General features: G+C 39.0%; 2 protein-coding genes and 1 pseudogene across 3 annotated transcripts; 2 read left to right on the forward strand and 1 right to left on the reverse strand.

The window, feature by feature from the left end:
- Positions 1-8,434: 8,434 nt before the first annotated feature.
- VPS50 (VPS50 subunit of EARP/GARPII complex) lies at positions 8,435-98,638 on the reverse strand. 2 transcript variants are annotated; one of them, XM_068404644.1, is made up of 28 exons: positions 98,494-98,638; positions 96,108-96,176; positions 85,161-85,283; positions 84,487-84,558; positions 82,651-82,704; positions 79,180-79,250; positions 78,633-78,750; positions 78,511-78,546; positions 74,467-74,549; positions 69,414-69,456; positions 66,269-66,367; positions 63,584-63,724; positions 59,378-59,513; positions 52,591-52,688; positions 51,729-51,823; positions 50,951-51,049; positions 47,467-47,557; positions 45,306-45,482; positions 37,537-37,655; positions 35,928-36,034; positions 28,053-28,174; positions 23,520-23,600; positions 19,753-19,901; positions 17,474-17,570; positions 17,183-17,341; positions 14,651-14,772; positions 11,501-11,690; positions 8,435-10,056 (listed from the first exon to the last, which is right to left on the reverse strand). In XM_068404644.1, the coding sequence occupies exons 1-28, from the start codon at positions 98,524-98,526 to the stop codon at positions 9,937-9,939; spliced, it is 2,904 nt and encodes a 967-aa protein (XP_068260745.1). In that variant the 5' UTR covers positions 98,527-98,638; the 3' UTR covers positions 8,435-9,936. The 2 variants fall into 2 exon arrangements, with proteins under 2 accessions (XP_068260745.1, XP_068260746.1); XM_068404645.1 differs by lacking the exons at positions 8,435-10,056; positions 11,501-11,690; positions 14,651-14,772; ... (2 more) ...; positions 19,753-19,901; positions 28,053-28,174 and having other exon boundaries at positions 23,525-23,600.
- A 3,046-nt stretch (positions 98,639-101,684) lies between these two features.
- HEPACAM2 (HEPACAM family member 2) lies at positions 101,685-120,796 on the forward strand. The gene is made up of 9 exons (XM_068405391.1): positions 101,685-101,754; positions 105,329-105,679; positions 107,072-107,356; positions 113,435-113,731; positions 116,988-117,113; positions 117,200-117,224; positions 117,348-117,385; positions 118,699-118,772; positions 120,680-120,796. The coding sequence occupies exons 1-9, from the start codon at positions 101,685-101,687 to the stop codon at positions 120,794-120,796; spliced, it is 1,383 nt and encodes a 460-aa protein (XP_068261492.1).
- Positions 120,797-133,909: 13,113 nt separating this feature from the next.
- Positions 133,910-144,179, forward strand: part of LOC137665970 (sterile alpha motif domain-containing protein 9-like) — a 10,753-nt pseudogene continuing 483 nt past the window's right edge.

A 144,179-nucleotide genomic window follows, 5' to 3' on the forward strand; every position in this document is an offset into this window, starting at 1 on the left:
CAGTGAAGAATGACTGCTTATATAAACACAATGTTTTCTGTACCTTCCAGAAGAAACTGTTCAATGTATTCTTCATTTCCATTTATATAAGTCTGAATAAGAAGTAATGATTTGAGATGGATACCGAAAACTAGGTATTAGGCTGATTTAACGAGTGGAGGAGAGGAACCAAAAGGGTTATTGTTCCCTCTCCGTGGCAGGTGAGAGAGAGGCCACTTTGCTCAGTTGGCCACCTCCTCTCCATACATTGGGGTAGATCATGGGAGGCCCTATCAAAGATGCAAACCATTTTCCCTTTCTCTGGTCCCTCACTGCACTAGTCCTGAGCCCCATCACCACAAAACCACTAAGTCAATATAAAAAGTTTTCCATTTTCTAATGGGATTTTTAGCACATGTTCCCCAATCCTTTGCGCCTCTCCAGCCCAGGAACATATTGAAAATACTGTCACTGCAAGATGGTGACCCTGTTTGGCCCATGTCCCAGCTACTCTGCCAGTCTGCATTAGAGACCCTGCTGATACCCTTGGTTGGCCTTGCTCCAAGGCTGGCATGGAAACGCTTCTGGAGCCAGAGCCCAAGTTCCAGCACATGCTGAAGAGCAAGTCCCCATTGCCTCCTTGGAGTATTTCATTTGGACCAAGAGTAGATGAATCAGATTGGATTAATTTGCTCCTTTGATTATACTGGCATCTCCTAATCTGTCACTAGAAAAGAGGCTGGCGCTTCAGAGTGATGGCTTAATTTAAACTCTGCTAATACAAAAGCCAGGCAGCAGGCAGCCAGGCATCGTTAGGAGGGATGTCCCCCCAGGACACTGTGGCAGAGAGCTTGTGACTCCATGAGAGAGCAGCAGCCCTCTGTGAGGTCCCTCAGGCTGCTTCCCTGCTTCAGCAGCGTGGGAAAGGAAGTAAAACAAACCAGAAGATGCCCTTCTCTTGGTATCCTGGTCTCCTCCAGTCACCAGCACCTAGGTCCTTGTCACTCAACCTACTTTTTTGCCCAGTGCCCTGCAATTTCCCCTTGGCCAGCCAGCCCCGCTACTTCCAGGCCTCTCCTTGGAAGCCCACCACAGCCACAATGGGTGGCACAATGCAGAAGGTCAAAAGGGTGCCACAGAGGCACAGCTCTTCACCTCGGCAGTCATGGGGCCGGATTATGCTTTCCGCTCCGGGGTTGTCTCCACCCTCACTGACGCTGGTGCTAAATCTGATTGTCTCAGCAGAAGGTGCTCACAGCAGGCAGCACAGGCTTGGAGGTGGCGCAGTACATGGGGAAAGAGGCTGCTCCACCGGGCGACTCGGCGCACCTACGTCAGGCTCCTGAGCTGCCCTGGAAAGGGCAGCAGTAGGCAGGCATGAGGCCTTGCTCTTTCCATGCTGTGATTATGTACAAGCCAACGGAGACTAGCCAAACGCGGCCCTCCACCTGTGTTATTCTTAGATTTAGGCCCTGTTGAGGCAACATAAACCATTTATTCTGTCTTTTTTACTGAAAGCCCAGCAGGGTGATGATGTGGCCCATGACTGGAGCACCCAAGTGCTGTTGCAATACTCATGTATGTTGGAAGTAACGCCAATGAAGAGGGGTCCGCCCACAAGCTGCCACTGACCATTAATATGGTCTTTTTGTTTATGCAGTGCGCTGTAGAATACAAAAGAAAATGCCAAAAATCAACTTGTCAGCTTTACACAAAAGCAGCTAATGCTTTAATCTCTATTCTACTCCATAATGCAAAAGTAAAGCAAGGTGAACATATTAATAAAATATTTAAAGAAACGCAGACTTCTGCATTTATTTTTAATTTACCTTTCCTAAAAAAAATCATGTTTGTAAACAGAGCAAGTATGAACACTAGCCCATTTTCAGGAAAGCATGTGAGGGTACAGCATACAAGAGTTCAGACAGAAAATCCTTCACTGACCTCATGAAATAGTGAGAACAGAAAGATTCATCATGAAGTACCAGATGAATTGTACTTGTATTTTTTCAGGTTGTGATCCAGGCACATACTGACCTCCAGAAAATTTTACTTAAATCAACTTCAAGATTTTTTTTCTCATTCCTAAAAGAGTAGGCTTCAAAACTTCCTGCACGCATGTCACTCAGTCCAATTCCCAGCCTTACTGACCATTCATTAGAGGTTAATAAATGTGTTTTAATTATTCAGACAATTCACTCCTTTCGAACGCAGAAAACTGACATTTAATACAGAAATGAGTCTCAACCTGAAGACATAAGATAAGAGCACGAAGTTCATGGGAATTAATCACCCAGAATCTTAAACAGAGCCTACTAGCTTGGAGTCTGAACACTCACCCAGGCAACTGAAGCTAATCAAACACTGCAAAAAAGAATAAAAATCTCGAGATATTCTCCCATCATTTCCCATTATTGAATAGACAGATTTTAAAAAGTGTGGGTAGGCATTGGACAGAATTATTCCCTGATCTCTTTACCTGAATGCTTTATTTGGAACAGTCTCAGTTTTGGGCTTTACAAAAAAGTTATTTGTAAAGAAAACAAATGCTCAAGAGGGGTTTTCTTCTAGGTTCTGTGAGCAAACAAGATCTTAAGTCTTGCCTATACTGTTCTTGTCCCTCCTGATCTATCTCCTTTGTGTATTGATTCTGGCACTTAGATCATAACTCAGCGCCTTAAGAAAAATAACAGCCTTCAATGAAAATAAAATCAAGGTGGTCCCTGGAGTTTCCTGTGCTTTCTTCCAAGAAGTAAGAGGTTCTGCTGGCAGAAGAGCAAATGTTTGGTTCATAAAGCCAGCAGATACCTACGACTGGCCTGAGATGTCCCACGTGGAGCCTGGTGCCTTGTGGTGTCCTTGGCCCCTCTACCAAGAACAGTTTTGCCAGCAGCACTGCCATGGACACCTCTGGATAGACTTTCCCCAAGTCAGCCTCCTCTGGAAAGGGTCCCTGTGTGAATCCATGTGTCTGGATGTGTAGAGAGAAAAATATGGGCTACAGGTACACCAGAATGGGAAAGGAGAACAAATGATGCGATGAAGCCCTCTTATGTAGAAGAGGAGGATAAAGGCTTGAACTCCAAATGAAAAATGCCTTTATTAGCTCCCCAAAATACATTTTCCTTTACCTAAAAATCACATCGAACATCACAATAAAGATGAGAACTTGTTTGCAAGTGTCTTGCTTCCTTACAGCTTGTGTCTCTGGAAGTCTATCTCTCCCAGTAAACCACCTCTTAGTCTGCATCTATATGGTATCTCCAGGGTACTTATCTTCTTAGTATCTAACTATTCCCATGATTCACACAGAGGGCATGAGCTTTTATGGACAGTGTGTAGCCATCAGGACGCATGTGTGCATGTATTTTTAATATCCTTTCATTTAAAAAAAAGATGTCACACTTTAATTTTGTCCACAGTCTTGCCTATCTAATCTGGTTATTATTTCTGGCAGTAGCAGATTATTGTAATGCATAGGTACATCTTAGAAGAGTCTGTTCATAGCTCAGTCCATATTTTCTGGTCCATAGAACGGTCCCCTGCTACGCAGGCAACAGCACTGCCCGGTGCAGTTTGAAGCACAGAGTCAGAAGAAATAACATGCATGAAATTACTGGCTTCTGTCCCAATGCAAAGGAAACAGCACCTAAAATGTCTAAGACACAGAGAAGGCAGTTTCCTTACGTGTTTTCTTCTCCATGAAGATTTAGTGTTTCAGCTTCCCTGGGGTTAAGTCACTGATTCCCACCAGAAAGTACAGCTCATGCCTACACAACCACGGCCTGATAGCACTTTATAAAACAAGGTAGGTAACATCATTCCTTTTATAGCCAGGGGAGTAAAGTACAGGAAAATAAAACAAACTTCCCTACACTAGGCACTAAGACAGAGCAGAACCTCAGTCAGAGCTTGGGATGGGTCCGTGACCTGGCCCTTGCGGTGTGCAGCATCTTTGAAGTGGTACCGAACGTGCCACCCTCAGGGAGCTCCTTCTCCCTGGGCCAGGGCAGCCACAAACTCTGTTAGTGCATACAGGCAAAACCACATGCGCATCACACAGAGCCCTGCGCCTTACTGCAGAGATTTTGAGCAACAGAGAGCAGCAATAAATATCTAAATATCTAAAAAAAAGAGAGACCTCTCCTTCCCAGCATAAAGGCTCTGTAAACCCTGAGGAGCAAGCGTCCTGTCGAACAGCAGAGACACCAGCACGACGCTGGGCTGTGTGCAAGGGGGGAAGGAAGGGGTAACAGCATTACAGCTATGAGGCATTACTATTCATGGCAACAATTTTATCTAGTTGAAATGTAGCACATTATAAACCGCCCACGAATGCTCAGCTGGTTGAAGCATTTGGCTGCTTAAATATTCCAAGTGCTCTGGAGGAGACAGATGTTGGCAGCTCAGGGCCAGGAAGCAGCCCCTGGTCAAACTCATTTACATCGATGACATTTTCCTACACTTCAAGAAATAAATGGTCCTGAAAACTCACAGGTGCTTAGTACTGTGCTAATAACTGCATCAGGCAATGACAATTCCCGCATTTATGGAGGTTTCAGGTTTAAAGAGAACAGCAAGCTGTCCTGGAGCGAGCTGTGTGTTCACCACGCTGACACACCACAGCCTTTCAGCCCGATTCTGCCCGTCCTCCCACCCACAAGTTTCATGCATTTGGAGCAGGTATCCCCCCCAAGCAGCCAGGACAGCAAGCATGGCTATCCACGATCTCTGCTTAAGGGCAGGAGCATCACGCTCCACCAAGAGCGTCCAACCTGATGCTTCCAGTGTTTTGGGCTGGGTTGGAGCTCCTCTTCACCAGGCTCCCGCACGGTCCTCCCTACATAGCACACGTCAGTGGCAGACAAAGTCAGCAGCAGTGCCAGCAGCGTGGTAACTCAGATGTACTCAAAGCTCTGAGTTCAGACCTGGATTACGACCCTGTCCTCAATGGACATCAGTTACTCACAGAAGAAAACATCTCTGCACTACCGACCCAGGCTTCAGGGTCAGCTATTAATGTAAGTGATGGCAGAGACACCAATACTGTGTTGCTCGTTGTTGAATTTTGCCATTCTTTTTCGTGGTCCCCAGTATTGAATTACATTGTACACAAAGCTCTGTGTGCATGTATATGTTTACACTATAATATATGGATGAATTTCAAAAGGAACAGTTTTATGGTGCATATTCTACATGACATCCCTGCAGCTCTCAGACAGCAACCACAGGATAATTTCTCTGCTGTACAAGGATCCTTTTTATTTTATGGTTGAGGTGACATTTCTATTTTATTCTTTACTGAAATACAATGAATGGGTTGACTTTTTATTTATGAATAGTTGTACTTATGAATAAAATTACTAAAGATATAGGGCAGGAAATACATACAAGTATGAACCTTGGATTTACTTGTAAAAAAGATCTTCAGAAATACTTGCAGTCATTTTGCACGTCTGATCATCCATTAATTTTGTGCTTAGTGAAGACACACTTTGCTGCATCTCTTCTCCGAGATCTTCAGCTTGCTCGTACATTTTTTCAAAGATCAACACACGTTTTGACAGTTGTTTGCCAGTATTAAAACTGACAATATTGAAATCTGTGCAAGACAATCTACAAATGTAACACACAGACCTATACATCTCTGCTCTGAAAGTTGTTTTTCATGTATGCATCCAGATCAAGAGTTCCAGATAGATCCAGCAGAGCTGAGGGGTACTGGGGGAACTTTCTTTAACAGGACAGCCAAGTAGATTTGAGTTTAGTTCACATCCAATTATTTTTAGTTTAGCTTATACATGTAAACTCTCTGGGACTGGACAGAATACTCCATCGAATTAAAATTGAGCCATGGATCCACCACACAAAACAACAGGTTACTAAAGTCATTAGTTTCTCAAGCATGTACTTTATTATACGGTATGTTACTGATTTAATACCTATTTAAAAAAAAAAAAACAAAACACAGATATGTGAAGTCTTTAGTACACTTTAAAGATGCTGCTCCACATCACACTTTGGAATGTCATGGAAGAGCAGGAGATCCTTAAAAACCAAGTTCCCACTGTGATGAAAAACAGCTCTGGCACTGCAAAAACAACACACTCACAAATATCCTTAAACAGGCAGCAAGCACAGAAACTTTGCTGTTTGCAAATCGCGTTATTTCCGTACTTGCAGCATAATCCTAGTGTCTGGTGCAATGCTTAGTCTTTAGGCTCTGCTGTTTCAAGCAGTGGTTATAAATAAAATAGATAACATCACCCACACACAATAAATCTGCATTTTTTTCACTATCTCTGTTTGCATCATTTGTAATATAGCAGGTGTCTGCTGACATTTGGCCTTTTGAGGACTTTAGTAAGAGACAGCACTATTTATCAAGCTAATCAGAGCGGAGGGTTTTATTGTGTGTGTGTTTTTGAGGGTTTTTTGGTTTGTTTTTTTTTAAAACGTGGGCTTTATGCAAAGTTTGAGTTACCAAAGTACAGCTTGCAATACAGAAATTTCATAAACATTAACCATGAGCAAGGTCTTAAAGGGGAAAGACCCCCAATATATCACTTTCATAGTAAGAGGAGGGGATCTTCATAATTTTGTGTGTTCTGTGGCATGAGGGCAAGTCAAGAGCACAACTCATATCCACAGCTTTGCTTTTGGTATCATGAGACATGCCTTCATCATTCACATCTGTGAAAATTAAAAGGCGATAAAAACTTCACAGACAGCTTTGAGAGAGCCCTTGATCACTCGTCCCTTTTTCTCCCCTAAGGGGGCAGGGACAAAAGAAGGAAGGCTGTTCTTTCAGCGGTGTTCACAAGCTATAATCTACACCCCCCATCCAGGGTTTGCTAAGCAGATCTGGCCAGGGGCTGGTATTTCCCATTGCAGATAGGAAGCAAGCAAGCCAATATTTTACACGTAGAAAGACTCTCTCCCATGCAGGAACAACGGAATCTGGAACAGTCAGTTACCTGGAGATCTAGCTACTCATCTGAAATCATGAAGCATTCAAGTCCCTACCCAGATGAGGCACTTGAGTTTACACCTCCAGGGGCTGCTCTGTGTACTGTCCCATCAGCTAAAGCACTGCTGATCCAAGATGGTCTTTCCCATCAATACCATTCTGCTTTGAATAATTAAACCTACACCAAAGCAAGGACTTGAATCTTATATCAGGGTCACAGCAATAGATCAGTTGGCTTCGCCCTATTTTTGTCCCAGTAGCTGCTGCTTTGGAGAAGAGCAGCACCATTAGATGCAACCGAGAGAAAATGATTGTAGAAAAGCCAGTTGTATGTTGATCAGGGCATGGGTAGGCTTTGCCTAACCAGAGACTCAAAAATCGTTCATTTGTGCTCCAGCTGAGTTTGGCAAATATCAGAGCACTCATCGTCTGGGCAACAGGATTTAAATTCTTCATTAGGCTAAAGAAGGACTGACAGATGCATTGCCCACCTCTGCAGTGCTGGTCATTCTCCTTGGAGACTGAAGGAAATCATCTTCTATTATTAGAGTACTACAAAACACCAAAATATCCTCTAAAACATAAAGGATATTTAAGCCATATTCTCTATCACAGAAAAAGCAGTATAAAAGGCTTCTTTTTCCATAGGAGAATGAAGATGTACAGAGATGCTCAAAAGAATCAATGGCTTTTAAAGAATTCTCATACCAGAGGATGGAAACTACCAAAGAGACCCTTAGTAAGTTAATAATTCAACATTCAGCCAAAATTTGGCTTCATTAGTCACTCAGGGCCAAGTAATACAGAATATCCTGAGTTGGAAGGGACCCACAAGGATCATAGAGTCTAACTCCTGACTCCACACAGGGCAACCTGAAAGTCAAATCATGTATCTAAGAGCCTACGTAGGCCATTAAGCTATATAGCTTCTCCCTTAGCATCAATCCTGGGCAGCGAGGGGAGGTTCCTCTGGAAAATATTATCATTTCTGAGGCATATATGAATGAAGATCAAACAGTTGTTGCACAGGTTTAACACTGCATCTTACACTGCATGTTTCATTTGGGGGCTTACTTAAAAAAAACAAGTCACACTACAGATACACTACCAAAAATGACTCCTGACTGTGATTCATGCAATTGCTCACCTCCTTCCTTGACCCTACATTCCAACCACTGCTTATACTCCTGTCTTTTGGTAAGCAATCAAATTACAGCAACCCAAATAGTTCCGGAGAAATTAACCATGTGTTCAGCTCACCAAAGCTCTGGTAAAGGTATTTAAATTTGTTATTTCAACCATGAGAAGAAAATTGAAACAGATTTTACGCTGATCATCTCCAACATGTTTCTATTTCTTCCAAGAGCTCTTGTTTAGGATCTGACTTCAGGGCAGATACACTCACACAGAAGTCCACACTTTCAAAAGGAACTACACTCTTCTTTTTTGGAACCACCTTTTTAATGAGGGTAAAAGTGATTCAGCTTCAATATACACATTGACACGCCGCTAAACAAGTTTTAAACGGAATTCAGAATGACAGCATGGTCAATAAAGAATGGAGTTAAATTTTGTTTTAAATCTTATTTCCTTTAAAATACAGATGAATAAGGGAGCTGAATACTACACAGTCAATATTTAAAATGTAAATTCTATCGTTCTTCTAAAATTGTATACAGGCTTTCACTGAACTCACACAATGATGCTCCATCCACTTCTGAAGAGGAAATTAAGCTACAAAAAAGAGCAAATATAATGATTCCATGGGGCAATTTTCTTCCTGTCATTCAGTAAGTCTTGATTCTCCCATGTTTGAATTAGAAGTACAATGGCAAGTATGAACTTGAAACTGAGAATTTACCGTGTTGTATATATTAGTGGATTGTAGCTTATGTAAATTATTTTACCTATTAGCTCAATGCTAGCATGTTTCCTTTTAAAAGGTCTGAAAGCACTGCAAAAAGTTCATTATGTAATTAAAAAGAAAAAAATCTAAAACTTTACATACTGAAAACCAAAGGCAAACCTGAAAACTTCAGTGGAGTCAGTGATGCTTTGACAAATCAATTTCTAGGACAAATATGCAGCCAAGCAATTTTGCTTTGCTCAGGATCACTTGGGATGTCTACAGCAGAGCAGGAAATAGTAAGATTATGTTAGTATCCATCCAAAACTTCAGCCAAAAAAACATTATTCCTATTCCCTGGCATTATTGCTTTGGAACAGGGAAGACTGGCAGAGGGACAAAAGGGAAGTGATATGAAAGGAACAGTTCTAATTTCTATTGTAAGAGACATTTTGCATTGTTGAATTAGGAAAATAAAGTCTCACATAGAAAGCATATTAGTGTACAGTATTTATTACCTTCTATTAATCTGAAGTCAATCATTTTGATATGACTAAATTAATTCTGAAATAAACAGACATTTTAAAATATATATGAATGAGAGGCTTTAACATGAGAGTATTTAGTTGATCTGCACCCTTAATCCATATGCAAGATACACTGATCACATACTGTACATTTCCTTTCATTTTACACTGGTCCATAATAAAGTACAGTTTCTGAGGGTGAAAGCAGGGAGGAAAGATCATATTTTCAGGTAGCTCTTTTGTTAAAAAAGAGCATTAACTATATATTAAGCCAATGTTTCTCTCTGATTTTGATTTTACTTACAGTATACAGTTTTGCAAAATATACAGCTCACCAATGATACACAAAGTGGCCCTTTACTAAGGGCAAGTAACAAAAAAAAAAAAAAGAACAAAAAAAAAAAAAAGAAGAAATGCAACAGAAAAGAATTCCACAGATTAGAAAAGTCATATTTTAGAACATTATGCCACTTCAGAGTGTCTGCAATGCTGGTAAGAAAGGTCATGCACAATGTTTTTTAAGAGAATGTTGTCCATAGTCCATGAGAGATTTGTCTGCATGCTTCACATGAACAGAAAAAGGTATAAATCACAAGGAAAGTAGCTTTCTCCAGTTATCTTTTAGGCCTGTCTATGTCGTCAATAGCAGCTAGCAGCTTCTGCCTTGCCTTTTTGTTGATGTGGGAGCCCAGACAAACATTCACCAGATTGGTCAACTGCTTAGTGGAATATTCCTGGCAAATAAGAGCAGATCACGTTATGGCAGAATAAAACACCGGACAAAGATAGAAAACTAGAAAACACAGACATACACACTGTGGACTTCTCAACTGATAGAAGCAGTCAGTACACAAGGGAGATTTAAAGTGGTAGTTAAGTCAGATCTGGATAGTTTTCATAGTTGAGGCAGAGGACAGAACTGTATTTTGCAACATGGCAGGTTATAATGGAAAATGATTACAACTTTAGTAGTGTTGGACTGAGTTCACAGAAAGTAATTCTGTGAATATGTATGTATATAAATCAATTTTTAATGTATTTTCCATTCTTTGGAAGGTGTGGTGGGAAATATATATGCAAATGGGATAAGCTTTTAACACAAAAACATTTTTCTAAACAAACTGTGACAAAAGTTTATGATCTTTATTTTGACTTCTCATTTCCAATAAGCTTCTAAACACTTTTGTCTACAGGGTCTCCAAACCGTGTTAATTTCAGTACATGATAAAGGAGGAAAAAATGGCAAAAATGTTAAGACAAGAATTCTCAACACTTGTCAAAACACCACATTTGCCAGTACTACCTTTATACCTAACACTATCCAAAATATCGCTTCCACCAGTAGGTTTAAACAAGAGTTTTTCCATATAGGTCACCAAACAACAGCTCACAATCTCTCTTGTGGCTCCAGGTAAAACAAGGAAAACAATATTAAAGATGTATTTCTTTCATCCATTTCTAATGGGATTTAAAAGTAATCCCAAAATACAGATTTCAAAGTGCTCCATTTTAAAAGACTTTTCACTTCAGCAATGGGCAGCTCCAATAGCATGTGACTATCACTTACGCAGTCCTGTTATAATTGTTAGGTTATGCTATCATGAAAGCATGCTAACTGCTTTCAAAACACAAATGAAGACTTATCTCGAAGGGCAATGCTGATCCTGATTCAGTATTATTAAATGAAGAAAGAAAAAGCAATGACTCTCATCCATTGTGCCTTACAACATAGTTTAAGCAATCTATTCCTAAAGGCAAAGTAAAACTTGATGGTGTGATTTCAAATTGTACTCCTTGATGATCGAGTTGTGCACTTTGGTATATTCTGAACAGCACACAAATGTTTTCAACTTCACTTTCCTCTAGTTCTCTACATTTTTTGACACAGCAGGTAGATGTGACTAGCTTATTCATCCTTCCCAGTCATCAGATTTTGAAACAGCACAAACACATACTAACTTCATATGATAATAAATATAATGAACATATACATGCACACACACATTTATATTTGTACTGCATCCCATTCAGATTTTATTATAATAAAGGAATATATACATACATACATATTCATTTTTAACACATAGCAGCCATGATCATTCATAGTTGTTAGCATGATTCTGTCATCATGGTGAATTTTTCCAATAGACAGTAAAAGAATGCAAATTCAATTCTTACCCTATGTTCTTTTATCCAGCGTTCCATGTCATTTTCTGTTAGGTAGTATGCTTTAATGTAGGTCTCCACAAATTCTTTATCTGGAATAGGCCTAATGTCTGTTAACTTTTCTAGTTTCATTAAGAATTGTTGAAAGTCCAGTTGCATCAAGGCACGTCCTTCATTACTGCACTTCTTTACATTGGCATAACTGAAAAGAGAAACACAGTGGAAAGTAAAGCTTAGAAGGAAATAAAAATTAATCTTACTTCTCAAAGTTGTTTAACTTACTGCTTCAAACCTTGAGAAGGAACATAATTATGGTTTTAAGTTAAAAGCAGACAAGAACTCCTCTTAGGATGTCTGATGCAGTTTTATTTGCGTAAGTATAATATGTTTTAGAGCCACTGATAGAACAGAACCCCACTGTACCCAGTGATACTTAAAAAAAACCCACCGCCACCTCCGCCCCGGCCAAAAGCCGCTAAAAATCCTACATTGAACAACTTACTAGAAGTGGGTTAAAGGAAACGAAATCAATGCTGATCAGCACACAAGACAGTGGCTTTAGTCAAGTGATCACGACTACTGAAGTCTGAAAGGTAACGCGGCAGCTTCAGGAATGGTCACCAGGAACTTGCTGAACCAATAGTGACAGCATCAGAGAAAGGCACAAAGCTGTTTGTTCAAAAACACCCACAACAACCAGAGGATAAAGGGTGGCAGCACTAGCCAATCTCTGTGAGAGGCTGACGTTTTAATCAATCAGAGTAGATTGACAGAAAACTGGTGACAGGTTTGAGTTCAAAGAAGAGGAGACAGTAGATGAGCTTAGGGCAGGGTAATAGCAGGAAGGATTACAGTGGGGTGACAGGCAACAAATGAGGAAAACGATCTTTGCAGATTTTCAATTGGATAAAAAATTGCATTTGTCAAGATCAAAGGAAACGACACTGCAATGCCCTTAACAGTGCCAACTGCAGCTGTGTACAGGGAATAAAAAAGCTTTGGTCTGGGGCACAGTATCTTGATAGACTTAATCCAGCCCACCCACAGGCTGCTGCCACAAGCAACAATCCTGTCCCACTGTTTCTGCTCTTCCCTTGTACCAAATTTAAAGCAAGGTCAGTTTTCCACTGGTTCATGAAGTTGATCCTAATTATTATACGGTCCCTAGATTATTAGGTCTGATGCAAAGGAGGCAGCAAAAACATGCAGCCAGAAACTGGATACACAGCAAGACCAGTTTAAGAATAAGAAGAAATTGCACCCTTACAGTTAGCATGCAGAAAGAATGTGCAGAATGCAGAAATAACAGAGGCAAAAAGAGAAGGGGACCAAGGCACAAGCCAGACAGGAAACAGGAGAGAACATACCACTAGGAGACAGGGCAGGGGAAAATTTAAAGAAGGATATGGCTGACTGTACTGGAGATGATTCTTCACTCAGAAAAGAGCTTGATGAGAGTGATTTCAGTTGACTGGCTGGCTGGAGAAGAAAAACCTCCTTCACAGTTTTTAATCCCATACCTTCACAGAATTCAGAGATGAAAGAAGTTAGGAAGGTATTCAGAGAGTCAGCTGTTCAGAATACCTTCCTTCCTTTTTCCCAATGGCAAAAGAAACTACAAGATATGTGAGGAAAAAAAAGAACTGGGCAAGAATGAGAAATTACAGGCAGACACTTGGGAGGGGATGATAACTCTTTACACTCTAAGAAAGTGCACAGGACAAATCATATCAGCAAAGTATTCCCAGTCCACTCTGACCAGTCAGTGAAATGCTTAGGTGAAAGTAAAGGTGAAAGCTTCATGGTCACAAGTGTGAACCAAAGCTGCAGCATGGAGCAAGACATTTGAGGGATGATCTTCAGAGCTAAGTGGTTCGTGAACACTTAAGTCACAAAAGATGAGTAAAATTGTGAAGTCCCTTCCAACCTAAACTACTCTATGATTCTAAGTAAGAAAAAGAAACAAGCCCAAAACAGGCACAAGGGCTGAGGCAGAGGAGGTTGATAGTGACTGACAGTGTTATCCACTTGAAAGGAAAGGGGGACAGGGAGAGGAGAAGAAAGATGCTTTTGTTCTATTTCTTTTGATTTGAGGCATGATAAGTGGAAAATCAAATTTCAAAAAGAAAAGAGAATTGTATGGGTCATATGAAGGAATTGAGAAGCCAGAGGGAGGTCATGGCTGGATTTAGTCTCCCTGAGATGAAATTGATCTCTCAAGAGACTGCAGAAGTATGATGGCATGAAAAGAAACAGGCATGAGTTTAAAAATGATGGCTTGATGGAAGCAGTCAAAGCTGGTAATCCTCAATAGACAGCTAACGCTTAGAGAAGAAGGATGTTGTTGAGGTTCTAAATTAGAGTAGACAGCAGGAGAGTGAGATGGAAAGAAGTAAAATAGGTAGTAGTGAGTGCATAGGGTAAAGATAACCAGGAAAGAATATGGAAATGTACATAGAAGGAGTGAAAGACAGCAGATATTCTATGATACCGAAGAAGTTGTGATGAGAGCCCAGACATATCTAGCAAGGGGACAAGAACACAAAAATAAATGCAGTGGATGAAAAGACTACAATACTCAGGCTACAATACTGACTCTGAAAAGAATGGGACACTGATTAAGAAGGAAGGATGAGCAAGGTGCAGCAGATCCTGACTAAGGTGCTTGAGCCTCTATTGACAAAGCCAACTAAGACACCTCTCTGTTGCTGATGAATTGGGAAAAATCCTGCTCCATGGCTACTCTAAAACAACTGCTAGGGTTGACAGCTCCATTGTTCTTCCTGGTGAAGACAAATGACATCACCATAGAGATGCCACCAATTACAGTTTAACTTTCTTCTTTGCTCTGTCGGGAAATGATAACTTTCAGATAGAAGTTTCTTTGAAAGAGAACTATGTTCTTTCGAATGCTTCAATAAAACACTTAATGTCATTCTTCAGCAGTATCTAGGTACAAGACCATCCCCTTTAGGCTTAATGCTGTACCAGACTCCATGAAACAACTGCTAAGGACTATGTTAAGCCTTGATATTTTTTAGGCTCCTCAAAAGCACAAAAGCATACCAGTGCACTACAAAATAAGAACTTTTAATTCCATAAAATAGACATTATCATTATAGACATATTTACCCAAAAGCAAGACTTCCATGAACTACGTACCCTTCCACAAGAGTTCTATTGGCCAAGCGTATGCAGTGCTCCCAAAGGATGTTGGAGACTGGCAGTGGAATACGGACCCTCTTAGACACCTCGTTCAACCTTCTGTTAAATTCTTCAAATTCCTGATGAAACACGAAAGACCATTATTCCTTTAGCATAAAAGGGATCATACTCTATACATCCCTAGCAACAACAGCAACAAAGAATTAGAAATGCACATGAAAGAGAATACTGAAAAATAAGAGCAAAGCAGGGAAGTTTAATAGGTACAGACTGCAGAGACAAGCTAAATGTGTAAAGTAGAAAGTATACCACTTTCTAGTATATCATTCACAACATGACCTCAGTAATTTTTTTAAAAAAAGGAAATACTGCTCTGCTTCCCAGAGGTGTAGTGCTCAGTGAAACTGACACCTCTGAAAATTAACCAAGTAGCTAATCCTTCAAATGCTGTTTTCATTGCCTCACTCCCTAAACTCATGTTTAACTTTTTGAAAGCGACTGAAGAAAATCCAGTGATGAACTCTTTATCCCTCTAAATACCCACCCCATCAGCTTTCAAAGAGCAACTCAGAAATATTATAATCGCTTTTCATTCTTCAACTTTTCCCATGAGTTCCTCGGCGCTCTAAAATGAGGTGAAAGCACCCACAGAAAAGAATCCAAATGCAGTGCCCATACTGTAGCACTACATAACAATTTAGGTTGAGCGAAGGCACCTGTTTCAACCTGAAACGTCAAAGGCCTGGATGGATTTGAGCTGTTACTATGAGTGACAAACTAGTCATAACTGAACATAATTACTGCTACAATGATTTTGTGACTTACACAAAGTGAAATAGAAGTCTGCTGCCAGTGACTAATGCCTCTATCATTTAAAAAAATGTATCAAATAACTTAAATATAAAGCAGACCTTCATAATGAACTGCTCTGTGTAACCAGCAAAAGCAGTTTGTACTTCAGACTATTAAGACCAGGCTTGTCCAACAATGGCTTTCATTCCAAGGCTGTTAATCTAGTTGGGTTTTTTTTCCTCCTTTTTTTTTTTTTTCTTTTTTTTCCTCCATCAAAAAATCAGTAAGTGAAGAAAATAATCACTCAGAAGGCAACCTCAGTAGCCAATTTAACCTAGTATCTGACCAAATAATTGGTGCTTAACACAAATTTTCTGAAAGAGGAATTTGGCAAGAGGAAGCAGGGTACCACAACACCATGCTTTAATTAGCATACAACTCGCTCTTTTGAAGATGAAGATGCCTATCAGTCCATATTAATGAAATTCTTGAACAATCCTCTTTCCTCAATTTACCTGCTTCCATACATACTACGACTGAGTATAGAATTTTGAGTGCGTGTGCACATGGCTAAAAGTAGTTGATTATTATATTAAACGTTTTGCTTACATCTGACACTCCTGGAGTGCCAGGGCACACGGGAAATCACTAATTGCTTATTAGCAATCTAAAAGCTTCTGTAGCAACTATTATTATCTACGTCATGTAGAGGCCAGAAATGGTTTTAAATGGTATTAGCCCTGATTGTCCTGAAGCAAATTCATCAGAAGTTGCACACTCACAAAAGGAAAAAGTTCTACTCTAGAGACCAGATGTTCTAAGTACAAAATAATTTCAAAAAGCCATGGCAGCATAGAGAAGGGTAATCACAAAGATTCAGTCACATTCAGTGCAATGATACATCCTTTATCAGATTCTCCCTTCTTTGCACTGATTTATTTTTTTTATTAGAGAACAGCTACGAAGTACAAAGGTGTAATCAAAACTGTTATTCAACACAGATACATAACTTTTTCTGTGACACATACTTCACATATGTTTAAAATAAAATTTTCATTTTCTCTGTAAGAATTAGTATAATTCTACCACTGCGAGAATGCCCTTCTATAGACCTTTAGAAACATCATTTAGGCATATAGAAAAGTATGAGAGAGGGATTCTCCCAAGAACCGGTTATGTATGCCATAAGACACGGTAATGGTATAACCACCTCTACTGAATGCAATTGAGAAGTGGGGTGAATAACTTCCCTTTTACTTTCTTTTTCAAATGCTAACTTCTAAATACAGCAACTTCAATTAGATAGTGCACGATCATTATCAGTGCTGGTTTGACCTACAGCCCCTATGATACATCTCAAAGACAACAGATAAAATTACACAGAACAGCAAATAGCGTTTGTTAAAAAGCCACTACCTCAGGCCACTGGATTTTCCTCAACGTTACTCTGTTTACTACACATTACACATTACACTACTACCATTAAAGATTTAGACATGAAATTCATTAAACTTTTGGGGTCACTTTCACCTACCATGTAGTCAAAAGATCAGCACTGAAAACAATCTGCTAGCAGCAAGAATAATGAAAATTCTGAACAGATCTCCTTATAATAACTTACAATTTGTCAGGATGCTGTATAGCTCTAACCATGATACTTTAACTGTTTTAGTGAAGTATTACAGTAATTTAATGTTTATATAAAGTCTGGCACACCGTTTCCCAGGAAGTATTCACCTTTAAAAGAGCATCTACATATATATTGTGTTGTGACATGATTTCTTTCACATCCCATTTCACGTTAGCCATGAGAAGCAGCATTTGCTCATAATCAATGGCTTTAGCAGCAACAATCCAATAAACGGGTTTACGTAGTTCACTGGCAGTTGACACTGTCTGAAACAGAATATAAATAAAATTCAGTTCAGTAAATGTCTGGCTAATAAGAGCAATATATAACTCTGATGTACAAGTATTTGCACCATATTGTGCAAGTTTCAAATCAGCTGTGAATTACACAATTCTGACCTGAGAATAGAACTGCTGAAGAAAAGGCTTCTTGGCAGCTGGCATCACTGCATCAAGATGAGGCTGAAGAAACTCGAACTGCTCAGCCAGAAATACCCTTTGAAAGCAAAGAAAATTCCCTGTGAACTAAACGCAACATTTGGCGTCTCTGTACAACTTTTACTCTACAGTTGACATATTTGGCAATAATGGTACGTAACCTTGGAAAATTTAATACTGAGAAGAACTGTACCAGTTTAATGCCAGTATATCAACAAGTATTCTCAATTCGGACAATTTTAAAATGTGATTGCAAACAAGAAAATGCGTGAATAAAGAGACTAAGGCTTAAATATCAAGAATTCACATTTCTATACTACTCAGGATATACTGCAAAAGTCAGATCCAAAGTCTAGTGAACTCAGTGGACAAGCGTCCCGTAATTTCCATACTGCAGGGCAGTCAACATTAATATTAATAAATGCATGTCAGAACTCCAAAATAACATTCCTAAATACTTATTTACTAGTGAATCTTTAAAAGATAGAATATGAGATCAAATTCTCTCTCACGGGCAGGGTTTGTTAACAACAACGTAAGAAAATGTTGTGGACTCTTCGATGGGTTAAAAACTGGCTGGATGGCTGAGCCCAGAGAGTGGTGGTGAATGGGGCAAAGTCCAACTGGCGGCCGGTCACTAGCGGTGTTCCCCAGGGCTCAGTTCTGGGACTGGTGCTGTTCAATATCTTTATAGATGATCTAGACGTAAGGATTGAATGCACCCTCAGCAGATTTGCAGATGACACCAAGGTGGGTGGGAGTGTCGATCTGCTGGAGGGTAGGAAGGCCCTACAGAGGGATCTGGACAGGTTAGATAGATGGGCTGAGACCAACGGCATGAGGTTCAACAAGAACAAGTGCCGGGTCTTACACTTCGGCCACAACAACCCCATGCAGTGCTACAGGCTGGGGGAAGAGTGGTTAGAAAGCGGCGCGGCGGAAAGAGACCTGGGGGTGCTGATCGACAGCCGGCTAAACATGAGCCAGCAGTGTGCCCAGGTGGCCAAGAAGGCCAATGGCATCCTGGCCTCTATTAGGAATAGTGTAGCCAGCCGGTCTAGGGAAGTGATCGTCCCTCTGTACTCGGCACTGGTGAGGCCGCACCTTGAATACTGTGTCCAGTTCTGGGCCCCGCACTTCAAGAAAGATGTTGAGGTGTTGGAGCGAGTCCAGAGGAGGGTGACCAAGCTGGTGAAGGGTCTGGAGGGTCTGACCTACGAGGAACGGCTGAGGGAGCTGGGGTTGTTTAGCCTGGAGAAGAGGAGGCTCAGAGGTGACCTTATTGCAGTCTGCAACTACCTGAAGGGAGGTTGTAGTGAAGTGGGAGTTGGCCTCTTCTCCCGGACAACTAGCGAGAGGACAAGAGGACACAGCCTCAAGCTTCGCCAGGGGAGGTTCAGGTTGGACATTAGGAAGAATTTATTTTCAGAAAGGGTTATTAGACATTGGAATGGGCTGCCCAGGGAGGTGGTGGAGTCACCATCTCTGGATGTGTTTAAGAAAAGACTGGACATGGCACTTAGTGCCATGGTCTAGTTGACATGGTGGTGTCAGGGCAATGGTTGGACTCGATGATCCCTGAGGTCTCTTCCAACCTGGTTGATTCTGTGATTCTGTGAAATACCTTTCTAATTAAGCATAAATGAATCAAAATAAAATAAGCTCCCCTGAAAATACATTTTTAAAATTAACTTCTAATCTTTAAGCGTCATCTTGTGCGTGGAAAAAAAAATTCCCATCAGATTCTTACTATTATTCTGACCACTTCATAGGAGTTTTGTGTTTCTTGCTCTTTATAATCTCTTCTTCACAGGTAAACTTCCACCCGTTGCAAAGAACATTGCAATGCAAGCCAAACCACTACGAACTAAGCAGTTTTGAGTCTCAGCCATCAGCATTTGAGTACTTAATATAAGGTTTAGATGAACCATACAGAGGAAATACTCCAATTAGCCTCTTTAAAAGTAAAGATTTTTCCTGTTAGATTTGGCCTTGTACTGTCACAAATTACTGGATCAGCTGCAGTAAAATTTCATTGCATGTGCTCACAGGTGGTTAGACCAGATGATTAGGTCCCACTACCTTTAATTAAGAAATTACCTCTATCACTCATATTTAAAATCACATTGAGAAGTAGGAATTTTTGACCTCCTAAGAAGGTTTTGGCTTGTAATCATAATCTCTTAAACAATCCATAGCTTGCAGTACCCACAAAACACAGTGTACAGTAAATAACCTACAAGGATTCCGTGGCCACCACTCTCTCTGCCAAACCATACAGGGAACTGCCAGATGTCAAAACTACGAGATGACTGAGATGTGGGCTTGGCACCTTCTCCTTTCTCTCCTCAGCAGCTGTGAGAGTTCCCGTGGGATCAGCAGAGACGTCCTAAAACAAAGAATTAAACAACTGAAAAAACATGAAAACAGCAAGAATGGCTCCAGCTGAACAGTTTCAGATGACAGATAAGATGAAGGAATGTTTCTGATTCTAAGGTGTAATTTAATTCAAGCCTGAATCAAAAAATGACGATAGAGTTTTCTATTTGAACAGCGTGGTGTTCAAACATGCAAAGTAAAACACATAATGTAGATCAATGTCTATCTCAGGGGAAAAAAAATGACAAACTTCTTACTACCCCTTAACGCCCATACAGGCTTTAGCCCAACAGCCTACTAGGAGACTGACTTCTCACTCCTGGAGATAGTCTCTTCAATCTGACAGCAACCAAATAAGGAGACAAATCAAATAATATTACTTATGCACAGGCTTTATTGCCTATGTGAGTTGTGAATAACTCAGGTAAAATACAAATGATGTTTTCAAACAAGTTATCATTCCATGAAAACTTCTATCCTGCAGATATCTCGACTGTAGAAAGCAAGGAAATATTCACAGCACAGGAAAAGGATCTGTAATAAGAAACAGGTTACACCGGTTCCCTGCTGCAAATTTTTTTTTTAAAAAAAAAAGAAGGGGTGGGAAAAAAAGGGGGAAGGGAAAAAGGGGGAGGGAAGGGAAAACCCCTACCTCTACATTTGAGGAATGTAAGTACAAGTTACAGCTAGAAGTGGAATCACAGAAGGCAGATATTCCCAGAGCTATCATATTGGTCTAGGTAGGTATATAAACGGACACCCTTTGAAGCTTACCTAGTTGCCAAAACTATATGAGGACATGCATGAAAACTTAAACCTAGTTCTGGCTTTAGATTACTCATACTATGCTTACTGCTTACACACAGGCTATAAAAATATGAGAAATGCTACAAAGCAAAGGTGATATAGAACCCAAAACAGGTAAAGAAGGTAGGCATGATATGGCACTGATTTCTTAAGGAAGAGCCTTCCATGATCCTGGGATAGAAACCCTGTGGCCAGACAGGTGTTACAGCAAATCAGCCTGTTTGTATGGAATGAAAACAAATTACTGCTGTAAGGCACAGTAACTCTAACAAACTTCATTCTAAATCTCAGTTTTACTTGAGCAAGCCAGTTTGTGATGAAATATTTATGAGTATTTCATGGTTATTTACACCCAAATCTCACTTTTGGAAGCAGCAATATCACTCAAGGCAGCTATTTGCATACACAGGATATTCACAAACAACATCTAGGTAATGGCAGTACCATGAGTAAGTTACATTTTGTGAAGATAAGGAAGCTGCTTAGAGACAGATAAAGCAAGGAATCAGAAGTAGAAATTTCCCTTCCAAATCACCAGTTATCACAGATCTCATTAATCTGATTGATGCCTTGTACCTTCTAGGGGCTTACTAGTCTCAGTGGACTAATATGAACACCATTACTGTTGCAAGAACACATTCCTGTTAGAAATGAGAAACACAAGGACCAAATATGTGTAGGTATCTGTGCATAACCCACTCAGGGGAAACTGTCAGTGAGGAGGCACAAGCAGCTCAGAAACAGGCACCTGTTTTGATGTGTTTGGCCTAATCAAAACCGCACCTTAGCATTACAAGTGAGGCTGAGTCCAAGAGGAAAGCTAGGAATGATCCACTCTAAATTACTGGAGAGTCTTGGCACAGATCATCAAGCTCAACCTTCCCAGGCACTGACAGATTAGAGAAACTATTCTGATCTATATGCAATTCTGGCAGAGTCTTAGTCACAGATTCAGAACTATCAGATTCAGACTATCTTTATGAAAATAAAATATTGAAAGATGTTGCCATCAGGAACTGAAGTGCGACAGAAATGATAGTCCTTAATAAAGTTACCATGAACAGAAGACAATGCAAAAAACCCGAATTCCCAACAGGCCATGAGACTGAACCCCACAACACAAACATGAGTATTTTCAGAAAGCAATTTACACCAATCTAAGATAGGAGAGGAGAATTTTGAGAGCAGTCCAGAACAGTCCATACGATCATGAGAAACACCCATTTTATGACACAGTAAAGATTAATCTTGACTTTCATAAACTCTTAAGAATAAGCAAACAGTAAAAATGACCAGAAGACTTTTTCTTCCTCATGAATCAAAAAGTGAAAAATTTCCATTTATAGCATAAGACCAGCATAAGTTCATAAGATATTAATAAACCCCATGGAATGCCTTTAAGTTAACAGTAGTTAGCTAAGATTTCTTCCTCCTTTCAAATCTTACCTGGAACACAGCTATTAATTTCAATTGACACTAACGTTATCTGTAACAGCATTGTTAAATGACTAAGGGAGAAAAAGAAGTCCTGTTATTTTTCCAATTTACTCCTAGAAATGATTTTTTAAAAATTCTTTTCACTGATAAAAAAAATACAAGACTGTAAAAAACTGTCAGGAACTGTGACTACAGAGTAAGTTTAAAAAATTAATTCCATACCTTGACATTTTTCCCTAATCTTTAACTGATTCATTTGCAAGATCTTCCTAGAATTAATTTTTCTTTCTGAATACACTGCCTTTGAGATGAATATCAATATGACTAGTCCTTTTCTGTTTTATAGAGGCCTGGGGTTATTAGTTATCTTATGCTCCGTCTACTGACTCTGTAAGAAATGGCCCCGAAATGCTTTAAGAAGCTTCTCTGAAAGAACCGTTTAGGATTCAATATAATACTTCAAGGAATTAAAAAGGCATAAAGTACAATTCTGTAGAGCGCCAAGTCCTTGTGAAAGTCAGAATAGAGCATCTGTCTTCTACTTCTTTCTAAGGCAGAAGCCTTGGAAAAGAAATCCTTCCTGCAGCATCCATGGTATTAATCTATACAAGCCATTTATGATACTTTCAGGAAATTTCATAATGTTTAAAGGGGTTTATATTTAGGTGGAAAAAAAGAACTATAAATTTATATTTTTGCACAGTTTTTAGTAATATTTCTTTATAAACTCCGCTGCTCAGTTGAAACCACAAAATCTACCTCAAGTCTCCTGTTTACCCTTTGTAACGTGATGTGAAAGACAGTAATATACTACCAGTGTGACGCAAGCACCATATTTACTTTTCACACTTTGAAAATAACTAATGAAGTAGCCAATGAGATATAATCTATAAAATACGTCAGGGAAAGTTCCCCACAATTCAGAAATGACTTAGCGAAGGACTTAAAGGACTTAATATACTACTTCTATTATCTTGTAAGGTGAATGATCTTCAGGATAGCTTACTGTTTTGCTATCCTTTTACTGAAGAAAAATGAGTCATCTATTGTGTTGTTTTGTTTTTTTTCATAAAACATCACATTTAATAAGGGTAATACTGGAATGTCTATTACATGAGCTGTAATACATTATAAGATTTAAATACATAATTTTGTTGTTACATCTAGCAAAAGCTATTAAACTAGTTTTGTTGTATATTAGAAACAAGTGATTTCACACAATAATGATATCTACATCATGATATGCTATGAAACTAAGCCGTTGTCATTACAGTCACTAAATACAAAGAGAGGTAAAAGACAGAAAGCCATGACGAAATACAGCTCCTAAATTCCCTACACAGATCTCTATTCCACTGAATATTAACAAAATCCAGGTACTTACCAGATCAATCAGACTCTCCTGTATTCTGTTCAGTGTGGTGCGTAATCTGCTGCTGCTGAGGCCCAGTCCTGTTGATTCAAACTGGAAGAAACACATTCTATTTAACTTGGGAAAGCAAAACCCATTGGTTTACGCTTTACAGTGATACAGCAAAACTTGAGTTTGTAAACACTAGCTACAATTTACTTACATTAAAGTTTTAGCACATAATCACCGCCATACAAAATGAAAAGAAAATCAACAGAGGTCACAGCACTCAACACTGCACTGGTGTGAAGAATGACCCAAGTACCTTTCATGAAGATGACATTCATACCAATAGACAACCAGTATCCTTTACTGTTATAATACTGTATTTGGGTGCAGGACTCTAGATTTTCTCATTTGGGCGATGAGCCCAGAACGGTGCACCACGATGCCCCTGCTGAGACTTGCATGCACACCACACCCAAGCCAAATAGTCTTGACTTCTCTCTCAAGCTATAAAATTTCCTGTAATTCCTTATTAAATATCTAACTTGCATATGTAAAATTATATCTATTGATCTTTATAAAACAGTCATTATTAATTAATGCTTATAAAGATCTACCTGAGAAATGTGCCATCTTCATGTTCATGGCTCAGAAGTATTATGGGGCAGACGTTCAGCTGGAATAAATCAATATAGCTACACTGATTTCCTGGTAAATGCAATGAATTATACCAGCTGAGGGTCTGATTCTACATGCGTAATTAATGTAGCTACTTATCTTCTACTTCCAATTAGAAAAACCAAAGAACAAACTAACACAACAAAGGAAGTAGAAATGCGACAGCTAAGAAACACACATTTAGGTCAAGAAACTGGAAGTATTTGTATATAGTTCTGGTATGTGATTCACACCAAAAGGCAATTTACTGAACAGTATTTAGAGCACTGTTGTACACTGTATTATTAGACTTCCTTTCAATGCACTAAATCAGGGAAGGAAGTGTTCAAGTTCATGTCATCCCATCCACTCCTTTTAAATGCACAAAGGTATAATTTAGGCCCCCATTTACTGCATCTAATGTTTCTGACTTAAGATGTCCATGTGCTGCAAACCTGCTATGTATCCAATGCAAATATACATCTGAGCTGAATTCCCACTGGAAGCACACTGCTAAATCTAGAACCTGATCTAGGATACATAAGGAAATGCTCGCGCCTTTGTTTTTCCACAGGTGAAGTAAGCTTTTTTACAGTATTTTTCTTCATATTTTTACTGTAGAAATATCAGTTCTGAACTGCCTTTGGTTTTGCATGTATATGGGTGAAAAAGAAAATAACTTTTTCCCCATTTAAGAAACACACCCTTAATTCTCTTTTTTTCCTCCTTACCATCATATAGTAGTTTTTCAAGACATGGCCATAAGGACTGCAAATTCAAGACTGGCTATTCTCCCTATTAAGGTAACAACAAACAGAAAAAATACCCTGCTTAAAGGAAAAAAAAAAAATATTAAAAAAACGGATTTTCATTTTTTTGCAAGTTTCAGCCATTAAATTTCATTTTAAGAAATTTGCACCTGCACCATCAAAACTACACATCATACAATCTGCCACGAATTCTTCTCTTTGTGCCTTTTGGTTGCTAACTTTCAATAGCTACCAGTAACTTTCACTTCCATTCTATAATGATATATTTCTTTCTAAAAAAATGGCAATTTCACATTTGAAACATATGTGAACGAAAAGGAAAGTAAAAACAAACTTAAATTTCCATAAAACATTATCTATCAAGAACTCCAGATTGATCAGGCAACCAGTTACAACCTGAAGTCAAAATTATGCACCCGTAGGTATGAGGGGGGGAAAAAACACAACAAAACAACAAACGCCCAAAAAGACTGTTGCTCAGTATTTTCCCACAAGGACAGAACCTCATGACTTCACACAGAACATGTGTCCTGGTTTGGACTAGGACAGACTTTGCAGTTAAGTTTCTTTTAAGTGACTGTACTTTTCAAAGTTGACTACACAGGCTTGTTGTTGTGGAAACCAGGGTCCCTGTTGGGTCTCTTTGTTCCACAAAGGAAGGGACCGTAAAAGTGTCGCGCCTGCGGGGAGGGGCAGACAGGACAGGTGACCCAAACCTGACCAACGGGGTGTTCCATCCCACCCACGTGATACTCAGTTTAAAGCTGAGGGACCACGAGGGTCACGCTCTCTTCCCCCATGGCCGGCATCCTGGGAGGACTCTGCCCACGCTCCTGCCTTCACTCCTGAACCCGGTTCCCGCTGCTGGTTCGGGACTGCCCAGCGCCTGCCCTGCAGCGTCAGCAGGGACGTGGTCGTCATCAGGGGGAGCTCAGTAGTGGTTTTGTATATAGCTCATTATTTATGACGCTTTTTCTTTTCATTGCTACTGTTTTTTAAAACTGTTTTAACTTTCCAACCCGCCAGTCTTTCTCCCTTTTCTCTTTTCCTTTTCCCCTCTGTGGAAGGAAAAGGTTAATAGAGAGCATCTGTCGTTCACGTAACAGCCTGCCCAGCCTTAAATGGCGACAACATGTCACTCATCAGTATAACTACTTTGCTTCATGGAAATTTTGCTATTTCTATATAAAAAATGGTAGATATTTAAATTCCACAAACCGATGACCTAGTAAGGCTAGTAAGCAGAGCATTAGACAATTTACAGAACAATGTTACTCATCACCAATTCTACATAACCTCTTACAGTTTTAAAAAAAAAAAATCATTTTCCATAAGAATGGCCATTGGTTTACAAATTATTATGTCTTGTCAAAAAAAATTAAAACTCACCTCAAATTTATTCTGCTAAGTAAGACTATTCTGTGGCATGTTGATGAATGTTTTACACTTTAGTGAGTAGATATTAAACATAGGCAATTCCTTTTAATTTCATGTTAGGTTGCTCCATAATTCGAGATAAGGAGGAAAGTCAGCCTAACTTGCATCCCACAAATTAAGAAAGTTTTGAAAGAGCAATTCTGGTTACAACAGTGTGCAACTTTTGGCAGTGAAGAAAGCCAAATACTGACTACACAGGATAATCATTCTAAAGAAGTCTGGAAAGAGCATCGTGATCGGACACAGAACTCCATATGTGTATTTTAAATCCTTGGTTTTCACTGAACTGGCAATGAACTCCGTACATCACTCTCCTTATGTGTGTACTAACTCACACATACAACATAAGCGCAATATTCACAAAGAATTTCAACAACTTAAGGAAGTTATATTACCAACATACTTTTAAGAAATCAACTTGATGCTATTTTGTAAATAAAAATAAAACAGGAACACTCTCAGTGGTCTAAATCACATACCATCACCCATCTCTACCTTCCAAAGGTTTACAAACACTATGGGGAATGAGAACATTTAAGCAGCATTACAAGAGGGTTTATAACATTCATAGACCCTTTGTAAGCATTATGTTTCCCATGGAAAATCATCTGTCAAAACAAAAATTAGGCACACTACAAAAACATCACAATTTTACCATCCATCTGCTATAATGTTTACCTGCCTAGCACTGTGCTGTTCTCTGATAGAAGTAGAGAGTGAGGAACTCAGTATGAGCTTTAAAAAACACAAAATGGGAGGTGAAAAAAAAATAAAAATAAATGCAACGCAATGTGAATACCAGAGCAGATGACTAAGCCAATGGAAACCAATTATCTTAACAAAAAACAAAAAACAAAAAACAAAAACCCACCCATCTTCTAAACACAAACAAATTGCAAATACATTTGTCCTGCCAAAGAGAACAGCTCAAAACCATTTAGAACCATATGTTGAGTCTGAAAATCCATTACAATTTGCCAACAGATGATGATGAATTTGGAATTTAGGGGCCAAGAGAGGAGAAAATTGTTTTTACACGCAGCTTTTCATAAATGCTTTAAGACAATTCTGTTGAAAGTTGATCTATGTTACATACAGACATTGCCAACAAGCATTTATTTCAACTACAAGATCACTCAGAAAAAAACCCTGTTTTCATTAATGCAATTAGATTGACAGAAGAATACTAGATCTGAAAAAGTGTATTTCAAACCTCTTAAACCAGAGTTATTAGTTAACCTTCATGGCCTCCTTCTCCTCTTCCTTTTCCTATTCTTATCTAAGTTAGAGAAATACATATAGGAAAACTGAATCAACTCGTACTCTCTAGGCTCCAAACCACCACCCTCCTTCTGCAGACTGCTCCTTTGCTCCCCACTTTCTGCCACTACTTTTAGGTATTTCATGTTGGTCTTCCTCCCTTTCAAAATACTGCTGGAAAAAGATTACAGAATCTATTAAAAATATAATAGGATTCATGTCCAAGTGATAATGATGCTCCCTGTGCTTATTCCCCTTATTGCTGATCTAATCAGCCTTTTCTTACTCCCGCATTCAAATCCATTCTGTTGCCACTATTTTTTCAGGGGATTACATATTAGGTAGTATTATAAGTAAAGAGATCTCCTCTGTATTCTCATTCTGTGTGTACATGTGTGTACAGTGATATTTGGAAATGAATAATGTTTCTACCTACCGTGTCATTTCGGCCAAAAAACATATAGACTGCATACAGATAGTAATCGAAGAGCTGGGACATGAAGTGGATCACATCAAATGCAATTGGTTTCAGAATATTCATCATCTGCATGTACTTCCCTTAAAAATTAAATACAGAAGATCAGTTTCCTCAGCAAGTGCTACAAAGACAGCACTGAGTTTGACAAACTGAAAACCAGCTTTACAAAGTTTATTATTTAGCCTTGAATATTGATTAAGAATAACTTAGCAATACTTTGGAGATTGGGATGTTTAAAAACAAAGCTAAATATGATGACTAAGACATCACAAATGCCTTAAGACTTCTCCAAATGTGGATGTTAATCCGTATCAAAATGTCTTGAACCATTCTTGGCCTTCTGGTACCAAATTCAAAATATACAACTTTCTGGATCCTCTACAAGTTTCAGCTTCATTTAGCAAAAAAATAATAATCCCCCTAAAGTAGTCTCTAGCAAATGATGTGTAGAACCACTGAAGATTTTATGCATTAGAGTGTGTTTATATATGCACATATGGATATTTTTCAAGCAATAGAAAAGCACAGTATAAAAATGATATGCCCAGGATTGGATTTCATCCAGCATCTCTAGGAATAATGTGTTTCACATCAGCAACACCGCATTTCTTGCTCTCCTTCCTTTTTATCCTTGCATAAGAAACCCAAATAGTTTTAAGATGTATGTTTGAAATGTTTCTAGAGGGACAGACTGACAGAAAAGGAGGATGCCAGGACCCTGGCACATCCAGGGAGAAGAATAATTCCTTCTCTTCTTTCCTGTTCTCTGTTGTTGCGCATTTGACTTGGGAAAATAAAAATTTAAAAAAACCTCAGGACCTTCATCTGTATGTTAGCTGAGTCAAACTGATCATAGGATTAGGAAAAGAAATTTTTCCCTGCACGTCTAATTCACAGGGCCTCTAGTTTTTAGTTATTTTGTTTTCCAGCATAGGGCATGGCTCTTTTCATAGCATCGTACAAGAAGCGTACTTAATGAAATTAAGTACTGCAGATACTTTACATTTCCTGCTGGCTAGCTCAAAAATGACATACTGCTTGCCCCATTAGCATCTTAAAAACATAAAGATATATAATAAGCTTTGGGTTATTATAGTAACAAGCAGCAATTTTTGAACCAAAATGTAAATGCAGTCCACCCAGCACGTAAAATACAGCAGATCATTTAACAAATTGTCATATTCCAGACATGTTTTAATCTGATAGGTTGGAAAAATGTACATGAGGGTGCTAAAATAATTTATTTTTCCTGTAGTCAGCAACAGTTTTTCAAGTTAATGCTGTGCCCAGCAAAGTAATTCACTACAGAAAATATTGTTTTATGGAGAGAAACAGAGTAACAAAGAAACAAAATTAGCTCTCCCTGTTAGTATCAGGGAGAGTTATTTGAATTTTTTAAGCAATTACTTGCATAGGTCAGTAAAGATAACATTAATTTGACAAATACCTTATACAGCTACATACATGGCAAGATGACACAGCAGTATGCTAAGAATCCAGCAATAACCTGACATTGCTACTTTCCAGGTTTCTAACTAGCTTAGACATCCTGCTTGACTACTGTGCGTCTGTGTCCCAGTTTGCTAACACATGTTAAGTATATATTTTGTTATTTTCGGAGGTTTGACACAGCTTGCAATACTTATATTTGGCAGTTTAGCCCGACTGTTAACTCTGTGCTTAATTATCAATGTTTTGATCTACAGCATCATGAACAAACTGAAAACCAGACTTAAAAAATTCTATTTGTCTTCCCAAAGGGAGAACCAAATGCAGCTAGTTCTAGCACAGTCCAATGTGGAAATTTTCAGATGTTTGGGAAAGGATGGTACCCTAACCAAAGCAGCTGTCACCTCCATATGTGCTATGTGAATATTTTGTATTGCCACAGGCTGATTTTTTTCCACTTACTCTGTGATAAACACATTTTTCAACTCGCCTGCAACCCATACACTATATAAGGGTGATGTGTCACATTCTGGACAGCTAGATTTCCAAATATCTGTGCAGTTGGCATGAATATTCAAGGTAATCTCTGAGGCAGTTTCTTATGCTTTTCCAAAGGGCTACACGCTGTACACTGCCCAAGTATTGTCCCTATAAAAATCTTCTGATGCCAAGAACATTTCTCTATTACTACATCACTCAGCGTCTTGACACAAGTGTTCCAAGAACATTTCCTCCTAGTTGCTCTAACAGGATGCCAACTTTTAACTGCTACACATTGTTACCTAGTTGCACTAAAGTTCCTATTTTAGGTGAAAAGGGGTGTATGAGAGCATTTCCAAACAGCCCACATCCATGCCGTGCTAGAAACTTCCAGAAATACTTGAAAACACCGCTTAGAGTTTCAACAAATCAAAGTAGCTTGACTTTCTAGAGACTCTCCATTAATAGCTAAAACTGCTGAACATTTGCCAGGTTTCTTTTGAAGTATTATTTCTAACACTTCTTTTGTCCTTAAAGGCAGTGAGGAGAGAGTACTCTCTATCAGACTAATCTATACAAAACTGATCACTAAAACCAAAAAGGTAAATAAATACACACCCTCCTGAATAATACATATTTGAGTTTTAGTATATCCATGAGGTCATTAGTAAAATAATTCCCTAGGGAGCCTCACAATTCCAAATATGCAGGTCCTACAACATACATTAGGAGCTAAAATGCCACTTTGAAGGAAAAAGTGAAAAGCCCACTGTAATTATATAATTTTGAAAGACTCTATGATTTGGGCTTTTTAAGTCTCATGAGGTTTTATGCTATGTAACCAATCACTTACTTCAGCTACAAGATTTCTGCTGTGAGATTTGTTATCACTGTTATTATTTTCTTAAAAGTCAATGGGTTTTAAACCAAGAAAAACCTAAGAGTTTCTACCCAAAAACCATTCACAACAAAAGCAAAAATGAGGCAAAAAAAAAAAGCATTTAAAAACTCCAACCTAAGAAACAGTTTAATGGGTATTTCTTAAGTCAGAATGATATTAATTAAAATAAGGAATCACCCAAGCAATATATAAAATTGCATAGTCATTAATTATTCTTGTTGACGTATAGAACCTAGGTCAAAATATTCCATACAGGTTTAACACAGGTTCATTCTTTCTTTAAATCTTAAGTCAATGTGCAATGGTGTCCTGGTTTGGCCTAAACCAGGCCGATTTTCCTTTCAGTGATTTTTGCTTTTAGCTAAGTCTCCTCTAAGTAACTGCACTTTCTGAAACTAACTGCATGTTTGCAGACAGTGTCTGCCTCCAAGACTGATAACGCCCGAAGTTTGTAGTTATCGCTGAGGCACCGGTAGGGATGTTGTGCAGAAAGGCTCTTGCTGTACTTATTCTTAGAGAAACCAAGGTCACTGCTGAATTCCTCACTGCTTACAAGTGAAGAGCCGAAGGGGGGTTGCAGCTGCAGTGGGGAGCAGACAGGGCAGGTGACCCAAAATTGACCAACGAGGGTATTCCATCCCATACACGTCATTCTCGGTATAAAGCGGGGGGATCACGAGGGTCTCGCCCCTTTCTGCTATGGCCGGTGTCCAAGGAGGACTCCGTCTGTTTTCCTGCTGCCCCCGATCCCGATCCGTGCATCCCTGAATCCAGCTCTCGACCGTCGCTAGGCCCAGCCTGGGCCTTCCCGGAGCCTGCCCTGCAGTGCCGGTGGTGACGTGGCTGACTTCAGGGGAGCTCAATCTTGGTTTTGTATATATATTTGTATATATTTGATTATTTCTATTATTATTATTATACTTTTTTTTTCATTATTATAGTTTATTAAAACTGTTTTAACTTTCCAGCCCGGAAGCCTCTCTCCCTTTTCCCTTTCCCTTTCCCTTTGGGGGGAGGGGGGGGGGGATAACAGAGGGCATCTGCCACAGGTTTAATAACTGGCCCAGCTTTAAACCGTGACAAATGGCTTGATAGGAAAAAATTAACCTTATAAATTAATGTCATGGTTACTTTATACTGGAAACAGAGAAATACTTACCTGGTTTATAAACGTGAGGAAAAAACAGATATTATTTATTAATCTAGCCTCTATACAAAACATACAGCACACCGAAATAGTTCAAAATGGGTTACAAGCACTGTTATACTCATTCAGTGAGTACCACTACTTGCATAACACCCCTTCCTAAAAAGTGAGGCAACGATTTCTGTTACTTGATTAGGCAATTTAAATCTGTATCTTCATCTCACTCCAGACTTCCCTTTTCAAACCTAGTTTCCTTTATGATTTGTTTTTAACTAAGCTCAGGAAGCTGATCTAGATCTGTCCAGAGCCATGCTGATGCAACATACATGAGGCAGGAATATCAGTGAAAAAATGCAGCAGGGACAAAAACTGCTTAAGTACTCACATTACTGCTACCAAAACAAACGTCTCTTAAAATAAAGCCTTATTTTCAAGGAACAGAACTTTAAAAGTTACATCGTTGGTCTTGCATCTGCAATTCACTTTGTCCAACTTCATCTAAAAACTAGATGCTTGGCTCACACTGGTTGCCTGCATCTCCTGTGCATAAGGCAAGCAGCTCCAGAAGAAAAGTGCTAAGATACCTATGCAATGGCATGGAGGCAAAGAATCACAGAATCAGAATCACAGAATCAACCAGGTTGGAAGAGACCTCTGGGATCATCGAGTCCAACCATTGCCCTGACACCACCATGTCAACTAGACCATGGCACTAAGTGCCATGTCCAGTCTTTTCTTAAACACAGCCAGAGGTGGTGATTCCACCACCTCCCTGGGCAGCCCATTCCAATGTCTAATAACCCTTTCTGAAAAGAAATTCTTCCTAATGTCCAACCTGAACCTCCCCTGGCAAAGCTTGAGGCTGTGTCCTCTTGTCCTCTCGCTAGTTGCCCAGGAGAAGAGGCCGACTCCCAGTTCACTACAACCTCCCTTCAGGTAGTTGCAGACTGCAATAAGGTCACCTCTGAGCCTCCTCTTCACCAGGCTAAACAACCCCAGCTCCCTCAGCTGTTCCTCGTAGGTCACACCCTCCAGACCCTTCACCAGCTTGGTCACCCTCCTCTGGACTCACTCCAACACCTCAACATCTCTCTTGAAGTGCGGGACCCAGAACTGGACACAGTACTCAAGGCGCGGCCTCACCAGTACCCAGTACAGAGGGACGATCACTCCCCTAGACCGGCTGGCTACGCTATTCTTAACAGAGGTCAGGATGCCATTGGCCTTCTTGGCCACCTGGGCACACTGCTGGCTCATGTTTAGCCGGCTGTCGATCAGCACCCCCAGGTCTCTTTCCGCCGCGCCGCTTTCTAACCACTCTTCCCCCAGCCTGGAGCGCTGCATGGGGTTGTTGTGGCCGAAGTGTAAGACCTGGCACTTGTTCTTGTTGAACCTCATGCCGTTGCTCTCGGCCCATCTATCTAACCTGTCCAGATCCCTCTGTAGGGCCTTCCTACCCTCCAGCAGATCGACACTCCCACCCACCTTGGTGGCATCTGCAAATTTGCTGAGGGTGCACTCAATCCTTATGTCTAGATCGTCTGTAAAGATATTGAACAGCACCGGCCCCAGAACTGAGCCCTGGGGAACACCGCTAGTGACCGGCCACCAGTTGGACTTTGCCCCATTCACCACCACTCTCTGGGCTCGGCCATCCAGCCACTTTTTAACCCATTGAAGAGTCCACCCATCCAAGCCCTGGGCAGCTAGTTTGTCTAGGAGGATGCTGTGGGAGACAGTGTCGAATGCCTTACCAAAGTCTAGGTAGACTACATCCACAGCCCTGCCCTCATCTACTAGGCGGGTCACTTTGTCATAGAAGGAGACCAAGTTGGTCAAGCAGGACCTGCCTTTCATGAATCCATGTTGGCTGGCCCCGATGCCCCGATTGTCCTGCATGGGCCGTGTAATGGCACTCAGGATGATCTGTTCCATCACCTTGCCTGGCACCGAGGTCAGGCTGACAGGCCTATAGTTCCCCGGATCATCCTTCCGGCCCTTCTTGTAGATGGGCGTTACATTTGCTAATTTCCAGTCAGCTGGAACTTCTCCAGTTAACCAGGACTGCTGGTAGATAATAGAGACTGGTTTGGCAAGTTCATTTGCCAGTTCCTTCATTACTCTGGGGTGAATCCCATCCGGGCCCATAGCCTTGTGGGTGTCCAACTGGCACAGCAGGTCACTAACCGTCTCCTCCTGGATTACGGGAGGTTCACACAGCCCCCCGTCCCTAACTTTAGGCTCTGGGGGCCGAGTCTCCCGAGGACAACCAGTCTTGACATTAAAGACCGAGGCAAAGAAGGCATTGAATACCTCCGCCTTTTCCTCATCCCCTGACACTACACTACCCTCCTCATTCAGCAAGTGGTGGAGACTCTCCTTGACCCTCCTTTTGCTGTTGATGTATTTGTAGAAGCTTTTTTTGTTGTCTTTGACCATAGCAGCCAAATCAAGCTCTAATTGAGCTTTGGCCCTTCTAATCTTCTCCCTACACGACCTGGCAACGTCCCTAAAGACCTCCCAAGTTACCCGACCCTTCTTCCAGAGCAAATAGGCTCTCCTTTTTTCCTTAAGTTCTAGTCTAAGTTCCCTGTTTAACCAGGCTGGTCTTTTTCCCCGACGGCTTGTCTTCCTACACACCAGGACAGCCTGCTCCTGAATATTTAGCAATTCCCTTTTGAAGCATGTCCAGCCTTCCTGGACTCCTTTGCCCTTCAGGACCGACTCCCAAGGGACTTGGTCCACCAACCTCTTAAACAGGCTAAAGTCTGCCCAGCAGAAATCTAAGGCAGAAGTTCTGCTCTTGCCCCTCCTTACTTCCCCCACTATCGAAAACACTAACATTTCATGGTCACTATTCCCAAGACGGCCACCGACCCTCACATCTCCCACTAGTCCTTCTCTGTTCACAAACAACAGGTCAAGCAGGGCCCCACCTCTAGTGGGCTCATCCAGGACAGCCAATAAACTCTATCATCTTCTGGAGTTACCTACAGTTCTCCATTGATAATGAAGGGATCCTAGACAACCATCTCAGTTATACTCCTTGAAATTAGTGTTAAGTACCATGCATTTTCCTTGCACTGACACAGTGCAAGACAAACTGGAGCCTTCCATGGCATTAGAAGAGACTGCTGTTAAAAGACAGGCACGCTCCACGGCATTCCTGTCTGCAGGGAGATAATCTAGGGAACTGGATCAAACCTGGATCTTCTACAACCTAGCGTCACACCCATCCAAATCTGCCTGGCAACAACGGGCTTATTTTCACGTTTTATAGGGTTGATTCAGGAGACAAGAAGGGAAGAAAAACTAATAGATAGTCTGGCTAAATGGTGGTATCTTATTTGTTTCTTGTTTCTGTAGCCATTAACTCTTAGTTAAAGAAACGTTATTATTCTGGGTGTGAGAATTTGAGTAACGAAAGGGCAAAAAAACCCCAATCTTTTAAGTTTTTACTTTTGTAACTACACTACTTTCAAATGAAGCATTTAATCCACCAAGACACATTAGCAACATAAAACATTAATCTCTTTCCTTTCTATCTCCACTGTTTTTATGCATTCAATATTTTAGACAAATAATCCACCATTATTAGTTAAAATCAATATATGCATGCAGATTAATTGTCAAAGTAAAAATAACTCACAAGATATACCCAAATTTGTCCATTTAATTAAAAATATTTAGGTTTAGTGATTTATTTCTATTTTATTTACATTTTAAAAGAGTGGAAATAGAGCCCAACTAGGTATATTTTTAAAAGCCTTAAAATTCATTTAACATATTTGCTATAATCCATAGGTTTGCATTAAAATAAAAAACACATATAAAAAACTACAACTGTTCTACGTACCAACAAGTCTTATTACATTCAGCGTAGTGTTTGTTAGGATAGGTGCGTTCACTTTATTAAGGTTATAATCTGATCTCTTTCTGCTCCTCAGAGTTTCTCGAGAAATGCTTTAAAGAAAACAAAACAAAATACACCAAATGTGACCACCTATTATATTCAAGAACACACAAATAAAATTTAGTAGAGAAGAAATCCTTCCTCCTCTTCCCCCCTTCTTTGACATGACAGTATGTCTTCCAGTGCAGCATTTTATTTATGCCAAAGCATAACTGGGTTAGGATTCTAACATTTAAAGAGAGAAGCCTGGCCTAATTTACATAAAATTGTACTAGAGAAAGGAGTTTCTGAGTTGTAGTCCAAGGCTTGAGTTCTGCAGGCCTCTGTCTGGCCTCAGCAATCATTTTAACCACTCTGACTCAAGTTCATAGTTTATGAAGCAAAGAAAATGAAAACAAAGCAAGTCACAACAAAACAGAGGCAGACTAGCAAGCTACGGCTGAAAACAACTACCTGGAAATGGAAACAATTTTGAGGAAGATGAAACTAAAAAGATATTAAATTTTTCACAACTTGTAGTCCTGCAAGAAGCAGGGAGTTGGCTTTGATGATCCTTATAGATCCCTTCCAACTCAAGATATTCTTTGATTCTATAAGAGAAACCTTCTGCCAGCTGCCATACATCAAAAGTATATTTTTCCGAAAATTCAGAATGCTTCAATTTCACAGCACAAAGCTATGGACAGTGACTGTGGTTTGTTCCAATTTGTTCAATATCTCCATCACTTCTTTGAAATGAAGTAGTATATGTGATGTATCTTACAAAATCATGCTAACAATATTTTACTGTAAAGAGTTATTTTGTAAAATAACATTCCTCTGATTTGATCCAAGTGAGGGTTTTCTAGTTCTCCTGCAATCCTCTACACACAAATAATGTTAGCCTGCTTCACAAAGTCTGAATGGACATCTAAGTACAGTGTTCTAGACAGAAATTTTTATTTCAGATCCTTTTAAAGGCTACAGAGTTGGCTTTTGTTTAGATGAATATATATACATATTTTTATATATAGTCATCAAAATATAATATGTATACTCACATATATATAGATATATGTGTGTGTATATATATTCTTAAAGAAAAAGAGAATTTAAAATTCCAAATTACTATCTTCAAGCTATGGAAGAATTCAATTTTTTTTTTAATCTGTAAAAGTTTACTTTTGTTCTGCAGAAGCAGAAGCCCAAGCCTCAAGCCATTTGTCTGCAAACTGTTTTTGACACTACGGAAACTATAAAAGAGCAGTTGTAGAAGAACCTTTAGTTAACATCTAACGCTTGCTAATCAGTTTTCCACTACCTGCTTCAGAGAGCCTTTATCAGCTTTCAAAATCTTGTTTTCCAAAGTTGCTTTCTGCAATAATGATGAACAGTCTTAACACTCCTCCCTCTTCCTGAGATCTAAATGCTGAGCCTTTCTAACTGTGCAGGTAGCATAAAGATTATTTGATTATTATTCCATTGTCGTATAGATTAAACAGAAAATGAACTAATTAGAGTACTGAGATGAAAAACATGCAAATGAGACCAAGGACGCACACAGTCTACTTACCTTTTCACAGGGGCATCTCCTGTCTGCTCATCCACATAATCTCTTTTCAACTCTTCAGGAACATCACTGTCGCTATCATACTCTTGATACGCACTTTTTTCTTGTTCATCCGATTCATACTGTTAAAAAAAAAAAAAAAAAAAAGAATAAATTGACTGCCATTATTTTCCTTGCAATATTGTCACTTATTTAACATAGCATTTTGGTCACTTCTTGGCTTTTACCTCTATCAGGATACAAATACCTTTGCTGGTTGAAAGGCTGCTGACAACGTTCATTAAAAATGCAGTAGGCAAATTAGTCAAAGCCATTTGTAAGTGCATTTCTAAACAAACGTCTATTCCCAGATGTTGATTAAGAGTAAATATTTGCATCATCCTATTTCTCCCAGGAACCAATAATGGTTTGTTGCTTTCTTGTTGCTGTATCAAGTACCCACGTATCTGAGCTTTTATTACTTGCTTTACAATCTGAAAAAACAGTAACGAAACCTCAAAATGTACCCATATGGTGGCAATAAATCAAAAAAACCTGGCACCACATAATCCTTAATTATTAATGCAAGAAGGACTAAACTATTGTTTCACAAAAATGCTTATGTATATTGTACACATTTATTTAAAAAAAAAAAAATAATCAAAAAAGCGACTTGCAGGTGTTTGTAAGATTGATTTTAGTGCACTCCAAAAGACATTTCTACTAGAGAGTCTTTCAACCACTTAACCTGTTAGAGACCAATGTGATTTTTGACTAAGCACAAACATTTCAAGAAAACAGTAAGCAGTCAAATGTAACGACAAAAATTTAAGTATTCCTCATGGCTACTATTACCATGTGATATTTTTTCTCGCTAATTTTTCTGCACTTATTTTCTTCAACTGTATGCTCTTCTGTCTACATCAACAGCAAGAAGAGTAACTTTGTATATATCTGTATGTCCTATACATATAAACTTTGCATGGTACATGGAACAAACAAAAACTGTAGAGCAAGCAAGGAACAGGATTCTACAACCCAAACTGATATACCTCTCCTCATACACGAAAATAAAAACTACAACAAAATCCCAAAACACAGCACACTATATTATTCTAAGAAACACCCTAATGATATAACTCAATTGTATCAGTGGAATAAATCAGTAGAGCTAGGTTAAAAGTATTTTCTTTTTTTTTTTCTCCCTTGCTTTCTCAGAAAACTTCATTAGGTGTTTGGGGCATGCTTGGATTTATTTGTGTGTGCTGGTTCTTGGCTTTGTTTTGAAACATACAGCATCCTTTAACTAGTTAAAGGCACGAAATCCTGATATTTTAAATATTTATCTAATTATTAGTGAAACAATTCCTCTTTGATGGAAGAAAGCCTCATGCACCATTTGCTTCATTTATCACAAATGCCACAAATAATTCCAGAATAATCCCATGAAAAATGTGTATGCGTAGATAAATTAACCATGTATACCTGCCTTGAGACGTGCCTTCTTATACTGAGGAACAACATTTGATGTTAATTGCATCTTTTGAAAAATAAGAAGCTTAAGTAGTTACAGACAACTAATGCCTCCAAACACTCAGCTGCATTTTTAATTTTTTGAAACTGTTTCTGTTCAATTGTTGAATTGCATTTCAAAGATCGCAAGAGAATTATTTTCAATTCAAGGATGGGAAGTTTGAGCTTAACAAGTAATGTCTGGAAAAAATGAGCAACACAGGCTACAGCATATATGATACAATATAGGATTTCCATGGTAGACGTATTGCTATTGCTAGAGTATGAGTTATGTGGAAAAATACTATTCACAAACACAGATAATAAATGCTTTTTATAATTATGAAGCCACACATACACACTAAAAGTGTACAATTGGGATTTTTAATTTTTTTTAAAAACAGCTCAAATTTGCAATCTTTTTTCACTCCAATTAAAAGCAGTACTTAATGCCGATTTCTTTTTCAAGTGTTCTAGGTTACTCTGTAGTATAGGTGCCTTAGACACTTCATAAATAATGGAATAAATTTTTTCACAAGGTGAATTTGTTAACCCAGAAAAGATTAAAGGAAAACAAATACTTGATGCTCTGTGATATAACCCTTTTTCCTGAATACCTACACAACTATCACAGCATTAAGCATATCCATCAGACTGCAGAATGCGCTTGCACTTGAAGAGAGACTACAGTACTTTTCTTTTTAACTTTTCCTTAACGTGTACACTGCTCTGAAGCCATTTTATCCAAGGAGTCAATAATGACACATATGACAAAGACAGTCTGGTTCCAGGATCCTTCAGAAATGGCAGGGTTTTAAAGGATATGACTGCTATCCAGAGGGGAAACCCAAGAAAGAGACACTAAGGTAATGCCAGTCTCTCAATCATTCAAAATGCACTAAGAAATACATTTCTTCAGTCATGCATGGCAACTCCTGGCCCCAGCCCCAAGATATGGAAGTTTTTAAAGCCTAGCACAATGAAAGCAGTATATTATAAAAGCAGGAAGCCCCCAGTACAGACAAATTCAAAGCAAAACCAGCTCAGATACAGAAAAAAGAATGTTGTATGAGACACAGACTAAAAAGAAATGTTCTGATCATTAGTATTCACTGGCAAAATTTCTGCCTCATGAACATTTCAGACAAAGAAAAGCTATAATGAAAACAGCTCAGTTTATTTCAAAAATGAGCTGAGTTCAGGCTTGATTAAGGACAAAGACAGTCATAATTTAACTAACTTGGCTGGAACATCAGCATGGAGAATTACCACCACTTATTATGCATTAATATATAACAAATGACATGTCAATTCAATTAAAATACAGTGATAGTAAAATGATAAATTGAGTACAAATTGTTAACTACAATTCATATTGATATATGAATCTGACAATTGACATAGCTGTCTTAACATCATAGATTAGGAGAATTTTGAGAAAAAATTTTCTACATGGAAAAATACTTTATTAAGTCTCCTCAACCTAATGCTATTATGGAGCTGGAGAAGTTTTTCAATGAGACAAAAATATCTGCATTTTAAAGTATGCAGTGAGTAACTCACAACTATTAAATAGTGACCTCAGCCTGAAGAGACTTTATAAATCCATTTTGAATATGCACAGTGTGCAGTAAAATTTTAAAGTGCTAAAAGGAATTCAGGTATCTTGTAGAAATAACCTGTTCACAAGTGTTTAGGCAATGAGCCCAAACAAACCCATAGGACAGTGGTAAGATTCATCAAAGTTGATGAGTGTTACAAAACTGTAGGTTAACTGTATCACAACAAAGATATTTTAGGGACCTAAAGAAAAGGGACATAAAGCATGTCACTGAAGCTCAAGATACAGAGCTGAGGTGACTGGATCGAGAGGGCCATTTTCAGCTGTCCAGAACTGCATCAACTAAGCAGTTAAAAAGACTAAAATTCTCAAAAGAAATCCTGACAGTTCTTACCATCCTACAGATCATTTGACAAGTAAATCAGTTCTTATGTCCTTGTCATGCCATTTCTTGAAGTATCTGGAAACATGTCTGCATTCTCTGGAACCAAAATTTTTGACCTCCATCTGAAATAATTTCAATTTTAAGTGCTAAAACATGCCTCCACCTTAACTGGTCAGTCACAAAACTGAAACACAAAACATTTATAGAAAGTTTATCCTACATTACCTAAGCAAGTTATTTCTGTTTCTAGGTAAAGGATAACCAAATAGGTGTAACTCTTTTTTCTTTTAAATAAGAGTTCTTTCTATGTGTCCGCACTTTATAACAGCCGGTAATAGAGAGAGGAGATGAAAAATGTGAAAAGGTAGGATGGTCACCTGGAGAGTATACTCACTTGGGTCACAAGAAACCTTGGTTCTGATACCAGCCAGGTTAGATGTCCTGTACAACTACTGACAAGTTAATTAACCTCTCCTGTGCCTCAATTCTCTGTGTAAATGTGCATAATAATTCCCTGGCTCACAAAGATTTTGGAAAGGATTTTATCCTTCCATTGACTGAGTTAACAGCCAACTACACTGAGGAAAACCAAGTAAGTGCCTTCTTAGCATTGTCAAACACCCTCATCTGCACTCTCAGTACGATTCTTCAGATTTACTTAACATCTGTCAATATTAAAAGCAGTTAGTTCCCATTTTCCAATGCATTAAACTCAAGTTATCATATGGAATAAACCTGTTTATATACAGTGTTGCTAGAAACATGTCAAACAAAGGAAATATTCACAACAACTGATTTCCACAAGGAGGAAAGAAAAATCAAAAGCCTCATCCTCCATAAGCAATTTTAAATTACATTGAGCAAACTGAAGAGTAACTTTACATTTTAGTTAAAAAAAAACAAAGTAAGTTCTATACACTATTCATAAATTCTCCAAATACCACTACATTTAAGGTTAAAACCCCCCTATTTTATAATATAAATGACTGTAAATCTAACCTATATTTCTCAAGAAAAATGCATAATAAATCATATCATTGGTATTTCACTTTTTCCACACAGAACATTCTGTCCCTCTGATGTCAAAGGAAAGCCAAAGTTCATTATAGTTTTTCACCAGGCACAAAATCAGATTTTATCAATTTAAAATATATTAAGGTTTCACTAATAAAGACGACTAAATTGGCACACAGCTTTGAAAAACAGGACAGTGCAGCCAGCCTTGAAGGTCCCTGACAATGTGCAAGCCTACCAAATCGGACACTGTTCAAAATTAAAGACAGGGAAACCACAACGTGGACTTCGCTACACGTGTAACACATCAGCCTACTGTCAATTCCTGGGATCAGGACTCCCTCTAGCCTGTTTCACCAAGACCACAGCCTGCCATAGCTGAACCGCCGAGGTAGCCACTCTCAGTCCCACCAGAGAAGGCATCCTGCGTCCTGACAGTGATTTACTAGAACTCCATCTCCGCCACTGTGCTTGCAGCAATAGCAGCACCTACATGCAAAGCATGAAGCAATTCTTTACTAACAAACTAATGCTAAATGTCTTAAGTAGCTTCAGAGCCGGCTGGGACCAAGCCTCACATGCCTTCAAAAAATAGACAGCAGTGAACAATCAGTATGAAAACGGTAACCTTTACATACAGATACTTTTTCCAATGGCTAGAGACAAATTCAGAATAAAAAGACATTTTTACCCAGGATGATTAGATGGTTGATTTCATCTTATTAGGCAAAGATAACAGATAACTTCCTGGATAACAGTACTGCTCCGTTACAACAAAGAACCTGGTTCTGGGGTGGGGGTGGCTTCTTCGCTGCCTTCTCACAAGAATTCTGGAACAAATAGTGGAAAACCATCCCACACATTTACATTTTGTAATTCATGCAGGTTACAAAGTGTCCCAGTAAGACACGCAGGACCAATTACCTCTCATGAGCCCTCAGTGTCTGTGCTAACCGCTAACAGAAGTGGGATGCTGTAAGAGAAACACCACTGGTCTCACATAATATGACAATTCCTGTGTAACTACCACCGCATGCAGAGCTTGTATTTGAAATACTATATTTGTACAGAAAGCTAAAGCTTTTTTTTTGCCTTTAAGTTCTATTACTTCTCCGAATAGGTTCATCATTGGTGAAAAGGGGAAAAAAAATAATATACAACTGAAGACAGAAGAGGGTATTACTAATAGTCTCCTTGGCAGCAGTATGACGATTCAGTCTGGCAAAAGCCAACAAAACAGTATCTCCAACATGTTCATCAGCATTTGCTACCTAATTTTTTCATCAAATGATTTCATGATTATAGAAGCAAAAGCTTAGTGCAGAGGAAGTCTATGTCATTTAAATCTTACTTGAGCTAGGAGAAACAGGTTTTGAGGGGTAAAATGTTAAAACTGGAAAGAATGAAGCAGCTCTGTTCCAACTTGTGTGCAAAGTTTTCATATCTCATACAAGTGTGCAGATAAAAAGAAAAATTCCTCAACATATACACAGTCAAGAGATGAAGACAATTCTAGCCTTCTACAAGCGTAAGTATTCTGCTTACAAGTCCCTGCACAAAACTATGTGGACACTATGCACTCATTTGCTAGCAGCGACCTGCAAGGAATCAGAGGAGACTGAAATCCCATCTCAATAATATTCTTTTTTGTTCTTGAGTTGTTATCCAGTCTCAGTAGCTCCAGTTAATATCATCTTTGGAAAATAATTTCACACCTTCCTAATTATTCTACATGCAAATGGTGGCAAAAAATAACCTGCAATATTTGAGATCTATTTCCGCACTCACGGTGCAGGTCACAATGGCTCTATACATTTGTCACAGGGTCAAACCTTCAGAAGAAAGCTGTCTTGGGGAAAAAAAAAACAAACACACAAAAAACCCAAAGTTAAGTTAATTTTGTAGTTCTTTTTCTTCAGAAAAATATTTTTAAAAAAATATTTTAAAAAGCAAAATTACTCACAAATATATATAAAAGTCTGAAATGAACTCTTCAGTAGAGGGAGCTTTCATTTTGAAAGCCTCAAAAGTACGATTGGTATAATCATTAATCCTTATTTCACTAAGGATCATTTCAGCAAATATTTACTAAATAGCTGCCCCAATTCCCCAAAAGGTTTGTTTCAGAGTGGGCTTCTACAAAGTACCATGGAATTCTGCAGTTTTCAGCATGCCCTGCACTGCATTCATCTTTGCTTAACATAGTCATTTGGAATCTACGTATAAGTCTAACAGTGATAACCAACTCTTCTCAGTTTCCTGATATGAAAAGGCAGGGCATATGTTCCTCTGTATTACTTGACAGGTGAAGAACTATCACCAGGAAATTGGCTCTCCAGCAGCTTCCTTTAACCACAATGCAACAATATTTTATTCCAATTAACTGTATTTTCTCTTCAAGTGACACAGTAGGAAAGAGACTGCAGCATCGCCCACAGAAGGAAAGAGACTGCAGCATCACACTCAGGTGTGGAAGGTACAGATCAAGCTGCTTTGCAACTGAAGTTCCACAGGGAAAGCAAGAAAGATGAAGCTGAAAACCAGAAAGCCATTAGTGTGACGGCTGGATTAATCAACCTTAAACAAAAAAACTAAACCCAACCTTATCACAAAAAAAAAAAAAAAGCCCAGAAAAACATTATTCATCGAAGGGATAAACAAGAGCAAAAGCTTTAACAAAAATATGCTAATGTAGCATTTAAGAGAATGATACAAAGTTTTACATTACAACATATTTGACTGCTGTTAGATTTTGACAGAATTATTAAAAAAAAAAACCCTGAAAGTTATTGTTCAGTTTTATAGTAGATCCCAACATAAAGCAGTGTCCTGAGCATTTAAATTACAATTAAAAACTGCCTAGTAAACATCAGATAATCCATGGCAAATCATGTAGGTGTGAACAAATACAACAGAAGGAGCAACCCACAATGATTCTTTCCTAAGAAGCCAGAAAGCCAGTCCTAAAATGACAAAATTACTTCCACAAAGAAAGCTAACTTAAACCCCTAGAAAAATACTAATTTAGGTGGAACATGTCTTGCTAGCCTTCAGGAACACTTGACTTCAGTGGAAAAAAAATATTGATTCATTGCAAAACAAACTGAACTTTAAACAGGACGCCTGGCTTTCTGGCACTGTTAGAAGCAAAGCAACCTACCTCATTAACGGAGTAAAGTGGCTTGAGATTTTACACAGTACTGAAGTTAACTGATCCTTGTACTAAGACGTTTTGCCATCACTGATACACAAAACAAATCATCATTTACTGAGAGCAAGATTTGCTTTTCTCTTTTTTTTTTTTCCTGAAACACTCCATACCCCATTGGAAGCTAACACGTCTTCTGTCTCATCATCTTTGCTGTCCGCCTGGATTTCAAATGGGTTTCCTCCGTTACAGTACTGCTCAAATAATGTTACTGTTGTTGAAATTGCTGAAGCAGGCTGCTTACTAGGTGACACAGATGGGGAACGTGACTGCTCCATGAACTTAAATTCCTATTAATAGAAATAAAGTAAAATTTTAATCATCAACAAGACAGTTTCAGTGTTATTATTACTTCAGTTCCATAAAAACAGAGCATAACAACAAACTTGTGGACAACTAACCTGATATGAAAACTTTTAGCCAAAGCTTGCCGCTTATTTAAATATGCTTTTCACGCTGTCTCAAGTTAACCTTGAAATTGGCAATCTTATACTGCTCGTCTTTCTAATTTTACCAGTTTTTGGCCATGACATGCAATATATCTCCTGCATTCTGAAGCTATTCACTGTCTAACACTAGGTGAAAACTAAGTGGGTTTTTTATTTCACAGAAATAAAATAAATGTCTCCTATGAAGACAGGCTGAGAGAGTTGGGGTTATTCAGCCTGGAGAAGAGAAGGCTCTGGGGAGACCTTCTAGCAGCCTTCCAGGACCTGAAGGGGGCCTACAGGAAAGCGGGAGAGGGACTTTTTACAACGGCATGTAGTGACAGGACGAGGGGGAATGGTTTTAAACTGAAAGAGGGGAGATATAGATTAGATATTAGGAAGAAATTCTTTACTGTGAGGGTGGTGAGACACTGGAACAGGCTGCCCAGAGAAGCTGTGGATGCCCCCTCCCTGGCAGTGTTCAAGGCCAGGTTGGATGGGGCTTTGAGCAACCTGGTCTAGTGGAAAGGTGTCCCTGTCCGTGGCAGGGGTGTTGGAAGTAGATGATCTTTAAGGTCCCTTCCAACCCAAACCATTCTATGATTCTATGAAATTAGGAGATAAACCAAGACCTAAATTTTATGAAAAAAATGTAGTTTTCTCTACACAAGTTACCTAGTAATTCACTAAAGTTGAAATTTTTTTCTTAATATTTTATTTTTAAAAAGTTCTTTTCAAAATTTATTACTTTTCAAACCCATTGCACATGAAGTTTCTGATGACTGGGTGAGTACACAGACTTTTGCAAATATATGGACTAAGTAGGGCACATAAGGTATGATTTTAGACATTTTTTTCTAAAAACCTTGACTTATGTCAATTGACATATCATTTTTATCTATTAAACTCTAGCTATTGATCTTTGTAAACGGAAAAATGCACATTATCATTTATCTAGAGGTTTAAAGATCAAAATATATGCAGCTAAAAGGACTGCAATGTTAGATTTCTGTTTGTTACTTTCTGCCATTTTCTGCTGTTCCAGTCCCTTGAGCAGTATGTATGGATTTATAACCCCATTTCTCTATTAAAAATATTACTACTTCTGCTACTGGATGCTACTGAGGGTCCTCCTTCCTTTTTCCGTCTATGTTATTACTGCCCCAGTAACAGCTTCCTCACTTCTACAGTTAACTCTACAGAAGCTGCAATATTATCTTTTGCTTGAGATTGCTGAGCTATACCCATTTTTGCACTTTAGTGATGGCTTTAATCATAGGCACCCATGTTTCATTTGGCCAAACAGGTGAAATTCACCCACCCCATGCTAAACTTCACAAAAATCACTTTCGGACAGCAGGTGAGCACACCAATTACTTGCTTTCAGCTGGACTTCAGCACAGAAGAATTAACCTTTTTTTTTTTTCCCCCAAATGAGCCAGTATGACCTATGTTTCCAGAAACAAACACCAAAACTGGTACAAGCTAGTGAGCGCTCATGTGACTACTTTTAGGCACTCATCTTTTAGCATCTTGCTCTCAGATAAATAATTTAGAAATGGTAAACTGACATATTAACAGCATATTAAAACATGAAACATAAACCTAACATTATCCTTACAACTCCAGCATCTTCTGTAAACCTCTACCTGCCTGAAACAGGAAGACTACTGTTTTAAGAGCATTTGAATCTCAAGTTTCCAATATCATGAAGTGGAATTTAGGGAGTTTTAGCAACCATTAAAAACATTTGCACAGTAGTTCATGGATCTTACTACTTCTCAGAACTCCTAGACTCTTAGTTATTAAAGTAGTAATACATTTGTATGTTATTCATAGAACTTACATGAAGCTGCAGAATACTAAAGCTTGATTTAACAGGACAAAGTTCCCAGGTCTCGTTCTCCAAAAACATTCTTAATTCTTCAAGACGGGTTCTGAAATACAACAAATGAATACTCTTAATTGGCAGTAAGAGTAAATCAGGAAGTAGACAATTATTTAACTTATGCAGTGAAAAACACTTTCAAAAACTGTATAAAAAGCCACACCTGAAAACACATACTTAACTCATTCTTTCAAGTGACAGACTACCTAAAAGCTGTGTCTGCTAACACAGTCTATGTTTTATGATACCTCTGGAAAAATTCTCAAAGAATGTCAGTCTCCAAAATCTGGAAACAGATTTTTTTGTCAAAACCATTAGAAAGTATAGAGGAACATCTATGATTATGCAGTAATACTGGACCTTTTCTTGTCTATGTAAACTGTAGAAAGCAATAATATATACACTCTATTAGCAGTACAACAGCTTCTGTGAGCCCACACAAGGCAGATGCTTCTTTCAAATACACCAAAGCCAACAGGTAGCAAAGGGAATTGGAAAGAACTAATGTTCTACAGACATCTCAACTTCTCAGAGAAGAAAAAAGCTAAACAGCTATTAATCTCCTAAACTATATTTTCCTTGGTACTAATACAGAAAACATATTAGGGAAACGTAATCAAGCCATTACATCTCTGCATTGTTTCTGTTATTTTTTTAATCATTAGAAAAGCCTCCGTTCAGCCATAAGCAGAAATACAGTTAACAAAGAAAATCTTTTTGCCACATAAGCAGGAACTCGTATAGAAAAAGACAGTAATGAGTGCTTATTGAGGTCACATTGCTTTACCTTTTCTTCTTAATATATGGTACATTGTTTTGCTTAACAAGTAGCAGTTGGTAAATTATGCACTAGGTTTCTAATTAGGCAGTAAAATATTCTAGAAATACCACTATTTGAATAACAAACTATAATCACCACTACAATTAAAATTTTCTTGCCTCAATGAGATGAGCAATGTGTTCAATTATCACTACGGTTTGCTGTGTCTATTTAAATTCACCAGTTAAATGCAAACAGACTTCAAGCGCTATTTTTGAGGCACTGAGTACCCGTAGCTTGCAGATCTTCTTGCAGTAAAGTGAACAGAATCAACAGATATAGGCACTGTGAAAATCAGCATTACAGACTGAAATTATTTGAGTGAAAGACTAAGGAGAAAGAGTCATGAAAAAGCAAACATTTAAAAGCCACACAGCACCAGTTTTTGTATCATTTCAAAGCTGAAATCAAGGCACTGACAAAGTACTTGAATAATGCTCTTCATTTTCACCAGCATACAAGTCTAGAAAGTGGCGCACAGGGAAGGTCTGATGCATTCGTTCTCTGAAAAGCTTTAGTGATCAGACACATCTTTTCACAAACATATCAGAACAAAAAGTAAATCGCATTCCAAAAACTGCCTTACTGGTGTTCTCTGCGAAAAGCCCTGTCTAATTTTTCAAAATAATCAACTTTTACCCAAAAAAGGCTTCACCTGTGTTCTAGTATTACATTGCTCTTCTGTGCTTTTTGAATGACATGACCAGTTCCTTTGAATGCTTTCTCTATGTTGGCAGTTCCCTAAATCACCACACCACCCAGGAGGCCACATATGTCAAATTATACAATCTAAGAACTCTTGGACTCTGAGCATTTCAGCTCTATGTAGCTTTTACGTATTAACAAATCCTTAAAAGCACAAGCTTCCCCCCCCTCACTTAAATACACAAGGTGAGTGAAAGCCACGTTAGCTTGACGTGAAAAGGCAAGACGCTTAAAGCTTTTATATAAATCAACCTGAGGGATATAGCTGGGAGAGAGGTATTTTTAATATTTTTCCTTCTGAGGACGAAAACATCAGCCAATTAACCTTCACAATACCCACACAGCATAAAACATGTAAAAAGTATTAAAAGGTTCACATAATTTGAGTCATACCAATAAGTATTTCCTTATATTTTCACAAGAATTACAAGAAACATTACCTTAAATAAAAAACACAAGTTATTTCAAAAAAACGATTATTTCTATACATATTCTATCAATGTTCCTTAACCTTTATTTTACTCAAAGACAATTCAGAAAATTACTCTCTGATTCCCTAAGCTGTTAAATAGGTCCTTTAAACATAAGCAAAACCATAATGGTCAAAATGGTATTTACTTAACCAAATAAGGTATTATGTGGTAAATCAGTGTAGTAAAAGACAGTTAGGTAGATCAGAACAGCTCTTCTGAACCTAGAGCTGCAAGCTCAGTTTCCAAATCAGTTCACGAAATTCCGTTCAGGGTTCAAAATGCTTTCAAGAAATAAAGACAGGTGGCATGGTATCTTAATCAACTCATCTCCTGAGAAGACATAATGTGTATCTGATTATGGCTCAAGGTTTTCAGACAACTGGAACTGAGGTCTTCATACAATGAAAGAAATCCTAGCTACAAACTACCAAAGCTGGATGAAATTCCAAACCACATTCTCAGCTTCTGAATTTAGACACTGTTTCTTGTTCTTCTCTCATAATTTTCATACTTTATAGATTTTAGGCAGAAAGTCTCAGACCAAATGGGTTTGCATGTATTAGTTGTATGACAGCTCCCATACAACAGAAGGTAACAGATCAAGACTGGGAAAGTAAGTTTCTTAGAGCAAGGAACACTGTATTTCTTCTCATATCTCCCTAGCTTTAACACCCAGAAAGAAGATAAATGCTAGATAACTAGAATGTCAATCATCCAAACCATCCATCTAGCAACCATCAAATGCTAGATAACTAGTTGTCAACCATCCAAACCAAAACACTTGGGAAATCAAGACAATTAAAATGAACAGACAGAGAAGTCTCTAAGCTGTCATAGCCATATATCATATCTGAGGCCAGAGACTGCCTGCACATGACAGCACATATGACTAGCCTCAGATATGATAGTAGAGTTGACTGAAACACAATTAGATACTGCCAATGAAAAAACTATGAAAACATGATTCAAAAGGGTGGACTCAGTTCTAAACATCTCATTTGATATAAGACAAAATTGCATATTGAAAAAAAATTTCATAGCCACACATGATCAGCTCTTTTTATGTAATGGCATAGAAAAAAAAAGTAAGAGTTTTGCTAGGAAGTATGGACTTCAGAGGCATTCATCCTCAGGATCCCAGGAGACAGCTTAAGAGGCAGCCTGAAAAACTACTGAAATTCTACATAAAAAGTTTTTCATCTTTATCTGGCTTGCCTGCTGCAGAACTAGAGTTTTCCACAACCATAGTGGAAGCAAAGGCTTCTCCACCATCTCCCCTTCTCCAGAGTTCAGAGCCCTGTTCTCATCATGAAACATATTCCACTATCTGTCAACCTCAATGCAGGAACATTAGGCAGTGGAATTCCTTTGGAAAGCATTTAAAGTTAAACCACACAAAAGTAAATGCCATTAGGTTAATCCACTGCACATATAGTGGTCTCACCTGTGGTAGGTTTTGAAATAGTTAACACTTTGTTTTCTGATAGATTCTTGCAAAACTTCAGACTTACTGCCACAAAATTCTTCTCCAACTTGCATCAGCCTATAACAATAAAACAAAGTTTAGAAATATTTATTGATTTATTAATACTGCTGTTCCAACCTGAATTACAAGCCTCAATCACTACCATGAGCCTACATGTATCTCCACAAAAGCAGAGCACCAATGTTAAGTTGCAAACACTTCACTCATTCCACAAAAGTCCATGTCTCATTTCCCTCCAAATCCTATCATAATGTCCCATACACATAGATACAAAGAGTCACAAGCAAAATAAATGTCTTTTCGAGATCCCATTACACAGGGCTTGCAAGCTGTACAGCTCACAGTCTGAATCCATCATTTTATTGCCAAAACAGAGGATACAATACTGTATGGGTTAGCAGTACCACAGTATTCTACTGCTCTTGAGTAAGAGTCCCTTTAAAAGCTTTTAGGAACACCAAAATTGTCAGATCTGCATATCTGAAATGTTAAAGGTAGACAACACTGAAATCATATCGCACTTAAGCACTACCTGAGCAGCAAAGCAATTTACGCTACCTCTCCCAAATACATCCTCACAAACTCCCACATAAAGAAGTGCTCTTCAAACTATCAGTACATATGAACAATAGTTGGCAATCAGAATGTAAATATCAGCCTTAATTAACTGTGCTGTTTTATCAGAGTTCAAGTTTGTGCATATCTATTAAGTGGTCTTACGACCACATCAGTATACCTGCTGATAACATCAAGTACAAATATGAAGTCATCATATTTGAAGTTAGACAGATCTGTTCCCAGAAGATATGTTTTCACTTTCAGTTGAACATCCTAGAAAACACAAGCAAGTTTTTGCATACTTAATACACTAAAGACAAAAGGTGAAGTCTCAGATGACTGGTTCATTAGCACTTTTTGGTTTGTTTGCACTTACAAACTTCTTTTTGAGATTTAGAGTAGACCTCCATTTTCTGTAACATGAATGATTTCTCATTGACTTTCTAAAGTAATATTATAATCAGTTTCTTTAACACTCTAAAACACAAGGTCAATCCTAGATGCTTTATTGCCACTGCAAAAACAGAGCTCTGGATTACAATTCAGCCATGTAAATGGTTTACAGCTTTTTCATCATACGTTTGGGGTCTCACTGCACATTAAACTGATCCAGCAGTCAGACCAGGAATACTGTGAAACCAGGCAGGTTCACAAGACTTCAAGATCTCCATAGCTATGGTCATACCAGAAACATAAAGCAGTATGACTGTGCTAACAGAGAAAGCCACACGAGAAGAAAATAGATTGTGGGGCAGCACACAGATTGGGAGAAGTGGAATCAGGCTGAAAGTCATGTTGCTATGTTTTGGTATCTTGACTGAGTTTGTAAGTATAGCAACCAAGTAGTAACTGAGTCATGGAAATCATATTTCTATGGTTTTGATATATTTAGCCCAAAACAAATCACTAAAAAAAAAAAAATCCCCAGAGAGATTTCTTTAAGAAGATCAGTATAAATATAACTGTAATTAATACCAAGGGGGAGAGGGGGGAGACAGGGAGAGAAATATTTAGGGAAAAAAAAAAGTCAAAATACATACCTGCCATATTCGTGAAAGCCCATGTTCCAATTTCTTTTTTACATAGCTGCGGTCAAAACTGTTCTCTTCGGTTCCAATCACATTGCTGCCATCTGAAACTGAAGGTGAAAGGTATTGTAGATATTTTCAAAAGCCTTGAAATGTATCCTAGTTTTCTACCCATAATGAAATTTCTGCCTTAGCCATTATCATATTATCCATTATGCAAATTCCAGGAGAGCTCTATTGCTCTAAACTTTTGAAAGGAAATGAATAAAGCACATATAAATATTATATGCTAATGCAGACCAGGAGAGCTTCTGATTGCTTTATGTAAGCAAGATACCACATACTGATATTTCAAACACAAAAGATAAAGTTGAATGCTGAAGTGAGCACTGCTTATCCTCTACAACAAGATTCTCTAACATATTCTACCTTTGTAGACAAAAATAATGAACTTAGAAACTTTAGAAGCAAAACTTTTAACTTTGTCCCCCAAAAAATTCTGTGAGCAACTCCAAGGAAAAATACTGAAACTTTTTCCATGAACTATGTGAACAATATAGCATGCTCTTTTCTTCTTTTTCCCTCTCATACTAATCCACGCTTATGCATGAAATAATGTCAATCATACCATCAGGTGTCTTTCATTCTTCCAAATTATTTCATTTAATTCTAAAACCTTCATTTCCACAGCACTGGATCACTTTCCAAAAAAGCATTGTAACACATAGTAAGCTTCTCCTGTATGTGGTCCTCTCTTTCCCCATGGAGGAAATATATTTTATTTCCATTTTAAAAAAGAGAAAGTAATATCTTATATGCAGTTTGTAAGCGTACAGTTGTGGTTACGCTTGCAGTCTGTGATGGCACAGTGTCACGCAGTTTGCTTCACAGTCTGTGAATGACCGCAGGAAAGCTCTGTCTTAGCGAGACCACACATACAAACTTTCCTCATGACAAGAAAACTCTGCTGTTCCTGACAAGGACAAAAACTATGCATGTCCTTTAAAGCCCAAACCATTTAGTAATTTGACATGGAAGACAAATTTCACATAAAATATTACACTGGACTATTATGAAGTGTACAGCCCTCCTTCCACCCCATCACTCAAGAGGTAGCACACACAGAAGAGTTCAGATTGCCTGTAGTATCCCAGCATTGCAATGCAGCTCAGACCCGTCTTTCCACCTCTTCTGCAACCTCCAGCTCGTCTTCAGTATTTGAGAAGACTATTCACTCCCTTGTTCCTGGTCCAGCTGGTCTTGTCTCTCTACCTCCATGCACAGGCTCCCAACACAAAGCCTTTTCTTTCCCTTACTCTTGATCCCAGTATCTCCTCTCACAAACCTCCACCAAGCCCCAAGCGATCATTTTGCATGCACATCAGGAATTCTCCCTGCTGCCTAGGAGTCACAGGAACAGGCAGCACAAAGCCCAGATCCTACAGGAACCCAGAGAGGGACCTGGAGAAAACTAACTAAATAAATGAAAGCAGTTGCTTATGACATCACAGGAAAAACAGTCCCTATCTACAATTTGGGCCTACTTGGAGAGAAAAAGGACATGTTTAACAGACTAGGACATGTCTAACATTCTTGCCTTAGATTACATTCTTGAAAGATGGACTCTTTTTTAAACTGTTTGACTTCGTGACCAACAGCTAGATACATCACTGCTACAATGCAGACAGGAAGGTAAAGGAAAGAGCAGAATGTTTAATAGCTCCTCAGTGACTGGCACTAGTGTCTTGGTCAGCCCTAACTTGTGGAACATGTTATTTGGAGGGAAAAAAAAAAAAATTTCTTCACAGCATCAACAAGGAATTCAGAAGTGATCCAAGGCCATGGACCAAATTGTCTCAGTGGGATTACACGCAGCTTCCACCCAGGGAGACAGCACTAAGGCTGTGAAGCATGTTCAGCCTGTTAAAACTGTGTGATGCTGCCAGATGGCTTAGGTGCAGCTACAGCAATTCTTCGTTCACGAGCAGATCTCATGAATGCAGGGACAGGATTTTACACAGTCATTCAAAACTAGCAAGGACAAAAATGCCACCTGCATACTGAATCCCTGTCACAATAATATTCCTTAGATGGTAACGTGCTAGCAGGACCACACTGAGAGCTAATCCTAACTGACATTTGCAGTTCTTCATTACCAGGGTTCGTATTTTTTTCCAGAAAGCCTCCTGGCTTATTTCATTTCCTCAGAAAGAGTAGCAATTTTTCATGTGTGATTTTGCTTGTTTAATGAAGAAGAGTCCAGAACCATAAAGAACCTACATCTGCCCTTCATCTGCCAGCGCTAAGAAATTTTTTGTCAACAACATAAGTGCTCTTTCTGTGTTGAGCCTTGCCCTGAATCCAGACCTTGCAGTCTAGATGAGTATCGTGTGAAGATCGTGAGTCCCTTACTAACGAGCCCAGTAAGGAACAGGAGGCTGGACGCAAGACTTTAATCAACCCTTTCAGACATGTGCAGAACAAACCTCTGCAGCACTGCATATTTAACAGAAGGAAGGAAAGAGCTGCTCACCGAACAAGAACAGTTATGGTTGGTATCAGACACCGAGAATTCAATTAAACGGAAGTACAAAAGAGCACAGCAGAGTCTGACCATGTTCTGACCATGTCTTCTTCAGATCATCCAGAGCTCACCGTCAAGTGAGCACAGCTTCCTTCTGTAACAATCATTAATCCTAATTAGCATTTACTAGTGTCTCATAATCCCAGTCCTAGGCCAGACTCTCTGTAAGTAGAAGAGCACGACATGCATCTTCCTTCTCCCCATCAACCATCTGTTTTCTGCTTTGAACTTTTTCAAAGTATTTCTCAGAACAAGACCTATTTGCATTTCCCATGTAAATAAAAAAATAATATTTTAATTACATATATAATACATTACCTATTATACGAATGCTTATATAAGCATAGTAGGAACAACAAAAATATGAAACCTTCAACACCTGTAGCTCCATTTAAATTAAGCAAATGTGGGGAATATGGTTACTGAGAAGGATGCTGGCCTTGCTTAATTTCTTTCAAGTGGGGCTATTTGGTGTGTCTGAACATGTTATTAAATTACAATCTTCATCAAACACAGAGGAAGCTTCATCTGCAAGCTTATTATGATAGTGAACATATGAACACTACCAAGAAGAATCTTGAAGGCAGTTAAGTTAAAATTAGTCTGCCCATGAGGCTAGGCCTCAAGAACACAGAACTAGTACAATACTATATGCAGCAAGAATGTAAAAGCTCTGGTACTTTCAATTGAATAACTCCTCCTCACAATTAAAAACATAATAAAATATATTCTGGAATTTGGGCTTATATTAGGGATAGACATTCATTTCTTCCAAGACTGCAAAGCTGTGTCCATCTCTTTCCTGTTTAAAGTCATTAAGCTTTTGTAGGTAGACTGAGAATTTACCCTAATTACTCAAAATGAGAAGATAAAAGCCTGCTTGATGTGAAAACAAGACTCAAACATAATTCCATACCATATCTACTGTTGCAGGGCACTCAGAGAAAATTTTCCTTATGAAAGAAAAAAATCATAAAACAAATATTAGCCACTGTATACGTAAATTATAATTTATTAACTGTACCTAAATATGCTCCTCTTCTCCTGAAAGCAATAATTCTGACAAATGCATTTCCAAAAGTGATTTATCATGGAAGATTAAACAAAATATAAACAGAAAGAATAACCCAACTAGAGAAACACCAAGCAGATTTATCCTTTCTCTGACTATATGAGTATACAAAACCAGCTATCCTAGTGACAGCACACTCTAAGTTTCTGCAGCCTCCTCTCTCTGTACTTCTGCAGATTGAAATCAAGCCTAAACAAGTCAGTATCTTTGACCTGTTCTCAAGATTAAGACCACAGTCCTTGTCCTCCCAAACTGCCATTTATGAAGGAATGGTTAGGCAGACAGTCATATGTATGCTATTGTTCAATAAAAATCCATGCAATGTTCTCCCTGGCAACCTCCCGGTGCTCCTGGTTTATGGCAATGGAAAATTTTCCAGTAAGCAGTTTATTTTCAGGGATGAAAACTTGCATCATAGCAGTTTGCTGCTTACTATACGAATGACGAAATCACAGCAGTTCATTAAATGTGACATAGAACTCATCTCATGCTATGGAATTGATAATTTTAGTTCACTAATTTTATCTTCGGTATGATTAAACAAGTCCTGCATATGAACACTTAACACTATCTTTCCAACAGTATATTAGAGCAATTAGTTAAGTGTTGTTATTGATGATTGATAAAACTATCAATACCCTACATTTCACTATGATTTACTGCTACTCTGTTATAACACTTCAGCAAACTAAATCTCATTAGAATTTCCTATTTCATGAAATGTACTAAAATATGTCTTATGCTTTAAAAATTTTTAGGATTGCATTTGTATCTGGAGATAATTATCTGTTTCCATTTAGTTTATTCCAAGTAAGGGTTTTTTCAATTGATCTTAAAAAAGTAATCCCCAAAGACCAGTCCACACGATAACTGCAAATTCTGAACTCAATTCTAGTGAAAAAAAAATAAAAGAGCCTCAATCTCAAAGAGTCTCTCCTATAAACATTCCAAACAAAAAAAAAACACCTGTTGTGGAAGTATTTTCTACTCCATTTTGCTCTTCAGTCTCAAACTAGACTAATTTTCAGAACACAAATATGCAGAATAGTTAACAACATAAAGCAGACACCTCTTTCCTCAGAAATGCGGAAGGTCAATTATTTACAAGTTACACAAAGTACATTTTAACATCTGTACAGGCATGAATAATCACAAATAGCTGATAACGCAATCTAGATGAAGTGCAACCTCCTTTCCGTAATCCATGCAGGACTTCTTTTGGATAAGCTTCACTACTAAAATAGAAAGAGCTATGTAATTCACATCTTCTAAATCCAGCTTCTCACTTCTACAGCTGGGTTTGTGCCCTAAAATCAAGAGTCCCTTGACCCATTTAAGGTGCTTTGTAAGACTGCTGACATTAACTGGGACAATGAGAGAAAAATTCTTTGAGTTCTCAAAATGATAAAAGCCAGATACACATGCAACAGTTAAGACTGCTCCTTCTATTGTTCCAGTCTATGCGGTTTAATTGAGGGAACAATTTTATCATAATCTCCTGAACTGTCTTCCATGGTTCCTTCTCACATACCCACCCTTTCTATGGGAATTTTACTCTTTGGTTTTAGCACATATCACAGCTATTAAATCAATAAATATGGAATGAGACTTCCAAGTACAGGTTTAATAATTACTACAGCATGAGCAATGACTTTTACAAAAAACAGACATTTGATAGATATTTATAGTCCCTCTGAAATTAAATTATACTTGTGAAATTCCCTTGTGTGCTTTATCATTACTGAAGTATTTGAAAAAGTGATTCAGTAGCTCAAATATATTCTGGTTGTACATTACAGCTAAGCCACAAAGTCTCAAGAAACTTAAAAAACTTAGTGACAGAAGATTTAGTGGATTAGTAGTAAGCATACCAACACTTTGGCATGCATTTAAAAAGCAATGCATTTAAAATGACTCATGTGCCTGAATATACCACTTTATTAGGCTTAATGGTTCCTTTAAAAGGTTTTGCAGTGCAAATAATTTTCTTTCTTCAGGATATCATAAGTAACCACACTAAGGGGAACTATTTTTAAAATTACATCTGGAGCTGAGCAAGTAGTCTACTGCAATAATGTTTCTATACAATAAACTCTTTATGATACCTGCATCTTTTACACTGCAAAGACTGTAGGAAGCACAGTGTTCCCAGATCTGTTCTTTAGTTCTATTTCCAATTTTTTTTCCTCTTTCTTCTCATCATCTAACGTAAAGGATAAAAGTTTTATGCAAATCAGGCAAGGAGGAATAACTTTAGCAGCAATCCTGTAGTCCTTGTCCTTTGGCAGAAGCCTCCTTTTCAGTAAGAAAAGAGCTATCCTATCTGATTCAAATAAATAGGAGTTTTGCATAAATTTCAATAATGTAAATTTCACACTCTTCCCTCTGCCAACACAAGGCATCTTGGGTTAGTAGGGAAATAAAGTCTGTCTTCAGACATTTTATATTAATTTAGAATACATCCAGGCAAAATGTACTTAGGAGGACTTAGATAACAGATGAAGGTTTTGTGCTTCTGTCCTAAAAACCACAATCTGAACACAATAAAAGAAAACCAAAATTATACTTTAAGATGAAATGTTTGCCCTTTCCTGTTAAGGGTATCAAGGAAATTGTGACCATATCTTACGATGGATTCACTAGTATATATGACATACAACATTCAGGAAATTCTATTCCTGAAAATCACAGTAACACATTTACAACAGATTCAGTTCCCTATCACCTCAGTCACCTTTCCTAGTACACAATTCAGTACCCCAATCTATTAAGCTTAATATGCAGTGAAAATTTCAACATTGATTAAAAAATCTGAAATCTCACATTGTTCCTGTATTAAAGGGAAAAATCCTCAGATTTTGTAGTCATCTACCACAGCTGACTTCCAACTCAACAATCAACACTCTTTAAAACAAAACTATATCTGTAATAAGGGCACATATACTTATTCACTAAAAAATGAACCTTATATTGAAGACTACAAAAATCTAGTGAGTATTTAAGCCCTTACTGCACACTATAAGCAATAACGGTGAAGGCACTGAGTCAAGACCACAAAGGTACCAACACACAAATTAACAACTTGAGCATATGAAAAGTTATTTCCAAATATCATAAGTTTTGTTTCCAGAACAGTTTCCTACCAGAAGACACAGCTGCTGCCTCATCTTGGTCATGATTCTCATGCCACTGCATTGTTCGGTAGTAGCTGAGCATGACTTCCCAGAGGGCTTTGCAGAGATCAGCAAGGCATGGAATGTAGCTGTCTGACGTAATATGCTACAGAAAAACAAAGTAATATTGTGAAACTTAACAATTGTGTTGTGTTTTCTGCAAAGGCAAATCAATTCATACAAAACCCTCCATATTCATACAACTGAGGTGCCTGACAGATATCAGTTTCCTTTTCAGAAGTATTTGAGAGCTGACGAATGCCTGATTTTAGTCAAATAATCAAATGCTGTCTAAAACAGGAAACTTTATTTGTTAGGGTCTTTTTTGTGTTTTTTGTTTTGTTTTTGTTTTTTTCCCAGTTGGCCCATGTATTAACCACCTCTTATATTTACAGAACAGCAAGGTAGATACAGAAGTAAAGCCGTACAGTCTAATGGTCAGCACATCCACCATCAAAGAGGGCGCAGCCACGCCGTGCATGCAGACACTGTGTCAGTTCAATGATCTAGATATCTGTACTTCAATATTCCTAGAAGCCATCCTGGCTGATGCCCCATTTGACTGAATGATGTATAAAAAAGTAGTTTAAAAACAAATAAGTAAACTTCGATGGCAGCTGTCCTACCTCCCCTATCCACCCTGCTCCAAAGAGCGATTTGCGATTTAAGATAGTCATCAGGTAAAGAGTACCAATTTTATCAGAGAGAGAGATACATAGCAGAAATATCTAAGATGAGATTGTCAGGTAGAGGGATGAATTTGAGAAGGGGTCTTGTTGGGTAAAGAAAAGACTGTAAAATATATTGCTTATCTGAGTGGTAAGTCACCCTGATCTCACTTCCTGTGAAGAAGCACAGTCTCACGGCTTATCCACAAGGGCAAAGTCCAGATGCACAAACGTGATTCCAGTCACGTTATTACTTAAAGGTTCTGTGAGAAGTCTGGAAACTCTTCAAAAATAGTAAAAGCTTCTGCAACAGTGATGTCAACAAAACCACCAAAATAATCAAACATGCATTCTACAGAGACCAAACCCTTAATTAAAAGCAATCAACTCCCTCTGAATTGCATCCTCATTCACTGATCTATTTGTGGCTTTCTAAACACTGAGTGTCCTTCCTGAGCAATGAATTGCAACAACACCTTGACACACCTGAATATTAGTTTGTTGGATAATAAACATTAGGCCAGACAGATTTCTTCACAAATGTAGATGCATTACTTATGGCCCTCCTATTTTTCAGCCTTCAGGTAAAAATATTACAAACTACACGTCTTTATTTTCTATTTAATCATGTTCTCTTGCTTTCTAAGATTAAATAATGCTCCTGGCAGTAGCAGATACCACCCAAGCCATACTCTCCTACACTCTGCCTATGATTAAGGACTCACAAAAACTGTTTGTTAGCACTAACAGATGTCACTAGCAAAAGTATCCAGTGGCCTCATATTAATCATTATGTCTTTTCAGTTTGCTTGGGTTTTTTTAAATTTATTATTATTCTCGTTCTGTTCCCTATCAAACCAGAGCTGCCTCAAGGATATAAATTAGGCATTCTGGACAAACCAACAAAAAAGTCAAGTTTTTGGTGCATAAAAAAAAGTAACAATTGAGAATACTACTTTTTTTCTAAAACACTTCAACTGAAGAGTTGGTATACATTACTGACTGCATTATTGAGACACTTTAATCTCAGATACTATAGACCTTTGCTAATGATGGAACAAAATAGGGTAATAAGTTTATCATTTAAACAATAAGTTGCCCTGCCATTCAACAGCTGTTTCAGCAATTTTCTCTGCCAACTCATCAGAAAATGTTATTCTTACTGTACTTCAGGGCTTTTAGTAGGTACAAAATCTAAACTTTGGTTGTACAGATAACTGTACTTGAAGACGTATTGGCTTCCAGGTGGCCAGAAAGAAACAATCACTTACTAAACACCAAGATAATTCCTTTTAGACTAAGGAAATAAACAACCGAATTTCTTTGAACTTATGCTAGAATAAAGAAAATCAAAACTTGTAAATGAAGCAGCTGAACTCTCCCCTGCTCCAGTAGTATTCAAAAGGAGAAAAGATGTAAAAGTTAGAGCATGGCATATCGCTAAGAAAAGAAATGCTCAACGAGCAAATAGTGACTCAGACCACGCAGGCACATAACTTACATACATGGCTAAGAATTACGGAAAACATAGTTCTTTTAAAAAAAAACCACATTATTATAAAATCCAGTATCTGACTTCCAGAAAAGAAACAAACAAACAAAAAAATAAAACGAAGAAAAAAAACCCACCATAGTCTCCAACTACCCATGTGAAATGGAAATGAGCTAAATGAGTTCATTTAGAAAGATTTTTAGAATCACATGACAGGACAACTGCCCAAAAAGGAAGATTTTAATTTTGTATGACTTCCACTGTTTAATTAGAGTAAGCACTCCATAACCACTTATACGTTAAGAGCATCCTGGCTTAACAGTTGAAGAGGGTTCTCAATGGAACCAGACACGGAGAAAAAAGACTCATATTTTAGTCTTAAACAATTTATTCCGCGACAACTGAACACAAGAGATGAAAATTTGTCGGTATTTTTTCTACGGGAAGTTAGAAATGGAATTGCTATGTTAGTCCAGTTTATTCAGCACTCTCATTTTCACAAATGCATTGCAATAGGTAACAACCTTCTGCACTGTAAAGGGTAAAGATTAACAGCAGCATACAATCTGTATTTCAGAAGATGCCAGGAGAAGCTCAGTAGTACTTCTTTGTAAATGTAAATAAATGGGCTTAGTATCATAAATATTAGCAAAGAATGAGAAATAATACTGAAGGGCATATAGAAGTATAAATCAAAAAAACTCAGAAGAAAAGTGCATTAGAAACTAAGAAATTAAATCAAAAACACCCTCTGAAGACTTAAACCAGAAGTACAAAAGGGCTGCAGTCTGGAGAAGAGGGATCAGGGTTCACTGGCTTTCTTCAACCATAAATCATCTCAGTGAAGTGCAAATACAACCTGTCTCACTCATTCTGTTCATTAATACTTATGTCAATTACTCTAACAAATTAATTTTTCATAATCCACTTTTGCTCATATGAAGGCTCTTAGATTATGCAAGCCTTTTAAGTCAAAGGGGCACCTCTTCACAATTAAATGGTTTTCAGTGCAGATGTGTTGTTTACTAGTTGAAGCTACACAATCCCAGGAGATCTGAGAAGTGAAAGAGCAGAAAGTGGATCAGAATATGAACTTCAATCTCCTTGTGACCACACTTGGATTTAATAAATTGCAACTGATTGGGTTGGTCCTTGAGTTGATGAAGTATGATGAGGGCTTAGTCTGTGACTGAAACAAAGGAATGAAGGACATTCAAGATAGAAACATAATTTCAAGTTTTAAATCAATGTTACAACCACCTAAAATATCTCACACGCTCTCTCCCCGCCACTGAAGTTTAAGAAAATTTCTCAGGGTGTAACAGTAAGATCATAAGTAAAAGAATTAAAGAGTGAACTAAAAATACTACTCAAGATACAGTAATTCATTCTAAAATAATTTAAAAAAAAAAAAAAAACAACAAAATATACACATGCAAGAAACTGCATCTAAAATCTATACTAGAGGAAAAGACACGGTTATTCCCAGTCCATGATCTGCCTATCATCAGGCTTTTGCATCTCAATATTACAGCTGTCCCTTATCTTGATACCAAAATTACAATGAATCTGATACAGTTAGGAGTAATGGGAAGACTCCAATTAAGTTAACACATTTACAAGAATCCTTACTGAAATGCAATATTACAGAAATTGTGAACACTGCCAAAACGCACTGAAATAAAGTTCAAAGCTAACAGTGACTCCAGTAATTAGCATATTACACTGAAGACATGGGAGTTTTGAAATCTTGATCTCCTGTTTGTATCCTACGATTTACTTCTTTACATTGATTTAGATGGTGTGTACACCAACTCCAAAGTGCTAAGATTTAGTGCAATCAAAATCAGCATTAAGTTGTGAATAACCAATCTCTCAATTAGCCTATGAGTTGTATTAAGAAACTATAGTAGCTGCAGGGTTATTTTAATAACAGAGTCCCTACTTACGTAAGGTACACTTACAACAGTGGATAAATTCAGATTAAAAATATACATATATGCAAGAGTTACATACTGTACAGAGCTCTTTGTACTGTAACTTCTGAAATTTGGTGTCTGTGTTTCCTGCACACAGCTCCACATATCCAAGGACCACTTGAAACACAGTGTTGTGAATGGCTTGAGTGAAGTGCATATGTAACTGGTCCATTGCTGTCTGAAAGAAAAGGAATAACATAATATCAAATAGTAAAATTCCATTTGTCATATGCCAGTCTTCTAATGTAAGTCTTTTTCAGTACTGAACACAGGAGGTTGTAAGCATGGCCTCCAATCTTTGTTTCAAAAAGACCTAACACAGGACTTCACAATATTATAATATGGTAAGGTAAAAGAGTTCAAGTATTAACAGAAAAATCAGTTTCCCATGCCATTCTCCCTCTATAACTCACCAGGTTTTTGACATTATCACTAGCAAATATTAATTTTAGGTGTATATAATATATTTAATTACAGAACTTACTCATTCATTGATTTACCCTCCCAATCACTGACGAATGTATCAAAAAGAAAAGAGTTGAGATCAGTGCTATTTTTCCCACTGGAAACACTTCCAACTAAAATAAAAATATTTCCTTTGTAATTAATAAAATTAAAACCACAATTACAAAGTCTTCAATCCATCCACTTGACAAACTGAGTTCTTCCTTAAAGAATACAAAGCACGATTAAGTGTTACAGAAAGGCATACACATCACATCGATAAATTTCCTACAAAAACTCTCTTTGCAATAAAAACAAAATAGGACATTTAACAAAATTTACTTTTTTTCAGAAAAGAAAATAGCAGTACATGTACTAAACATTGATGACTATATAACACACAAGTTTTGCCATAACCATGCCCAAGTTTCAGATCAGGCTGTTTCCCTGATTCTTTGTTAATAAGCTATACATAACATTAGTCATTTCAAACATGGAATTTTCTCAGTGTTTCAAGGTATGCTAATAATCAGTATATATGGTATATAAGAACTGATAAAAAAATATTTGATATACCAGAATTAAGTTATCAGATCCTGCAGATTTGAAAATTATCAGTTTTGGTCCTTGCTATTTGACATCCTCAGCTACTGACAAGAGCTGAGAACTCAATTACCCCCATAAGAAATGAACGAGAAACTCTACTTCAATCCTATCGCAAACAACCAACCTTCTACAGCTAGTCCCAACTTGAATTAGTCAAAGAAAACAGAATAATAAATGAAAACATGAGAAGTACTGAAGATACTGAAGGTTCTTGTAATTTTGTTTAATGAGGAGGGGTCAAAATGGGAGATATTTCAATAATGATGCAACTAAATTCTTCTCAGGACAAGTTCAAAATACATACTTCAATAGTAATAAAAAATGTCAAAAACAAGTCACTCTATCATGACAACAGAGCAGGCAAAAACATGCAGTAACAAATAATACTTTTGTTTTGTTCAGAAACTTCATTCCTCTCCAACAAAAAGTCTGCCTTTCTCAACATATCATGCACTAGACTTCGGAGCAGGGAATGCATTATATCTATTTTTGTTCAGTAAATAAAGAAATTGCATACCATGCACTAAAAAAGGAAAAGTCTAATTAATCTTCTGCTCTGATTTTAAGTTGCGGTCTTTAGGCACTTCAATAATTCTGCACATTGTCAAAGTACGGGAAGAGAAATCCATTTCTATCCTATTGCAGAGCTACACTGTTATCACAGTCAAGCCACGGAAAAAGAACCCTATTTGCTAGAAAGGTTTCAATTAGAAAGAAACAAAAACCAAACAAAAATTTAAAAACAAACCTGAAAAAGGCATTCTAATGTCAGCCACACTTCTGAATACTCGGAAACAACATTAAAAAAACCCCAAGCATAATAAAGAATAAATGGGGTTCTTGTCCTGTCTTCACCAGGGGATAGGCACTTTGACATGATCTTTAGTAACTAAAGCTTTCTGGAGGAATCTCTTCTCTAAGCAAAACATCATTGCTGCACTGGCACCACCATGTTTAGCCTCCCTACATTGTCAACATCGATCAATGACAACAGATGCTTCCAGGACTTAGTCCTCTCCTTACCCGCCTTTACGTCACAGGAGCTTGGTACTAGTTCCCACACTTCATATCTGCTTCAGAAGGAAACAGGTTCACTGCCTTCCCAGAGAAAACATCCTAAGCCTCAAGGCAGTGCACCAACAGAACTACATCCTATTGGAGACTTTAGGCCTACTCCTATTTACACATAAAAGGTTCTAAGCACACAGAAATGTCACTTCTAGGACATGTCTGGAGTGTAGGTTTGACATGCCTTGTGTCATATTTTATTGCCAAAAAAGTATCTCCTCCCATCTTCATTCCTGTCGTGTTCAAGTACAATATAAAATGGGAACACACACATACAAGGTGCAGGTTGGGCACAACTCAGTAACAGGGACCTAGCTATGAAAAATAGTACTCACATGCCCAAATACAATTAATAATGCAAATAGCATTATAAATAGAGCTGAAATATGGAACTGTGACAGTTATACCATGTCTAAAAAGCTACATATTACAGTAATACACAGTTTACGTTTAGCAATTACTGTTAAATTATCACAACATCATAAAAGTCTTTGTATACTCAGCAAGACTCATCAGCATTAGGAAAATAAATTTCTGTCACAGTTCACAAAGCTTCACGCTCTTACACCACTGTTCTTTGTGACTTACTCAGACGATTACTAACCTGTGTTTTTCCAAGCAGCCTATAAGCCTGCTGAACCTTTGTATAATGACTGATGTCAAAGTTCTTGCATATTTTGGAGAGTGCTACGTCCAACTGTTCCTATATAAACAAAGGAAAAAAATGTATTAAACACTTAATAGAAACAGGCCAAGTAATACATTACTCAAACAACAGCAAGTGAGGAAAAGATGAAATAGCCAAGACTGTACATTACTAGACTATTTTGAGGTGCTCAAATGTTACTTCTGGCAGCCTGAAGTACTTCAGTGTGAAATTTCTGTCAGCCAAACACTTCCACCATTTCCAAGAACAAGCACAGCAAAAAGTACCCTAACTCACTGAAGTCAAATTCAAAGTGATGTTTACTTTGAGAAGGTCTAGCACCACAATATGGGAGAGCTGGGATTTCTACCTTGGTCTACTCTCACTCCTAAGAAAAAAACAGATCTGTAGAAAAAAAATGAAAATGCTCCACAAGTGTTTCAACTCAAGCAATTAAATTACAGACTTCTTATCCCTCTGACCACCATCTCTTAAAGGTAATTAATACTGTCTAGCTTAAAAGTTTATTGTGAAATAAGTCATTTATGGAGTACTACACCAGCACAATAATCAATACCATAGGAGAAGAAAAGAAAGCGCGCACACACACACACACACAGTTCCTAGTTCTGGCATCAGAGCTGTGTCTGAGTATACTGAACAGCTTTGCAATAAATGAAGTCCATTATTATGTGCACTGAATGAAAAAAAACTAAAATAGGATCATATACTTAATGACTAGCTAATAAGGCTTCCAAGAATTTGACCATGTGGCTTAATAATATAATTCTCACTTAGACACTATAATATATTCAGAGATACACAGCCTAACTCTAGTTATTTTCAATCAACAATACAAGAAAAGAAAACAGGAATCAATAACATATGACAACATACACAGATAGCAGATATTTTCTCTCCTTGTTAGTCACTAAAGCCATTTCAATACTTATTATTTAAGGCTCTTGCAATGTAGCCTTGCTGCAAATAGAAACCACAGGAGACAGTTGTTTAGTCCCTACGTACTTTTACTTACTCCAGTGGAAAATTTTCATGAATTACTTCATTAGCCACAAAATATTTATGGATTTTAATCCTAGAGATTTGGTGGGGGGGGTTTGTTGCTCTTGGGTTTGGGGGGGGGGGGGGGAAGTATGTTTTATTTTGTTGGGTTTTTTTAAGCAGATAAATATTTTCTTTAAGCACAAAAAAAGGAGCATAAAATACAATCAAATACTGCATTTTTTCCTAAGCAAAATGGTAAAAGGACAAGTAACCTAAAGATTCAGAACTTCTTTAAAGAGTTACTCAGCAATTTGAATTTCAGCCATATACTGATTTAAAAAAAAAATTTTTCCTTCTCTTATTTCATGCAGAACAGTGGTACAAAAAGAGAAACAGGGATATCAAACTGCCCATGCACAGAGCTCTTAAACACAGAGCACAATCTTTTCAGTAACATTTTTCAATGGTTCCTTCCACTATAGCCACCTTATATTTTATTTGTAACACAGGATAAAAGTAAGGTCAACGTTAAAACCTAAAATACGAGAAGAAAAAAAAAAAGAAAAAAAAAAGGAATAGACATAAGCAGAGGCACTCAACAGTTGAGAAGACTCATTAATAAAATATTAATCAGCAGAATATGATTCTGTATCAATTAGAGCATATATTTCACAGGAACACTCTATGAACCCCAGGATGACTTACATTCTGCCATATGTATAGACATAATTCCAGCAGAAAATAAGATACTTTCACAGGAGGGAAATAAGATATTTCTATAAATTCACAAATAATAAATAAAAATTTTGAATATGATTACTGGGCTAGCTGTGAATTGCTGTCACCAACCAACATGGCACATTTTACCAGATTTTAGTATGAGCAGAATCTGCTCTGCAAAGCTGTTAGTGGAAGAAAGTAAATATGCATGTCTCCTTTTAAGCAACTTCAGTGTTTGCTCACAAGGAATAAATGGCACATAAATGAAAGCAACAGGAATGAAAGCTGAGTGATCTTTAAAAAAAAAAAAAAAAAAAAGAGACTAGTTTAATGACTGGCCTATGTGAGAGTGAGAAGAAAAGTCATTTCATTAGCTCTTTTGAACCACCCATGCTCTGAATAGAGCATGTATCAGTGAAAGAGTAAAAGTACAAAGAAAAGCTTTGCAAGAAAGTGAAAGTAAAGCCATATAGGAAAGAAATTTAACAAAGTTCTAATTGTACAGGGAATTAAATAACCCGGTATAATACATGCACTAATCTGACTTTCTAAAGAGCACATGACCAGAGGCGTAAAGAGCTGCTGGGATAGCTAATTCAGTTTCCTACTATGCATTACATGCGTAGGCTTTACATGTACTACATATACATTATACATATCTACATTACTGGACTTCTTACAAAAAGCTTGCCAAGTTCCAGCTCAAAATTACCTAGTAATGCAGTTAAAAGAATTCCTATTTTTCATGAACTCTTTTTTGCCACCAATTTCCAGCAAGACACTTACCATTTTATATTCATTTGCTTTTGCAGTGCTATCTACCAACTTAAACCAATCTGCTGTCTTAGTCGCATCTTTCCCAGCTATTCAAGTCTTACTTCCTATGGCTTAGCACTGGCCCTATCCAGCAGTTTCCAGTTTGCTGACCTCTAAAACTTCCAGTGAAACCGTGATTGCTTGTGTAGCTTATACAAACCTATCAGCATACTGCTAATATATTTTTCACAACTATTTAGGAGTAGTCTAAAGAATTCACAGCAGTTCATGGACTGAAAATCACCATGCATCTTCACCATACAGGGAGCATACCTTTGCTCCAGTACTTCAAATGTTACGTGCCTATTTTATTTGACTGCTTTACCACTTAAAGTGCGCACAATTAGTGAGCCGGGCTCGTAAGTCTGATAACATATTATAGAGCATTTAAGTTGACTACAGCACAAAAGGCTACATGAGTAGCAATGACTACAGCATTCCAAATATGGTATTTGAAAGAAATGTGCCTGTTCTGTAATTTCTAATAATATCGCATTAGAAAGCTCTAGTACCTAGAGGTTAAATACTAACTCATGCTAAACTTCAATATATTAATTCTTACCTCTATTTGTTCCAATGTGTCTTGCAGCTTTGAATTCAACTCACTATTAATGAAAGAAAAAAAATGTTTAAAATCAAACTACTAATCATACTAACATTTCACATCAAGTATGTTCCCAAAAAACATATTTGCTGCTACCGAGCCAAAATATAGTAACTGATCATAAATCATTAGCCTGCTGTTACTGTGTCAGACTAGCATCACCACACTACTGTTACTACTGAATGGCACTTACTGCAGGCATTTGCAGTATTCCTAACACTTCAAATTAAAATATTTGTTGCAGCAGCACATTATCCTGGCTTTACAATGCAACAGTGTTAAGAGGGCCCAGACAAGACCCCATCTTGCTAGGGTTCAGCCAAGCATTCAAAGACATTCCCAACCCCCAAGAAACTCATGCTCTAAATGTTTTGATTTGGCACTCTGGTCTATAGAGGAACAGAACCAGAAAGGTCAGGGCTATCAAGTCTTTGCAAGCTACAGTATAGTAACTTCTACTTGTTACTTAGGAACCCCTTACAGAAACACTATAGGAAAAAAAGAACTTAAGCTTAGAAAACTCAGAAAATCTTTTTAAGACCACCATTTCACTTCTCTGAGCTATACCTGGTATAGAAAGATTAACAAAAATAACTACCATAAGATAAACTATTTAGGACAAAGAAACGCACAACGGCTCCTTTCCAACAATCAGCTTTAAAAATTTTGGAACACCAGCCAGAAAAATAAGACATAAAATATGACTACTACGTTTTTGTTTGGAAAGATTGAAGCAACCAAGAAATAGGCAGGATATCATCTTCAGCATGGAAAGCACAGAGTTTTCATGGGATAATCACCATACCTGATTTTAGACAACTTCTGTGCTCTGAATCTTCTCCTAAGGGGCCTACGTTAACTATCAAAAGATAGATTCTAGCTTCCCTACCTAGTTCTCTCCACTTAAATGATACGCCCACCACGCCTCCTTTTTTAGCTCTGTTAGATAACCTGGATACAACATCCTCCAAATAAAGGTTTAAATAGGAAAAAAATGTATCAGAAAGAGCTGTCATTAAACAATAAATCGAGTAGCCAATATTTCTTTGTTGTTTCTCCACGTGTGACAAGCCTGAAAACAGAAAAGCCTCCACAACAATTTCATGTTCCTACATCTCCTGCTGGAGTTTATGAGCATTTCCTGTTACTCAGTTCTTTTAGCTAGCAAGAAGACATTAGAACAAGAGTAAGAACCTTGCTCTGTGCACAGAATCACTCCTTTCCATTTTGAGAACTAGGTACAGCATAGACCATCACCTCCTGTGAATAAACATATAGTTGGTTTACAAGCAGAAATTAACTGGTCTAAAATACAGAAGCTGCTGACATTAGCAAAAAATGATGCAACACACAGATAGTTTCTGCACAGACTGAACAAATTAAATAATTGTACTGCTGTAAGTCCTATGAAAATTCACAAAGCCCCTAATGGTAGCAGGCACCATATAAACACAAGACTAGGATTCCTTTCAAACAAATGTCATGAACATGCTGCTGCTAATCTAGCATTTCTTTATCTTTTCTAATTAAATTAAAAACACACCTGGATTTTTCACCTCAGCCTGGCAACTTACATGCTCACACACCTGACGAATTTGCTCAGCTACTGCAGTGTAGGTCTGAAAAACTTTATGGGCTCCAGAAACCACTTCTTGATTATCACAGGTGATCACATTTGACTAATTTCATCTGTATACCAGGACAGATTCTCATGAAAACTAGTTCCTTGTTTCCACTATTCTTAACACTAGCCAAACCTCAGCTTGCAATCACCTGGTGACACAGGAGGCTTGGGAAGCTCAAGGACCTGAGCCCTCATGTAACAATTCCCAGCAAATGCCCCAAGATCAGGGCCATTCCTGAATGGTGCACATTTTTTCTCTTTTGGGAGAGAAGGATGGGGAGGAATTCAAAAGATCTTGTTCCACATGAAACACAAGCAAGGTAAAACTGCCACGTGTTTCTTACCCTTACCATTCAGTGCAACTCCTGTGACAGTGCTGTCTTCCCATTCAAGCGAAGGCTCAAGCACCAGTTATAAATACACACATTCATAGTTTATTTATTCAAGCAAGCTATGACATATGGAGGTGTTTGCAAGAATACAGCTGATATTTATGCTGACTAATTTAGGAAAAGAAGGTGCTATCACAAAATTTCATAAGAAAAGTAACTTTGATCAAGTATTGAAGTGAATATGTAGAAATGCAGTGTCCAGCTAAATCTGTATGTATTTTCTAAGCCAGAATTATAAAGGTAGTGCTTGGACATGATGGCTACATGATTATTATGAAAGCCCATTTACCATAATTGAGAATTTAATTCAAGGCATTCATTTCATTCATAAAAAACGTATTAGAAGTCTTTTCTTTTTGCATCCCCATCCATACAAACCTAAATTAGCACATTTTTAGAAGGCACATTACTGCAATATAACAGAAGTAACATTTTGACCCAAATGCAATAGCAGAATCATCCTATTATCTGACACTACATTTTCCTACAGGTTTTTCAAGGGAGTCAACTCACATCAGAACTGATCAACAAGCAGAAGGCAAGACTTTGATTTATATTTTTAAACAAAAATGAATCATATAATGCAAGCATTCCCTAGGAAGATGACAATGGAGAACAAAAATAATAGACAACCAGCCCATTATTTCAAAGGAAAACGAAGAAGTCTTAGCAGGGAAGCTGAAGTGCTTGACTCTTCAGATTATGTATACACCAAAACAAAAAAATTATATGTGTCATAGAAAGGTTTAAATCCCCTGCTGTTAAAATGCTACACCCAATTCCTACCACCATCTAGCAAGAAAAATGTGAAGAATGATTGCACAAAGGAAGGCACTGATTCTTGTCATGTGGACAGTGGACAATCAAAGGGATACTGTCAAAATTTCATGGTAAGATACCAAGGTGATGCCTCATATAGGCACGTTATAAATGCTAGCACGTGTCTGTTTTCTTGACCAGCTGCTTTTTACTGCAGTCCTAAGTACAAATGCAGAAGATCTATTTATTCATTTAGCCCAATCCCTTGCTAGTAAGATATTATTCCATACAACACATTCTCTCAGACTTCTGCAAGTAAAACAGCGCACAGAGACTGAAATGTATGCACTGCGGCTGGGATTTACAGCTAAAATGTCCTGCTCTCACAATGCAAACAAAAACAAGATCAAAAAACTCTCTCAGAATAAAGAAGCTGTGCTGATTTTTTCTGTCATCATCCTTTCTTTCAAGAAACTGTCTTCCTGGATGCAAGAATATCTTTTTGAGTGCAATGACAAAGTAAATCCTCACAGCTATTTGTCACGTATCTTGTCAGTCTACGATCAGATTTAAAATAGTATGACTTTTGCAGTTAAATATCCCAAATGGCAAAAACATGAACTGCTAGTTTAAGTTCCAAATTTTGCTATACTGGACATAGGGTAGTGGAGATAACCTTTGAAGCTGCAATAAAAGCTTGAAGTGATTCAATATTAAACTGAAACTTTCATATCATTTACACAAAACAGAATGTAAGTCAAAGAAACTGTGTAATATAACCTGACTCTCAAAAGAACATGGTTTTCCAGATGAGCACTGTAAGATTCTAAGAAATCAAGCTGCCTTTTCAAGCTGAATAAATGTTGCTAATTTCTCCACAAGAAAAAAAAATGCAGGAGATATGCAGAATAAATCACATTATGTTTGGAGCCACAGAGCATCTGAAAGAGCAATAAATACTAAGGAGAGCTTACTGAACAGCAGAGACACAGCTATGGAAGACTGCAAGACTCTCTACAAAAGGTAGAGTCAAACAGAGTCATCTTGCCTCTCAACAACTACATTATCAAGGACTGAGGGAAATCACAGTAATTTTTCCTCATTCAAATAAATAAAGAATAGTTTTCATTCACTACTACATAAGGAAGGGATTCAAAATTTTAATATATGTAGGCAAATGTTGGCCATACAGTGAATTTATATCCACACACAAGTTTTATGAAACTAAAAAGAAAGCAAAAAGCAGCTTTGAGAACTGACTTCAGAATAGAGAGGGGCTTATTTCCAGGTACAATTTCTAACTTTATGGACTTTTTTGGTGCATCTTCAGATCTTGAAACAACTATACCTCAAAAGCAGATCCTAAACTGAAATCAAGGATTATGGGTAATTACTCTGAAGTTGCAAGAAAGCATACATTTAGAGCACAGAGAGAGACAAAGCATGTGTTTTCACAGATTTTGGCCCTTCCAAGTCAGAGAGCATTCTGACAGGAGATCAAACAATGTCAGAATTTTACCCACAAATTTAAAATTCTAATTGAAAACAACACAAAAAAGAAAACCTAATTAATCTAACAATCTTCTTAGTGGATGAAATATCAAAATTCACTTCATTTTACTCCTTTATTGTCATGTCTATTATGACTTTGAATTTAATGTTTACCCGATTCTTTTTTTTCTTCTTTCTAAAAAGCAGTGGAAACATCAAGTCTTTCTAAGCTAGGAACTGCAGATACTCGAATTAGTTCTGATTCTGAAAGCAATTTCTCCATGACAGCATGAAGCCCTACACTTGCTAATTTCATTGCCAAGAATAAGGGTAAGTTATCCTCCAAAATCCATCTTGCTGTAGGTAAATTAATTCCAGAATATAAACTTGCTTATTAAAAAATTAGCTCAGGTATCTCTAGGCTGCAGGTTGTAGCACAGTTACAATTCAGTCTTAGTTGAAACTTTACCTGCCAACATACTGCAACAGTTACAAAGCAATGACATAGTCCAAAAATAGATTATATAGTGCCATGATTGTGAAGACTGGTGAGCAGTGATACAGCGAGGGGGGAAGCTACTGAGGATGGTTATGCTTTTAAAATGCCTCAATTTTACTTTTCTGAGAAGAAAATTAAATTTCAATCAAAGCTGCTTTAGAGAATGAGAATTAATGATTACTGTTTTATACCATTTACAAATGGTATAAAATTACAGAAGCTGAAATCTGCACAATGTCACCTTACCTTATACAACTGTAGTGTTTGAAAGTGCTGGCAGCTTTCTGGCATTCCAAGCACAGCTGAATAGCTCCTGGATAGTCCTCCTCCTTAGGATAAAATGCAACGGAAAGCTAATTTGGCTTTATAAAGCAACACTGCAACACCCATTTTTGCTTGCATGCTTATGTATAAACACTAAGAACAAAACATTTTGCCTCTTACATCTATACAGGGAAGTTAAAGGAAATAAGTGAGGGTCTATTGCAGAACTTAATGTGCAAGCAGTTCAGAATTAGAAACAGACAACAGGTTAGCAACATCTGAAAACACTATGTACTACATTACCTTATGCAAATGACTTGCTGTTTTGTTTCCTAATGTGTTCACACAAAACATATCAGAAAGTTTTTATTACAAAACAACTAACATCCTCCCACTTAACTTTCAAACCTTTGCTAATACAATATGATCTATTCATGAGCAAGGAAAGAGGTAAGTTCAGGGACTGGCAGGCTGTTGCCACAGTTTACAAAACCTAAAGAGAGACAAGGGACACACTCCAACGTTATGCCTAAATAAACACTATTTGACATGTTCTATAGCTAATTAAAAATGAATCTAAAGACAACTGGCTCACACAAGGCCCCAGAACAAAAAGAACATACTTTAGAAAAATAATATGGAAATATTGTCCTAATTTTAAGAAGAATACCCAATAGGCAGACAGATCAATCAGGAAATACATGAAGATGCTCGGACAAAACCAAAACAAAAACATGCACACAAAAATGTAAAACTCTGGGATCTTGCCAACAGAACATGGGCAGTGCCTTGGGTATAACTACTACTTTTGTATTCTATTAGATAAGAGGCGAGAAAGGCTCCTGGAGGAAGAAAAATCCTCTTTAACAGCTAAGAGCTTCCCTTTTTTGTCCTCATTACATCCGTTACATTACATGCTTTAGAGAGCTCAAATGCAAAGCTGTTACTGGAATTTCAAAGTCATTGATTGAAGAGTAAAAACGCAAGGGCCATTTATATTTGGCTATTATCATAAAGGAGCTTCTGAAATGAAATTGGTTTTAACAGCAGCATTCTAATTCAGATCAAGTTTAGCTAAAAAACCCCACACACGTTATCCATTAGATGAAAACAGAACAGTACGTTGGTCTAAAATGATTGCTGCATTTACAGCTCTTTGCATCTTTCTCCATTGGAAACCTGGTACTTGCTCCATTAAGTCTAACAGAGCTCAAATCAGAAAGCCTGCTTGCATAACACATATTACTAATGTATTCCAGATGCAGCTCACCACTGTAAGTTATTATAGCTTCGTGTCTGGTCCTTTTTTAATTGGGAACCCTATCTAAACATTCCTCTGTGAATGGCTACCAATAGCTCTCACGCATATTCCAAACTACTAATTTCTTATTGGAGTAAAGACAATAAATTGGCCAATATCTCAGACACCTTATTGGAAGCAGACACTGAGCACAGCTCTAAAACTGCACTTAGTCAGAAAGGGCAGTTCCAGCCTTTGACATTTAAAAAACACTGGCAAATTATGGTGATCAGACATTAGGGTCTGTGTGTGAATGCAACACCCACACCTCTGTCTCAAGACAACTCCTACCAGTAGACAGTGAAGAGCTGATTTCCTGTGCAACAAAATACAGCACAGAAATTAAAAACTAATCATTGTACAGGGCTTACTGAGCAGAAGGCAAAGATTATGCAGCCTGTAAATTAATACATTCTTGCTTGGTAAAGAATAAGAAAAGTGTGCCAAGACAAGGTGTATTACGGAAAATGGAATTAAACTCAAATAATCTTAAGAGTTACAATTATTAAGACTCGATTTCCAAATTTAGTAACTACGGATTATCATAATGATGTTCTATCCAGTATTAGCTGCAAATATTTGGTAAACTAGCAAGTCAAAATTGTTACACTACGTGATTAAAATATAGCTGTCAATAAAATCCTGAAGCTGTCTTTCATACAAATAATCACCTTAAGACAAGCTCTTATTTTTGCTCTGTGCATTATCTACTGCATTTTTAGGCAGTATATATACTGTATCAGTAGAATTTTCAGTGTCATGGCCTGAATGCTGCAATGTTTTCTACAACTGACTATTAAAAAGCCAACCCAATGAACAAGGAGAAAAGCTACTACACTTACAAATAAAATACTAAGTAGGGGGCCCATATATAAATATGTACAGTAATGTATCACAGAATCACAGAATGTTAGGGATTGGAAGGGACCTCGAAAGATCATCTAGTCCAATCCCCCTGCCGGAGAAGGATTGCCTAGACCATATCACACAGGAACACGTCCAGGCGGGTTTTGAATGTCTCCAGAGAAGGAGACTCCACAACCCCTCTGGGCAGCCTGTTCCAGTGTTCGGTCACCCTCACCATAAAGAAGTTTTTCCTCATATTTATGTGGAACCTCCTGTGTTCCAGCTTGCACCCATTGCCCCTTGTCCTGTCAAGGGATGTCACTGAGAAGAGCCTGGCTCCATCCTCATGACACTTGCCCTTTACATATTTATAAACATTAATGAGGTCACCCCTCAGTCTCCTCTTCTCTAAGCTAAAGAGACCCAGCTCCCTCAGCCTCTCCTCATAAGGGAGATGTTCCACTCCCTTAATCATCTTCGTGGCTCTGCGCTGGACTCTCTCTAGCAGTTCCCTGTCCTTCTTGAACGGAGGGGCCCAGAACTGGACACAATATTCCAGATGCGGCCTCACCAGGGCAGAGTAGAGGGGAAGGAGAACCTCTCTTGACCTGCTAACCACACCCCTTCTAATACACCCCAGGATGCCATTGGCCTTCTTGGCCACAAGGGCACATTGCTGGCTCATGGTCATCCTGCTGTCCACTAGGACCGCCAGGTCCCTTTCCCCTACGCTGCTCTCCAACAGGTCTGCCCCCAACTTGTACTGGTACATGGGGTTGTTCTTGCCCAGATGCAGGACTCTACACTTGCCCTTGTTATATTTCATTAAATTTCTCCCCGCCCAACTCTCCAGCCTGTCCAGGTCTCTCTGAATGGCTGCGCAGCCTTCCGGTGTGTCAGCCACTCCTCCTAGTTTGGTGTCATCAGTGAACTTGCTGACAGCGCACTCCATTCCCTCATCCAAGTCATTAATGAATATATTGAATAGAACTGGTCCCAGTACCAACCCTTGAGGGACTCCGCTAGACACTGACCTCCAACTGGACTCTGTCCCATTGACCACCACTCTCTGGCTTCTTTCCTTCAGCCAGTTCACAATCCACCTCACTACCCGATCATTCAGACCACACTTTCTCAGTTTAGCTGCGAGGATGCTGTGGGAGACCGTGTCAAACGCTTTACTCAAATCGAGATAGATAGACCACATCCACAGCTTTACCATCATCTATCCACTGGGTTATATCCTCATAAAAGGCTATCAAGTTGGTTAAGCATGACTTCCCCTTGGTGAAGCCATACTGAGTGCCCCTAATGATCCCCCTATCCTTGATGTGCCTAGAGACAGCACCAAGAACAAGTTGTTCCATCACCTTTCCAGGGATGGAGGTGAGGCTGACCGGTCTATAGTTACCCGGGTCCTCCTTCTTGCCCTTTTTGAAGACTGGAGTGACATTCGCTTTCCTCCATGTACTAGTGGAAGTACTTTATTCAGACCCAGCATACCCATAATCAGCTAAATCTCACCTTCTTTTTTCTTCCAAATATCAAGCTAAGGCCAGAAAAGAAGTATAAGTTGAGGGTAGGGAGGGGAGCAAAAACTCCACAGCACTCTTACTGAACTAACTGAAGCCTCAGTGCCCAGTCTAAAGGCAGAATTGAGCCTTTGACAGAAAATACTCCCCACCTGGCCCAGGGGCTATCTAATTCGATATGAAGTATTTCTCACAACATTTAAAAAAAAAGAATAAAAATATAATTTCACCACATGCACACACCCATACCCTGTTTGCAAGAGGAATGAAATAAGGGACAAAATTAAGACGACTGACAAAAGTAGACTTAGAATACCTCCAAATTATAATAGTCTGGCAGGGACTTACCTCCAACATCTCACTCAAACGCACATCAGTTCGTTGCTAAAAATAAAAAAAAAAAAAAAAGTGATAACTACACAGAAATTAAGAAAAGTGCTTTGCCACTGAACAAAAACAACTGTACATACCAGTGTTTTTATTGTTCTCAGAGACTTTAGCAGTCCAATAAGCAACTGTCGTTTCCTTTGATCTGCAAGAAGCCCCAAACTAGTTTGTGTGAAGCCTTCCTTTGCTATATTCAGGTGTCTGCAAAAGTTAAAAATTAACATCATCTTCGATGATATGTAAAATAAAACTTATTTCTAATAAATTCTAACATGTGCATCAAAACACATGCTAGAAAACAAGATTGTCAGAATTGTTAGGGAAACCCAGAAATGGAGATGATACCAACAGACTACTAAGAAGGTACGTTTTCCCTTCTGTAGAACTTGTCTGTGGATCAGTGGTGTATCTCAAAAGGTTCCTGTTTTAAAGAGAACTTACAATTGAAAAAGTGAGAGCTGCAAGAGAGAAAGCAGCTGGTATTTGATTCAGTATCTTTAACTACTATTGCTCATTCCATTCAGCACATAAATAGGAAATATCATCAGCAAGCGAACTTCCTCGGTTTACAGATTTCTTCTTAAATACTTTTTCCCCCTTTCAGTCTCTGCCATTATGTAAGCAAGATACCTTCTTCCATTTGTGCAAATAACAGCTGCTAACTGAAGGCCAGTCTGCAACGATGTAACACGTTCAAGTTCCTACAAAGAGACAACAGGGTATAAATAAATAGACAAGTTAAAGTGGTGCTACACATCAGCGAAGACTAGTGATTAGTAGGTTTCTCTTGAGATGTTATAATGACCTTGTAGAGTTACTTTATATATTATTTGTTTCATCATTTTATATATGCTAAGCACTGGAATGTAACATTAATATAAACTATCTTCTAAAATACAATTCCCTTGTTTGAAGAAAGACACTGGAAATCCATTTTCATTGCCATGGAACCTTCTACATTTATATACTGTACATTTAGCCTAAGAATCTCTATACCATTAATGCATCACATCAGAATGATCAAAGCTTTAGGGACAGAAGCACAGGGTTTAACTTGCATTAATACACCAGAGAGCAGCAAAACAAAAAAAATCATGTTTCACACAGCATTTTCTTGCTTAGAAGCACTTGTGTTCTACCAATTTAATAGATGTCACTTCATAATGAACATTAATTGTATCCTGTTGTATTTCATCTGAAAACTCTTCATCACAAGTGACCTGAATTTAGCTTGATTTTGACTTCATGAAGTGCCTAGCATAATCTCAACTCCTTTAAAAAAAAGAAATTTTTAATATAGCTATTAGGATTTCTTTTGTTAGGAATATCACTGCCATAAAGCGAATGCTCTCCCCACGCTAAAGAAAAAAAACCTTTTTTTTTTAAATACTGCTCATCATTAAAAATATACCAAGTGCTTTCCATAGGGAGAAGGGAGACTTCCACTTTGAAAATTAATCTAATTCTAAAGATATGACAAGCAAAAACAAGGTTAAAGCTCAGTTCAGTTTAAGATCAGCTCCTGCTCAGTCTCCAAAGATACAAGTAATTCTGACAAATCACTGAGCTGCATCTTTCACCAAAAACAGTTCCTCCTCTATGTTACCAACGTTGCTTTTGGAAAAAATGACAGCTTAGTTGCTGATACTCATAGTATCTTAAGAAACCAAATTCAAAGATTACTTTCCACAGTACCTACTTCTCACTAAAAACATACTTTGCAAATGTCAGAGCTATTCAAAACGCCACTGTTCCCTTTTTCATGAGGAAACTCATACAATAAGGAGCGACTCCATTCCAGTCTTGCCTCTTGCCAAGATTCTGTAAAATCTCTCCTTTGAACGTGACTGGATGGAGAGGCATAGGGAGAGAGTGCAGCCTAATGGTCCCCAGAGAGGGAGTTTTCCATCCAGCATTTAGGGCTGAAGACGTTTTTTCTCTTCTCAAAGACAATCTTCCACCCATTGGTTGTTCCTAAAGCACGCCCTTCCTTCTAAGGAGAAGGGAAAAGTATAAATCCCTTGCCTTGTGTCTGTGCCATGCCCCTCTCAGCCCACAGTAGCGCCTGTTACACCAGTCCTTCATACTAGGAATGGGGTGCAATCCATGACTTGCCCATGTTTTCCTCTGCACAGTAGAAACAACATGTCCAGGAGACAGAATCTCAGCCACATTTCTGCTTCTTCTAATGACCCGTTACTGTAACTGGACACTGAACTGGATCTGCCATTACAAAGTACCCACAGCACATCAGGAGGTTCATTTCATGAGTCAGTGGAAAAGTGAATTCTATGATGCCCACCATCATCTGGTAAATAAGTCTACTGACAAGAATAACTCTGTGCTAGCCTGTGCCCATAAGTAATACCGAAGGATTATTGATTTAATCAGGCAAATATGCATTTGAGAAATGTTTTTAAAAGATTCTTACTGGCACAATGGATTTTTAACTGTCCCTTTGGAATATCTGAAAGAACTTCTTGGTATAAAATGTGCACCTCACTAAGATGTTGCTGGGGTAAGAATATTAACATTACACAACAAATGCAAGCAGCACATTCTTCACAGTACTATTATCCATTGAGACAGGGTTTTCAAAGTGAAGCTGCTGGATTCAGAAAAAGCAGCACTCACTCAACAACATTAATTCCGAACATGGACAACAGCGAAACTATACCAGAATAATCTGATACTGTACAGTTACCCTTTCTGCCCTCTCTACACTATCTTATAAAGACTCGACCACTGTAGCACTTAACCTAGCCTCCTTCTGCAACAGCCTCCCACCTGAGTTCTTTAACTAAAACTGAAATAATATTACCCTTACAGCTTGTTTCTTCCACCAGCTATTGCAGGTGATGCAAGCAATGCTCACTGCCCCATTTTTCTTTAAACAGCAGCACTCCTCCTTCTACCCAGCAAAATGCCAGAGCACAGATGAGGCACTCACAGGGTCACTAAGGCTGGATGTGTGAGCCACAAGCACAAGCAAGCACAAGAGGAAACTGTGTCCTCTGGATGAAAGAGGAAAATAATTCCAGCTCCAGACATGTGCTGTGGGTTAACACCCAGGAAGTACATGCTCTAGCATGCAGCAACAGTGTATCTATCAGCTGACAAGAAGGAAGCAAGGAAGGGAGGGATGTAACAGGAAGAAGGTTAACGAGGAAGGAGGGGAAAAGGGGGGGGGGCGGGGGTGTGTGAAAGGAGAGACCTCCACCACCAAATGCACCCATCATTGCCCTCCCACACTCTCTCCAGCTTCCTGACCAAAACAAGAATTGCCATAACCACTGGTATGACAACGCTTATGCAAGGTGCTGTACACACACAGAATTATCCACCACAGGGTAATTCTCAGACTACTTTGATAACAATCCCAAGTTTTCACTTTGCAGAGTTCTCACTATCGTTTCCTGGAAAGATCAGATAAAATCAGGCAGAGCTGATCAAATGTATAGGGGCATTATTAAAAACAAATACGTAGGAAAAAAAACAAACAACTCTTCTCTTTAGACAATCATTATGATAGCTGTTCCAATTAGGTTTTGGGAGCAAGGAGAGAAGCTGTGCCAAGATTCTACTGCAAGCAGCTAAAGCAATTTTGCTTTGTTTTGCTGTCAGAGATCTTTGACATGTTGAGGCTCTAATTCCAGCTCAGTCTTCTCTTAGATGCTTTCTTCTCACCACTGCCCGAGATTAGTGGCAGTTTTCTGGTTAATTGCTCTTACGAGAGGTTATTACTGTTTTCTCCTATGGAAAAAGATCTGAAACCACTCCTAAACACAGGCACTAGAGAAGCTCCTGTTCAAGTCCATTACAGGTATTAGTCAAGCCTGTGAATTCACGTTTTCAGAGATCCTTCTTAAAATGGTCACATGCTGAAGCCTTTATCATCCCAAGGGCCTCTAGTTCAATACGCCCTTCGTTCTTTTTACTCTACAGATACAGGTTTAGCATACACAGACAGCTAGCTCCAATCAGGCACTAGCATCTCTATGAACAAATTACTAGATTTAATCCTCAATGAAACAAGAGCAGCATTATAACAGCACAAAATGGAGTGGTTTACTCTTAAAAAGTAACTTTTAGTTGTCTTACCTGAACATATGCAGGCTGTTTTTCAAGAATCAAGTCTGCAACTTTCTTAGATACCTTAAAAGAATAATATTACATGTGATACATAGCAATCTCAATTAAGTAGGCCTTCCCTAAAGTTCTACAAATTTATGATTCTGTATCATTTAGTTCTGTAGTTTTCAAATTTATTAATAAACATGCCACAACAAGGTAAAGAAAATCCTAAAAATGACAATCAGGTTTCCGACAGAGCAACAGAAATGTTTACAGTTCCATCCAGGAATTAGTGGGCATTTTTAAATTAATCCCTTACCTCTCTGCTTGTTAAGGAACACATTAGAATAGAAAACAGAAATAATATGGGACACTACAACTGTTTACATTCTGCTTATCCTACTGTTAGAGTACACAAGGACATAATATATAGCATACAAGAACTTCAGCAACTTGGCACATGCCCAAGGAAGAAAACAAACCCAAGCAACAATTCCTTCCTGTAGCAGAATCATATTTAGACTAGATTAAGGAAGACACAATAAAGGTCCAATACTGACTGGGGGGGATGGTGGGCGAAGAATTGGACACATTTGTTGTCAAAAGTTTTGGCTTTGATAGTTTGTTTTTGTTTTTTCTTTCTAAAAGAAAGGCACATCTGGGCCATATTTCCTGGAAAGCTCGTGCTCAGTTCTCACCCCTGTTATTCATTAGCTGCATGCACTTTCCAGTTCACGTTTCAGCAGCAGCTGTGCACTGAAACTACTCCCCTAGCTACAGCTGGTTCCCATCGTGCAGGCAGAATGGCCAAGACATTGATAACAGGCATTAGGATTTTTCAGCATATCTCAGTGAAGTTGTCTCAGCCTTGAGTGTATTTCCTTGCAAAACCAGGTCACCACCAGACGTCCTCTTCAACTTTAAAAAACAAAACAACAACACAAAACCAAAAACCACCACCCACTTTCAATTTCTCTCCTTATAATTCGTGGTGAGGAAGACGGAATATTAATTTGCCCAACTTCTCACTAATCCTTTACAAAATTCCATACGTTTATTCAGGGAAAAGCAATCATAGACAGAAGGAACTTGTTCTCTAGGTACTGTTAACAATCCAATATTCTCCTTCTGTACATTTCATTCCTTTAAAGAAATGAATTATGATTATTACTGTTATTTTACTTGCAGATACTCTCCAAATGCCACAGTTAATATACATTTGTTTCCTATACTATATTATTCATCTTTAAAAGAGCAATGAATCTATAATTGATGTATGAATAGAAAATAAAAAAGCCTGAAATGTAACAAGTACCCTTCAAAAGCTGCAACTCTGATTTCCCCCCCGTAAATGATAATTACTACTCATTGTTACAATTCATTTGTTTTATTACATAATAACTCTGTGCCACTATTCACTAGAAACCCTTGTGGACGATTAACAAATTGGCAGATGAAAAATAGAAGAAAATATCAACTCTATGGAAAAGAGTTTTTAAAACATTTTATGTTTTATGTTGCCAGAAATCCCTCAAAAAAAGAGATACTACCACACTATTCAGTGCTGTGTTGAACATTGCTTTTCTTGCAATATATAGGAAAAGCTGAACATTCAGAAAATCAAGTTTCTAAAGAAATAGTTAGCACATTTGCTCCTTGTTAGAACACTTATCACCAAAATTCCTTTCCATGATTTCATATGATATTATTTACTGATAAGATTTTCCACTATAAAAGCACACAACATAACATCAAAAGAAAAAATGCTGAATATCTAATGTGTTTAAGAAATTACACTTCTGGCTATATGTATAGACAATACAACAAATTGCCTGAGGGTACAGAGGAAACAACTTTACTCACAGCAGCTTGCTGTTGTTTTAGTTTGTCTCTGTACTCTTCCAGTTCTTGAAGACTAAGTACTGGAGGAAGCCTCTGCATGTAAACAACAATAAATTCAGTGAGAAATTAAAGGACATTAAATACATATGTAGTATTAACTAACCAATCAATTCCATTAAAGAAAAATTCCTATTGCTCCTGCAATCTAATTTGCAGAATTAATTCATCATTTCAAAAGATGGATATTAAAATAAAAGTGTTAAGATAAACAATATATTATCATAATTACATCATATAATACCACAATTATCTCAAACTCACCTAATTTTACACCATATATGTATACAACCCCCCAAAGCATTGAAATTATGATCTCAGTTTGCCAAAAAAAAAAATCTAAAATATAGAATGGATTTATTTTTTTTTCCTCCAACTATTTTGGCTTTTTCACAGTAGTTTAAATTATGAAGTGCCTGTTAGCACTACTGATACTAACTCTACCACATTAAAAAAAGAGACTCCATACAATACTACCTGCTAGAAGCTCCACACAACCGCAAGATGAGGTGGAAGAGTAGTTTTGCAATAATGCAAGATATAAGAAACAAAACGAAAAATAGCTCATTGAAACAAGCATACTTTTGACCCTCATTTTTTGTTATATTACTGCCTTTTCTTTTAAGAAGACAACTTACCTCTAACTCATACTTCACAATATCAAAGGAATCATTGGAAAAATAAACTTCTTCAATGCTGTTAATTATTTCTTGCTGAGCTTGAGGATCAGTTGGTTCTTCACGTAGTTCTCTGAGGTCCTCCTTCACAAAACAAAAAAGGATTTCCATGAAGTAATACCACATCCTAACAAGAACAACGTTTTATCAATACAAATATTTTTCAAAAGCCATTTACAACATTAGTCCAAGAAGCACTGGCAAAGAACAGAAAGATCAGTACACTGCGGCTTGTTCTTCCCATTACAAACAGCAAGATATTTAAAACTTTTCAAAGAACATAGTGCAGACTTCAGTGTTGTAGATCACTTAAACACTTCTTCATCAATACATTTATGGCACAAATGCATGTTGAGTGCACAGCTTTTTCCTCCTGAAGTTTAGAAATTCTCGTAATAAACTAAAAATAAATTGACAGGCTATTTATTCGGAAGCAAAAAAACCCACAAAAACGTAACAAATAAAACCCCAATTTTTTAAACCAGAAGAACCATCTTTGTAAACACAAGGTAGACAGTGTCACTACAAACGTATAACTTTTCAATTCAGCCCTCAGAATTCACTTTAATAAAAGTCATGCCATTAAACACTTGAATTCTTTACAGGCAAAACCAGAAAAGATCTGCCTTCTTTCCACAAAATTAAGACTTCAGTTTTTTCTCCGACTAGCAGGGTCTAAGCAGAGAAGCGCTGTCAGCTTTCTGAAAGGTAATATTCAAGAGGTGAGCATCCCCTTCCTGGCCGTCACGATCTCCCCTGGAAGGTCTTCTCAACAACCCAGCCGCTTCCACTGGTCACAAGAAACTGAGGACCGAGCCTGAGCCTCCTCTTTCCCTCTTATACTGTACCTTTCAACTAATACTAGTCCTCTCCTGGAAGCTGTTCCCACCAAAGGAATGAAAATCCTTTATCAGAGACTCAAAAGGGACAAGTGCCAGGATATTCTTTCGCCAAAAATCAAGATAAAACTGATGAAATTTCTCAATATTGGAATTTAACCCTGGTGACGCGATCCAGCAGACTCCAGTGTCCCGTAAAGACCCCAAGCCTCCTAACAACACTAAGCTGTTACAATGGGACAAGGTGCCGGTATTTTCATCACCAAGAGCTCAAGGGCTTATTTCACTGGCTAGAGGCATCAGATTTTAGACTCATTGACTAAACCACCACTAACTTGCTTATTTTGTACATCAATTGAAATAAGGTCAACGCGTACACGTTATGAGGCAAAGCGACATTTTAAATACAAAGCAAGGTGCTGTCTCTCAAGGCAATTAGAGGCAGTCAAGGGGTGAACAGCTTGGAAGAGCATCAGAAGGAGCCGCTGCTCCTCTAAAGTACCTCTCGCAGGAAAAAGAAAAAAAAGCGGGGCGGGGCGGGGGGGACACACACGGACAATGGCTCCGATACAGAGAAAACCAGATTTCAACAGGGTTCCGTCTCCCTGAGCGGCGGGAACCCCTCGGTGACACGAGTGGGCACAATCGAGGCTAAAGGAGAGGGCGGCCGGGACGCTGCAGGCCGGCCCCGGCCCCGGCCCCGGCCCCGGCCCCGGCCCCGGCCCCGCTGGGCGGGGCTCGGGCGCCACCTGCTGGAGCGCGGGCGAAGCCGCAGCGGGAAGGCGGCTTCGAGCCGAGATGGGGCAGAGAGTGACCCGGAGAAAAGCCATCGAGGAGCCACCTTCTTCCTCTCCCGTGAGGCCCCAAGCGCCTCAGAGCTCCCCAGAGGGACCGTCTGCAGACGCCCGGTTCGGGCATTGCCACCAGCGCTTCCCGGCAGCAGCTGGCTGACGCGCAGCGGGATGGAGAAACGGGCCTCGCACCGCGGGGAAAAGGCAGCGACCCACCGCCCAGGCGCACACCCGGCAGGAGGCCGCGCGAGGGAAAGCACGGACGAAGGGAGCGCACCAACAGATGTGACAGAAATAATACACATAAATAACAAAAAATAAAAATAACAAAGCCAAATGATGCTGTTCTATAGACAAACTCTTAAAAGGATGTTTTGACCACAGCCCCGCTGTTAGCCAGCACACACTCGCAACGCCACAAGCCGCAACAGCCCCTTGCTCAGAGAAAGGCAAAGGGCAGGTTATCTACGTGGCACTGACAGCTGGTGGTACTGACACGACAAGTTTGCAGGAAGCTGGCAGGGAAGAGCCTGCGGCACCACGCTGACACAAAGGAGACGAGCAGGACTCCACGCAACCCTTCAGCTCCTGCCACACAATTCACCGGGTGGTGACACCTTTCCACCTCACATTTCAGCTTTACTAAGAGCATGAGAAAAAGAGGAGAGGAGGGCAGGTTATGAGGGATGAGAATTAAAAGATTCTTGAAAAAACGGCCCGTTTAGAGCCTTTTTCAACTTTTTAATCTATGATTTTGAAGTTTCCATCACATGAGGGTGCATGGATTTGCAGAGGACACACACATTCAGATTCAACGGCATACTACTCTTGCAATAATTTAATTTATAAAGCAATGAATCCATTATCTAACCTTATGTATTCCTGTCCTTTCAAACAAACAAAAAATTATCTCCCTCTGGACACCCTAACAAATGGCAGCTTTATGCTGTACATCCCCCTATAAACTAGCTTAACATTTTACAGTACATTGAGTTTTAGCTATATGAAACTAAAACTAAAAATTATCCAAGACAAGCAACAGAGTCAGCCTAATTTGTCCACCAAACCATTGCAAATGGAATCATCTAATTTATCATCTGATGTTTGGCTACAAGTTCCTGCATGGTTGTTTGTTAAAAGCAAAAGAGAAGAAAAACTAAACCCAAGAACAAATCTTTAGGATCATTTGAATTTCTAGACTATGGATACCATGTCATATTGGTGAAACGATATGTCAATGCCATAGGTGAATGGTGATTGACATCCCCTGAAGATTTATAATGTATTAAGAAAGCCATTGTGGACACCTATTCCAGATTTAGAGCCACGTGATAAGAAATTGGGAGGGTTGTTTTTAATATTAAATAAAACCTAATCAATCACCTTTTTATCTTGGTAGAAGACTGCAGTTTTCAGCCCAAACATAAAGCTGACGTTGACATGGCTAGGAAAATGACTAAGAAACCATTTTATTCTGTCTCATAAAGATCATTCATCTCAGTGTTTTTTGCCACAACACTACCTAGGAAAATATTTATGAAATGGACTGAGTTTTTCTTTATCTTGTTCATTCTTTCTAGAAAAGCAGTCTAGTGAGAACAACTCTCCAGGATAAACTTAAGCTCCCATATAAATTACACTATCTGCCGCCAAACTTTATGCCATGATAACCTGCAGCTTCCAGTCCATCACGCTCCACTAGTTCCAAATAACTAACATGCTCAAGGCCAGTCTATTCACTCACCACTGAAGGAAGCAAACATCCTTGGCTAAAGTTTATTTACTGATATTCGATTTTCCTCAACCCTTCAATTAGAGATACAAAAAAAAATTTACTACGTACATATGAAGCCCACAGTTTCAGGGGCCTCAGGGAAGGCCAGCACTGTGGAGGTCGTACTCACACACTTTGCAGAGGTAGAGAGAGAAGCCCTATTAAATCCCTCAAGGCACTTTTCCACCTCAAAACTTTTCTAACTACTGCCATTTAAATATCTGCCTTCAAAAAAAAAAAAAAGTCAACTTTGAAACACACTTGTCAGTAAATTTTAGGTAATTTCAGCAATTCTAAGTGCTATTCTGAATAGAAAAACCTATAAAAAATTGGGACCGAAGGAATCATATGATGATAACCATGCAGAGAACTTCGCCACTGCTAAACTGAATCAAATAGATACACAGGAGATCAGGAAGAGCAGCACACTGGCAAGGCGGACCCCATACTATTCACAGAATCACAGAATCAGCCAGGTTGGAAGAGACCTCTGGGATCACTGAGTCCAACCATTGCCCTGACACCACCATGTCAACTAGACCATGGCACTAAGTGCCATGTCCAGTCTTTTCTTAAACACAGCCAAAGATGGTGATTCCACCACCTCCCTGGGCAGCCCATTCCAATGTCTAATAACCCTTTCTGAAAAGAAATTCTTCCTAATGTCCAACCTGAACCTCCCCTGGCGAAGCTTGAGGCTGTGTCCTCTTGTCCTATCACTAGTTGCCCGGGAGAAGAGGCCAACTCCCACTTCACTACAACCTCCCTTCAGGTAGTTGCAGACTGCAATAAGGTCACCTCTGAGCCTCCTCTTCTCCAGGCTAAACAACCCCAGCTCCCTCAGCTGTTCCTCGTAGGTCAGACCCTCCAGACCCTTCACCAGCTTGGTCGCCCTCCTCTAGACTCGCTCCAACACCTCAACATCTTCCTTGAAGTGCGGGGCCCAGAACTCATTCCAGTTCTCCTGGCCAGGTTAATACATCCAGCAGTAGGAACTCTCCAAGCAGTAAGGGGCCAACACAGCCATCTAAGATGCTGTTCACGGGCTACTCATTTTTCCAAAGATTTGTTCAGTGAGAGACTTCACCTCCTACATAAAACTTGCATCACTTGTGGTGCCAAATGTGCAAATTTTTTTTGCCAGTGCTTTGGATCATACGTTCATGGGAAGACAATTTATCATAGAATCATAGAATGGTTTGGGCTGGAAGCGACCTTAAAGATCATCTAGTTCCAATCCCCCTGCCATGGACAGGGACACCTTTCCACCAGACCAGGTTGCTCAAAGCCCTGTCCAGTCTGGCCTTGAACACTTCCAGGGAGGGGACAAACACAGCTTCTCTGGGCAACCTGTTCCAGTGTCTCACCACCCTCACAGTGAAGAATTTCTTCCTAATGTCTAATCTAAATCTCCCCTCTTTCAGTTTAAAACCATTCCCCCTTGTCCTATCACTACATGCCCTTGTAAAAAGTCCCTCTCCCGCTTTCCTGTTGGCCCCCTTCGGGTACTGAAAGGCTGCTAGAAGGTCTCCCTGGAGCCTTCTCTTCTCCAGGCTGAATAACCCCAACTCTCTCAGCCTGTCTTCATAGGAGAGGTGCTCCAGCCCTCTGATCATCTTCATGGCCCTCCTCTGGACTTGTTCCAACAGATCCATGTCCTTCTTATGTCGGGGGCCCCAGAGCTGGACACAGTACTCCAGGTGGGGTCTCACAAGAGCAGAGTAGAGGGGCAGAATCACCTCCCTTGACCTGCTGGCCACACTGCTTTTGATGCAGCCCAGGATATGGTTGGCCTTCTGGGCTGCAAGCACACACTGCCGGCTCACGTTGAGCTTCTCTTCAACCATCACCCCCAAGTCCTCCTCAGGGCTGCTCTCAATCCATTCTTGGCCCAGCCTGTACTTGTGCTTGGGATTGCCCCAGCCCACATGCAGGACCTTGCACTTGGCCTTGTTGAGCTTCATGCGGTTCACACAGGCCCAGCTCTCAAGCCTGTCAAGGTCCCTCTGGATGTCATCCCTTCCCTCCAGCGTGTCAACCGCACCACACAGCTTATCCTGTCAAACATTCCTCCTTACACATTACGATTAGTGCAACCCTAAGCAGCAGGTTGCTCTTTCATAATGCCACCTAAATAGATCAGTGAAAGAGTTTCTGGGGAGAGAAAGGGAAAAAAAAAAAAAGAAAGAAAAACCCTGTCTGTCTGACAGCTTTGCGTACTTGAAGAAGCCATTGCTAAATAAAACACAGTGCTTGCATCCACACAACTACTCACATCATTTTGCCTTTCTGTTCCACGGAAATAGAAGTTTACAGGTCTAGGAGCCTGTAGCAATTCCTTGAAATATATTTCAGAAGAGTCATTTCATTGCAGACTCGTCTGAAATGCAGTTCAACAAGTTTTAGATGACTTACCCAGCTATTTCCCAGCGCATCACACTCCCACTCTCCTTGTATTCTACACTGCCTGTGACACCAAAACCAATATTGCTCTGTTGAATAAAGCATTACTGGTAGAAAGTTGAAGCAAACACCTTCTGCATTCCAGTCACTATAAACCAAAAGACTTGGGAAGCAAAGACATTGAAAAAAGTTAACTGATACTACTCAGGGAAAAAAAAAAAAAGTCTTAAAAGTTTCCAGCCTGATTAGAAGCTGAAGGTCAGTAATAGCCTATGCACCTCTACAGAGACAGCGCCAGGGGCCAAGTCAGCGCAGTCATCGTCTGGACATAGCCTCCCTCTCTTTGTCATGAGCCAAAAACACGCCAATGAAGATGCTGTCAATTTACATCCCTCCATTCTGAACTTGGATAACACCCTATGTTAAAAGCTAATCCTAAATACCAGGACGAGGGCTCTGCTCAACAGATTCAGTCAGCAGGTACATTGCAACATCCTAACACCATGAAATAAATAATATGTAAAACTATTTTTATATATATATATACACACAATCTTTTAATTTTATCTATATGAAAAGATATATTTATTTATTATGTATGTCTCATAACATATGTATAACTATCTATAAACTAACCTGAAAACTTCTTTTTTCTTCCCTCCCCAGCTAACCCACAGCTAGGGAAGGCAGTCCCACGGGAAGTTTGTGGTATTCCCTTATCTTTCACATGAAATGCACAGAACCTTCTTTTGATCTTTCCTTCTTCGGTATGTATACAGAGTACCTATTAAAAAGCCCTCACTCTACCAAAACAAACATTACACCTGTGAAAACAATTCTCCTCATGGAGAGAACAACAAAGCCTGATCCATAGAACAGATACTAGTCACACCACCGCTTAATGCACTCCTGAAAAGCACTTAGGTGCTGTGGGGAAATAGAAACCCACACAGACTAAGCAAGCCACACTTCCATATCTATATCTATAGGAAAAAATAAACTTTCACTGTTGTTTACCACTATAAGCCACAAAGTCAGCTAATATTTGTATATTGCATATGAGCTGATTATCATCAAGATAAACACAACCTAATTCAAGTTTACGAAATAGTGTGTTTACACACACTTGAATTCAAGTTTACGAAATACCTATCTCACCCTTTTGTGACAGAATCTGCTCAACAAAACTGTTACCAGCTTGGGAAACAACAAAGCTGACAATAACAGCACAGTTCAAAAAGAATTACAGTTCTGCAGGGTGATCAGGGCACACAGATGAAGAAAGGTATCTCAATCAAAAAAAGCTATGAAATCCCTCTGCAGACAACTTTCTCTTCTAGCAATCCTGCCTTGCAGTTCAGATTTGCCTTATCTACAGACTGTATCACAGACTTAAAGTATTATATAGTTATTTCTCTGTGTGACCAAGTTGGCAGTATGAGTCTGTATTACAACAGAAAGTAAACCAAGTTTGCCGGTGATTTGCCTTCATATGACGGAAGCAAACTGAAATTTTTCAAGACAGCTACAGAACTTACTGGAGTACTGGTTAATGTGAGTGCATACACTCAGAGGTATTCTGTAAAATATCCAGGTACCAAATCATTTCATTGTTAAAAAATAAAAAACAAGGTGCACAGTCATTGCTTTAACGTGCTTGCCAGCTAGCCACCAGTCAGTAAAATCAACAATTTTCAGATATCAAGACCCAAAAGAATTTGCTGGTTTTCCCCTCAGGGGATGCAATGTCAACACATTCTTCTTCCTGTGCTCCATATTTGCCATATTACCTCCAAACAAGTGTGACAGTCCCCCATATCAAAAACATGGTTTTGTCCCTAGAGTTAGCACTATCTATCAATGGCTTGTGCTCTTTCCAGTAATTCATGCTGACTCTGCAGCCTGTCATTCTGTATACCTCTCTATAGCTTTAACTCAGCTTTTGAAACATTCAGTACACTTGCCCTAAATCAATCTTGAGATACCACTTTGAATGTGGAAGTGTGGAAGCTGATGAAAAGTGCAGTATCATAACCATTCTATCATCAAAACAGTATTTGGATGGTGAGCTTGAGACTTTTGTTATTCAAGATAGAAACAAAACCAGTTATTAAAATGTGGCAGCAGAAAGCAACATATGCTTTCAAATAGCAGTCTGCAACAGTATGAAGTTATGCTTTTACTCACTGCCTTTAAATATCTGCACCTTTTCTTTAGTCTTTACTTTTGCATTCAAAAGTTAATTCCCTTTACCAAACTTGTCCATTATTATAAAACAATTATTATGGGGCATTAGCTTACAGCCAGCAAAGCTGCTTGATCCTACAGTAATAACGTAATTTTGATCAGTACGTTGCCATGGCATTGAATATAGCCTCAGTTCAAAGCAAATACCAATACCCAAAAGCTCAATGACTTTCAACTTCTGTGCAGAACTGAAACCTGATCTCCTTGACAGTTACTCATACCACAAATGCAGACAATATCGCCCCCTCCTCACCCCAAAAAACTCCTGTTTTCAAGAAAGGGTATCTGAATCTATGCTCACAATGACAGGAGACATATTACAGTGCCTCATCCAATGTCTCATCATTTGAAAAGTAAAATCCTACAATAAAGGTTTCAGCAAAGTTAAGGAGGCATGACGACATAAATCCTTCCTCCAAAAGAAAAGGGCTGGAAGAAAAGTTACCGTAACAAGTGGCTTGGAACCACCGCCAGGAGTTAAACTGATCAAAACACAGTAATTTTACGCAAGATTCTTACAATCTCATGTTTTCATTTAATCACAATATTCATGCAACTCTTATAGAGTTTCACTCAATACAGCTTGTTGGGAAGGAAAAAGTTAGTGGAAGCAACTCGGAATATTGAAAACTACTCATTTTGGAAGGAAAAAAACCCACATATCAGAAGACTGAAAAATATAAAAGTCTTATTCTGCGGCACAGAAGAGAATAATACTCTAACTTTATTAGCTTTGAAAAAATACTCAAGTGACAAGTTCTAATGTTGATGCAATCTTATCTTTTCAGGCATAGAATTCGTAACTACCATAAGATTCTGTTTGCAGAAGTTACAGATAATGTTTTCACATTACAAATGTTTGACATAAATGTATGAAAAAATTACAAATTAGGTATTTGTTTTCCCCTTGCTATCAATACAAGGTGTAGGCTTACCAGACACGTAACGTCTAACTATTAAAGAATGGAAATCCAGCCAAGATACCCTACATCTACTTTTACCTGAATAGTCAACTTGGCAAAAAAGGCAGCTTGAAACTGGATGCTCAGTGGGTGGCGGGAATCTGCAATTTTGAAATCTAAGCCGTGGAGAGGAGAGACTTCTTTCAACATCACTGCAACTGAATACTTCTGATCTTTGAAATCTATATATTGGCCGCTGTTTAAGAGTATTATGTACCAATTCAGCGATTGTTACTTGATTTTTTTAAACATACTGTAACACTGATTTTCTGGTCTGCCTAAGCACAAGCAACTGTCCTGGTTTGGCCTAAACCAGGCCGATTTTCCTTTCAGTGATTTTTACTTTCAGCTAAGTCTCCTTTAAGTAACTGCATTTTCTGAAACTAACTGCATGTTTTTGCAGACAGTGTCTGCTTCCAGGACTGATAACGCTCGAAGTTTGTAGTTATCACTGAGGCACCGGTAGGGATGTTGTGCAGAAAGGCTCTTGCTGTACTTATTCTTGAGAGAAACCAAGGTCACTGCTGAATTCCTCATTGCTTATGAGTGAAGAGCCGAAGGGGGGTCGCAGCTGCAGTGGGGAGCAGACAGGGCAGGTGACCCAAAATTGACCAACGAGGGTATTCCATCCCATACACGTCAGTCTCGGTATAAAGTGGGGGGATCACGAGGGTCTCGCTCTCTTTCTGCTATGGCCGGTGTCCACGGAGGACTCCGTCTGTTTTCCTGCTGCCCCCGATCCCGATCCGTGCGTTCCTGAATCCAGCTCTCGACCATCGCTAGGCCCAGGCTGGGCCTTCCCGGAGCCTGCCCTGCAGTGCCGGTGGTGACGTGGCTGACTTCAGGGGAGCTCAATCTTGGTTTTGTATATATATTTGTATATATTTGATTATTTCTATTATTATTATTATACTTTTTTTTTTTTCATTATTATAGTTTATTAAAACTGTTTTAATTTTCCAACCCAGAAGTCTCTCTCCCTTTTCCCTTTCCCTTTCCCTCTGGGGGGAGGGGGGGGGATAACAGAGGGCATCTGCCGCAGGTTTAATCGCCAGCCCAGCTTTAAACCGTGACAGCAACGTATTAAAGAGCACTTATATACAGACAAGGAAACACACCGTTTTGTTTTGTTTTTAAACTGTTGTAAAATAAGGCATCCAAATTCAAGTCAGTAACTTAAATATATCATTGGCTAAAGGCAAAGTCCAAATTAGGAGACAATCATAAACACCCCTCGCAGCAAGTCTTGTGAATCATCCACTCACATCAACAGGATATAAGGAGCAGTGAAATATTGTGACAATTATTCCCTCACACCCAGATTATTCAGCATGATTTGTGAGACAAAAGTGAGCTGGCATCATTTAAGTAGCGAGATCCAAAAAAAGCAAAAAAAATTATTATTATTATACAGCTATAACATTTAAAGTAGAACATGAAGTTAATTACGTATGCTGAAAATTAAAACCATGAAACCACAAAATATACTTATGGCACCAAAACCATGAAGAGACTAAATAGCAAGACTAGAACTATGCAAGCTATCCATATAGCATCTACTTTCCAAAGTAAAAAATTTCTTCTTTTTTCTTCATTCCAGCAGGAAACCTAGATAATATTAAGATCAGCATCCAGTGACAACTCAAAAGCTCCAAGAAAGAAATTTTAAACCAAGTTCATTCTGAGTCAGTGACTTGTTTTGCCTCACAGCTCTTAATTCTTTCATAAAAATATTTTAAGATTCTCAGCAAGAAATAAGACTGTCAAAAAGAACAACAGCAAACCTGGTGTTATAAAAAAAAAAAAAAAAAAGAAACAACTAAGTGTCATGTAACTATAAAATGAGAAAGTAAAAATGAAGGAGGTGGGAGTTGAGGGACTGCGTATCGTACCTTAGTAGGAATCCGAGAGCTTTCAATAGGACTGAGGTCATGAACACTCTCCTGAGGACTTCTTAGACCCTTTAAAAGAATTTTAATAGTCAGTTAAGACTGATTACTTCATGTATCTTGCAATGCAACTGCACAAGTCTTACCTGGTGTTAAATACATACCTACAAGTCCTTTAATAAATTACACTGGCATGAGGCTGGAAGGCTAAGACCTTATTCTATCAACATTTAAGCAAGACCATTGGTGTATAAATTATGCTCCTCAAACATCTAAGCATTTCCAACTTTATGCTGCAACATGTTCTTTCAGTACAGTTCACTAACATTCCCTTCATAAAGTTCACTTATATCCTCCTCTCAGCTTCAAGATGTTATTTTACATTTAAAAATGCATGTGTCCAAAAAACATATTTCATTTCACTAACTTAAGTAGTTCAATGGAATCAAATAATCGAATTCAAGTTAAGTGCCACCTACTCTGTAGCAAAATTATATTATTTTTGCTTGATGGCATATTTGTCTGTTTACCATATAACACTATTAGGACTTTTCCTGATGCATAACTTAACTGAAAAAGATGCATAATCCACATTAGCTGCTTTATGTAATTATTACTCTTTAAAACACATACAGCCACATGAATAGAATATGCTCTAGTAGACTGAAGCTTTGTACAGGAAGCATCAATTAACCAGCGGAGTATGTGTTTGCTGAATATCCAACATATTCACAATTTTATGAAGCAACACCACAGAACAGGCTGCTTAGCGCATTTTCTGCTAGCTCCTAGGCAGAGGGGAATCTAAACATACAAGTAACAGATATCATTCTGACTCCAGCTTCCCTTGAGACTTCACGGTGTTCCCATGAGCCACGAGTTTCAGGCAGACTTCCCTCCTACTCTTGTGGTTGATGCTAACAGTACTGTTTCCAAGCCCCTTCAGGCCCTGGGTACCTACACTTTCTTGGAAACAAAAGGACCTATGCAATTACTATGTGAGTTTATGATGAGAAAAATTTGTATTTATCCTTTAAAACTGATAAAGTGTTTTACAAGTCCATCTCTTTTGTGGTAACTACTACATTTTACAATTGTTTCATCATCCTACAATACAAAACCTCTTAATTTTGGTTTGGATTCTCAGATTTCCTTGCGCATCATTTCAAAACATCCGTCCTTTCCAGTTACCACCACCAAAGGTAACTCACTTCAATGCATTGGAAATTCAAGGTAACAACCAACCAAAGCAACTGCTGCAGCTTCTCATACTTCACATTAAATCTTCCACACATCCTCTCAAAAATCTGCAGTACTGGCAGCTTATCTTCAGAAGCAGTAAAAAGTTTCACTTATCAAATGCTAAATGGAACTTAATACTTCCCAAAGGCTGAAAAATACGTAAGTCGCATCAGTTTCAGACCACAACATTTCCACACTGGGCAGGCTTCCCACAACTCCTCTTAGTCAAGCTGAAAACTGATCATTTACCCCTATGCTGAAGGGGAGTAGCACATTATTTTGGAAATTCAGCTTCCACAACGGTGTCCATTTTTAAGCCCTGTCTCCCACATAAGCATCACAACTCTGAGGACATAGTTTAGAAGAAAAAAAAAAACAAAGTTCAGTTTCTGACTTTCCCATCATTTTCTATAACTATCCATAATATCAGATGTGGTGGATGACTCGAGTGACTTTTTTAAGTTCTCAAATTTAGACACACGGGCAAACAGCCTTCATTTTAGAGGTATTTTGTATACGTGAATGACGCGAATGCTCTTCTAAGACACTCCTTTAAAAAGGCTCGCAACCTTAGAAATACCGGTCCAAACGTAGGCTAGATGTAGATAATCCTAGAGACAACTGGTACACAGAGAAACACATTAAGTACTCCAGCACACATCCAGTATGTGCCCACACAAATACTTCCCCGGCACCGCCACAGCCTTGCCTCCCTTTTGATCAAAAGCGTTTGCTGTCAGACGAAGCCATGTCACAGTACCAGGGCCCAGCGCTCCGAAATTATACGTGAAAAAAGGAAACTGACACAGACCGGTCGTGTCACCTTTAACGCCAATTTGTCTGTCATCGCACAAGCTACGTGCTGGCACCTGTGCACGCTTCCAGGTCTTCATTTAAAGAGGAGAACAAAAAAAAAAAAAGCTGGATGCATGTGTACCAGGAGCAAAGACACACCGAGACTTCCCTCTCCCCACAAGCAGGGCTGAGGGCGACGCAGACCCATCAGGGTGCCCGGGCACGGCCACACACGACTGCCCCGGCCCCCCAGCACCTCCCTCGCCACAGGGTCCAGGCACGGCGCCCCCGGGGAGAGCCCGGGACCCCCCCGCGGCGGGACCCCGCGGCCCTCCCGACCCGAGCCGCTCACCTGGCGGGTCATCAGCGACTTGATCTTCTGCATGATGGTACGGGTACCGCCACCGCCCCGAAAGCGCTCAGCAGCCCCGCACGGCCGCGGGCTCCGGCCCCGGCAGGCACGGCGAAGCCATGTTGGGCGCCACCTGACAGCGCCCACCCGCTGCTCCCTGGGAGCGGTAGTCCTCGGGCGGCGGCGCCCAACTACAACCCCCGTAAGCACGGCCGGGAGGGCGGGCACGGGAGAAGGGAGCGGGTTGGGGCGGCCCCTTCCGCCGGGGCGCGCCTGGCTGGCGCCGACAGCCCTGACGCGGTTGCGCTCTGCGAGGCGCGGGAGTGGCCGGCCGGGGGCGCCGTGAGGCGGGGCGAGGCGGGGTGGGGGGAGCCCGCGGCCGTGCCGGGAGATGGGGAGGCAGCCGCTGCGGGGGCTGCGGGAGGTGCCTCCGCCCGGAGCGGAACTGGGCCGCGGAGGAGGAAGGCTCCGGTCGGCGACGGCGGCGCGGGGGCGGCTCTGGCACCCGGCCGGCACCGCTCCGGAGCAGGAGGAGGAGCTCGCAGCGTGGCAGGCGGCTGGTCGAAAGCTCTGCTAAGCCCGTGTCACCACAGCCCTGCGCTGCCTTGGCCTCTTCTTGCCTTTGTAACCGCGATCGCCTCGGCTGGCAGCGGTGGCCCAGCAGGCCGAGGGCTTCTCTGGGGTTCGGGGGATGTTTAGAGAGGGTTTGAACATTGAGGTGCGCTTGTGTAGGCTTTGAAAGCGATTATCTGAGAAGACAAAATGAGGCACTGTCTAAAGAGACAGACTGGCTAGAAAATACGCTTGGATAATGACCATTTTCTGTTTGCTTCGCGTTATTTTGGGCATTACACACAAGGGCGTCAGGCCTGTTCACGGATGATGCAGCTTTACATTCACCGAAACAGGCTTGTGTGTCTGTACTTCAGTTGTATAGATCTCAACTACAAAAGACAGCTGATAACTTTTAAAATCTATTTTATATTAATACAAAAAAAAAAGGAAGAATTTATCCTATTATCTTTGCTTAACTGGAGGTGATATTCAATAATAAGGCTACCAACACATCCACCATAGCATCGTAGTACCCGCAGAAAAGGTTGTCTCTCCTTTTGGAATGACTGGAGTCTGCACATGGATCAGCCCAGCATGCGTTTCCTAATCCCGTTACTATTTAGCCCCTCAGCGAGCCAATAACTTGTTGCAGGGTATGACAGGTAAAAGCGGGCGTCCTGTTCACTGAACCGACAGTGACAAAGGGAAGGTGGGGACCGGTGGTCCCCTCCCTGCATTCTTTAGCAAGAATTCATTGCTTTTGGCTACCATTGGGAATGTAATCCGTAGTTATTTCCGTGGAAAACCTCTAACAAGTTTAGCACATAACAAAGTTACTTGTTAGTAATAACTAAAATTTTCAGAAATACTGAAAGTATTCAGAATGTTACTGCTGCAAATAAGGTTGGTTTAATGTAGTTGCTTTTATTAAAAAGAAATTAGTGAGGTTGGATTAAATCTTCATGTCATTTAACAACCAGAACAAGCTAGAATTCTGTAGAAAAAATAATGTACTTTTTTAGCATCCACTTTATTTGTATAATTTATTCAGAGTAAAAAATTCCAGCGTATTACTGACATCAAATGCTGAAATTAAGGGGACACACTTGAAAAATATAATTTTGCCAATCTGTTTTTTTTTTTTAATTTTCTTTGCCTGCACAGGGCATTTAGAACACCAACACAGACTTTATCCCAATGTGGAAGCTCCCATCATTTCAGTTAGAAATTAATTGGAACCTGTGACCAATATTTTATTACATGTTGAAACCAAATAGATAATAATTTCTAACTCAGGTTTTATAAAAGGTTGCTATTTGATACATTTAGCCTACAGTTAAGTGGGTTAAGCATGTTATAAACAACAGCATTCAGGAGAGGCAGGACAGTGGACCTGGGAAGCCTTTGGGAATAAGCAAAATACCTTCTTCATCTGCTGGCTAATGTCAGGTCATGGCATTATTTCTGGTGGGACCACTGTACTTACATTTTTGTTAACCTGAAATAACCCTCATGTTTCTTACATTTGATTATACAGAGCTGCTAAGAATTCTGGAAGGATCTGGGTATTTTCAGCTCTCTTTACCTTAAGTAAAAATTGAGTGTTCAGCCCTTGTGGCGGGGACTTAGCACCTTGCAGGACCCTTGCAGTGAGGGGAAGGCAATTCCTTGCTACCAGTCCCTCCTGCACAAGGCAGGATACAGTCTAGCCTAATATTTGTTAATCCATAACAGTCTGCCGAAGTGCTGTGCAGCAAAAACTTAGTGTGTTTTTCCATGGTAAACCACCCCTGTCGATGCAAATATTTGCTGTTGCAAACTGTTACTGCACATGCGACTGTGGGAGGTTGCCTGGTTTGCTGCTGATTGGATTTGTACAGTGAGTGACAGCCTTGGACAAAATCCAGATCATACATTAATATTAATTAAACCGATGTACATTAATGCAGAATAAACAGTAATCAGCAGCTAACTCAACAACCGTGGTAAGCTGTCCACTCTAGCCACAGGATTCTTTGTTAGAAGATGCCTGATAGATGCTTCACATTATGTGTTGTTTAAAGAAAGGGAACAAAATCGTCACCAAGTTACGCTCATGTTAAGGAAAAAAATACAGAAAAGTTACAGCTAGAAAGTACTAGAAAAAAAATTAAGCAAAGCTCTTTAATAGCTGTTCATTATTTTTTATAACAGAAAAGGAGAGGCTGTCAAAGGAAAAGATCTGAAAATACCTTCTGAATACTATTTTGAAATAAGCAGAGCCATCTGCTTATTTTTTATGGAACTGTAACTAAAGAATGTTAATACCTATATAACCTGTACATTGGGTGCGTTCACTTATTTTTATTAATTCAACGTACTTTGTATTCTACGCCTGATTTATTACATACTGTGTCATATTTGCTGTGACTGACGGGGAAGGGTTACCATAAAGTCAGAGGCAATGAAGATGGGTGCTCATCTAACAGGTGCTCCACTCCCTTTGTTCTTTGTATACACATATTCAAATCACATAAGGCAGGGGACAGGATAGGGCCTGTTAACTCATTGCTGATTTCCCTAGCAAATAAACCAGCAGCTGCAGGTCCAAGCCCTGGCTTAGCGCTGAGAAGGTGGTGGGGTTTGTGTGGGACAGGATGCTTTCATGGAGCCCTTTAGCCAACTTCTTTTGGGACTTACAGTGCAAAATATATTTTCTGCTTGTAGGTAAGAAACAGTATGAATTGTATTTGATTGTCTCTGTGGAAAAGTGCATTGGTTTTATGCTCCTAAATTTAAAGATATTTCTGTTATATTGTCAGATGATTTTATTTCAAGAAAGTAGCCTAAAAGCTTTTAATGGGATGATAGTGTCACCTTGTTTTATGTGTGGAGCTATAAATTTTTAGCAACTGACAAAAATTAGTGCTATATATAATCTATACATAAAACATGGGCATTTATTACATATACATTGTCACATGTTATTAATATATACATTATGCATTCTTTTTAACAAGTAAGGCTGGTCAAATTCTGAACCAAAGTTTATACAGAAGCTGTTACACATCTCTTTAAAAATGCATTATGCTGAGACACTGCTGATGCAGTTCATTATGATGCCTTACAGTTAACAGGCAAAATTTATATGTAATATTTAAATGTACTTGGTATTAAAAATAAATTAAGCTTTCAATCAACTGAAGAATATCTTTTCATTAACAGTACATCTGGTATCTGTGTGCAGTTTTCATAAGTTTATTATCTATGCACTTGATAAAAATAGATGTTCTGTGCACTTTGACAGGAATATCCTGTGTTAAAACATTAGATAAACTTATATATCTACAAACTCTTGTCGTTCACTTTTTCTATATTTAATTGTTTCAGTAAATATCAACAGAGGGAATATATAATGTTACAAATGTAGTGCATCCTCTACTCATTCATGTATAAGGACAATTTTTCTTTTATCTTCTTCATGAATTTCATATACAGTCACCTAGTTTCCTCGATTTTGAGTTAAATACTTTGTCAAAGAGTTTTGGCTTCATAACAATTGCAGTTTTATGTGAAGATTATTGGATTTCTTCTTTAAAAATGAAAAACCTAGTTGATAAAAAACACAGTGAATATGCACTTTATCTACATTATAACTTTATTGGACATTTTTTATTACAATCCTACAAGAGATATTGGTATGCAAGCAGAATGCTTTAGAGTACACATTTGTTCACCAGGAACTCTCATCGTATACCTTTACTCAGATATACACATTTCCTAGTATGGGAAATGTGCATCTTGTACTTTATATCATGACAAGAATCAGGTGCATTGGGGGCATGACACAAAGCCCACCATAGACATTGACCTCAGAAGCTAAAATTAGGTCCAATAACAAAGCTCAGTGGAACTGGTTCTTGGACAAAAATCCCAGACTGGGGAGGAGTATGCCCTAGTCTCTCCTGATATATAAATGGGAGTATAGGAATTGCAGATTCCCTGGTCCATTATATTTGGGTTTTTTTAATAAATGAACATATTTGCAAAAAGTGTAAAAACTGTTATCACTGATCTAGTGACATTTTACACCAAGTTTGGGGGTTTTGGAGAGCTGAAGAGCTAAATGAACACTCTAGTGAAAAGCAGTTGAGAATCCAAACTCACTTTGACAAGGAGATGTACATTTTAAATCCAGAGAACGACAAAACCTCGCTAAGCAGGTTTCAGTTTATGCCGTAAACTCAAAAGTTATGTCATAGTTTTTTATTTAAACTAAAGCTGCAGCCCTTGTTTTATGTCAACAACGATGCTGTTGTGCTTGCTAATACTGGTGATGATAGGAAAGTGAGATGGAAGCAAAGCACAGATCACTGAGCTCCAAATAGAGGTCGTTTTGGTACAACCCTTACGGTCATTATACAAAAACTAGTTTTCTGAATTCCATTGTCTTAGCAAAATGTAGATTGTATTTAGAAAGCTGTAGAGGTAAGCTTAAATTATATGGAATTTGTGCCCATTGAGAATGAAGTAAGAGTTTGGCACATTGGCTTGATTTCACTACTAACTAATTCCAGGATTAGTCATAACAGTCTTCAGTTTTAATTAAAAATCAAAATTAGTCCAATAGAATAGAATTGTTTAGGTTGGAAAAGACCCTTAAGATCATCGAGCCCAACCATAAACCTAACACTTCCAAGTCCACCACTAAACCATGTCCCTAAGCGCCACATCTAGGGATGGTGACTCGTCCTCTTTCCTGGGCAGTTTGTTCCAGTGCTTGATAACCCTTTCAGTGAAGAATAACCCTTTCAATGAAGAATATTCCAGACGGCAAAAGATTTGATCTCTGTGAAAGCCAGAAATCTCCCAGCATTGTTCCTGTAAAACCCTTGCCTTTGACAGAGCACCATTATCTAATAACATGTCCTCTGAGGCTCAGCCTGCCTTGCCTCTGGCCCTGCTGGCCACAGACGAGCTCCCGTGTGCTGATGGCTCTCCACGAAATCACCCCAGCAGACCCAGAAAGAGCAGCAAAAACTGCCATCGCCCAAAGCTACTCCTGAACGGGCTCTAGGGGAAAACAGGGTTTCAGCCCTCACCACCTCTGGTCTTTGCTAAAAGAATTTCCTTAACTGCAGATGAAAAGGTCTTTCTAAGCCGTTAAATAGAGCTGCTTTTCCCCATGAATGAAAAGGAGCAAAGTTAATTTACAGTTTCTATTCACACATTTTTTAACTGAAAAGAAACTAAGTTTTCCAGCCACTTTATCTTACTGTATTATGGTGGTACCTTCTACACTGGTGATCCCAGTGCTCACTAGACCTGCTTGTTTTTTGCTCATTTTCTGCACAAACAGATCTGTGAGAAATACTATTTGTTATACATATTTTATGATAACACTGCAGCTGTTACTGGCTTTTGTATTACAGCACAATCGCTTATTGACAGCTAAACTCAAAAATTAAGCAATGTCATGCCTAAAGAATGAGGAAGGATATGGACAGAACTTTTAATTGATCATTTACAGATCTCCCAGTGTTTGAGAGATGGTTTTGCCTTCATTCAAGGGTATTTGAAAATTGAAATGTATTTGATGGATTATGTGAAATATATTTCCAACATTAAATATTTTGTGAAGGATTTTACTGAGGAATTACGCTCTTTTTTTTCAAATGGACAACAGCACTTTAAATCTGACTTGTATTGTAAGGTTCGCAGGGAGGGAATTTTCCTCTGAGAAATGTTACAACAAAACTAATTTCCCATTAACCAGAGACTAGCAAATTCCTAAGAGTTGTGCAGCATTAGAAAACAGTGCAAGAACACGAGGCCACAAATATTATTTATAGTGTTAAGGGAGGAGGCTTCATTTTGGTGGGCTTCAGCTGTTTCAGGTTTTTGATCTAGAAAAAATTAGGCATGTAAACATCTCTCTCCTGAGCATCTAGAAAGTGGAAACATTTTAAAGGGAAAATATTTTAAACATTAAGGTAAATGCAGCTTTTCTCATTTTTGCCAAACTTTCAACAATAAGAGATTCTCTGCACAGAAATCACAAATATCGTTTCTTTGGCTTTTCATATATTTTAAAGCTGGAGCTCTGTAGCTTGATCCAACGTCACTGAGGTCAGTGAGAGTTTGTCCCTTTCTTACTTGAAATTTAGGTCATAACCATACAAAAAAGTGTAAGCTTTACCTCTGAGAGTTTATTTCTGTGAGAAATTCTCATTTGAGTTTTCCAGTGTTTCCATTTGTGGGTTGGATTTGTTTATTTGTTTGTTCTTTCATTTTTATGTAGGTATTTGTTCTGCCTTAAAGTTGACAGTACCATCTCATACCATCCATGGTATTGAGGGGCAACCACTCCATCTTACTGTTGACTACAATTTCAGTGCTACAGCTTCTGAAATCCAGATAATTTGGCTTTTTGAGAGGCCTCAAAGTAATCCAAAATACTTGCTTGGCTCTGTAAACGAAATAGTAGTTCCAGACTTGGAATATCAGCACAAGTTTACCCTCGTACCACCGAATGCATCTTTGATGATCAATCCATTGCATATCAGCGATGAGGGCAATTATATTGTAAAAGTCAATGTCTGTGGAAATGGGACAACAGCTGCCAGTCAAAAGATTCAAGTAGCTGTTGATGGTAAGTTAGTAAAATATAGTATCTTCATTTTGAAAATAAAATTGCAATAGTTTTGAAGTACTGGTTCTTATGTGTCCAGTTACAATAGTGTGTAATTTAATCCAACCATACATGAATAAATACTAACAATTATGTTATGTTGTTTTCTACTGCTGCTGGAGGGAGTCCTACAATATGTCATCTTGAAACAAAATTAATATATTGACTAATGTTTCTGGATCGTAAGTAGAAAATTGAAGGAGTATAGAAACAAACAATTAATACTAAGTTATACAAACTTTTAAGAAATAATGTTTCATAAGGCTCTGCTGTGCTATCAATCATGAGAATGCATTAACTTTCAAATACTCTTTTTCCCTGAACAACTCTTCTGCGAAGAAATCTGCAACCATTTCCCAACTCAGGATTATGCTACCTGCAAGCTAGAGGACTGTAGTAGCAAGGTGCCTCTAAAAAAGGAAAGACCACAGTGGGATTTGAGGGGGCATAATTTGACCCCACCTGTAAAATCTTATTCCAGTGATTTATTCCACCATCCTAATTTTTTTTTATTGAAAGATTTGTTTGTTGTTCACATTCCCTATGCTGTATAGCCAGTCAGACAGAGAAGAGCTGATGGCCCCTTCATTCTGTCTTTTATTAGATGAGCTCTGTACTTGGGCTTACCATGTCTTTTACCTTTTGTCACTATCAAAGAAGAATCATTGACTTTTGCCGGTGACCTTCTGTCTGTTAAAGAGACCCAGATCTGAATTCCTAAAATAATAAAGTTCCCTCTTTGTTCCTTACTTCTTGTAGTGGGGATTGAAAAAAAAGGGCAATAGAAAATAATGATCTAAAAGAATGACAAGAGGCTACTGTACTTTATGGATTATATGAAGGGAGCCCTGTAACTGCTGGGCTTGGAACAATGAAATGAATGATGTAGTAGCATGATAAGGTTGTAGCTGCCATTTAACTCCCATACCCGTCCCAGTTTGCAGTCATCCTCACAACCTGACTGACAGCATATTTGAGCGGTGCCCAGTGTCAGCAAAGCTGCAGGCAGCCATACTGGCGCTGTGGGCAATGTCGTGCTTTGCGCTCTTCCTTTCCGTGGGATTGCTTGTGAGGCAGGAACTGGAGGCCATGGTATACCTGACTGCAGCCTTTGTCCTGTTACCAGTAATATAAACAGTCTGGTTTTATTTAAGTACTAGAACAATTCTTACAGTCACCACCTGAGAATATGGACTTCTCTTTTCAATCTTTAACCACATTTAATAAACAAAATTTGAAATCCGAGTACTTTCCAGAGAGGATGATGACTGCTATTTGTATCCTCTTGACAGTGAAGACTGTAATATAGTGGCTCATCACTTTTATAACTCTTCATATCTCTTTATTTTACAGTTCCTGTCACAAAGCCAATTGTACATACTGAACCATCTTCAGGGGTAGTGGAGTATGTAGGGAATATTACATTAAAATGTACTGTGGAAAAAGGTACAAGGGTAGTTTACCAGTGGATGAAAAATGGGAAGCCTCTCCATGACAGCCCTAATTACACCTTTTCATCAAACAATGCAACACTTCTAATTGTTCCTGTTGTAAAAGAAGACATTGGGAATTACAGCTGTTTGGTATCTAACCCTGTCAGTGCAATGGAAAGTGAGGTAATTGCACCAACCATATATTGTGAGTATATGAAATATTCATAATTAACTTTGTATAAATGATCTAGCTGGAAAGAGTGCCTCTAATTATGGAAAGAGATAGAAAACAGTTGAGTCAACATTGTATGTGAGCTTGTATTCAAAATGAGCTTGTTTGTAACAGTTCTAACTTACAATATAACAAAATGTTACTCAGTGTTATGTAGTTGTGAAGATGAGTCTGAACTGCAGAATTCAAATAGGAACTTCAAGGATTCCACAGTACAGACATCTTCAGATCTGGAGGAGATGTGAGTCAAAAGAAAAAAATAATCAGATGGGTATACATGAAAATACTAAAAATGGAGACGGCAAACAGTATCAAAAAGCTAAGTACAGGAAGTTCTAGGCTGAAGGACTGGTATTAGTGGTTTTCCTCAATATCATTTCGAGCCTAGTCCTGTTTAATACTTCCATTAATGACATCAGCATAAAGACTGGGAGTATCTCAGTAAAGTTCACCTGTGACATTAAACGGGGAGGACTGAATGACTTTGACAAAGTAATAGAACTGCTATGAAATTTGCTAGTAAAAAATAAATGGGCATGGACTTTTAGAGAATAAAAAACATGAACTTCTGCTGATAAGATGGAGATTGATTGGGGAATAACTGAGGCAGCGAGCCTGGGTGATTGAGCTATCACAAGATGTCTGTGAACTGGCAGTGTGATTTAGGCATGAGAAAGACACATGTAATTCCAGGATGTGTTAGCAAACTATTTCCAGCAAGGAAATAAGAGGAATACGAATGGCACATAGAAGATGAGACCACATGTAGAATACTGTGTGCAGTTCGTGCACATCCCAGAGCACTGATCTCGAACTGGAAAGAAACAGAACAGAAAGGAATGGAGAAGAGACCCAGAGAACTCAGTCTGGCTTAGCAAGATCAGAGCTGAAAGGAGTGTTTACTTTCCACATCAAGTGGGAAATGTGAGGGAGCAAGAAGAGTTGCATAAAGACCAGTGCTGGCAGAAGAATAAACCATAAGCTAGCCATATATTCTGACTAGAAATGAAATCACCTGAGAAACTAACTGTGAACATAGATTGAGTTCTTGAATGAAATGAGTTGGAGGAAACAAAAGATTGGCTTAATCATCATTCAACAATTATACTTTAAATCTTAGAAAGGGCACTCTCATTTTGTTCCTTATCCCTCCTGTAATGTCAGCTCCCAGCACCTCCAAGATTTGCAAGCAGCACATGCTGTGTCTGTGACCTTGCAGGCTCTGATCCTCATGTTCTCGGGGGTCAAAGTGTCCTTCTCAGAGGAGAGCTGAAATCAGACAGGTCAGGACCTACCTTGCCACCAGCCCTGTTCAGATGTAACCAGTTTACCCAATGGCACAGTGTGGATGGCACAGTGCAAGGACTGGAACTGGATTCCTGTCCAGCCAAGGGCTGGTGCTCGCTCTGGCTTTTGCTGGGCTCTGTAATGTGGCAGCTGGTGGATCGCTCATGCCCTAGACTTGTTACGATTGCACTACCAGAATATTCAGAACCTACACCTCTTACTATGTCATGTTTTTCTCCTTCTCCTTTCTTCTCTGATTATCCATTCTGCTACTTATTTATTTTTAATTATAACTTGGAAGAATCGAATGACGGGATGTCTTGCATCTAAAGTGTGTGCATCTACACTGCACTAGGAGAAGAGAAAAAGACTGCCTAAAGTCATGAAGACTAACAAGGATATTGTTAGATGAGAGCTGATCCCTTAGGTGCAGCTTATAAAATTGACAGCAATGCAGCCATGAAGATGAAGGAGCTACTGCAAAGAGTCCTTGACAGGGCAGATGCAAACTGAGTTTCCATTCACATTAGACAGATGAATTATGATAAAATGCTCTACAAGGAAATAACCAGCACTGATGGATTTTTAACTTACCATTACCATAATAAAAAGCAATCATCATATTCTTTCCTCAAGGTAGCACATTTTTAAATGCCTGCTTTTGTACAGTCACAATCTCAGCTCACTTAAGTGCTTTCAAGTGCTAAGAATGAGAGCTGCATGTGTATAAATGTTCTGCCTCTACTGCTTTTCTCACTTTAAGGAGCTATGAATGGACCTTGTACACCTCTCCCTTCGATACCTACACAAAACTTGGGGATGCTGTATCCAGCACAACCTGACAGCCTTCTTACAATGCAGTAAAATCAGGTCAGGCTAGAAACATACCTGCTACTGATGGTACCTTTCAGCCTGCTCTGTTCATTTGTGGCACAGCCCCTTTGGCATTCTTGTTTCTGACCAGTTGCATGCAGGATTGGCTCCAGAGCACTTACTGTACTGAGGGGTGTCTGGGACACTTGCACTGACAAGGTGTGTGCCCTTGAGTCTCAGTTCTGGTACTGCTTCTTTCCTTCTCCTTCACTCAACTACATGTATTTTCTAGAAAATTTGAAAAATTTTCCAAGTTCTAAACTGAAAACCTATTTTTGACCCATTGTTTCACAGAACTTTAAAATCTCAAAGATACTGCAGTGTCCACATTTCTGGAACCTTTTGCTGTTCAAGTGATTTTGATATACTAAAATATCTTGAGATTCAGTTTTTGTCCACAAGTGGAAATACTGTTATAAGTATTTGCATTTTCAGAATGTACTTTTTATTTCTTCAGAACTGAGGGTTTGCTTTGTTTGTAATTTAAAATCTGAAAAAAATATTGAGAGAAAACAATGTAATGCTGAAAGACTGCAGTACTTATGCTACTATCCATATCCAAATTAGTGATGGTAACTGGGGTCTTACTTCCTGAGCTATACAAAATCACATAATTAGGTCCAACCTCTGCCTGCAGAGGTAGTTTGCCTCCCAGCTCCCAGTTGTCAATAATAATCCAGAACAGGCCCCAGAATCTCTATGTGCCATATGTCATTGCTGCAGGGGAGTTACTGAGGGTGATAAAAAGAAAGGTCACTCACAGTAAATACCTGCCATCTGCTTGGAAACTGTAACAGTCTCATGGTTGTAGGAGCAATTGGAAATATTCCCACAGAGCAGTAAATTGTTACTCATAACAGGTGATTTATTATTTTACAAGTCATTTAGTTAACTGGCTTTACTGAGACAAGAGGCAGATTTCTGTTAAGAACGATACTGGAAAGGAGAAGTAGAGCTGAGGGATCCATGAAGGCTGTCATAGTGGGTTTTTACCAAGGATCAGAAGTGTTTTGTTTTGTTCTTCATTTCTCATTAATATTCTGCTTCTCCATTAGCTATGATGGTAATGCACCCCAGAACATGGCTATTGTAGTAGTGTGACCCAGAAATAAATTATTTCAAGACTGGAAGAAGCTGCTGTCATGGAGGATGCAGCGGAAACTGCTGTACTGTGGTGACAGAGTTGAATTTAACAGATTAAGTGGGACTTCCTTCCTTGGGACTTGCCAAAGCTAAATGTATTTAATCCTAGAAAGGAAATGGTTAATTACCTGCTTTTCAGAATCATCTTTGAAACTGTGCATATCCCTCAGCTACCAAGTGTTTAGGGATTGCGATGATGTATGCGGTGCCCAGAAGAGGCAAAAGACTGATCCAGACGAAGCAGAAGGGTTACCCGATACTTGTGTCGACTTCATCAAGGAATGCCGCTTCGCAGACCTTGCCAAGATTTGACTATTTTTAAGAAAACCTTCCTTTTTTTTTTCAAACATACTTCCCCAGCCAGTGTGCATCAGTGTTTTTACAATGGTTTCTTTCAATTTGCAGCTTTCATACAAAAGTATAGCTACGTTTTTAGTGTTGTCTATTTCTGCTGCAGTGTTACGATACTGATAAAAAAGCAAAACTTAGTTCTGATTCTTTTGCAGACTGTGGCAAATCTCCCACTACAGTGAGGGGGCACAGAAACCAGTCAGCTATTCTGACCATTAATCTGCGTTTACATATATCAAAGGTTATATTAACAGTGAAAATAAAAGCTAATTCTTCTAAGAAAGAAGAATTGGATAAGAGGAACCACTGAATTTCTCTGAAAAGTAAAGAAGCGTGTTCTTGCCTATAAATGGTGCATGAGGGGGTTTACTTTCATTTATGAAAAAAAAAGTTCAGTACATTCCGCTCCTTTCTCATGTGGAAAAAAGGAAGTAAATTCCTATGATGGGTGAGCCCCTGTGAGAGGCTGGTGTTCTGGGAGGGCTCCCCGTCCACAGAAAGGTCCAGACCGAGCGAGGTCAGCCAAGCCAAAGTAGTGGTGATAGGTCTGCAGTTCCCAGAAATGTTCATTACAGGGTCAGCTGGCTCTTGGATACAGTAAAACAAATGACTTGGGAACTACAGAGCCTGTGAAGAAGCAGCCCAGCATCTAGAGTTTAAAAAATGCCTTGATTCTTCAGAGTGGCCCCTGCCATGTAGGTGCGAGTGGCGCTAATTCATGCTGAAGTGAATCTGTATTGCATTTCCCAAGTAAACATAACACATGATGTTGGGCCTTCCTTAAAATGAGACTGCAAAATCTTGCTGCTAAGAAATAAGCAGAGAAAATAAAAAATTGACAAGTTCACATTGTGAAATATGGACATTTGGTTAAAAGTGGACTAAACTGAGGTCATGGTGTGATAGTCTACATTCTCTTTTCTAAGCCTTCACAAATAAAGAAAAAAACCCAGAGGCACACAAAAAATGGCCTGTTTTGGGCTGCATGCTGTTTGCCCATGTGTTCTTGAAGAATAACTCAGTCTCATAAAAAAAGACAGACAATAAATAGACATGTGTATGTTAGAGGAAGGTCTAAAGTCAGCCTGAATTTTCCGATGAGAAACAGAGTCTGAAATGTGCCGGTGTGCCACTTCATGTAGCAGGGAATTTCACCCTCAAACCCAGCTACATTATCTTGATGCTTCCATAGAACCATAGGAAGGTGGAAATATTACTTGATTGCACTGTCTACAATGGGTGTAATATTGACTTCTCTGTCTTTTTGCTATGCCATTCTGTGAGAGGCACTTGGCAGCAGCTTTACTGAACTTCAGGGATCCTACCAAGAAGATGTCACCTGCTTATTCTGCGTATTTATTTTCTTCTTTTGGCTTCTGTCAGTACTGAGTCTGTGCATTTTTGATTACGAATGTAAGCCCTTAGGGAATTAGCAACGTTAAAATGATTAGTTCTTTTGACTGGAAAATGTAATTTAGTAAGGCACATTTTGATTATTATATTCTCTACATTAATTTCTATACTTAGATCCCTGCAAAAACAGATTTTAACAAGTAAAGATAGAAAAACCCCATGATCTGAAATGATCTATTAAAAAAAACATGGGAAATATTCTTATCATATTTAAATATATTGTTTCCCTTCCCATTTTCCTATTAAGATTACCCTAAAAATACTTAGCTGCTCAATTTTCTGAGTAACGAACACATGACTGTTGGACAATATATGCTGCTTCTAATTATATTCAGAAACACAGCTTTCTTTCAGCACAAGGGCTTACTCTTGAAAGAAACGTAACTGTTGAAATAGTAGAAGCCTCCTAAAGTGGGGGGAAGGTTAAAATTTATTTTAGCCGTCATTTATGGAAAACTGTTTCTGAAGTTATCTAAGGCACACCCCACTCTATATTATACCTGTAGGATAGTTCCCCAAGTAATTATTTTACCACAAAGTATTACAGTGAATGTTTATATATTTCAAAGCTAATTTGTTCACTTTCAAATGTGCAGAGAAATTACTTGTACCAATAAGTTTGGCATTTAAGTCAAAGAAAGGGTCAAATACACCCCTGAAGAAGACCTGCTCCTTTACTTCACAGCTTTTCCAACTGTTTTCAGTTTTCATTCTTTTTGTCATACTGAACCATGCATAGACCTGTGCTTTTTCCCTAAACAGTGATTAGATCAGTATTAAGTGAGTGTAGTCTCAGATAAACCTAGTACAGCTTAAGTTATTGAACTGAAAGCCTTTTAATTGAAATGATTGAATCCAGTGTCAGCCATTCTAAAGGCTGGTCTAACTTAAAAATTCTAAGTTCAGAGATATGCTTCTATTTAAAGTTTAATTATATACTTTGATTTTAATTTTTCCACTGTGTTTTCTTTTTTTTCAATGTAGATGGACCTTATGGACTTAGAGTTAAATCAGATAAAGGTCTGAACATAGGGGCAGTGTTTACAGTTGACATGGGGGAAGTTGTACTGTTCTACTGCTCAGCAGATTCAAATCCACCAAATACTTATTCGTGGATTCAAAGGGCTGACAATATCACTCACGTAATCAAATACGGACCCCATCTGGAAGTTGTATCTGATGAAGTGGCCCAGAAGACAATAGATTACATGTGCCGTGCTTTCAATAATGTGACTGGAAAACGAGATGAAACTCACTTCACAGTCGTCGTTACTTCTGTAGGTGAGAACATTAATTCATTGCTGTAACTGGAACGTCTGAGCAGAGTGTCAACCTCATAAAAAGGAAATAATTATTAGAGAGCAAATATATATCAGAAGTGAGGTCTTGCTAACAATGTGGTAAAGGGGATTTTGGCTATTCAGTGCGATGGGGGTTTTACTCACAGTGTGACACAGCTTGAGGCAAGATCCACTAAGATGCTGAAGTTTTGTGGGAGTTTGACACTAAAATATATTTGGCCATTTGGAACTTCATCCCTTGAGTAGAAAAACTTCCTCAGTAGGCAAACCTCATCATGACCAAGTAATGATGTGGCAGAATTATATGTCTCTTGTTCTGTTTCTTACTCTTTGCCTTTAAAAATTACAAAGATGAATGGAGAGAATGATGAGGAAACCTGCTGAATGCCAAGGTGGGCCTTTCCTCCCAAGCACAGATTTTGTCCAAGGCTTACAGTCCCACAGCTTTCAGGAGCTGTGAGCCCTGGGGCCACCAGGTGACCACTACGTGGGATAGTTTCAAGCATACATCACTGACTAAAATAACCAGGCATAGACTCACAGCAATGAAGGTCTTTAATATTTTTCCATTGTGGTTAGGTATTATAAGGACTTTAGTGTACGATAATAATGCAAGCTGTGATGATGAATTGTTTTATTACAATCTGTTTGTAAACATTCTTTCACTGTCATATTTATGAATCTATGGATTGACTGCTAGGTTCTGCTGAACACTCACCTTTGTTTCTCATACATTATAACCTCAGTTCCTGTATCAGATTGCATTAAACAGCAACAAAGCAGTTTTTCAGAACATCTCCAGAAGCATACAGCAAAGAACAAGATATTGAGGAAGTCTGATATCTCTTATTAATACAGATCGATACAAGTATTTTCAGATAAGGAATGTATGCTATTAATGTTCAACAAGACGGAATAGATGATTACCTTTTAGAAAATTTAACAAAGCAATTTCGCTTGTGCAGAACAAAGAGCTCAGCCATTTGCTAGTCAGGTAACCAAGGAGAGCAGATGTCTGTCATTCAGGCTGACTTACAAATTCGTCACAAATCCATTCAGTATCCTGGAAGGAAGATGGTTTCCAATTTTACAATGAGAATACTGCACTTTAAAACTAAGCATTGTGGTTAACGGCGAAAGAAAATGCAACCAGAGCTCTGCGTCAGTAGAAATAAACATGACATTTCTCCAGGAAGTTCATGTAAGCTATATATATGCGAATATTCATCTGTAAGTGCTAAGAAATTCAGCTGAGATTTCCTTTCAAAGGCAAAAAAGGGAAAACTCCACAGCTTCACGTTTAGTTGCACTTAAAAACATACATTTCCTAATTACAAATATTTTGCCTAAATAAAGCTTTTTAAAACATTTTATCCTGTGTATTCAAAAATTTAAAAATATCAGTTTCCCCCTCTATAGCCATTTTCTTCTTGATGAGTATTTATTCAGATAGCACTAAATCCAGATGTTGAACCTACACTTCGCAATGCAGCACGGATTGACTCTAGCGGTATGAATTCACACACAAGGCTAAACCTCAGAGATCCTGCTCAGGCTAAATTCTGGTTGCAACTGATTAAACATACTAAGCAAAGACTTTGAATATTATTCCATATCCCTTCTCCCTGTACCCATAATCCTACATACAGAGCATGGACTGTGCCTTTCAAATACTGGAAACCCCATTTTCAGCAACGAGAGGAACTCTGATGTTTCAGAAGACCTTACATAACTTTCCCACCTAAGGGACTGAAACTCACCTATAAGGCGCTATAAACAGCTACCTAATTAATGCTAAAAATAATCAAGAAAACAATTATATTAATAAGTTACAACTATATCAATAATTGCACTGTTACCAGTTTTAGCCAAGATTAGTTAGATTTTAAAATAAGAGGATGAGGATGTATCTCATTATGTACACAAGTCATAGCTCAGTTCTCAAGTTGAGTCAACTTGAGTGTTAAATGCACACAAAGAGCACATCTTTGTTTTCTGCGCTGGTCTGCCTGTGGAGACAAGATTTATTGAGTCTAAATTTGAAATTATTCATTTTAAAGAACATTTTTAAGGTCTCAGCTGATTCTCCAGCATTTGTTTTTTTTTCTTCTGAGGAAAGCAGTACATTGAAGGAGTATGAAAGAAACCTGGTGAAATTGCAGTGATTTGTTTTCTTATGTCTTTGGGATGCATCTGGTTTGAAATCCAGGTATTTAATCTTTGTGATAACCACTGCACACTCAGTCAGCACAATCCCAGTGAATTACATGGAGGTGTAAGTAGATATTAGCAATGCTAGCTCTCTGCACAGGATTTCATCAAAGTACTGCAAACACATCCAGCTAATACACATTTACACATAATACACATTTGAATGGCGTTAATAAAGCTGGCATTGACAAATACACAGCATTAATTTACCTGTGTGGATTATGACATGGCCTTTAATTACATGAATTCTGCACAATTCAGAACAAAAGGAGGAAATTAAGGGTGCACAAGCGACTATGTCTGGCATTTCCTAACTTTCACATTCCTGTCTTTGCAAATTCTGTGCAAACGTTTTCCACGTGCTTTTGTGTATGTAATTATATACATATTGTGTTTGTGTTGTATCAGTAAATCCTGCTGGAACACTGCTGGTAATGCATATCTCAGCAAATGACCTGAGCAAAGGAAAGAAATACTTTGGATATATTTAGACATGAATACAAACAAACATAATTTATTGGCTTCTGATGGGATTTAGTGAACAACCAGACTGTCAGTGATCCTAAAATCTTTAGAAAAAATACAATAGTTCAATTATTCCCTCCTACTCTACAGCTGCTACAGCTAGGAGGATTTCCCTCCCATCTAGCACAAACTCCTCACCTAATTGTCAACTCATTTCTTGGTAGTTCAGTGTCTCTATGCCTAAAATTAGAATATTCATCTACTTCTCGTGATGCTGTAATTCATGGATTACGTTTACTGACCTTCATTTAGCTCTAGGTACCAATCTGTCCTGGACTAATTTCTGATATGTGTGCCATTGCTTTTCCAGTTCAGGAGATTTGTGGGGAAAAAAAGATAATACCGATTCACAAGAACCCAGATTTTGTATCTATCTATTTTGTATCGCTGTGCAGGTTTACTAGCTTCAGATGAATTTCAAAAGATGCATTTTTCAGTGTCATTGTAGCACATTGTACAGAACAAGAGACTAAATACAGTACTCATCTTCTTTGTCACAGGTTTGGAAAAGCTGGCCCAGAAAGGAAAATCTTTGTCATCTCTTGCAGTAATAACAGGAATTTCATTATTTTTGATCCTAACTATGGTGTTTTTATTCATATGGAAAAGGTATCAACCACATAAAGGTATGCAAAAGTTAAGCATGCTCCAGCTCTTCTTTTGGATCATCAGAGCAAAAAGAATGATTTTTCTTTTTTTTTCTTTTTTTCAGTGATACAACAGAAGCTGCAGAACAGGTACAGAAATAAATCATTCTTAGGTCTTGCAGTGCTTTCCATCAAGAGAATTGCATTTTATCGTATTAATTTTCTTCACTTGGCTTATGACTTCAAACTGAAAAACGTGCTTATGTTTTCTAGGCCAGAGGCTGATTACAGAAAGGCACAGACTTTTTCAGGTAATGCTACTAAAAAAAATGTGAGCATAAGGTCAAAATCCATTCCTGAAAAAAATTAGCATGTCCACATACAAAAAGAAAGGAGGAAAGGAAGTGTGTTTTTAACTTGGGTTGCACACCTACCTCTATGTTAGCTTACTTAAGATAAAACCAAAATGACAACAGGTCAGCATGGGTTTAGCTCATGCCTGGAGTTCACAGCGATATGTACCCTGTTGGCTTGAATTCTAGCTGTTAATCCCAGTATTCTGGGATCAGAATCACCTGTATTCCGCTGTTCTCACCAATATGAAATAAATTAGTGTTACTATGGGATAGCAGTGAGAGGTGATACACCATGGGAGGATCACACTTATAAATGTTCATAGCACCAACTGATACCAAAATCGTGAGATAATATGACATTACAGTGTTATTTTAGCCTCTGCCACATTCTGTACTACCTTTCTCCATGTCATCAGGACCCAGTGTGTTTCTGTCACTGCCTCTTTTCCCTCCACTATCCTTCCCACATTGTCCTGGGCAGGAGAGGCTGGAGACCAGCTGTCCTTCGGAAGGGTGGCACTTTTATTCCCATCCCTTTCTACCAAAGCATGAGCAGGCCATAAGCTGCTACATGTGAGAGGATAGGGAAGTATATGAAGTTTAGGAAGAAAGTCACTGGAGCACAGAGGATCCTTCACCCCAGCAAGTGGTATTGAAGGAATCTCAGCACTGCCTTTAGTGCTGTAGCCTTTGCTATGGAGTGATGCCCAAGAGACAACCAAGAGTCTCAGATCTCCTGGACAGTGGGAGGGTAGAGAAAGAGACTCCCACCCTAACTACAAGTTGTATCTGAAGTCCTAGATACAATTTGTCATCGGGTTTAATAATGCAGCACCTATTAGTATCATGTTCTGTTATTTCATTCTCAGCAATTTAAAAGATTCAGGTGGTACTGCCTCACTACAGTGTCAATGTGCTGAGCTTATGGACTGGACCTCTTTTCTATGGGAAATGAAAGTAAATCGGTTCATTTAGCCTTCCAGCAAAGAGAGTCTCAAAGGCTCTACCAAAACCCTTAGTGAGGTTAGTAAGAGGCTCCTCACCTGGTCTGAGACGTTGGAGGTAGCCAAGCACTGTGCCCATGGGCTGTGCAGCTGCCCTGCCTCGCTCCAAGCCAGCGTAGGAGCTTGGCAGGGAAGTAGCTTAAAGGAGATCAAACAACCAATATTCAGCTGTTTTTAAAATTAAGCCAAATTACTTTGCCAGTCATTATTTTCCAAGTTCATATTACATCTTGATACCTTTTTTCATGTCTCTTCTAACTTTAGGACATGAAAGTGCCTTGGATGATTTTGGGATATATGAATTTGTTGCTATTCCTGATCTTGCCAGTGGTTCTAGGGTATGTGATTTTACATCATAAACTGATGGTTTCTTTTCTATTCTTAAGGTGTACTAAATATCTGTACTAGAATCCTTCTGTCAGTTTGCTTCTGTTGCTTTTTACAGATGTCTATATGACACCATATTCATGGCTATTGTTTACCCAGTACTTACTCTTTCTTTACTGCGTTACTAGTTAAGTACTTGTATCAACATGGCGCAGTAAGGAACTAACCAAGCTCTAAAGACAACAATCTCAGTTCAGCTACCCTATATTAAAAGAATGAGTAGTGTTGGGTAGATGGGTAGCACTGAACCACTTGTGTCACACAAGCAAAATAACTATTGTGATGCCATTTTCTCCCTTGACCCTAATATTGCTGCTGATGCAACATACAACCTCAGCAGTGCAGAAAAGCCTCAGGGTGTTATTTAAAGTTTTCAAACTAAATCTCAGCTATATTTCACAGGAATTATTTTGTTAGCTTCAGGTGTTGCGGGCGAGGAGTTAAGCACAGAAATTTTGCTAGCAGAAAAAATCCTACTACATATGCTAGTTTTCTGCATTGTGGCTTTGCTGACATTACTGTATAGCAGTTGGAGATCATTCTGATGTGATGTAAAAGGACAAAGAAAAAATGAGAAAGACGGCCACAAAATTTAGAGACAACAGACTGAAACTGGGAGGAAGTAGAAGCAGCACTTTCCCTTTGCTAGGGAAAATTTCTAACAGTACAGTCTTGTACCTTTGGAGAGCATCAATATGGTCAGGTAAGGGAGAGCTCTTAAAAGATGATCGCACAGGGTCACATCAATAGCCACACCTATTTTGTTATTATGATTAGTTCTCATAATACATGATGTATTAGCAAAAAAAGTCATAGATTAATAAACCCTTTTCTCTGCTGGGGTTAGATGATTGAAATAGATATTTCTAGGGCTAAAGTGCTATCATAAATGTTAGTGGAGAGGACAGACTTTAACAGCAGCACAGATAAAAGGCTTTTAGAAAACAGAGGAGCCAAACTGCGTCTGTGAAATCTTGTGACTGTAGGAGGCTTATTAAGAGATCAGGCCCTAAATCGTCACAGCTTTAGGCACACTACGATATCACTTAGGCTGATCATATCACAAAGTCATATTCTCTCAGAATCAGGGCCTTAGCAGGTCTGGAGGGGGAGAGAGGCGACAAGGACAACAGAATGGATGTACAAGCAATGGAATCTATTCTAATTTCCAGTAAAATTTCAAGAAACAGGAGAAACTCCACCGTTTGTGTTCAGTTACTCAGATTTATGGCATTGCAGATAAAGTCAGCATTTGATCCACCAATTCATTTTAGTTAGTTAGCAGAAAAAGGGATAAATAAGAAAGTGGAGATATTGAAGAACTGGAGCTTGGGTATAGGCAGAAAGACTGAGAATTCCTTACAGATCGGGAGTCTAGGTGTTGTGTTGACATAAGAGCAGATTTGTATACTTAACATTTTGAACAATTTCGGTATTACTTCATTTATGGAAATTCCTTGCAGTTCCCTCTCTTTGACATGCTGCTGTGAGTTTTACACTGAGCCCTTTCCCTGCATGTTTTCTCCTTTTTTACTATCTGTTCCCCTGCTTCACTCTTTATTAAATGTTCCTTCCTTGATTTGTTGTACGCCAATATAAAATTTTTGCTATATTAAATGAAAGAGCTGCATCCGAAAGATCCTAATTGAATTTAGAACTAGTGCTTGCCTTACTATAAATGTGATGAAAACTTACTCAAAATGAAATGTAAACTCATAAAGATGAACTGTTAAATCCACATGCAAACCAATGATAGGGAAAAGTTAAAAAAAAAAAGAGAAGTTACATTATCAGTTTAATTTCTGTTGAATCTTTTCCCATTTGTTCTTACAGTAGGAATACTCTTTGTTACTTCTAGGTTTCACATCAGTCTGTTTCTAGCTCTGACTTTGTCCCAGGCCAGGATATGCTTAGTATGGTTTATGAAGTTATTCAGCATATTCCCGTGCAGCCGCAACAAGACCATCAACAGTAAGTTAAAGCCTGTGTGCGCCCATATGGTAGCTCAAAGACAAATACTTTTGCATCTGGAACAATTTACATTTTGGTAGCTGGTGTTTGATTCCAGCAAGAGGGGTAAGGAAGGAAAACAGGTGCAAGCTACATCAGTTCCTCCACCATTTCTTACCCAATCCCTCACTTTTCCTCAAGACTCCAGTCTGCGATTTCATCATGCCAGTTTTGTCTAAGTGTGAAAAATAAAAGGTAAGATCTTAAAACAAAATTTCAAATGAAAATTCCCAAATGTTTTAAGAAGGTGGCTATAGTTTCACAGCACTGAGATCTCAGCCCTTCCCACTGAGCAGGTTAAATCTTCAATCATCAAAGCAATTTAATCAGCAGCATGGCTTCCAGAACTGCCAGCCATGTGCCAAGTAGAGTTAGGGGTTTTTTTTAGCAATGTTGAAACTGGTGAGCTGATCAATGACCTGTGGTTGTTTTCAGTGGTCACTGAAATATTAACAGACAATGCTTAGTTACCTGCGTAAGCAATGTCTTAGTTTGTATCTTAACGAATGATTTAGAGCAAAATAATTCTTGTTCGGCAGTACCATGGCTGGGAACTCCACAGAAACACTCTTACTGAGTTAAATACCAGAAAGACCACAGCACATTGTGCTTACGCAGTTAGTGTCTGTTAGTCCTGGTTTTGTTCAGATCACCTACTTCATAGCACTTCTTGGCATAAGAAGAGTGAATACACTGTAAAATTTCTGTAATTGCAATATAGCTGCCATAAATCTGTTGTGAACATCGACAGCCTTTGTTACAAATTAAGAACAGCACACATGACTTTATTTGGTAACAAGCCTATTTATATCACATTTTCCATGTTTTTATGATGTGTTCTGTTTCTTTTATGGCTGAAAAAGAACATATGCACTCTTACCAATATGCTAATCAGTTGGTTGAGTAATCACAATATTTATGTGACTGCATTAGCATTCAGTGCTTACACGACTAAAAATTTTGTGCAGGTTACAACTTCAACTGTGTGTCCAAATTATGTATTCAAACATGCAACCATGCTTGTAAAAGCAAGCTGATCAGTGAGAAAGCAATAATGAATTACTAATGACATTTTTGTTCTGCTTGGAGTTACTCATTTTGAACCTTAAGATGATTTTTTAAAGCAGATGTAAAAAAACAGCATTCATAAAGTACATTTTTTTTCTTACTTCTTTCTCACTGATATATGACCCTCTGAAAAAAGGAATAAATTCAAAGTAAATGTAACTGGAACTTTGTGACAGTTCAGATTTCAACTCAGACTTCACAAAATATGTTCTGTAGTTGTAAAGTACTCATTTGCATGAGTAAATATAACTCAAAATAAACTCATTTTGCTGCTTTTTTCATATATCAAAGATTTTTAAAAAGAACGTAGGAAGTCATTGCTAGGCCACTCTCCATCATCTTTGCTAAGTCGTGGGCAACGGGAGAGGTGCCTGAGGACTGGAGGAAAGCGAATGTCACTCCAGTCTTCAAAAAGGGCAAGAAGGAGGACCCAGGTACTATAGACCGGTCAGCCTCACCTCCATCCCCGGAAAGGTGATGGAACAACTTGTTCTTGGTGCTGTCTCTAGGCACATCAAGGATAGCGGGATCATTAGGAGCAGTCAACATGGCTTCACCAAGGGGAAGTCATGCTTAACCAACTTGATAGCCTTTTATGAGGATATAACCCAGTGGATAGATGATGGTAAAGCTGTGGATGTGGTCTATCTTGATTTCAGTAAAGCATTTGACACGGTCTCCCACAGCATCCTCGCAGCTAAACTGAGGAAGTGTGGTCTGGATGATCGGGTAGTGAGGTGGATTGTGAACTGGCTGAAGGAAAGAAGCCAGAGAGTGGTGGTCAATGGGACAGAGTCCAGTTGGAGGCCTGTGTCTAGTGGAGTCCCTCAAGGGTCGGTACTGGGACCAGTTCTATTCAATATATTCATTAATGACTTGGATGAGGGAATAGAGTGCGCTGTCAGCAAGTTCGCTGATTACACAAAACTGGGAGGAGTGGCTGACACACCGGAAGGCTGCGCAGCCGTTCAGAGAGACCTGGACAGGCTGGAGAGTTGGGCGGGGAGAAATTTAATGAAATATAACAAGGGCAAGTGTAGAGTCCTGCATCTGGGCAAGAACAACCCCATGTACCAGTACAAGTTGGGGGTAGACCTGTTGGAGAGCAGCGTAGGGGAAAGGGACCTGGGGGTCCTAGTGGACAGCAGGATGACCATGAGAGCCAGCAGTGTGCCCTTGTGGCCAAGAAGGCCAATGGCATCCTGGGGTGTATTAGAAGGGGTGTGGTTAGCAGGTCAAGAGAGGTTCTCCTCCCCCTCTACTCTGCCCTGGTGAGGCCGCATCTGGAATATTGTGTCCAGTTCTGGGTCCCTCAGTTCAAGAAGGACAGGGAAGTGCCAGAGAGAGTCCAGCGCAGAGCCACGAAGATGATTAAGGGGGTGGAACATCTCCCTTATGAGGAGAGGCTGAGGGAGCTGGGTCTCTTTAGCTTAGAGAAGAGGAGACTGAGGGGTGACCTCATTAACGTTTATAAATATGTAAAGGGCAAGTGTCATGAGGATGGAGCCAGGCTCTTCTCAGTGACATCCCTTGACAGGACAAGGGGCAATGGGTGCAAGCTGGAACACAGGAGGTTCCACATAAATATGAGGAAAAACTTCTTTATGGTGAGGGTGACCGAACACTGGAACAGGCTGCCCAGAGGGGTTGTGGAGTCTCCTTCTCTGGAGACATTCAAAACCCGCCTGGACGCGTTCCTGTGTGATATGGTCTAGGTAATCCTGCTCCGGCAGGGGGATTGGACTAGATGATCTTTTGAGGTCCCTTCCAATCCCTAACATTCTGTGATTCTGTAACAAAATTTTAACTAATAAAACAAAAACTGCTAAACATTATAATGGGTAAACTACTCAGATTAGAAAGACCACTTTAATGAATTTTCCAATTCCTGACCTGCGATGAAGGAGCACTCTGAGTGGTAAATAAAAAAGGACAACTAAGTCAATACTTGTATTTGCAGCAGGGTGCTTCAGCATTCAGTGGAAGGAAAAAGCAAAATACCACAGAACAGGGAACGGAGCTGGGAAATTCCAAACTCCTGTAGTACAAAGTAATGATTGCTTATGGATGGATCCCACGGCTTGGTATGCAGCCATCTGTACAGTAATAAGCAACATTCATGGGAAGAATGATACAGAACTTGCCTACACACTGCTTACGTCAGGGATGTGTCTCTGTGCAAAACAAAAAAAACAGATGGTATGGGAGCCAAATAGGTTTGTTGGTAAAGTAATCATCATTTCACTTTTATTCCCAGTGGTTCTGACTGGAAGGAACTGCTGTCATTTCATAAATTTATTAGAATTAATGTGCAAGGAAAAATAAGTCTAAAACATCATTTCATTTTCAGATTTACAGTCTGAGACTCTTTCAGATCCTTTCTTTGAATCTAACTTCTACAGCGTTAGCTGATGTTCTCTCCCTTGCCATTAGAAATCCTAGTGACAGTACTGGCAAATTCATGGACTAGCCGATGCCCAACACTCTCGGAACAGCTTTTCCCTTACACTTTTCCTTATGCTTCCATCAGCCTTTTCATCCATCCATCCACACATGCACATGTGCTTCTAATATAATTACAAAAATTTAGATGTGCCCCAGCTCTTAATAAGTAAGAATACTACTGAAAAGTAATTAAACTCAAACTCTCAAACTCTCTTGGGTTTGGACTGATGGATTCATAATCTAATTGCAGTCTAAAAATGAGCTGGGATGATAGCTGGCTTTGCACTTTTACATTCGTATAGTGATATTAGTCACTGTTCACAACACTTTTTTGCAGGTTTGTCTCCCCTGCTCCTCCAAAGAATCAAAGGGAAAACATGAGATCAGTTTTTGAGGAAATTGTTCTGCTCATCTCTGGGTTCCACACTCACAGGGTGTTGCATGACTGTGACATATTCAACTATTTAATTAAACACACTCCTTTAAGCCAATTTTTTTTAAATGACCCTTGCACATTTTTTTAAACTAAATCTAAATCCTGTGACAAACTGGACAACAGGCTCTACACATATGAAAGAAATCTGAAAATGACTGCAAAAGCTAATAAGCAAGAAGTTTGGCCGAATTTTATGCATAAGCACTGGCAGCTCACAACTCTTCTGAGTGCAGAAACTGTTTGTAACTTAGGTTTCATTTTCACTTCAAATGAAGATAAATTTACTTCATCTCCTTCTCCTCTCATACGTACTGTTTCTCTCAGATAAAGCATTAACCATTTCACAAATTTCTGCTCTGCCAACTACTGAAGATCAATGAGGATGCAAACCCTTGCCAGGCATTTCAGCACAGGGTTTGGATTGCGGACTACACTGACTCAGCCTCCCATTACTGCTACCCTATAGCAGGTGCTCCAGTACATTATTGATGAGCATGTATGAGCAACTTGAAATATCTGCACTGAAAAAGCAGCAATGCAGGGTGCTATATTAGCCACTATATTATTTCTGGCTCAGACCTGTCTTATCTTTCCAAAAGTAGAGATCTTACGCATACTAAAAATTCAGTTAAATATCAGTGTGTTACAAACATGCCCCCAGAGCCACCTGTCTTCATTTAGCCCGCACCCGGGGCTAAACAATAGCAGTTTTTCTCACCCAATGTCTCTTCCCCAAATGAGGAAGGGAATTAGGAAAAAGAGAGGGAGACTCGTGGGATGAAGTTAACTAGATTTAATGAAATGAAGAAAATCAATATAAATGACAACACAAAACAGACAAAAATATACTCATTCATAAATTACTGGCAAGTTGCTCCAGGAATCACAACAACAAACATGGAGAATAGAAGCAAGGCAAGGAAAGCAGAAAAAGCCTCTCCCCACCAAGCTCTCTCTTTTATAGTGAGCTTGATGTCAATGACATAGAATACACCTGTGGGCCAGCCTGGGTCAGCTGCCCTGGATTTAACTGCTGAGGGCCTTGATCACCATGGCCTGGCCACAAACTGAAACCAAACCCCAGTGAAACCAGGACACTATCATTCAGGCTGAAGAACTATTTTACTTTTGTGTTTAGAACTGCTGATTTGTTTATATGTTTGCAACAGTGTTTTTTAAATAAAAGAAAGGCAGCGTTGTGGACAACTGTTCTATACATATATATGTTCTTTCCTAGACGTACATGAAGACACAGGAACAGGAAATCAAAGCATCTGAAAATACAAAAGTGACTTTTTTTTCTTTATTATGTATTGAAAGGAAATGCCAACAACTCCAAGAATGGTGAAGGCTTATGCCAGCTTTTCTTGAAATAGCAATTTCTCTTCAGACTGACAATCTCTTTCCTTCTCGTGCTCCAAATTGCCCATTTTTTTTTTTTTTGCTTCTTTTTAATTAATAGTTTCTTGAAAAATATGGGTTTTTTTTCATTCCTTACTTATTTTTTCCTTATTTGTGAATATCAAAGAGAAATGGACAGCTTAAAAATTGCAGTATAAAACCTATATGTTTTATTACAATAATGGGTGGGAGGCACAGGGAGGAATCAGGCCCAAGATCCCTCCCACACTTGTTTTATTAAAAAAGTGCAAAAAAAATGTATATGGGAGTTTTTAATTGGGGTTGACTTTTACAAGAGAAGGTTTCCTTATTGGCATGAAAAGTAATAAATGCAATATGTCAGATTGTGAAATACATTTAGGGTTTAAAATAAAGTCATTCTTTTAACTCTTTTAATATAACATCTTTTAATTTACGAACATAGAAACTGATCTGTCAGGCAGTTACAGTTTAAAAATGTACATATGTATATTATTCAAAATAATGTGTTCTTATTAAATTCTGTTTCCTTTGCATTTGAACTGGTTTTCTATTTGCTGCCGAAGAGCCTGTTTCTCATTGACTAGAAGAGCAAGTAATATTCAAGTAATTTCTGCAAGCTGCAGAATGTTCAGGCTGTTTATACATTAAAATTATAATTCTCCAGTGCAAATGAAACCAATCTTACTCTGTTTAAACAGACAGTGTGCTACAAGTCCCTTCTCAAACAGAGGAATCCTCTTTCATAATCTTCTGTTAGCAGCTATCTGAATCTTGCAGGGAAATTCACTATTATTTCTACAGGGTCAGCTATTAGATGGCGTCAGCTGCAGCCAGGTAAAAAGGGAATTATGAATTGAATTAGAATAATCTACAGAAAAAAAAGGATACTTCAGTAACAGCTAATTGTGTGGAAAATCATTAGGGTGAGTAACGAGAAAGAATACAGCGTGTCCACCTTTTAAGACAGGCTGTATGGGATTATTTAAACCACTCCGTATTATGAAAAATAATTTGCATTTATTTAAAATACCTCCCTAATCCATGTTTACTAAACATTCTTCTCAACACCTTCTTTCAAAGATGAGGAAAAACAACATGGTTTTCAGTGAATATTCTGATCTCATGATACTGAAAAAAAAAAAGGGAAAAGGACAACTTCATCGTTGCGTGTGAGGAAAAGAGGACCTGGTGCTTCACAGAGGCAGCTGGTGCTGCCCAGATTTGAGAGGAGTACTGAGGTGATCTCAAAGATAACATAATCACCAGATTTGCTCCCTAAGAAATAACCCTCTGACATGAAGGCGTCAGGCAGAGGCTGTAAGTAGAAACATTTAGGCAGAACTCTGAAGTATCGTAGAGTCATAGAATCATAGAATGGTTTGGGTTGGAAGGGACCTTAAAGATCATCCAGTTCCAACACCCCTGCCACAGGCAGGGACACCTTCCACTAGACCAGGTTGCTCAAAGCCCCATCCAGCCTGGCCTTAAACACGGCCAGGGAGGGGGCATCCACAACTTCTCTGGGCCACCTGTTCCAGTGTCTCACCGCCCTCACAGTAAAGAATTCCTTCCTAATATCTAATCTAAATCTCCCCTCTTTCAGTTTAAAACCATTCCCTCTCGTCCTATCACTACATGCCCTTGTAAAAAGCCCTGAAGCTGTAAAAGGTACTGAAGTTGTCCTGAAGGACTGAGAAGCTCAGGGGCCATCCCCACAAATTCCTCCATCGTTCATTCAAAGCTGACTTCATTTGAAACATTTGTGTGTTTCAAACCAGGGCAGCCCTTTGGGATGTGCAATCTGATTTTCGCCCTCTTTTCTCCTCCTCTTCTTGCTAGAGTGGATATTTTAATTGCTTTGAAATGAGCATACAGATTTCTGAAGTGCTCAACACAATTCCATCTTACTACATTTGATGTCACTGCAGGGCCACAGGGCAAAAAATGCAGATGGATTTACAGAAATGACGGTTTCTGCACCTCTGGAGCCTCTGTATTTAAAACTGCCAGTAGTATACATTGATCTAAGTATTTTCATGACAAACAAAAATAAATCAGTTCAATATCAGTTCTGTTCTTCGTTCTTTTAAGCTCACTGTAGGCACATTTGGCCTGTGCAGAACTGCATTATAAGACTCCCGAAACATTTTGTTTCAGAGTTTCTGCTCATGTCTTGATAATAGAGCAGGAAGCCATTTCAACTTAAGCCATCTGTCAATAATGTGAGATGACTTTAGCAATCTAAGACAAAAGTCCACCCTAACAGTCTTTCAAACATCTGCAAAATACCTGTACAATATTTTAATAAAGTAACTTTGTTTATGCAGTACCTAAGCTCTAATTAAGCTCTAATTAAGCTCTAAGCTCTGTGATTCTGTAATAGTTCTGTGGGTCTGTGTATGGCTATGCATTTTCACTGGAAAGGACATATATCATTAGGTTTGTAAATAAGTAAAATGTCCCCTGGAGGCCCTCTCCCTTCCCTTGTCACACAGCAGTGCAGGAAGAGCACACGCAGCCCCGCTGTCCCCCCAGCCCCACTGCCGCCCTGGGGCTTCCTCTTGCATCCAGCTACCACCTCTGTGTAACAACGTGAATGTGTATGCAGGCCATGGCAGCCATGTTCCTACTCCCCACTTACAAGCAAAATTTAGTGACAAAAACTCAACTGGTAGGAAAACTTATTTTGCTACAGAAAGAAGAAAAGTTCATTATCTGGCTTAAATAGTTATTCTAGTTACGACAGCAGAACTAGTTCTGCAAGTAGACATATGTTATTGCAAGGGACAGAGAGCAAACACAGGCAAGTTGCCTTCTGCTTGTATTATATTGTTCTCATCTACTTTTGTTTAACTGTGTCTTGCATATTACTGGCTGTTAAACAAAAACACACTAGTGGCTTAAATTCCTATTCAAACTGTGCTCATTCTTTACTATTCTTCCAAAATGTGCACAGTGCATTTATCTGCTTTTGGTGGAGAAATCCTTTTGGTGGAGGTATAAAAACAATAAACTATGGGGAAAAAACAGCTCTAAAATGACACAGAATTTTAATGGGTGAAAAGAAAATCTTTTCATATTGGATTCTTGCCCTTTTCTCACTGGTACTACCACATTCAAAAGAGATTGATAAGCTTTTATTTATTGATGTAAGATCTATTCCAAATCTTACCAAAACCAATGGAGAGTTCGTCCATTAAACTAGATGATGTATACATCAGGCTGTTTAACTGTGAGATGGAGATAATGAGAATGTAGTATGCTCAAAACTTGAAATGTGGGGGAAAAAATTAGAAAAAATCCTGTCATGTTTTCTTCTTATTCCCTTTGGTGGAGGCTTTTTCCGTTTCATTTGTCCACTGAAGAATGGTTTTCTTTGATGAAATGAGTCTGTGGACTTGAGATCAAAGGTAGGGAAGATAAGCCATAACTGGAAGCGGAGTGTAGGAACAGCAACAGCAGTCAGAGCAACTCCAGGCTCTTGTATGGAATCACTTATGTGGTCTGTAGTACTTGATCTTTTCTTACTACATTGCTTAAAGGCAATTAATAAGAATATTGAAGAATGTCACTTTGGGCTTTCACCACTGCTTATATGAGAATGCTCCATCTTACACTTCGTTACGGCTTTGAAACATTCACCCCTTTTTACAGGCCAACAAACTAATATTCCACAATCCTATTAAGACTACAGCAAGATCAAGAAGGCCAACGGTATGCTGAGTGGCATTAGGAGAAGCATTGCCAGCAGGTCAAAGGAGGTGACACTTTCCCTCTGCTCAGCACTGGTGAGACACATCTGGAGTGCTGGGTCCACTGCTGGGGCTCCCCAGTACAGGACATGGACACACTGGAGTGAATCCAGCAAAGGCCCACAATGATGATGAAGGATCATCTGACATACAATGGTGAGTTGAGAGAGCTGGGACTGTTCAGCCTGAAGAAGAGAAGACTCAGGGGGATCTTGTCAATGTCTGTAAATATCTGAAAGGGGGGTGCAAAGAAGACAGGGCCAGGCTCCAGACTCCAGGCTCTTTTCAGTGGTGCCCAGTGACAGGACAAAAGGCAAAGGGCACAAACTGAAACACCATAAATTCTGTATGAATACAAGAAAAATCTTTTTTACTGTCAAGGTGGTCCCACACTGGAACTGGCTGCCCAGAGAGGCTGTGGAGTCTTCATTCTTGGAGATTTTGTAAACCCAACTGGACGCAGTCCCGGATAACCTGATGTAGCTGACCCTGGTTACGAAAGTTCACCACTGGCCCATGCCAACTAAGGAGAGAGGCTAGGATGCAAAGCATAGAATGACAAGAGTAATTCTTTTATTCATGTGCATGAGGTGTCCTATTCAAATTGGGGCACCCTGAATGTAGTTTTACAAGTGTTTCAAGCATTCAGGTGCAACACAATTTGACCAGTTGCTACTTAACAAACACACACTACCATTTACCAATCATAGTAAAACCTTGCAAAGCAGCTATATTTCTATGGTGTCATCATCTACCTGCTTCTTTATTGATCAGACGGCCCTGGAGTCTGTCTTGCTATAGTTACTTATCTAGATGACAGACAATGGGAGGGTTTCAAAGACATGTTAGAGGGACTGGGGTGCTGGTGTTATCTTCGTTGTTCAGGGTTATCTTTTATCCTTCATGGAAAGCTTTTAAGATTCTGAGAAGCAAAGTCCTTATTTCAGGGTCTAGGCTGTCCTCCTTATAATGAGCTGGGGTCCTTTAGTTTGCTTGCTTAAGCATGGCTATTCAGTATACAATGTAAGCTATATATATATTTTTTAAAGAAAGTTAATACAATTTTTATACTATAAAGATTAATTGGTATACTAGTTAGGGAATGAGATTTTCCTAACACACTGCTTTGAGCAGGAGTTGGACTAGATGATCTCCAGAGGTTCTTGGGAGTCTCAGCCATGCTGCGATTCTGTGAGCACAGGGAGGGAGATGATTGGTAGGCAGTTCTCAGCAAAAATGACACTAGCAGTTATAACACAATGAGTTCATGTTAATGTAAAGAGAATGTATGCTTCCATTAACCACCCCTTGAAACATATATGGCCAGCTAAGCTAGATATGAAGGCAAAATACAAGCACAGCACTATGCATGTACCTCCATGCTTTACCTGTAGAAAGCTGAACCTTGAAAAGGAAAGAGCTCGTTGTTTTAGAATCTAAGGTTAAAAAACTTTTTTTTTTAAGTAGCTTAATTCTTTTTTGTTTCTTTTTGCCTTACTCAGATAAAATATGATCATATATTTTCTATGGACTTTCTTCAGTGTTAGCATAATTCCTTTGGATATCTGTCACCACACTGCTATCAATGCATCGGTATCATACATCCTTCTGGGAGCCAGAGGGCAATGGCTTCCCACAGGAGATGGCAGGACGTTCTGGGTAACTGTGCTTGGGACAGGGAGAAGGAGAAAGGGAAAGGAGCTAATACTAGCAAACACTAACTTTTTCTGACAGACGTGAATTAAGCCTGTCCCAGATGACGTACATTTGAAGGGGGACTGATTCCTCAATCCTGACTCCTGTAAGAGGCTTCCTGATTTATAACAGCTACTTTCTAGGTAGTTAAATGGCTGTGTTGAGAATATTTTTGCAGCCAAACAAAGATTTTTTTTTTGTAATGCCATTGTATTAGAACACCCTTGAACAGTAAGTCATGCCATATTTTTGAGTATATTCTCTACTCACACATGAAAAAACGTAGAATTTTGTTCATAAGCATCTCTTAAAAACATCAAAATGCAGGATCCAATCTTTATCACTGGCTGACAATTTAACAGTCCATGTCAGTCTATACAGAAATGTTTTCTCAACAAGCAGTTCTTCATAAAGACTCTTGAGTGTACAAAATGAGCCCAGCTCCTACAGAGTAGAAGCCCTGTTCCCTTGCTGCCTTTCTGTGGAGGCCATAAGGCTTTTCCAGAGAGCAACAGAACTGCAGCAAAAAGTTTCCAAACACTTCAGAGACAGATATAAAGAGATCATGTTGTAAGCAACAAAACTGATGCACCCTTGGGATGGAAAGTGACAGTTGTGCTGTGTTGTTAAAATAATGAGGAAGAAAGCAAAGGATCATTTCTTGATTAGAATCTGTGGTAAATAAACAATAGCCAAGGAGCATAGAAGACAAATAAAAGGTGAGACATCTAAGGTGTCTGTTCAAGTATAAATTTGCATCACAGTTCACGTAAACATGCAATGCAAATACCAGCATGTTAGAAATCCTGCTCCACCTAGAAAGATAATATGTATGTATCTTTTCAGGCTATGTGCTGCGTTCCAGGGCAAAGTACAAAGCTGCTGGTCACAGTGGATCTCATAACTCAGAAAAAATTTGATGTAGAAATATTAGGGCAGGGCCTCCAAGCTAGAGCACATCTATACAATAGCATACCCTGACCAAAAATGAACACATGTTCTCATTTAGAAAAGTACTGTCTAATGTCAACACTAAGATTTTCATCAAGGTACATCTTCTATATTTCCTGTAGTTCTAAAAGATAGCATCTATATAACTTTTTTCCATCTTAATAGTAAATTAATAAAGTTGCTTTGCTAAATCAAAACAAAAGCTTACCTGGGAGAAAAAATTCTGTTGAATGTCATTCATGTGTTTTCCTTAGAGCTACACTTCCCTCTGTAACTTCACTTTGCTGATTTTTTATGTTTATCAAATCATACTCAATTCAAAACGTGACTTTCAAGCACTTTCCAAGTCCTTTCACAAGTTGTATCTAAAAGTACAGAGCATTTCAATTGCATTCAAATATCCCAGATCACTATTCTAAACAGCAGGCTAGGACAGTTAGAAAAATGGATTCCATTTGAAATTCCTTGCAAGTGTGTCTGAAAGATACACCCTGTCACGGTTTAAAGCTGGGCCGGCTATTAACCAGGTGGCAGATGCTCTCTGTTAACCCTCTCCCCCCCGCAAGGGAAAGGGAAAAGGGAGAGAGACTTATGCGTTGGAAAGTTAAAACAGTTTTAATAAACTATAATAATGAAAAAGAGTATAATAGTAATAATAGAAATAATCAAATATATACAAATATACACAAAACCAAGATCGAGAGCTTGGAAATCCTCCTCAGGCAGAGTTGCTCCCCCCAGCATGGGCAGAGGGGAAAATGCAGTAGCTCCACCCAGCACGGGCAGAGGGGAAAATGCAATAGCTCCCCCTGCCATCACACCTGCAGGCTTTTAACTGGAAAATTGGCAAAGCTGGTACCAATCAGTGGGAGACAGGAGGGCCCCTCCCTCCTGGGCCCCACCTCCAGGAGGCAGTGGGTTAGTGATAAATAGGAAAGTGAGAATGTCGTGTATGGGATGGAATACCTCGTTGGTCAATCTTGGGTCACCTGCCCTGTCTGCTCCCCCCTGCAGCTGCGACCCCCCTTTGGCTCTTCACTCGTAAGCAGTGAGGAATTTAGCAGTGACCTTGGTTTCTCTAAGACTAATTGGCCTGGTTTGGGCCAAACCAGGACATTCCACCCCTTATTCCATACCATTCACGTCATACTCAGATCACCACTACCTTTTCATTTTCAAATATATATATACATATCACTAGTTTATGATTCTTCTCTATACAAAAAGTTCATTAAGTTCATTTGGTTCAGGATTGTGGGTTTCCATCTGGCTAGCAGTCTCTCAGCAGTCTCTCTGGCTAGCAGTCTCTCTTTTGTCATGGTTCGTGCCCACGGGTTGCAGGTTAAAGATGTCAGACGAGAGGAGGTTACTGGACGCCACTTGATGAAGCTAGTTCCGGTCTCATCACCACTGTCTTAACCTGAAAGACACTTATGCAGCAACAACATACAGTTCAGACTTAAGTAGTCTCACCCAGAATCAGATCATCTTCAGGGACACATCGGACTTCACCATCTTGCAACATCACCCACCAAGTACATCCAGGTCCCTGAGCAAAAGCAATCCCACGAATGGGTTTACCTTTGCCCATTACAGGAAGAATCCAGACAGTTTTTCCCAGTAGATTCCTTTCATGCACCACAGGGACTTTATCTCCTTCTACTGTATGTAGAAGGTCTGACTGAGCAGGGCCAGCTCGATTGATAGATCCCCTGGTGTTAACTAACCAGGTAGCTTGTGCCAGATGCTTCGCTTCCACTGCTTTAACCACCCCCACAAGGCATTTGCCACCATCCATGAGTCAGTATAAAGATACAGCCTTGGCCACTTTTCTTGTTCAGCAATGTCTAAAGCCAGCTGGATGGCTTTTACCTCTGCAAATTGACTTGATTCACCTTGTCCTTCTGTGGCTTCTGTGACTCGTCGTATGGAACTCCATACAGCAGCTTTCCACTTCCGATGCTTTCCTACAAGACGGCAGGATCCATCGGTGAAGAGGGCATACTGCTTCTCATCCTCTGGTAGTTCATTATATGGTGGGGCTTCTTCAGCACGTGTCACCTCCTTTTCTGGTGGCATTCCGAAGTCTTTGCCTTCTGGCCAGTCCATGATCACTTCTAAGATTCCTGGGCGATTAGGGTTTCCTATTCGAGCCCTCTGTGTAATTAATGCAATCCATTTACTCCATGTAGCATCAGTTGCATGATGGGTAGTGGGAACCTTACCCTTGAACATCCAGCCTAGTACTGGTAATCGAGGTGCCAGGAGAAGTTGTGCTTCAGTACCAATTACCTCTGAAGCAGCTCTAACTCCTTCATATGCTGCCAGTATCTCTTTTTCAGTTGGAGTGTAATTGGCCTCGGAGCCCTTGTATCCTCAACTCCAAAATCCTAGGGGTCGACCTCGAGTCTCCCCTGGTACTTTCTGCCAGAGGCTCCAGGTAGGACCATTGTCCCCAGCTGAGGTGTAGAGCACATTTTTAACATCTTGTCCCGTACGGACTGGTCCAAGGGCTACTGCATGCACAATCTCTTGTTTAATCTGTTCAAAAGCCTGTCGTTGTTCAGGGCCCCACTGAAAATCATTCTTCTTTCTGGTCACTTGATAAAGAGGGCGTACAATCTGTCTGTAATCTGGAATATGCATTCTCCAGAAACCCACAACGCCTAAGAAGGCTTGTGTTTCCTTTTTGTTAGTTGGTGGGGATATAGCTGTTATTTTGTTGATCACCTCTATCGGGATCTGGCGACGCCCATCCAGGCCCAAACCAGGCCACACCCAAATGAGGAAAGCCTTTCAGAAGCAACATAAATGAAAAAATGTTTAGAAAAGGCCCAAAAAAGTGTTTTTATCTTGGTGGGAAAAGATACCAAGAAAGACGAAATAAGTCTTCTAGTATGTAGAAAAAGTTCTTCTAACAAAAGGGGCTGTGATCACTTTTTCTTCATCTCTAATAACATAAGGAAAAGGAAAGACCTACTTAATATATATAGGAAGGCAAGAAAGCTGGTGAAAGGGCTGGAAGGAATGTCCTATGGGGAGCAGCTAAGGACGTTGGGGTTCTCCAGTTTGGAGAAGGGGAGGCTGAGGGGCAACCTCATTGCTCTCTACAGCTTCTTGAGGAAGGGAAGTGGAGAGGGAGGTGCTGATCTCTTCTCCTTGGGATCCAGTGATAGGACATGTGGGAATGGTTCAAAGCTGCACCCAGGGAGGTTTAGACTGGACATTAGGAAGCATTTCTTTACTGGGATGGTGGTCAAACACTGGGACAGGCTTTCCAGAGAGATGGTCAATGCCCCAAGCCTGTCAGTGTTTAAGAGGCATTTGGACAATGCCCTTAACAACATGCTTTAACTTGGTCAGCCCTTAAGTGGTCAGGCAGTTGGATTAGATAATCATTGTAGGTCCCTTCCAACTGAAATAGTCTAGTCTAGTCTGGTGTAGTCTAGTCTGTTCTGTTCTATTCTATACCATTCTAGATCAAATAGCTTGGGTCCTCTGAGAGGTCTGCAGGTTCATTCCCTCGAGACACCTGGTAGCCCAGCTTCCTCCAATTCTCTGACTCCCCAGGACACAGATATTCAGTGCTGGCCACACAGCTCAGGGGTAGCGTGAGTAATGTATGTTGGGGTCCAGCCCCTCAAGGGTCCTTGCTGTCTGTCTGCACTGCTACCAGCAGTCAAGCTAGCTAATCCAGCTAGGGTTGCACAACCTGCAGTCACAGCAGCATGTATCTTCACAAAAATACTACTGAGCTTCAGCACCCAGCTCCATCTGCCTGCCAGCACAGGAAGGGCACACAGAGTGCCAGTTGTCAACCATGCCTATTTAGGAAAACAGAAAAAAGAAGAGTACTCAAGAAATGTCTTTGCTCTAATTTCATCAGTCAAGGATATCATCTACTTAGGAGTTCCACACAAGGAATATGAATAAGGGCTGTGATGTATAACTTTATAACAAAAGGCATAAACAAAGAGGGAAATTGTGAGGGTGGGAAAGTAGCTATGTATTTCCTAGAGAGGCAGCTAACCAGGTAACAAGGTTTCAGATCAAGCAAAAGGGTGCAGCAATGGTTCTCATCCACAGTGCTCAGGGCCAGCAGCACCTAAAGCAGATGCTGCACTTCATGGCACTTGGTGTTCTCCGAGTCCCACACACTGAGTCAAAGATGGTATTATTATTTCTTACAATTTTTCATACCAGAGTGCTTAAAATAATGTCAAACCTGCACCATAGCCTGGAAAGGTGATGTTTTTATTGCATCACATCAATCATTAGTTTGTATCCCTTGGCCTTGACACGAGAATATATGGGAGTGTTTAATGTACAGCCATACCATTCTATCTGCTGAGTATGCATTCCTGGAAAGTGCAGCAATTAGGTATTCAACAGGTAGTGATATGATTTTTCCGATAAGAATTTGTGCAATAGCAGATGAGCGGATGCCAAGACTTAAGAAATACACAGAGCTAAAGTACATATAAGTGCATATAAGGATAGAAAGCAATAGTAGTAAGATCAGCATCAACAACTGGAAGAGATACTGGCTTTTCCACAGCTGGCTTTGTGGTGGCTGGAGATGCTGTTTGCTTTCTAAAACTTGCAGTACGCTGGTGAACTCAGCCAGTTGTTCTCAGAGGAGATATAGTGCTGAAGGATTGTCATGGGTTGACCTTGGCTGGCTACCAGATGCCCACTCAGCCACCCTCTCACTCCCCCTCCTCAGCAGGATAGGGGAGAAAATAAGATGCTAAAGCTCCTGGTTCAAGAAAAAGACAGGGACATAACTTACCAGTTACTGTTATGGGCAAAACAGACCTGACTTGGGAAAAATTAGTTTAATAATTGCCAATTAAAATAGAGTTGGATGGTGAGAAACACAATAAAAAACTGAAACAACTTCTCCCCACCCTACTACACTTTCCCAGGTTCAACTTCACTCCTTCTTTCCTAACTCTTCCACCTCCTCCCTCTGCCACCGCAAGTGGCACAGGGGGATAGGGAATGGGGGACTGTGGTCAGTTCATAACAGTTTGGTCAGTCCATAGCTGTTCCTCTCTGCTGCTCCTTCCTCCTCACACTTTTCCCCTGTCCCAGCCTGAGTCCTTCCCACAGGCTGCAGTCCTTCATGAACTGCTCCAATGTGGGTCCTTACATCCAATACAAGCATTTTCAACCTGTTCATCTGTGGGACTGGACACACAACTGCTATTGCAAGCACTCTTGCTGCCACCCTTCTATACAAATGTGTTTTAATGGTCATCATGATCTTCCTCAGATGCCTGCTGCTTATCATAGTCGTTCAAGACAGTCAAGGGCTAAGGATGAAAAAACAGGTAATGGCAATGGTCAGTGGAGTAAGGTATTGTAAGATCGGTGTCAGTACTGTGAAACATTGGAAGCAGAAGCACTCAATAGCAGGGTATTACAACATAAAGCTTGTTCACTGGTCGCTGGAGGACGGTACAGTGCAATACGAGCACACTGCCTAGGGGAAAATATCCACAGAACTATACCCAAGCTACACCTCAAATCAAACTAGTTGTTTGCTTCAAAGGAGACCAGGAATAAACTAACGTATTTGCAATGTGGGAAATCAAGCATCCAAGATGAGGAGCAAGTCAGTAAGTCTGATTATTCGGAAGTGCCTATATTGAAGAATAGTCACATTTATCAAAAACATATGTCTGTTGATGCTCTTTCCTTCCTACTATTTCTGGCCCTAGACTTATGTTAGAAGTTTATAAACCAATTTTAGGGTTTTTTTTACCCATACTTTAGAAAAGCAGTTCAGCTTGATTTTAGCTGTTGTGTTTCCTGCTTGAATAAAATATATGTATTGAACATCTATAGGAAAAAACCTGCAGAACAGAACAGTTACAGTAAGTACATGCATGTTTACTTCTAGGCTGGAATATTTTATGAAGATCCGATGACTTAGTCTGATGCTATTTCTTTTTTTTTTGAGACATTAATTTTATGTATAAGATGATCTATAATCTACTAAAATAAACTTCCAAATTTGTTAAACGTCTGCACATAAAAAGTGGTTGTTATGAGCTTACAGTGAATTGTTAAATTATTACTCAATTATTCTGTAGAAATAATATGATAAAGTTGTTCCATGTTGGAAAGTGACATCTTTAAAGTATGTCAGTCGGCCAGAATCACTAACTAGCCAGTAACATGAAACATAGAAACACTGTGTCAAATCTAGGCAATGAAAGTATCCCATGCTGGAGTTTTATCTCATTAGGGGGGCATCAAACACTCAAACATGGAGTAACTGTTTGGACATAAACATGTTTGCTTTTGTACCTCTATTAGAAAGTGTAAGTTTGGTGGAAATTAAGAGCATACTTTTACATTGCTGGGTTGAACACTGTCTCTGAGCAGAAATGCTTTAGTTTACGTTTCTTTTCTAATGCTGTAGTTTACGTTTCTTTTCTAATGTCCTGGGGTGCGTTAGACACAGTATAGCAAACTGGTCAAAAGAAGTGATTGTCCCACTATTCCCAGCATCGGTGTGGCCTCACCTTGAGTACTGTGTGCAGTTTTGGGGTCCACAATATAAGGATATAAAAATATTAGAATGTGTCCAAAAGAAGGAAACAAAGATGATGAAAGGACAAGAGGGCATGACTTATGAGGAGTGGCTGAGGATACTAGGCTTGTTCAGCTTAGAAAAGAGGAGACTGAGAGGTGACCTCATTGCTGTATACAAATTCCTCATGAGGGGGAGAAGAGAGGGAGGTGCTGATTTCTTCTGTCTGGTGTCCAGTGATAGAACACGAGGGAATGGCTTAAAGCTGCATCAGGGGAAGTTCAGAATGGATATTAGGTAAAAGTTCTTCACTGAGGGGGTGGTCAAGCACTGGAACAAGGTCCTCAGGGAAGTGGTCATGGTCCCAATCCCGTTGGTATTCAAGAATTGTTTGGACAATGCTCTTAGATAAATGGTTTAACTTTTGTGTTGTCCTGTGTGGAGTCAGGCACTGGACTTGATCACCCTCATGGGTCCCCTCCAATTCAGGATATTCTATGATTCTATGATTTTATGATTATTTTTTTTTTATTATTTTCGGATGGCCCATGCAACGACAAATAGGTGTCCAAATGACCACAAATATGTATTAGTCACAATTTTTTGTAGTGTCAGCTACAGAAGTGGTTTAAAAACAGGATTCAAATAAAATCATTCTGTAATAAATCTGTCTCTTATAAGTAGCTAATGCCTTATATATGATCTTACTTCACATATCCATGACGTCCCCTAATTGAACTGTTGTGTTCCATGTGGCACATTACACTAATGAAGAAATTAATGGTTGGTAATAGCAACATGTTATTCAGTTAATAGGCTATTATGAATCACTTGTTTAGCAATTTTGTGATTTTTTCCTTAAAGAATGAAAAATGCAAACACTGAAAAAAAAAAGATAAATCACATTCATATCAACATATTGAACAGTGGACAAAAGAGCAAGTCAAACAATGGGCAACTGAAGTTGTTAAGATTGACCAGAAATACGCAGAAATCCTGTTTAACCAAGGTGTGACTGTTTTTACTTTGAAACTGGTGACTAAAGCAGATTTTGTGGAAATGGGCATATCTCATGGGCCTGCTGTTCAAATAATGCATTTCCTAAAGCATGACTTTCTAGCTAAAGGTTCAAACCACGCTGTGGAACAAGAAGGCACTGAACAGAGTCTTGATGAAGAAGGAGAAGATGGAGAAATTGCAAAGAAAGAGTGCAATAAGAAATACAGATCATTTAATTCCAGTATACTACAGGATTCTAAGACAGAGCCCATAGAAGACAAAAAAGCAATGAAGTCAGCTGACAAAGAGAATGTATCAGAGAAGCCATTATCAAGCAGCCAGCACCCAACTGGAAAGATGTGCATGCCATATCCTTTTGATAATTTCAGTGATGGTACTTGATACACACAGTATAATATTCTTAATGTCCCTGAAACAGGACCACTCAATCTCATTGATCCAGCACATGAATTCAAATTACTTACCAACATGGAGAAGGCACTAGAAGAGGATATCCTGATGAAATTTAGCAATGAAGTCTTTAGATTTACTACAGCCTGCATGAACTCCTGCACAAATGGCACTATTCATTTTGGAGTACATGACAATCCATATGGGGAAACTGAAGGAATAAAAGTTACCAAGAAAGACGCATATGTTGACCATTTGAATAAATTCATTGGAAAGTACTTTAATGAGCCATACACCAGCATTGCAAAAGCTTGTATTAGAGAACCTAGATTTGTGGAAGTGTTATTACAAAATGGAACTCCATCACGTATGTTCGTCATTGAAATAGATGTGGTTCCCAAATACTGCATCTGTGACACAAAATATTTCGTACCAATACATATGAACATAAGTGTAAGAGTTGGAAAAAAGCTGTCTTCATCGGGGATGGAACTAGTTCCAAAAATATTCAAAATACAAAAGAATTTGAAACTTTCAAACGTAGCTTGACATCTTTAACAGATTTTCGTAAAAGAGCAGAGGAAGAATATAAATTAAAGCAAAAGAAGTCAATGAATGAAGGACTAAAGCTAGTTAGTCTGCTCACAGGTATCAGGGACTCACTAGATAGCTCTTATTTCGACCACTACATTTTGGTAACAAACAAGTGCCACACAAGTCAAGCTTCACACTTAGACTTTTTACAGGAAATAAAATGGTTTGCTGTGCTTGACTTTGATTTTTAATCAGAAATGAATGGTGTGTTCAAGACTTAGGAAAAAAATCGCAATGCCAAACTTCACTTCCCAGACTATTATGAAAACAAGGTGGCTTCAGTTTCTGAACAAGCTGAAAAGCTGAAACTGCATCAGGAGACCAAGTGGATTTTCTGCAATGGTGGATCACACTTCAAAGGCAATAGTGAGCTACCATTAGATCCGACTTCATGGCAACGAGACAGAGCTGCTGGTGTCAGCAAAAATGATTTCATTTCTTTCACACAAAGATATAAAGCAGAGTGGAAAGTTTTTAATAGTGGTTCTTTTGCTTTCCACAGTGGAAGATTCAGCGAATCCCATTACTGAGAATTTTATGACATTTTACCAAGAATTAAAGGGACTAGAATACATGGTCTTCATTTGCATTGGTGCAGGTACATACCAGCAATGGAAAGATCTTCTGCATGCTAGAGGCATTAGTGAAGAAGCACTTTCAAACAAATATGTTTCTAATTTAACCCTGCAAATGGTAAATGGTACCATCACAAAATTAAAATCAATGGCACAGTCTTCTGAAAGACTTCTGCCCTCTGTTGGTCATACTACTGTTCTTCTAAAGAAGAAAGAAGACTCCATGGCAGCATTAGAAATACTTTGTGAAAATGAATGCAAAGACACAGGAATAGAGAAGGATGCAGATAAATCTAAAAATTTCCTGAAAGAGCGGGAAGAAGATTTTTATTGAGGTGGTAAAGTATCATGGTGGAATTTCTATTTTTCTTCTGAAAACTACACTTCAGATTTTGTCAGAAGGGACAGTTATGAAAAGCTTGAACACCTAATTGTGTCTTCATCTAACAGTGTTAATCACCTGTAAAAATTATTAACCTTTAACACCACCCAGGCTGTGGTGGGACGACATTAACTATGCGTATCCTTTGGGATCTCTGGAAGTAATTCAGATGTGCTGTTCTGAAAAACAAACCAAGTGATTCTGGAACACAGCTGACAACTTTACTCACCTGTGGAGCAAACAATGACACAGGCTATTTACCAGTGTTACTTCTTGTGGATGATTTTGAAGAGAAACAAAATGTCTGTTTTCTGCAGAAAGAAATTCAGGTGGCTGTAACAGAAAAATGCATTTGGTGTATAACTCCTTTAGTGATCATTCTAAACTGTATGAGACCTCAGAATCCTGATGAAAGTTCAAAAATCCATTTCTTGAACAATATTTCTTTAAAACGTATGCTTTCTGAAAAAGAGCAAAGGGCTTTTGATCAGAAACTAAAATATATTGAAAAGGTGCATCTAAATCCTGACAGTTTCTATTCATTCATGAAGAAAAACTTTGATCTACGGTAAACTGTTAAACTCATATATAAGAACATCTATAGTTTCAATATCACTATGTGAAGAATTCTTAGGAATTAATTCTCAAAAGATTGGCTGCAGTAAAGATAAATTGATAGAAAAGATGGGAATTTGTTCCAATATTCTAATACATGATCAGGTACTTGAATACATGAGATGATACAAAGGTCTTTGTATCGTTCACCCCTTGATAGCATCTTACTGCCTGACAGAATTGAAACTAACCTGACTTGCCTAAAAGTGAAATTACACTGCAGTTATTGAAAGAAGATTTATTTTGTAAGACTTCACTAAAGCAAGACAAACTTTGTGATATACAAACCCTGCTGATTACTAGACGGCGCAAGGAACATGGCGATGAGTCAGACACATTGTTTTTCCCCTTAATTGAAGCCATTCATAGGGAAGAGAAGTGTGGTAACGTGGAAAATGTGTTGAAACAAGCATCCGCTAGATTTGAGCAAAATGCTTACATGTGCCAAGCCTTAGCAAGATACTTCTACATTAAAGAAAGGAAATTTGACTCTGCATTATACTGGGCCAAAGCAGCCAAACAAAAAGCACAACACAATTCATACATATCAAATACACTAGGTCAAGTCTTTAAAAGTAAGCTAAGATACTGTGTAGAGGGCAAAGCAAAGAGTGCAGTCCTGACAGCTGAGGAACTGAAATGCTTGCTAGAGCTTGCTGAGAATGCTTCACAGGCTTTCAGAGAATCTCAGTGGCAAGCTGAAAATGCCGACAATGAACAATATTTGCAGCATCAAAAGCTTAAAAGAAAGTTTCAAACTTACAATACTGCTTGTTATCAGGGAGAGATAGAAACTGGTCTTTATGTTATTGATGTCCTTTGGCACATTCCTTTTTTCAGCACAAAAGACTTACGGTGTAGAAAAAATATGACAAAATATCTGTCAGGAAATAGTATTTTGAATGTAGATAACCCTAACACAGAGTGTGAAATGTTCAAGGTTCTTGAACATTATTCCAGCTTTTTATGTAATTTGCGATCACGGTTGAAAAAGGCATTTGACTTTTTTGAAGACTACTTGATGTTTTTCAAAACACAGACCAATGAAAAAGAAATTGTAGAAGCAAAATTGTATGAGAAAGTTCAAGAATATTTTACCAAATACACAGAAATATTTTGTAATTTCAGTTTTAAGCAACTGAAAAGTAAACAGGTCTCGAAGTGGCCCGTGTCTCAGTATATAGAAGCATACAGGGACACTGTGGAGGCTTCCAAAGCAGGCTCATTTTCTGTCATTTTGGAATACCTCCACAGAAATCACAGAAATGCTGACAGAGAAACAGAAGACGTAGTAGAAGCATATGCATTTTTGTGTGAGGAGAATGCACAAGCAACTCTGAAAGACAAACAGAATTTGATTTTGGCAAATGTTCTGAACTGCATTAAACTTAAATCTGCTAAGTTACGTCCTTCTAAGGTGCTGAGAAATCTGCTTCCAAGCATTCTACAGGAAGTGGAACCAGCTTCACGGTGTGTAGAGCTTTTCTTCCTAGCCTCC

The sequence above is a fragment of the Nyctibius grandis genome, chromosome 7 (genome assembly GCF_013368605.1).
Source record: "Nyctibius grandis isolate bNycGra1 chromosome 7, bNycGra1.pri, whole genome shotgun sequence".
Taxonomy (NCBI): domain Eukaryota; kingdom Metazoa; phylum Chordata; class Aves; order Nyctibiiformes; family Nyctibiidae; genus Nyctibius; species Nyctibius grandis.

Coding starts and splice junctions, on each gene's coding strand:
- VPS50 (XM_068404644.1), bottom strand. CDS start 98,526: ATGCAGAAGATCAAGTCGCTGATGACCCGCCAG. Junction 52,689..59,377: donor GGCAGCAGCTGTGTCTTCTG/GTAGGAAACTGT, acceptor TTTCACCTTCAG/TTTCAGATGGCAGCAATGTG. Junction 23,601..28,052: donor TTTTTGGCCGAAATGACACG/GTAGGTAGAAAC, acceptor TGTTTCTTCCAG/TTTGAATCAACAGGACTGGG.
- HEPACAM2 (XM_068405391.1), top strand. CDS start 101,685: ATGCTTTCATGGAGCCCTTTAGCCAACTTCTTTTGGGACTTACAGTGC. Junction 105,680..107,071: donor GATTCAAGTAGCTGTTGATG/GTAAGTTAGTAA, acceptor TTTATTTTACAG/TTCCTGTCACAAAGCCAATT. Junction 117,386..118,698: donor AAAGGCACAGACTTTTTCAG/GTAATGCTACTA, acceptor TTCTAACTTTAG/GACATGAAAGTGCCTTGGAT.